This window comes from Equus asinus, chromosome 1 (assembly GCF_041296235.1).
Source record: "Equus asinus isolate D_3611 breed Donkey chromosome 1, EquAss-T2T_v2, whole genome shotgun sequence".
In the NCBI taxonomy this organism is placed as follows: domain Eukaryota; kingdom Metazoa; phylum Chordata; class Mammalia; order Perissodactyla; family Equidae; genus Equus; species Equus asinus.
The window spans coordinates 58,643,172-58,786,802 of NC_091790.1; positions in this window are offsets into that span (position 1 = coordinate 58,643,172).

The following is a 143,631-nucleotide window of genomic DNA, read 5'->3' on the forward strand; positions in this document are numbered from 1 at the left end:
CTACAAGAGCCTGTGAAACGAAGTGTCTTTGCAGGCCTGACCTGGCAGAAGTAGAACATCTGCTCTGGGTGTGCTACATTGCCCTAGAGCTGCAAGGCACAAAGTGCTGCCTTCTTTCCTTAAGGTCAGATGGCCCCTAAAGCATCTTGCTTCCAGCTCGTTGGGAAGCTAAGAAACAACTCGCTGTGCACAGTGCTCTAACAGCCTACCAGGAACATCTCTTACAAAGGCCTGTGAAACGCAGTTTCTTTGCAGGTCTGATCTAGCTGAAGTAGAACTTCTGCTGTGGGTGTGCTACATTGCCCTAGAGCTGCAAGGCACAAAGTGCTGCCTTCTTTCCTTAAGGGCAGATGGCCCCCAAAGCATCTTGCTTCCAGGTCTTTGGGAAGCTAAGAAAGAACTCGCTCTGCACAGTGCTCTAACAGCCTACAGGGAACATCTCTTACACTGGCCTGTGAAACGCAGTTTCTTTGCAGGCCTGACCTGGCAGAAGTAGAACATCTGCTGTGGGTGTGCTACATTGCCCTAGAGCTGCAAGGCAGAAAGTGCTGTGTTCTTTCCATAGGGGCAGATGGGCCCCAAAGCATCTTTTTTTGTTGTTGTTGTTTGTTTGTTTATTAATCTTATGACGGATTACAAGCTTGTGAAATTTCAGTTGTACATTTTTGTTAGTCATGTTCTGGGAACACCACTTCCCCCTCCGTGCCCTCCCCCCACCCCCCCTTTTCCCTGGTAACCACCGATCAGATCTCCTTCTCAATATACTAATTTCCACGTATGAGTGGAGTCATATAGAGTTCGTCTTTCTCTGACTGACTTATTTCGCTTAACATAATGCCCTCGAGGTCCATCCACATTGTTGTGAATGGGCCAATGTCGTCTTTTTTATGGCTGAGTAGTATTCCATTGTGTATATATACCACATCTTCTTTATCCAATCATCAGTTTCTGGGCATGTAGGCTGGTTCCACGTCTTGGCTATTGTAAATAATGCTGCGATGAACATAGGGGTGCAACGGACTCTTGAGATATCTGATATCAGGTTCTTAGGATAGATACCCAGTAATGGGATGGCTGGGTCATAGGGTATTTCTATTTTTAACTTTTTGAGAAATCTCCATACTGTTTTCCATAGTGGCTGTACCAGTTTGCATTCCCACCAACAGTGTATGAGGGTTCCTCTTTGTCCACAACCTCTGCAACATTTGTCGTTCTTGGTTTTGGATGTTTTTGCCAATCTAACGGGGGTAAGGTGATATCTTAGTGTAGTTTTGATTTGCATTTCCCTGATGATTAGCGATGATGAACATCTTTTCATGTGTCTATTGGCCATGTTCATATCTTCTTTGGAGAAATGTCTGTTCATGTCCTCTGCCCATTTTTTGATCGGGTTGTTTGTTTTTTTGTTGTTAAGCAGTGTGAGTTCTTTGTACCTATTCTGCTCAAACTGTTCCAGAAAATTGAGAAAGATGGAGAACTCCCTAACACATTCTATGAAGCCAACATCACTCTGATCCCCAAACCTGACAAGGACAACACAAAGAAGGAGAACTACAGGCCGATATCACTGATGAACATAGATGCAAAAATCCTCAACCAAATTTTGGCAAACCGATTACAGCAATACATCAAAAAGATTATACACCATGATCAAGTGGGATTTCTACCAGGGACACAGGGATGGTTCAACACCCGCAAGTCAATCAACGTGATACACTACATCAACAAAATGAAAAACAAAAACCACATGATCATCTCAATAGACGCAGAGAAAGCATTCGACAAGATCCAACACCCATTTATGATAAAAACCCTCAGTAAAACGGGTATAGAAGGAAAGTACCTCAACATAATAAAGGCCATATATGATAGACCCACAGCCAACATCATACTCAATGGACAAAAGCTGAAAGCCATCCCTCTGAGGACAGGAACAAGACAAGGGTGCCCACTTTCACCACTCCTATTCAACATAGTACTGGAGGTGCTGGCCAGAGCAATTCGGCAGGAAAAAAAAATGAAAGGAATCCAAATCGGTAACGAAGAAGTAAAACTCGCGTTGTTTGCAGACGACATGATCTTATACATAGAAAACCCCAAAGAATCCACAGAAAAACTATTAGAAATAATCAACAACTACAGCAAAGTAGCAGGGTATAAAATTAACGGGCCCCAAAACATCTTGCTTCCAGCTCTCTGGGAAGCTAAGAAACAACTCGCTCTGCACAGTGCTCTAACAGCCTACCGGGAACATCTCTTACAAAGGCCTGTGAAACGCAGTTTATTTGCGGGCCTGATCTGGCTGAAGTAGAACTTCTGCTCGGGGTGTGCTGCATTGCCCTAGAGCTGCAAGGCACAAAGTGCTGCGTTCTTTCCATAGGGGCAGATGGGCCCCAAAGCATCTTGCTTCCAGCTCTCTGGGAAGCTAAGAAACTAGTCGCTCTGCACAGTGCTCTTACAGCCTACCGGGAACATCTCCTACAAGAGCCTGTGAAACGAAGTGTCTTTGCAGGCCTGACCTGGCAGAAGTAGAACATCTGCTCTGGGTGTGCTACATTGCCCTAGAGCTGCAAGGCACAAAGTGCTGCCTTCTTTCCTTAAGGTCAGATGGCCCCTAAAGCATCTTGCTTCCAGCTCGTTGGGAAGCTAAGAAACAACTCGCTGTGCACAGTGCTCTAACAGCCTACCAGGAACATCTCTTACAAAGGCCTGTGAAACGCAGTTTCTTTGCAGGTCTGATCTAGCTGAAGTAGAACTTCTGCTGTGGGTGTGCTACATTGCCCTAGAGCTGCAAGGCACAAAGTGCTGCCTTCTTTCCTTAAGGGCAGATGGCCCCCAAAGCATCTTGCTTCCAGGTCTTTGGGAAGCTAAGAAAGAACTCGCTCTGCACAGTGCTCTAACAGCCTACAGGGAACATCTCTTACAAAGGCCTGTGAAACGCAGTTTCTATTCAGGCCTGACCTGGGAGAAGTAGAACATCTGCTCTGGGTGTGCTACATTGCCCTAGACCTGCAAGACACAAAGTGTTGCCTTCTTTCCAAAGGGGCAGATGAGTCGCAAAGCATTTTGCTTCCAGCTCTTTGGGAAGCTAAGAAACAAGTCCCTCTGCACAGTGCTCTTACAGCCTACCGGGAACATCTCTTACAGAGGCCTGTGAAACGCAGTTTCTTTGCAGGCCTGATACGGCTGAAGTAGAACATCTGCTCTGGGTGTGCTACATTGCCCTAGAGATGCAAGGCACAAAGTGCTGCCTTCTTTCCTTAAGGGCAGATGGCCCCTAAAGCATCTGGCTTCCAGCTCTTTGGGAAGCTAAGAAACAACTCGCTCTGCACAGTGCTCTAACAGCCTACAGGGAACATCTCTTACAAAGGCCTGTGAAACGCAGTTTCTTTTCAGGCCTGACCTGGGAGAAGTAGAACATCTGCTCTGGGTGTGCTACATTGCCCTAGAGCTGCAAGGCACAAAGTGCTGCCTTCTTTCCTTAAGGGCAGATGGCCCGTAAAGCATCTTGCTTCCAGCTCTTTGGGAAGCTAAGAAACAACTCGCTCTGCACAGTGCTCTAACAGCCTACCGGGAACATCTCTTACAAAGGCCTGTGAAACGCAGTTTCTTTGCGGGCCTGATCTGGCTGAAGTAGAACTTCTGCTCGGGGTGTGCTGCATTGCCCTAGAGCTGCAAGGCACAAAGTGCTGCGTTCTTTCCATAGGGGCAGATGGGCCCCAAAGCATCTTGCTTCCAGCTCTCTGGGAAGCTAAGAAACTAGTCGCTCTGCACAGTGCTCTTACAGCCTACCGGGATCATCTCCTACAAGGGCCTGTGAAACGAAGTGTCTTTGCAGGCCTGACCTGGCAGAAGTAGAACATCTGCTCTGGGTGTGCTACATTGCCCTAGAGCTGCAAGGCACAAAGTGCTGCCTTCTTTCCTTAAGGGCAGATGGCCCCTAAAGCATCTTGCTTTCAGCTATTTGGGAAGCTAAGAAACAACTCGCTCTCCACAGTGCTCTAACAGCCTACCGGGAACATCTCTTACAAAGGCCTGTGAAACGCAGTTTCTTTGCAGGTCTGATCTAGCTGAAGTAGAACTTCTGCTGTGGGTGTGCTACATTGCCCTAGAGCTGCAAGGCACAAAGTGCTGCCTTCTTTGCAAAGGGTGACAAGGGCCCCAAAGCATCTTGCTTCCAGCTCTGTGGGAAGCTAAGAAACAAGTCGCTCTGCACAGTGCTCTTAGAGCCTACCGGGAACATCTCTTACAAAGGCCTGTGAAACGAAGTTTCTTTGCAGGCCTGACCTGGCAGAAGTAGAACATCTGCTCTGGGTGTGCTACATTGCCCTAGAGCTGCAAGGCACAAAGTGCTGCCTTCTTTCCTTAAGGGCAGATGGCCCCTAAAGCATCTTGCTTCCAGCTCTTTGGGAATCTAAGAAACAACTCGCTCTGCACAGTGCTCTAACAGCCTACCGGGAACATCTCTTACAAAGGCCTGTGAAACGCAGTTTCTTTGCGGGCATGATCTGGCTGAAGTAGAACTTCTGCTCTGGGTGTGCTACATTGCCATAGAGCTGCAAGGCACAAAGTGCTGCCTTCTTTCCAAAGGGTGAGAAGGGCCCCAAAGCATCTTGCTTCCGGCTGTGTGGGAAGCTGAGAAACAACTCGCTCTGCACAGTGCTCTAACAGCCTACCGGGAACATCTCTTACAAAGGCCTGTGAAACGCAGTTTCTTTGCGGGCCTGATCTGGCTGAAGTAGAACTTCTGCTGTGGGTGTGCTACATTGCCCTAGAGCTGCAAGGCACAATGTGCTGCCTTCTTTCCAAAGGGTGAGAAGGGCCCAAAAGCATCTTGCTTTCGGCTGTTTGGGAAGCTGAGAAACAACTCGCTCTGCACAGTGCTCTAACAGCCTACTGGGAACATCTCTTACAAAGGACTGTGAAACGAAGTTTCTTTGCAGGACTGACCTTGAAGAAGTAGAACATCTGCTCTGGGTGTGCTACATTGCCCTAGACCTGCAAGACACAAAGTGTTGCCTTCTTTCGAAAGGGGCAGATGAGTCGCAAAGCATTTTGCTTCCAGCTCTTTGGGAAGCTAAGAAACAAGTCCCTCTGCACAGTGCTCTTACAGCCTACCGGGAACATCTCTTACAGAGGCCTGTGAAACGCAGTTTCTTTGCAGGCCTGACCTGGCAGAAGTAGAACATCTGCTCTGGGTGTGCTACATTGCCCTAGAGCTGCAAGGCACAAAGTGCTGCCTTCTTTCCTTAAGGGCAGATGGCCCCTAAAGCATCTTGCTTCCAGCTCTTTGGGAAGCTAAGAAACAACTCGCTCTGCACAGTGCTCTAAAAGCCTACAGGGAACATCTCTTACAAAGGCCTGTGAAACGCAGTTTCTTTTCAGGCCTGACCTGGGAGAAGTAGAACATCTGCTCTGGGTGTGCTACATTGCCCTAGAGCTGCAAGGCACAAAGTGCTGCCTTCTTTCCTTAAGGGCAGATGGCCCGTAAAGCATCTTGCTTCCAGCTCTTTGGGAAGCTAAGAAACAACTCGCTCTGCACAGTGCTCTAACAGCCTACCGGGAACATCTCTTACAAAGGCCTGTGAAACGCAGTTTCTTTGCGGGCCTGATCTGGCTGAAGTAGAACTTCTGCTCGGGGTGTGCTGCATTGCCCTAGAGCTGCAAGGCACAAAGTGCTGCGTTCTTTCCATAGGGGCAGATGGGCCCCAAAGCATCTTGCTTCCAGCTCTCTGGGAAGCTAAGAAACTAGTCGCTCTGCACAGTGCTCTTACAGCCTACCGGGAACATCTCCTACAAGAGCCTGTGAAACGAAGTGTCTTTGCAGACCTGACCTGGCAGAAGTAGAACATCTGCTCTGGGTGTGCTACATTGCCCTAGAGCTGCAAGGCACAAAGTGCTGCCTTCTTTCCTTAAGGTCAGATGGCCCCTAAAGCATCTTGCTTCCAGCTCGTTGGGAAGCTAAGAAACAACTCGCTGTGCACAGTGCTCTAACAGCCTACCAGGAACATCTCTTACAAAGGCCTGTGAAACGCAGTTTCTTTGCAGGTCTGATCTAGCTGAAGTAGAACTTCTGCTGTGGGTGTGCTACATTGCCCTAGAGCTGCAAGGCACAAAGTGCTGCCTTCTTTCCTTAAGGGCAGATGGCCCCCAAAGCATCTTGCTTCCAGGTCTTTGGGAAGCTAAGAAAGAACTCGCTCTGCACAGTGCTCTAACAGCCTACAGGGAACATCTCTTACACTGGCCTGTGAAACGCAGTTTCTTTGCAGGCCTGACCTGGCAGAAGTAGAACATCTGCTGTGGGTGTGCTACATTGCCCTAGAGCTGCAAGGCAGAAAGTGCTGCGTTCTTTCCATAGGGGCAGATGGGCCCCAAAGCATCTTTTTTTGTTGTTGTTGTTTGTTTGTTTATTAATCTTATGACGGATTACAAGCTTGTGAAATTTCAGTTGTACATTTTTGTTAGTCATGTTCTGGGAACACCACTTCCCCCTCCGTGCCCTCCCCCCACCCCCCCTTTTCCCTGGTAACCACCGATCAGATCTCCTTCTCAATATACTAATTTCCACGTATGAGTGGAGTCATATAGAGTTCGTCTTTCTCTGACTGACTTATTTCGCTTAACATAATGCCCTCGAGGTCCATCCACATTGTTGTGAATGGGCCAATGTCGTCTTTTTTATGGCTGAGTAGTATTCCATTGTGTATATATACCACATCTTCTTTATCCAATCATCAGTTTCTGGGCATGTAGGCTGGTTCCACGTCTTGGCTATTGTAAATAATGCTGCGATGAACATAGGGGTGCAACGGACTCTTGAGATATCTGATATCAGGTTCTTAGGATAGATACCCAGTAATGGGATGGCTGGGTCATAGGGTATTTCTATTTTTAACTTTTTGAGAAATCTCCATACTGTTTTCCATAGTGGCTGTACCAGTTTGCATTCCCACCAACAGTGTATGAGGGTTCCTCTTTGTCCACAACCTCTGCAACATTTGTCGTTCTTGGTTTTGGATGTTTTTGCCAATCTAACGGGGGTAAGGTGATATCTTAGTGTAGTTTTGATTTGCATTTCCCTGATGATTAGCGATGATGAACATCTTTTCATGTGTCTATTGGCCATGTTCATATCTTCTTTGGAGAAATGTCTGTTCATGTCCTCTGCCCATTTTTTGATCGGGTTGTTTGTTTTTTTGTTGTTAAGCAGTGTGAGTTCTTTGTACCTATTCTGCTCAAACTGTTCCAGAAAATTGAGAAAGATGGAGAACTCCCTAACACATTCTATGAAGCCAACATCACTCTGATCCCCAAACCTGACAAGGACAACACAAAGAAGGAGAACTACAGGCCGATATCACTGATGAACATAGATGCAAAAATCCTCAACCAAATTTTGGCAAACCGATTACAGCAATACATCAAAAAGATTATACACCATGATCAAGTGGGATTTCTACCAGGGACACAGGGATGGTTCAACACCCGCAAGTCAATCAACGTGATACACTACATCAACAAAATGAAAAACAAAAACCACATGATCATCTCAATAGACGCAGAGAAAGCATTCGACAAGATCCAACACCCATTTATGATAAAAACCCTCAGTAAAACGGGTATAGAAGGAAAGTACCTCAACATAATAAAGGCCATATATGATAGACCCACAGCCAACATCATACTCAATGGACAAAAGCTGAAAGCCATCCCTCTGAGGACAGGAACAAGACAAGGGTGCCCACTTTCACCACTCCTATTCAACATAGTACTGGAGGTGCTGGCCAGAGCAATTCGGCAGGAAAAAAAAATGAAAGGAATCCAAATCGGTAACGAAGAAGTAAAACTCGCGTTGTTTGCAGACGACATGATCTTATACATAGAAAACCCCAAAGAATCCACAGAAAAACTATTAGAAATAATCAACAACTACAGCAAAGTAGCAGGGTATAAAATTAACGGGCCCCAAAACATCTTGCTTCCAGCTCTCTGGGAAGCTAAGAAACAACTCGCTCTGCACAGTGCTCTAACAGCCTACCGGGAACATCTCTTACAAAGGCCTGTGAAACGCAGTTTCTTTGCGGGCCTGATCTGGCTGAAGTAGAACTTCTGCTCGGGGTGTGCTGCATTGCCCTAGAGCTGCAAGGCACAAAGTGCTGCGTTCTTTCCATAGGGGCAGATGGGCCCCAAAGCATCTTGCTTCCAGCTCTCTGGGAAGCTAAGAAACTAGTCGCTCTGCACAGTGCTCTTACAGCCTACCGGGAACATCTCCTACAAGAGCCTGTGAAACGAAGTGTCTTTGCAGGCCTGACCTGGCAGAAGTAGAACATCTGCTCTGGGTGTGCTACATTGCCCTAGAGCTGCAAGGCACAAAGTGCTGCCTTCTTTCCTTAAGGTCAGATGGCCCCTAAAGCATCTTGCTTCCAGCTCGTTGGGAAGCTAAGAAACAACTCGCTGTGCACAGTGCTCTAACAGCCTACCAGGAACATCTCTTACAAAGGCCTGTGAAACGCAGTTTCTTTGCAGGTCTGATCTAGCTGAAGTAGAACTTCTGCTGTGGGTGTGCTACATTGCCCTAGAGCTGCAAGGCACAAAGTGCTGCCTTCTTTCCTTAAGGGCAGATGGCCCCCAAAGCATCTTGCTTCCAGGTCTTTGGGAAGCTAAGAAAGAACTCGCTCTGCACAGTGCTCTAACAGCCTACAGGGAACATCTCTTACAAAGGCCTGTGAAACGCAGTTTCTATTCAGGCCTGACCTGGGAGAAGTAGAACATCTGCTCTGGGTGTGCTACATTGCCCTAGACCTGCAAGACACAAAGTGTTGCCTTCTTTCCAAAGGGGCAGATGAGTCGCAAAGCATTTTGCTTCCAGCTCTTTGGGAAGCTAAGAAACAAGTCCCTCTGCACAGTGCTCTTACAGCCTACCGGGAACATCTCTTACAGAGGCCTGTGAAACGCAGTTTCTTTGCAGGCCTGATACGGCTGAAGTAGAACATCTGCTCTGGGTGTGCTACATTGCCCTAGAGATGCAAGGCACAAAGTGCTGCCTTCTTTCCTTAAGGGCAGATGGCCCCTAAAGCATCTGGCTTCCAGCTCTTTGGGAAGCTAAGAAACAACTCGCTCTGCACAGTGCTCTAACAGCCTACAGGGAACATCTCTTACAAAGGCCTGTGAAACGCAGTTTCTTTTCAGGCCTGACCTGGGAGAAGTAGAACATCTGCTCTGGGTGTGCTACATTGCCCTAGAGCTGCAAGGCACAAAGTGCTGCCTTCTTTCCTTAAGGGCAGATGGCCCGTAAAGCATCTTGCTTCCAGCTCTTTGGGAAGCTAAGAAACAACTCGCTCTGCACAGTGCTCTAACAGCCTACCGGGAACATCTCTTACAAAGGCCTGTGAAACGCAGTTTCTTTGCGGGCCTGATCTGGCTGAAGTAGAACTTCTGCTCGGGGTGTGCTGCATTGCCCTAGAGCTGCAAGGCACAAAGTGCTGCGTTCTTTCCATAGGGGCAGATGGGCCCCAAAGCATCTTGCTTCCAGCTCTCTGGGAAGCTAAGAAACTAGTCGCTCTGCACAGTGCTCTTACAGCCTACCGGGATCATCTCCTACAAGGGCCTGTGAAACGAAGTGTCTTTGCAGGCCTGACCTGGCAGAAGTAGAACATCTGCTCTGGGTGTGCTACATTGCCCTAGAGCTGCAAGGCACAAAGTGCTGCCTTCTTTCCTTAAGGGCAGATGGCCCCTAAAGCATCTTGCTTTCAGCTATTTGGGAAGCTAAGAAACAACTCGCTCTCCACAGTGCTCTAACAGCCTACCGGGAACATCTCTTACAAAGGCCTGTGAAACGCAGTTTCTTTGCAGGTCTGATCTAGCTGAAGTAGAACTTCTGCTGTGGGTGTGCTACATTGCCCTAGAGCTGCAAGGCACAAAGTGCTGCCTTCTTTGCAAAGGGTGACAAGGGCCCCAAAGCATCTTGCTTCCAGCTCTGTGGGAAGCTAAGAAACAAGTCGCTCTGCACAGTGCTCTTAGAGCCTACCGGGAACATCTCTTACAAAGGCCTGTGAAACGAAGTTTCTTTGCAGGCCTGACCTGGCAGAAGTAGAACATCTGCTCTGGGTGTGCTACATTGCCCTAGAGCTGCAAGGCACAAAGTGCTGCCTTCTTTCCTTAAGGGCAGATGGCCCCTAAAGCATCTTGCTTCCAGCTCTTTGGGAATCTAAGAAACAACTCGCTCTGCACAGTGCTCTAACAGCCTACCGGGAACATCTCTTACAAAGGCCTGTGAAACGCAGTTTCTTTGCGGGCATGATCTGGCTGAAGTAGAACTTCTGCTCTGGGTGTGCTACATTGCCATAGAGCTGCAAGGCACAAAGTGCTGCCTTCTTTCCAAAGGGTGAGAAGGGCTCCAAAGCATCTTGCTTCCGGCTGTGTGGGAAGCTGAGAAACAACTCGCTCTGCACAGTGCTCTAACAGCCTACCGGGAACATCTCTTACAAAGGCCTGTGAAACGCAGTTTCTTTGCAGGCCAGATCTGGCTGAAGTAGAACTTCTGCTCGGGGTGTGCTACCTTGCCCTAGAGCTGCAAGGCACAAAGTGCTGCCTTCTTTCCTTAAGGGCAGATGGCCCCTAAAGTATCTTGCTTCCACCTCTTTGGGAAGCTAAGAAACAACTCGCTCTGCACAGTGCTCTAACAGCCTACCGGGAACATCTCTTACAAAGGCCTGTGAAACGCAGTTTCTTTGCGGGCCTGATCTGGCTGAAGTAGAACTTCTGCTGTGGGTGTGCTACATTGCCCTAGAGCTGCAAGGCACAAAGTGCTGCCTTCTTTCCAAAGGGTGAGAAGGGCCCAAATGCATCTTGCTTCCGGCTGTTTGGGAAGCTGAGAAACAACTCGCTCTGCACAGTGCTCTAACAGCCTACTGGGAACATCTCTTACAAAGGACTGTGAAACGAAGTTTCTTTGCAGGACTGACCTTGAAGAAGTAGAACATCTGCTCTGGGTGTGCTACATTGCCCTAGACCTGCAAGACACAAAGTGTTGCCTTCTTTCGAAAGGGGCAGATGAGTCCCAAAGCATTTTGCTTCCAGCTCTTTGGGAAGCTAAGAAACAAGTCCCTCTGCACAGTGCTCTTACAGCCTACCGGGAACATCTCTTACAGAGGCCTGTGAAACGCAGTTTCTTTGCAGGCCTGATACGGCTGAAGTAGAACATCTGCTCTGGGTGTGCTACATTGCCCTAGAGATGCAAGGCACAAAGTGCTGCCTTCTTTCCTTAAGGGCAGATGGCCCCTAAAGCATCTGGCTTCCAGCTCTTTGGGAAGCTAAGAAACAACTCGCTCTGCACAGTGCTCTAACAGCCTACAGGGAACATCTCTTACAAAGGCCTGTGAAACGCAGTTTCTTTTCAGGCCTGACCTGGGAGAAGTAGAACATCTGCTCTGGGTGTGCTACATTGCCCTAGAGCTGCAAGGCACAAAGTGCTGCCTTCTTTCCTTAAGGGCAGATGGCCCGTAAAGCATCTTGCTTCCAGCTCTTTGGGAAGCTAAGAAACAACTCGCTCTGCACAGTGCTCTAACAGCCTACCGGGAACATCTCTTACAAAGGCCTGTGAAACGCAGTTTCTTTGCGGGCCTGATCTGGCTGAAGTAGAACTTCTGCTCGGGGTGTGCTGCATTGCCCTAGAGCTGCAAGGCACAAAGTGCTGCGTTCTTTCCATAGGGGCAGATGGGCCCCAAAGCATCTTGCTTCCAGCTCTCTGGGAAGCTAAGAAACTAGTCGCTCTGCACAGTGCTCTTACAGCCTACCGGGATCATCTCCTACAAGGGCCTGTGAAACGAAGTGTCTTTGCAGGCCTGACCTGGCAGAAGTAGAACATCTGCTCTGGGTGTGCTACATTGCCCTAGAGCTGCAAGGCACAAAGTGCTGCCTTCTTTCCTTAAGGGCAGAGGGCCCCTAAAGCATCTTGCTTTCAGCTATTTGGGAAGCTAAGAAACAACTCGCTCTCCACAGTGCTCTAACAGCCTACCGGGAACATCTCTTACAAAGGCCTGTGAAACGCAGTTTCTTTGCAGGTCTGATCTAGCTGAAGTAGAACTTCTGCTCGGGGTGTGCTACATTGCCATAGAGCTGCAAGGCACAAAGTGCTGCCTTCTTTCCAAAGGGTGAGAAGGGCCCCAAAGCATCTTGCTTCCGGCTGTGTGGGAAGCTGAGAAACAACTCGCTCTGCACAGTGCTCTAACAGCCTACCGGGAACATCTCTTACAAAGGCCTGTGAAACGCAGTTTCTTTGCAGGCCAGATCTGGCTGAAGTAGAACTTCTGCTCGGGGTGTGCTACCTTGCCCTAGAGCTGCAAGGCACAAAGTGCTGCCTTCTTTCCTTAAGGGCAGATGGCCCCTAAAGTATCTTGCTTCCACCTCTTTGGGAAGCTAAGAAACAACTCGCTCTGCACAGTGCTCTAACAGCCTACCGGGAACATCTCTTACAAAGGCCTGTGAAACGCAGTTTCTTTGCGGGCCTGATCTGGCTGAAGTAGAACTTCTGCTGTGGGTGTGCTACATTGCCCTAGAGCTGCAAGGCACAAAGTGCTGCCTTCTTTCCAAAGGGTGAGAAGGGCCCAAATGCATCTTGCTTACGGCTGTTTGGGAAGCTGAGAAACAACTCGCTCTGCACAGTGCTCTAACAGCCTACTGGGAACATCTCTTACAAAGGACTGTGAAACGAAGTTTCTTTGCAGGACTGACCTTGAAGAAGTAGAACATCTGCTCTGGGTGTGCTACATTGCCCTAGACCTGCAAGACACAAAGTGTTGCCTTCTTTCGAAAGGGGCAGATGAGTCGCAAAGCATTTTGCTTCCAGCTCTTTGGGAAGCTAAGAAACAAGTCCCTCTGCACAGTGCTCTTACAGCCTACCGGGAACATCTCTTACAGAGGCCTGTGAAACGCAGTTTCTTTGCAGGCCTGACCTGGCAGAAGTAGAACATCTGCTCTGGGTGTGCTACATTGCCCTAGAGCTGCAAGGCACAAAGTGCTGCCTTCTTTCCTTAAGGGCAGATGGCCCCTAAAGCATCTTGCTTCCAGCTCTTTGGGAAGCTAAGAAACAACTCGCTCTGCACAGTGCTCTAAAAGCCTACAGGGAACATCTCTTACAAAGGCCTGTGAAACGCAGTTTCTTTTCAGGCCTGACCTGGGAGAAGTAGAACATCTGCTCTGGGTGTGCTACATTGCCCTAGAGCTGCAAGGCACAAAGTGCTGCCTTCTTTCCTTAAGGGCAGATGGCCCGTAAAGCATCTTGCTTCCAGCTCTTTGGGAAGCTAAGAAACAACTCGCTCTGCACAGTGCTCTAACAGCCTACCGGGAACATCTCTTACAAAGGCCTGTGAAACGCAGTTTCTTTGCGGGCCTGATCTGGCTGAAGTAGAACTTCTGCTCGGGGTGTGCTGCATTGCCCTAGAGCTGCAAGGCACAAAGTGCTGCGTTCTTTCCATAGGGGCAGATGGGCCCCAAAGCATCTTGCTTCCAGCTCTCTGGGAAGCTAAGAAACTAGTCGCTCTGCACAGTGCTCTTACAGCCTACCGGGAACATCTCCTACAAGAGCCTGTGAAACGAAGTGTCTTTGCAGGCCTGACCTGGCAGAAGTAGAACATCTGCTCTGGGTGTGCTACATTGCCCTAGAGCTGCAAGGCACAAAGTGCTGCCTTCTTTCCTTAAGGTCAGATGGCCCCTAAAGCATCTTGCTTCCAGCTCGTTGGGAAGCTAAGAAACAACTCGCTGTGCACAGTGCTCTAACAGCCTACCAGGAACATCTCTTACAAAGGCCTGTGAAACGCAGTTTCTTTGCAGGTCTGATCTAGCTGAAGTAGAACTTCTGCTGTGGGTGTGCTACATTGCCCTAGAGCTGCAAGGCACAAAGTGCTGCCTTCTTTCCTTAAGGGCAGATGGCCCCCAAAGCATCTTGCTTCCAGGTCTTTGGGAAGCTAAGAAAGAACTCGCTCTGCACAGTGCTCTAACAGCCTACAGGGAACATCTCTTACACTGGCCTGTGAAACGCAGTTTCTTTGCAGGCCTGACCTGGCAGAAGTAGAACATCTGCTGTGGGTGTGCTACATTGCCCTAGAGCTGCAAGGCAGAAAGTGCTGTGTTCTTTCCATAGGGGCAGATGGGCCCCAAAGCATCTTTTTTTGTTGTTGTTGTTTGTTTGTTTATTAATCTTATGACGGATTACAAGCTTGTGAAATTTCAGTTGTACATTTTTGTTAGTCATGTTCTGGGAACACCACTTCCCCCTCCGTGCCCTCCCCCCACCCCCCCTTTTCCCTGGTAACCACCGATCAGATCTCCTTCTCAATATACTAATTTCCACGTATGAGTGGAGTCATATAGAGTTCGTCTTTCTCTGACTGACTTATTTCGCTTAACATAATGCCCTCGAGGTCCATCCACATTGTTGTGAATGGGCCAATGTCGTCTTTTTTATGGCTGAGTAGTATTCCATTGTGTATATATACCACATCTTCTTTATCCAATCATCAGTTTCTGGGCATGTAGGCTGGTTCCACGTCTTGGCTATTGTAAATAATGCTGCGATGAACATAGGGGTGCAACGGACTCTTGAGATATCTGATATCAGGTTCTTAGGATAGATACCCAGTAATGGCATGGCTGGGTCATAGGGTATTTCTATTTTTAACTTTTTGAGAAATCTCCATACTGTTTTCCATAGTGGCTGTACCAGTTTGCATTCCCACCAACAGTGTATGAGGGTTCCTCTTTGTCCACAACCTCTGCAACATTTGTCGTTCTTGGTTTTGGATGTTTTTGCCAATCTAACGGGGGTAAGGTGATATCTTAGTGTAGTTTTGATTTGCATTTCCCTGATGATTAGCGATGATGAACATCTTTTCATGTGTCTATTGGCCATGTTCATATCTTCTTTGGAGAAATGTCTGTTCATGTCCTCTGCCCATTTTTTGATCGGGTTGTTTGTTTTTTTGTTGTTAAGCAGTGTGAGTTCTTTGTACCTATTCTGCTCAAACTGTTCCAGAAAATTGAGAAAGATGGAGAACTCCCTAACACATTCTATGAAGCCAACATCACTCTGATCCCCAAACCTGACAAGGACAACACAAAGAAGGAGAACTACAGGCCGATATCACTGATGAACATAGATGCAAAAATCCTCAACCAAATTTTGGCAAACCGATTACAGCAATACATCAAAAAGATTATACACCATGATCAAGTGGGATTTCTACCAGGGACACAGGGATGGTTCAACACCCGCAAGTCAATCAACGTGATACACTACATCAACAAAATGAAAAACAAAAACCACATGATCATCTCAATAGACGCAGAGAAAGCATTCGACAAGATCCAACACCCATTTATGATAAAAACCCTCAGTAAAACGGGTATAGAAGGAAAGTACCTCAACATAATAAAGGCCATATATGATAGACCCACAGCCAACATCATACTCAATGGACAAAAGCTGAAAGCCATCCCTCTGAGGACAGGAACAAGACAAGGGTGCCCACTTTCACCACTCCTATTCAACATAGTACTGGAGGTGCTGGCCAGAGCAATTCGGCAGGAAAAAAAAATGAAAGGAATCCAAATCGGTAACGAAGAAGTAAAACTCGCGTTGTTTGCAGACGACATGATCTTATACATAGAAAACCCCAAAGAATCCACAGAAAAACTATTAGAAATAATCAACAACTACAGCAAAGTAGCAGGGTATAAAATTAACGGGCCCCAAAGCATCTTGCTTCCAGCTCTCTGGGAAGCTAAGAAACAACTCGCTCTGCACAGTGCTCTAACAGCCTACCGGGAACATCTCTTACAAAGGCCTGTGAAACGCAGTTTCTTTGCGGGCCTGATCTGGCTGAAGTAGAACTTCTGCTCGGGGTGTGCTGCATTGCCCTAGAGCTGCAAGGCACAAAGTGCTGCGTTCTTTCCATAGGGGCAGATGGGCCCCAAAGCATCTTGCTTCCAGCTCTCTGGGAAGCTAAGAAACTAGTCGCTCTGCACAGTGCTCTTACAGCCTACCGGGAACATCTCCTACAAGAGCCTGTGAAACGAAGTGTCTTTGCAGGCCTGACCTGGCAGAAGTAGAACATCTGCTCTGGGTGTGCTACATTGCCCTAGAGCTGCAAGGCACAAAGTGCTGCCTTCTTTCCTTAAGGTCAGATGGCCCCTAAAGCATCTTGCTTCCAGCTCGTTGGGAAGCTAAGAAACAACTCGCTGTGCACAGTGCTCTAACAGCCTACCAGGAACATCTCTTACAAAGGCCTGTGAAACGCAGTTTCTTTGCAGGTCTGATCTAGCTGAAGTAGAACTTCTGCTGTGGGTGTGCTACATTGCCCTAGAGCTGCAAGGCACAAAGTGCTGCCTTCTTTCCTTAAGGGCAGATGGCCCCCAAAGCATCTTGCTTCCAGGTCTTTGGGAAGCTAAGAAAGAACTCGCTCTGCACAGTGCTCTAACAGCCTACAGGGAACATCTCTTACACTGGCCTGTGAAACGCAGTTTCTTTGCAGGCCTGACCTGGCAGAAGTAGAACATCTGCTGTGGGTGTGCTACATTGCCCTAGAGCTGCAAGGCAGAAAGTGCTGTGTTCTTTCCATAGGGGCAGATGGGCCCCAAAGCATCTTTTTTTGTTGTTGTTGTTTGTTTGTTTATTAATCTTATGACGGATTACAAGCTTGTGAAATTTCAGTTGTACATTTTTGTTAGTCATGTTCTGGGAACACCACTTCCCCCTCCGTGCCCTCCCCCCACCCCCCCTTTTCCCTGGTAACCACCGATCAGATCTCCTTCTCAATATACTAATTTCCACGTATGAGTGGAGTCATATAGAGTTCGTCTTTCTCTGACTGACTTATTTCGCTTAACATAATGCCCTCGAGGTCCATCCACATTGTTGTGAATGGGCCAATGTCGTCTTTTTTATGGCTGAGTAGTATTCCATTGTGTATATATACCACATCTTCTTTATCCAATCATCAGTTTCTGGGCATGTAGGCTGGTTCCACGTCTTGGCTATTGTAAATAATGCTGCGATGAACATAGGGGTGCAACGGACTCTTGAGATATCTGATATCAGGTTCTTAGGATAGATACCCAGTAATGGGATGGCTGGGTCATAGGGTATTTCTATTTTTAACTTTTTGAGAAATCTCCATACTGTTTTCCATAGTGGCTGTACCAGTTTGCATTCCCACCAACAGTGTATGAGGGTTCCTCTTTGTCCACAACCTCTGCAACATTTGTCGTTCTTGGTTTTGGATGTTTTTGCCAATCTAACGGGGGTAAGGTGATATCTTAGTGTAGTTTTGATTTGCATTTCCCTGATGATTAGCGATGATGAACATCTTTTCATGTGTCTATTGGCCATGTTCATATCTTCTTTGGAGAAATGTCTGTTCATGTCCTCTGCCCATTTTTTGATCGGGTTGTTTGTTTTTTTGTTGTTAAGCAGTGTGAGTTCTTTGTACCTATTCTCCTCAAACTGTTCCAGAAAATTGAGAAAGATGGAGAACTCCCTAACACATTCTATGAAGCCAACATCACTCTGATCCCCAAACCTGACAAGGACAACACAAAGAAGGAGAACTACAGGCCGATATCACTGATGAACATAGATGCAAAAATCCTCAACCAAATTTTGGCAAACCGATTACAGCAATACATCAAAAAGATTATACACCATGATCAAGTGGGATTTCTACCAGGGACACAGGGATGGTTCAACACCCGCAAGTCAATCAACGTGATACACTACATCAACAAAATGAAAAACAAAAACCACATGATCATCTCAATAGACGCAGAGAAAGCATTCGACAAGATCCAACACCCATTTATGATAAAAACCCTCAGTAAAACGGGTATAGAAGGAAAGTACCTCAACATAATAAAGGCCATATATGATAGACCCACAGCCAACATCATACTCAATGGACAAAAGCTGAAAGCCATCCCTCTGAGGACAGGAACAAGACAAGGGTGCCCACTTTCACCACTCCTATTCAACATAGTACTGGAGGTGCTGGCCAGAGCAATTCGGCAGGAAAAAAAAATGAAAGGAATCCAAATCGGTAACGAAGAAGTAAAACTCGCGTTGTTTGCAGACGACATGATCTTATACATAGAAAACCCCAAAGAATCCACAGAAAAACTATTAGAAATAATCAACAACTACAGCAAAGTAGCAGGGTATAAAATTAACGGGCCCCAAAGCATCTTGCTTCCAGCTCTCTGGGAAGCTAAGAAACAACTCGCTCTGCACAGTGCTCTAACAGCCTACCGGGAACATCTCTTACAAAGGCCTGTGAAACGCAGTTTCTTTGCGGGCCTGATCTGGCTGAAGTAGAACTTCTGCTCTGGGTGTGCTACATTGCCCTAGAGCTGCAAGGCAGAAAGTGCTGCGTTCTTTCCATAGGGGCAGATGGGCCCCAAAGCATCTTTTTTTGTTTGTTTGTTTGTTTGTTTATTAATCTTATGACGGATTACAAGCTTGTGAAATTTCAGTTGTACATTTTTGTTAGTCATGTTGTGGGAACACCACTTCCCCCTCCGTGCCCTCCCCCCACCCCCCCTTTTCCCTGGTAACCACCGATCAGATCTCCTTCTCAATATACTAATTTCCACCTATGAGTGGAGTCATATAGAGTTCGTCTTTCTCTGACTGACTTATTTCGCTTAACATAATGCCCTCGAGGTCCATCCACATTGTTGTGAATGGGCCACTTTCGTCTTTTTTTATGGCTGAGTAGTATTCCATTGTGTATATATACCACATCTTCTTTATCCAATCATCAGTTTCTGGGCATGTAGGCTGGTTCCACGTCTTGGCTATTGTAAATAATGCTGCGATGAACATAGGGGTGCAACGGACTCTTGAGATATCTGATATCAGGTTCTTAGGATAGATACCCAGTAATGGGATGGCTGGGTCATAGGGTATTTCTATTTTTAACTTTTTGAGAAATCTCCATACTGTTTTCCATAGTGGCTGTACCAGTTTGCATTCCCACCAACAGTGTATGAGGGTTCCTCTTTCTCCACAACCTCTGCAACATTTGTCGTTCTTGGTTTTGGATGTTTTTGCCAATCTAACGGGGGTAAGGTGATATCTTAGTGTAGTTTTGATTTGCATTTCCCTGATGATTAGCGATGATGAACATCTTTTCATGTGTCTATTGGCCATGTTCATATCTTCTTTGGAGAAATGTCTGTTCATGTCCTCTGCCCATTTTTTGATCGGGTTGTTTGTTTTTTTGTTGTTAAGCAGTGTGAGTTCTTTGTACCTATTCTCCTCAAACTGTTCCAGAAAATTGAGAAAGATGGAGAACTCCCTAACACATTCTATGAAGCCAACATCACTCTGATCCCCAAACCTGACAAGGACAACACAAAGAAGGAGAACTACAGGCCGATATCACTGATGAACATAGATGCAAAAATCCTCAACCAAATTTTGGCAAACCGATGACAGCAATACATCAAAAAGATTATACACCATGATCAAGTGGGATTTCTACCAGGGACACAGGGATGGTTCAACACCCGCAAGTCAATCAACGTGATACACTACATCAACAAAATGAAAAACAAAAACCACATGATCATCTCAATAGACGCAGAGAAAGCATTCGACAAGATCCAACACCCATTTATGATAAAAACCCTCAGTAAAACGGGTATAGAAGGAAAGTACCTCAACATAATAAAGGCCATATATGATAGACCCACAGCCAACATCATACTCAATGGACAAAAGCTGAAAGCCATCCCTCTGAGGACAGGAACAAGACAAGGGTGCCCACTTTCACCACTCCTATTCAACATAGTACTGGAGGTGCTGGCCAGAGCAATTCGGCAGGAAAAAAAAATGAAAGGAATCCAAATCGGTAACGAAGAAGTAAAACTCGCGTTGTTTGCAGACGACATGATCTTATACATAGAAAACCCCAAAGAATCCACAGAAAAACTATTAGAAATAATCAACAACTACAGCAAAGTAGCAGGGTATAAAATTAACGGGCCCCAAAGCATCTTGCTTCCAGCTCTCTGGGAAGCTAAGAAACAACTCGCTCTGCACAGTGCTCTAACAGCCTACCGGGAACATCTCTTACAAAGGCCTGTGAAACGCAGTTTCTTTGCGGGCCTGATCTGGCTGAAGTAGAACTTCTGCTCTGGGTGTGCTACATTGCCCTAGAGCTGCAAGGCAGAAAGTGCTGCGTTCTTTCCATAGGGGCAGATGGGCCCCAAAGCATCTTTTTTTGTTTGTTTGTTTGTTTGTTTATTAATCTTATGACGGATTACAAGCTTGTGAAATTTCAGTTGTACATTTTTGTTAGTCATGTTGTGGGAACACCACTTCCCCCTCCGTGCCCTCCCCCCACCCCCCCTTTTCCCTGGTAACCACCGATCAGATCTCCTTCTCAATATACTAATTTCCACCTATGAGTGGAGTCATATAGAGTTCGTCTTTCTCTGACTGACTTATTTCGCTTAACATAATGCCCTCGAGGTCCATCCACATTGTTGTGAATGGGCCACTTTCGTCTTTTTTTATGGCTGAGTAGTATTCCATTGTGTATATATACCACATCTTCTTTATCCAATCATCAGTTTCTGGGCATGTAGGCTGGTTCCACGTCTTGGCTATTGTAAATAATGCTGCGATGAACATAGGGGTGCAACGGACTCTTGAGATATCTGATATCAGGTTCTTAGGATAGATACCCAGTAATGGGATGGCTGGGTCATAGGGTATTTCTATTTTTAACTTTTTGAGAAATCTCCATACTGTTTTCCATAGTGGCTGTACCAGTTTGCATTCCCACCAACAGTGTATGAGGGTTCCTCTTTGTCCACAACCTCTGCAACATTTGTCGTTCTTGGTTTTGGATGTTTTTGCCAATCTAACGGGGGTAAGGTGATATCTTAGTGTAGTTTTGATTTGCATTTCCCTGATGATTAGCGATGATGAACATCTTTTCATGTGTCTATTGGCCATGTTCATATCTTCTTTGGAGAAATGTCTGTTCATGTCCTCTGCCCATTTTTTGATCGGGTTGTTTGTTTTTTTGTTGTTAAGCAGTGTGAGTTCTTTGTACCTATTCTCCTCAAACTGTTCCAGAAAATTGAGAAAGATGGAGAACTCCCTAACACATTCTATGAAGCCAACATCACTCTGATCCCCAAACCTGACAAGGACAACACAAAGAAGGAGAACTACAGGCCGACATCACTGATGAACATAGATGCAAAAATCCTCAACCAAATTTTGGCAAACCGATTACAGCAATACATCAAAAAGATTATACACCATGATCAAGTGGGATTTATACCAGGGACACAGGGATGGTTCAACACCCGCAAGTCAATCAACGTGATACACTACATCAACAAAATGAAAAACAAAAACCACATGATCATCTCAATAGACGCAGAGAAAGCATTCGACAAGATCCAACACCCATTTATGATAAAAACCCTCAGTAAAACGGGTATAGAAGGAAAGTACCTCAACATAATAAAGGCCATATATGATAGACCCACAGCCAACATCATACTCAATGGACAAAAGCTGAAAGCCATCCCTCTGAGGACAGGAACAAGACAAGGGTGCCCACTTTCACCACTCCTATTCAACATAGTACTGGAGGTGCTGGCCAGAGCAATTCGGCAGGAAAAAAAAATGAAAGGAATCCAAATCGGTAACGAAGAAGTAAAACTCGCGTTGTTTGCAGACGACATGATCTTATACATAGAAAACCCCAAAGAATCCACAGAAAAACTATTAGAAAGAATCAACAACTACAGCAAAGTAGCAGGGTATAAAATTAACGGGCCCCAAAGCATCTTGCTTCCAGCTCTCTGGGAAGCTAAGAAACAACTCGCTCTGCACAGTGCTCTAACAGCCTACCGGGAACATCTCTTACAAAGGCCTGTGAAACGCAGTTTCTTTGCGGGCCTGATCTGGCTGAAGTAGAACTTCTGCTCTGGGTGTGCTACATTGCCCTAGAGCTGCAAGGCAGAAAGTGCTGCGTTCTTTCCATAGGGGCAGATGGGCCCCAAAGCATCTTTTTTTGTTTGTTTGTTTGTTTGTTTATTAATCTTATGACGGATTACAAGCTTGTGAAATTTCAGTTGTACATTTTTGTTAGTCATGTTGTGGGAACACCACTTCCCCCTCCGTGCCCTCCCCCCACCCCCCCTTTTCCCTGGTAACCACCGATCAGATCTCCTTCTCAATATACTAATTTCCACCTATGAGTGGAGTCATATAGAGTTCGTCTTTCTCTGACTGACTTATTTCGCTTAACATAATGCCCTCGAGGTCCATCCACATTGTTGTGAATGGGCCACTTTCGTCTTTTTTTATGGCTGAGTAGTATTCCATTGTGTATATATACCACATCTTCTTTATCCAATCATCAGTTTCTGGGCATGTAGGCTGGTTCCACGTCTTGGCTATTGTAAATAATGCTGCGATGAACATAGGGGTGCAACGGACTCTTGAGATATCTGATATCAGGTTCTTAGGATAGATACCCAGTAATGGGATGGCTGGGTCATAGGGTATTTCTATTTTTAACTTTTTGAGAAATCTCCATACTGTTTTCCATAGTGGCTGTACCAGTTTGCATTCCCACCAACAGTGTATGAGGGTTCCTCTTTGTCCACAACCTCTGCAACATTTGTCGTTCTTGGTTTTGGATGTTTTTGCCAATCTAACGGGGGTAAGGTGATATCTTAGTGTAGTTTTGATTTGCATTTCCCTGATGATTAGCGATGATGAACATCTTTTCATGTGTCTATTGGCCATGTTCATATCTTCTTTGGAGAAATGTCTGTTCATGTCCTCTGCCCATTTTTTGATCGGGTTGTTTGTTTTTTTGTTGTTAAGCAGTGTGAGTTCTTTGTACCTATTCTCCTCAAACTGTTCCAGAAAATTGAGAAAGATGGAGAACTCCCTAACACATTCTATGAAGCCAACATCACTCTGATCCCCAAACCTGACAAGGACAACACAAAGAAGGAGAACTACAGGCCGATATCACTGATGAACATAGATGCAAAAATCCTCAACCAAATTTTGGCAAACCGATTACAGCAATACATCAAAAAGATTATACACCATGATCAAGTGGGATTTATACCAGGGACACAGGGATGGTTCAACACCCGCAAGTCAATCAACGTGATACACTACATCAACAAAATGAAAAACAAAAACCACATGATCATCTCAATAGACGCAGAGAAAGCATTCGACAAGATCCAACACCCATTTATGATAAAAACCCTCAGTAAAACGGGTATAGAAGGAAAGTACCTCAACATAATAAAGGCCATATATGATAGACCCACAGCCAACATCATACTCAATGGACAAAAGCTGAAAGCCATCCCTCTGAGGACAGGAACAAGACAAGGGTGCCCACTTTCACCACTCCTATTCAACATAGTACTGGAGGTGCTGGCCAGAGCAATTCGGCAGGAAAAAAAAATGAAAGGAATCCAAATCGGTAACGAAGAAGTAAAACTCGCGTTGTTTGCAGACGACATGATCTTATACATAGAAAACCCCAAAGAATCCACAGAAAAACTATTAGAAATAATCAACAACTACAGCAAAGTAGCAGGGTATAAAATTAACGGGCCCCAAAGCATCTTGCTTCCAGCTCTCTGGGAAGCTAAGAAACAACTCGCTCTGCACAGTGCTCTAACAGCCTACCGGGAACATCTCTTACAAAGGCCTGTGAAACGCAGTTTCTTTGCGGGCCTGATCTGGCTGAAGTAGAACTTCTGCTGTGGGTGTGCTACATTGCCCTAGAGCTGCAAGGCACAAAGTGCTGCCTTCTTTCCAAAGGGTGAGAAGGGCCCCAAAGCATCTTGCTTCCAGCTCTTTGGGAAGCTAAGAAACAACTCGCTCTGCACAGTGCTCTAACAGCCTACCGGGAACATCTCTTACAAAGGCCTGTGAAACGCAGTTTCTTTGCGGGCCTGATCTGGCTGAAGTAGAACTTCTGCTCTGGGTGTGCTACATTGCCCTAGAGCTGCAAGGCAGAAAGTGCTGCGTTCTTTCCATAGGGGCAGATGGGCCCCAAAGCATCTTTTTTTGTTTGTTTGTTTGTTTGTTTATTAATCTTATGACGGATTACAAGCTTGTGAAATTTCAGTTGTACATTTTTGTTAGTCATGTTGTGGGAACACCACTTCCCCCTCCGTGCCCTCCCCCCACCCCCCCTTTTCCCTGGTAACCACCGATCAGATCTCCTTCTCAATATACTAATTTCCACCTATGAGTGGAGTCATATAGAGTTCGTCTTTCTCTGACTGACTTATTTCGCTTAACATAATGCCCTCGAGGTCCATCCACATTGTTGTGAATGGGCCACTTTCGTCTTTTTTTATGGCTGAGTAGTATTCCATTGTGTATATATACCACATCTTCTTTATCCAATCATCAGTTTCTGGGCATGTAGGCTGGTTCCACGTCTTGGCTATTGTAAATAATGCTGCGATGAACATAGGGGTGCAACGGACTCTTGAGATATCTGATATCAGGTTCTTAGGATAGATACCCAGTAATGGGATGGCTGGGTCATAGGGTATTTCTATTTTTAACTTTTTGAGAAATCTCCATACTGTTTTCCATAGTGGCTGTACCAGTTTGCATTCCCACCAACAGTGTATGAGGGTTCCTCTTTGTCCACAACCTCTGCAACATTTGTCGTTCTTGGTTTTGGATGTTTTTGCCAATCTAACGGGGGTAAGGTGATATCTTAGTGTAGTTTTGATTTGCATTTCCCTGATGATTAGCGATGATGAACATCTTTTCATGTGTCTATTGGCCATGTTCATATCTTCTTTGGAGAAATGTCTGTTCATGTCCTCTGCCCATTTTTTGATCGGGTTGTTTGTTTTTTTGTTGTTAAGCAGTGTGAGTTCTTTGTACCTATTCTGCTCAAACTGTTCCAGAAAATTGAGAAAGATGGAGAACTCCCTAACACATTCTATGAAGCCAACATCACTCTGATCCCCAAACCTGACAAGGACAACACAAAGAAGGAGAACTACAGGCCGATATCACTGATGAACATAGATGCAAAAATCCTCAACCAAATTTTGGCAAACCGATTACAGCAATACATCAAAAAGATTATACACCATGATCAAGTGGGATTTCTACCAGGGACACAGGGATGGTTCAACACCCGCAAGTCAATCAACGTGATACACTACATCAACAAAATGAAAAACAAAAACCACATGATCATCTCAATAGACGCAGAGAAAGCATTCGACAAGATCCAACACCCATTTATGATAAAAACCCTCAGTAAAACGGGTATAGAAGGAAAGAACCTCAACATAATAAAGGCCATATATGATAGACCCACAGCCAACATCATACTCAATGGACAAAAGCTGAAAGCCATCCCTCTGAGTACAGGAACAAGACAAGGGTGCCCACTTTCACCACTCCTATTCAACATAGTACTGGAGGTGCTGGCCAGAGCAATTCGGCAGGAAAAAAAAATGAAAGGAATCCAAATCGGTAACGAAGAAGTAAAACTCGCGTTGTTTGCAGACGACATGATCTTATACATAGAAAACCCCAAAGAATCCACAGAAAAACTATTAGAAATAATCAACAACTACAGCAAAGTAGCAGGGTATAAAATTAACGGGCCCCAAAGTATCTTGCTTCCAGCTCTCTGGGAAGCTAAGAAACAACTCGCTCTGCACAGTGCTCTAACAGCCTACTGGGAACATCTCTTACAAAGGCCTGTGAAACGCAGTTTCTTTGCGGGCCTGATCTGGCTGAAGTAGAACTTCTGCTCTGGGTGTGCTACATTGCCCTAGAGCTGCAAGGCAGAAAGTGCTGCGTTCTTTCCATAGGGGCAGATGGGCCCCAAAGCATCTTTTTTTGTTTGTTTGTTTGTTTGTTTATTAATCTTATGACGGATTACAAGCTTGTGAAATTTCAGTTGTACATTTTTGTTAGTCATGTTGTGGGAACACCACTTCCCCCTCCGTGCCCTCCCCCCACCCCCCCTTTTCCCTGGTAACCACCGATCAGATCTCCTTCTCAATATACTAATTTCCACCTATGAGTGGAGTCATATAGAGTTCGTCTTTCTCTGACTGACTTATTTCGCTTAACATAATGCCCTCGAGGTCCATCCACATTTTTGTGAATGGGCCACTTTCGTCTTTTTTTATGGCTGAGTAGTATTCCATTGTGTATATATACCACATCTTCTTTATCCAATCATCAGTTTCTGGGCATGTAGGCTGGTTCCACGTCTTGGCTATTGTAAATAATGCTGCGATGAACATAGGGGTGCAACGGACTCTTGAGATATCTGATATCAGGTTCTTAGGATAGATACCCAGTAATGGCATGGCTGGGTCATAGGGTATTTCTATTTTTAACTTTTTGAGAAATCTCCATACTGTTTTCCATAGTGGCTGTACCAGTTTGCATTCCCACCAACAGTGTATGAGGGTTCCTCTTTGTCCACAACCTCTGCAACATTTGTCGTTCTTGGTTTTGGATGTTTTTGCCAATCTAACGGGGGTAAGGTGATATCTTAGTGTAGTTTTGATTTGCATTTCCCTGATGATTAGCGATGATGAACATCTTTTCATGTGTCTATTGGCCATATTCATATCTTCTTTGGAGAAATGTCTGTTCATGTCCTCTGCCCATTTTTTGATCGGGTTGTTTGTTTTTTTGTTGTTAAGCAGTGTGAGTTCTTTGTACCTATTCTCCTCAAACTGTTCCAGAAAATTGAGAAAGATGGAGAACTCCCTAACACATTCTATGAAGCCAACATCACTCTGATCCCCAAACCTGACAAGGACAACACAAAGAAGGAGAACTACAGGCCGATATCACTGATGAACATAGATGCAAAAATCCTCAACCAAATTTTGGCAAACCGATTACAGCAATACATCAAAAAGATTATACACCATGATCAAGTGGGATTTATACCAGGGACACAGGGATGGTTCAACACCCGCAAGTCAATCAACGTGATACACTACATCAACAAAATGAAAAACAAAAACCACATGATCATCTCAATAGACGCAGAGAAAGCATTCGACAAGATCCAACACCCATTTATGATAAAAACCCTCAGTAAAACGGGTATAGAAGGAAAGTACCTCAACATAATAAAGGCCATATATGATAGACCCACAGCCAACATCATACTCAATGGACAAAAGCTGAAAGCCATCCCTCTGAGGACAGGAACAAGACAAGGGTGCCCACTTTCACCACTCCTATTCAACATAGTACTGGAGGTGCTGGCCAGAGCAATTCGGCAGGAAAAAAAAATGAAAGGAATCCAAATCGGTAACGAAGAAGTAAAACTCGCGTTGTTTGCAGACGACATGATCTTATACATAGAAAACCCCAAAGAATCCACAGAAAAACTATTAGAAATAATCAACAACTACAGCAAAGTAGCAGGGTATAAAATTAACGGGCCCCAAAGCATCTTGCTTCCAGCTCTCTGGGAAGCTAAGAAACAACTCGCTCTGCACAGTGCTCTAACAGCCTACCGGGAACATCTCTTACAAAGGCCTGTGAAACGCAGTTTCTTTGCGGGCCTGATCTGGCTGAAGTAGAACTTCTGCTGTGGGTGTGCTACATTGCCCTAGAGCTGCAAGGCACAAAGTGCTGCCTTCTTTCCAAAGGGTGAGAAGGGCCCCAAAGCATCTTGCTTCCAGCTCTTTGGGAAGCTAAGAAACAACTCGCTCTGCACAGTGCTCTAACAGCCTACCGGGAACATCTCTTACAAAGGCCTGTGAAACGCAGTTTCTTTGCGGGCCTGATCTGGCTGAAGTAGAACTTCTGCTCTGGGTGTGCTACATTGCCCTAGAGCTGCAAGGCAGAAAGTGCTGCGTTCTTTCCATAGGGGCAGATGGGCCCCAAAGCATCTTTTTTTGTTTGTTTGTTTGTTTGTTTATTAATCTTATGACGGATTACAAGCTTGTGAAATTTCAGTTGTACATTTTTGTTAGTCATGTTGTGGGAACACCACTTCCCCCTCCGTGCCCTCCCCCCACCCCCCCTTTTCCCTGGTAACCACCGATCAGATCTCCTTCTCAATATACTAATTTCCACGTATGAGTGGAGTCATATAGAGTTCGTCTTTCTCTGACTGACTTATTTCGCTTAACATAATGCCCTCGAGGTCCATCCACATTGTTGTGAATGGGCCAATGTCGTCTTTTTTATGGCTGAGTAGTATTCCATTGTGTATATATACCACATCTTCTTTATCCAATCATCAGTTTCTGGGCATGTAGGCTGGTTCCACGTCTTGGCTATTGTAAATAATGCTGCGATGAACATAGGGGTGCAACGGACTCTTGAGATATCTGATATCAGGTTCTTAGGATAGATACCCAGTAATGGGATGGCTGGGTCATAGGGTATTTCTATTTTTAACTTTTTGAGAAATCTCCATACTGTTTTCCATAGTGGCTGTACCAGTTTGCATTCCCACCAACAGTGTATGAGGGTTCCTCTTTGTCCACAACCTCTGCAACATTTGTCGTTCTTGGTTTTGGATGTTTTTGCCAATCTAACGGGGGTAAGGTGATATCTTAGTGTAGTTTTGATTTGCATTTCCCTGATGATTAGCGATGATGAACATCTTTTCATGTGTCTATTGGCCATGTTCATATCTTCTTTGGAGAAATGTCTGTTCATGTCCTCTGCCCATTTTTTGATCGGGTTGTTTGTTTTTTTGTTGTTAAGCAGTGTGAGTTCTTTGTACCTATTCTCCTCAAACTGTTCCAGAAAATTGAGAAAGATGGAGAACTCCCTAACACATTCTATGAAGCCAACATCACTCTGATCCCCAAACCTGACAAGGACAACACAAAGAAGGAGAACTACAGGCCGATATCACTGATGAACATAGATGCAAAAATCCTCAACCAAATTTTGGCAAACCGATTACAGCAATACATCAAAAAGATTATACACCATGATCAAGTGGGATTTCTACCAGGGACACAGGGATGGTTCAACACCCGCAAGTCAATCAACGTGATACACTACATCAACAAAATGAAAAACAAAAACCACATGATCATCTCAATAGACGCAGAGAAAGCATTCGACAAGATCCAACACCCATTTATGATAAAAACCCTCAGTAAAACGGGTATAGAAGGAAAGTTCCTCAACATAATAAAGGCCATATATGATAGACCCACAGCCAACATCATACTCAATGGACAAAAGCTGAAAGCCATCCCTCTGAGGACAGGAACAAGACAAGGGTGCCCACTTTCACCACTCCTATTCAACATAGTACTGGAGGTGCTGGCCAGAGCAATTCGGCAGGAAAAAAAAATGAAAGGAATCCAAATCGGTAACGAAGAAGTAAAACTCGCGTTGTTTGCAGACGACATGATCTTATACATAGAAAACCCCAAAGAATCCACAGAAAAACTATTAGAAATAATCAACAACTACAGCAAAGTAGCAGGGTATAAAATTAACGGGCCCCAAAGCATCTTGCTTCCAGCTCGTTGGGAATCTAAGAAACAACTCGCTCTGCACAGTGCTCTAACAGCCTACCGGGAACATCACTTACAAAGGCCTGTGAAACGCAGTTTCTTTGCAGGTCTGATCTAGCTGAAGTAGAACTTCTGCTCTGGGTGTGCTACATTGCCCTAGAGCTGCAAGGCACAAAGTGCTGCCTTCTTTCCAAAGGGTGAGAAGGGCCCCAAAGCATCTTGCTTCCAGCTCTCTGGGAAGCTAAGAAATAAGTCGCTCTGCACAGTGCTCTTACAGCCTACCGGCAACATCTCTTACAAAGGCCTGTGAAACGAAGTTTCTTTGCAGGCCTGACCTGGCAGAAGTAGAACATCTGCTCTGGGTGTGCTACATTGCCCTAGAGCTGCAAGGCACAAAGTGCTGCCTTCTTTCCTTAAGGGCAGATGGCCCCCAAAGCATCTTGCTTCCAGCTCTTTGGGAAGCTAAGAAACAACTCGCTCTGCACAGTGCTCTAACAGCCTACCGGGAACATCTCTTACAAAGGACTGTGAAACGCAGTTTCTTTGCAGGACTGACCTGGAAGAAGTAGAACATCTGCTCTGGGTGTGCTACATTGCCCTAGACCTGCAAGGCACAAAGTGCTGCCTTCTTTCCAAAGGGGCAGATGAGTCTCAAAGCATTTTGCTTCCAGCTCTTTGGGAAGCTAAGAAACAACTCGCTCTGCACAGTGCTCTAACAGCCTACCGGGAACATCTCTTACAAAGGCCTGTGAAACGCAGTTTCTTTGCGGGCCTGATCTGGCTGAAGTAGAACTTCTGCTCTGGGTGTGCTACATTGCCCTAGAGCTGCAAGGCAGAAAGTGCTGCGTTCTTTCCGTAGGGGCAGATGGGCCCCAAAGCATCTTTTTTTGTTTGTTTGTTTGTTTGTTTATTAATCTTATGACGGATTACAAGCTTGTGAAATTTCAGTTGTACATTTTTGTTAGTCATGTTGTGGGAACACCACTTTCCCCTCCGTGCCCTCCCCCCACCCCCCCTTTTCCCTGGTAACCACCGATCAGATCTCCTTCTCAATATACTAATTTCCACGTATGAGTGGAGTCATATAGAGTTCGTCTTTCTCTGACTGACTTATTTCGCTTAACATAATGCCCTCGAGGTCCATCCACATTGTTGTGAATGGGCCACTTTCGTCTTTTTTTATGGCTGAGTAGTATTCCATTGTGTATATATACCACATCTTCTTTATCCAATCATCAGTTTCTGGGCATGTAGGCTGGTTCCACGTCTTGGCTATTGTAAATAATGCTGCGATGAACATAGGGATGCAACGGACTCTTGAGATATCTGATATCAGGTTCTTAGGATAGATACCCAGTAATGGGATGGCTGGGTCATAGGGTATTTCTATTTTTAACTTTTTGAGAAATCTCCATACTGTTTTCCATAGTGGCTGTACCAGTTTGCATTCCCACCAACAGTGTATGAGGGTTCCTCTTTGTCCACAACCTCTGCAACATTTGTCGTTCTTGGTTTTGGATGTTTTTGCCAATCTAACGGGGGTAAGGTGATATCTTAGTGTAGTTTTGATTTGCATTTCCCTGATGATTAGCGATGATGAACATCTTTTCATGTGTCTATTGGCCATGTTCATATCTTCTTTGGAGAAATGTCTGTTCATGTCCTCTGCCCATTTTTTGATCGGGTTGTTTGTTTTTTTGTTGTTAAGCAGTGTGAGTTCTTTGTACCTATTCTCCTCAAACTGTTCCAGAAAATTGAGAAAGATGGAGAACTCCCTAACACATTCTATGAAGCCAACATCACTCTGATCCCCAAACCTGACAAGGACAACACAAAGAAGGAGAACTACAGGCCGATATCACTGATGAACATAGATGCAAAAATCCTCAACCAAATTTTGGCAAACCGATTACAGCAATACATCAAAAAGATTATACACCATGATCAAGTGGGATTTATACCAGGGACACAGGGATGGTTCAACACCCGCAAGTCAATCAACGTGATACACTACATCAACAAAATGAAAAACAAAAACCACATGATCATCTCAATAGACGCAGAGAAAGCATTCGACAAGATCCAACACCCATTTATGATAAAAACCCTCAGTAAAACGGGTATAGAAGGAAAGTACCTCAACATAATAAAGGCCATATATGATAGACCCACAGCCAACATCATACTCAATGGACAAAAGCTGAAAGCCATCCCTCTGAGGACAGGAACAAGACAAGGGTGCCCACTTTCACCACTCCTATTCAACATAGTACTGGAGGTGCTGGCCAGAGCAATTCGGCAGGAAAATAAAATGAAAGGAATCCAAATCGGTAACGAAGAAGTAAAACTCGCGTTGTTTGCAGACGACATGATCTTATACATAGAAAACCCCAAAGAATCCACAGAAAAACTATTAGAAATAATCAACAACTACAGCAAAGTAGCAGGGTATAAAATTAACGGGCCCCAAAGCATCTTGCTTCCAGCTCTCTGGGAAGCTAAGAAACAACTCGCTCTGCACAGTGCTCTAACAGCCTACCGGGAACATCTCTTACAAAGGCCTGTGAAACGCAGTTTCTTTGCAGGTCTGATCTAGCTGAAGTAGAACTTCTGCTCTGGGTGTGCTACATTGCCCTAGAGCTGCAAGGCACAAAGTGCTGCCTTCTTTCCAAAGGGTGAGAAGGGCCCCAAAGCATCTTGCTTCCAGCTCTCTGGGAAGCTAAGAAATAAGTCGCTCTGCACAGTGCTCTTACAGCCTACCGGCAACATCTCTTACAAAGGCCTGTGAAACGAAGTTTCTTTGCAGGCCTGACCTGGCAGAAGTAGAACATCTGCTCTGGGTGTGCTACATTGCCCTAGAGCTGCAAGGCACAAAGTGCTGCCTTCTTTCCTTAAGGGCAGATGGCCCCTAAAGCATCTTGCTTCCAGCTCGTTGGGAATCTAAGAAACAACTCGCTCTGCACAGTGCTCTAACAGCCTACCGGGAACATCTCTTACAAAGGCCTGTGAAACGCAGTTTCTTTGCGGGCCTGATCTGGCTGAAGTAGAACTTCTGCTCTGGGTGTGCTACATTGCCCTAGAGCTGCAAGGCACAAAGTGCTGCCTTCTTTCCAAAGGGTGAGAAGGGCCCCAAAGCATCTTGCTTCCAGCTCTTTGGGAAGCTAAGAAACAACTCGCTCTGCACAGTGCTCTAACAGCCTACCGGGAACATCTCTTACAAAGGACTGTGAAACGCAGTTTCTTTGCAGGACTGACCTGGAAGAAGTAGAACATCTGCTCTGGGTGTGCTACATTGCCCTAGACCTGCAAGGCACAAAGTGCTGCCTTCTTTCCAAAGGGGCAGATGAGTCTCAAAGCATTTTGCTTCCAGCTCTTTGGGAAGCTAAGAAACAACTCGCTCTGCACAGTGCTCTAACAGCCTACCGGGAACATCTCTTACAAAGGCCTGTGAAACGCAGTTTCTTTGCGGGCCTGATCTGGCTGAAGTAGAACTTCTGCTCTGGGTGTGCTACATTGCCCTAGAGCTGCAAGGCAGAAAGTGCTGCGTTCTTTCCATAGGGGCAGATGGGCCCCAAAGCATCTTTTTTTGTTTGTTTGTTTATTAATCTTATGACGGATTACAAGCTTGTGAAATTTCAGTTGTACATTTTTGTTAGTCATGTTGTGGGAACACCACTTCCCCCTCCGTGCCCTCCCCCCACCCCCCCTTTTCCCTGGTAACCACCGATCAGATCTCCTTCTCAATATACTAATTTCCACCTATGAGTGGAGTCATATAGAGTTCGTCTTTCTCTGACTGACTTATTTCGCTTAACATAATGCCCTCGAGGTCCATCCACATTGTTGTGAATGGGCCACTTTCGTCTTTTTTTATGGCTGAGTAGTATTCCATTGTGTATATATACCACATCTTCTTTATCCAATCATCAGTTTCTGGGCATGTAGGCTGGTTCCACGTCTTGGCTATTGTAAATAATGCTGCGATGAACATAGGGGTGCAACGGACTCTTGAGATATCTGATATCAGGTTCTTAGGATAGATACCCAGTAATGGGATGGCTGGGTCATAGGGTATTTCTATTTTTAACTTTTTGAGAAATCTCCATACTGTTTTCCATAGTGGCTGTACCAGTTTGCATTCCCACCAACAGTGTATGAGGGTTCCTCTTTGTCCACAACCTCTGCAACATTTGTCGTTCTTGGTTTTGGATGTTTTTGCCAATCTAACGGGGGTAAGGTGATATCTTAGTGTAGTTTTGATTTGCATTTCCCTGATGATTAGCGATGATGAACATCTTTTCATGTGTCTATTGGCCATGTTCATATCTTCTTTGGAGAAATGTCTGTTCATGTCCTCTGCCCATTTTTTGATCGGGTTGTTTGTTTTTTTGTTGTTAAGCAGTGTGAGTTCTTTGTACCTATTCTCCTCAAACTGTTCCAGAAAATTGAGAAAGATGGAGAACTCCCTAACACATTCTATGAAGCCAACATCACTCTGATCCCCAAACCTGACAAGGACAACACAAAGAAGGAGAACTACAGGCCGACATCACTGATGAACATAGATGCAAAAATCCTCAACCAAATTTTGGCAAACCGATTACAGCAATACATCAAAAAGATTATACACCATGATCAAGTGGGATTTATACCAGGGACACAGGGATGGTTCAACACCCGCAAGTCAATCAACGTGATACACTACATCAACAAAATGAAAAACAAAAACCACATGATCATCTCAATAGACGCAGAGAAAGCATTCGACAAGATCCAACACCCATTTATGATAAAAACCCTCAGTAAAACGGGTATAGAAGGAAAGTACCTCAACATAATAAAGGCCATATATGATAGACCCACAGCCAACATCATACTCAATGGACAAAAGCTGAAAGCCATCCCTCTGAGGACAGGAACAAGACAAGGGTGCCCACTTTCACCATTCCTATTCAACATAGTACTGGAGGTGCTGGCCAGAGCAATTCGGCAGGAAAAAAAAATGAAAGGAATCCAAATCGGTAACGAAGAAGTAAAACTCGTGTTGTTTGCAGACGACATGATCTTATACATAGAAAACCCCAAAGAATCCACAGAAAAACTATTAGAAATAATCAACAACTACAGCAAAGTAGCAGGGTATAAAATTAACGGGCCCCAAAGCATCTTGCTTCCAGCTCTCTGGGAAGCTAAGAAACAACTCGCTCTGCACAGTGCTCTAACAGCGTACCGGGAACATCTCTTACAAAGGCCTGTGAAACGCAGTTTCTTTGCGGGCCAGATCTGGCTTAAGTAGAACTTCTGCTGTGGGTGTGCTACATTGCCCTAGAGCTGCAAGGCACAAAGTGCTGCCTTCTTTCCAAAGGGTGAGAAGGGCCCCAAAGCATCTTGCTTCCAGCTCTTTGGGAAGCTAAGAAACAAGTCGCTCTGCACAGTGCTCTAACAGCCTACCGGGAACATCTCTTACAAGGGCCTGTGAAACGAAGTTTCTTTGCAGGCCTGACCTGGCAGAAGTAGAACATCTGCTCTGGGTGTGCTACATTGCCCTAGAGCTGCAAGGCACAAAGTGCTGCCTTCTTTCCTTAAGGGCAGATGGCCCCTAAAGCATCTTGCTTCCAGCTCGTTGGGAATCTAAGAAACAACTCGCTCTGCACAGTGCTCTAACAGCCTACCGGGAACATCTCTTACAAAGGCCTGTGAAACGCAGTTTCTTTGCGGGCCTGATCTGGCTGAAGTAGAACTTCTGCTCTGGGTGTGCTACATTGCCCTAGAGCTGCAAGGCACAAAGTGCTGCCTTCTTTCCAAAGGGTGAGAAGGGCCCCAAAGCATCTTGCTTCCAGCTCTTTGGGAAGCTAAGAAACAACTCGCTCTGCACAGTGCTCTAACAGCCTACCGGGAACATCTCTTACAAAGGCCTGTGAAACGCAGTTTCTTTGCGGGCCTGATCTGGCTGAAGTAGAACTTCTGCTCTGGGTGTGCTACATTGCCCTAGAGCTGCAAGGCAGAAAGTGCTGCGTTCTTTCCATAGGGGCAGATGGGCCCCAAAGCATCTTTTTTTGTTTGTTTGTTTGTTTGTTTATTAATCTTATGACGGATTACAAGCTTGTGAAATTTCAGTTGTACATTTTTGTTAGTCATGTTGTGGGAACACCACTTCCCCCTCCGTGCCCTCCCCCCACCCCCCCTTTTCCCTGGTAACCACCGATCAGATCTCCTTCTCAATATACTAATTTCCACCTATGAGTGGAGTCATATAGAGTTCGTCTTTCTCTGACTGACTTATTTCGCTTAACATAATGCCCTCGAGGTCCATCCACATTGTTGTGAATGGGCCACTTTCGTCTTTTTTTATGGCTGAGTAGTATTCCATTGTGTATATATACCACATCTTCTTTATCCAATCATCAGTTTCTGGGCATGTAGGCTGGTTCCATGTCTTGGCTATTGTAAATAATGCTGCGATGAACATAGGGGTGCAACGGACTCTTGAGATATCTGATATCAGGTTCTTAGGATAGATACCCAGTAATGGGATGGCTGGGTCATAGGGTATTTCTATTTTTAACTTTTTGAGAAATCTCCATACTGTTTTCCATAGTGGCTGTACCAGTTTGCATTCCCACCAACAGTGTATGAGGGTTCCTCTTTGTCCACAACCTCTGCAACATTTGTCGTTCTTGGTTTTGGATGTTTTTGCCAATCTAACGGGGGTAAGGTGATATCTTAGTGTAGTTTTGATTTGCATTTCCCTGATGATTAGCGATGATGAACATCTTTTCATGTGTCTATTGGCCATGTTCATATCTTCTTTGGAGAAATGTCTGTTCATGTCCTCTGCCCATTTTTTGATCGGGTTGTTTGTTTTTTTGTTGTTAAGCAGTGTGAGTTCTTTGTACCTATTCTCCTCAAACTGTTCCAGAAAATTGAGAAAGATGGAGAACTCCCTAACACATTCTATGAAGCCAACATCACTCTGATCCCCAAACCTGACAAGGACAACACAAAGAAGGAGAACTACAGGCCGATATCACTGATGAACATAGATGCAAAAATCCTCAACCAAATTTTGGCAAACCGATGACAGCAATACATCAAAAAGATTATACACCATGATCAAGTGGGATTTCTACCAGGGACACAGGGATGGTTCAACACCCGCAAGTCAATCAACGTGATACACTACATCAACAAAATGAAAAACAAAAACCACATGATCATCTCAATAGACGCAGAGAAAGCATTCGACAAGATCCAACACCCATTTATGATAAAAACCCTCAGTAAAACGGGTATAGAAGGAAAGTACCTCAACATAATAAAGGCCATATATGATAGACCCACAGCCAACATCATACTCAATGGACAAAAGCTGAAAGCCATCCCTCTGAGGACAGGAACAAGACAAGGGTGCCCACTTTCACCACTCCTATTCAACATAGTACTGGAGGTGCTGGCCAGAGCAATTCGGCAGGAAAAAAAAATGAAAGGAATCCAAATCGGTAACGAAGAAGTAAAACTCGCGTTGTTTGCAGACGACATGATCTTATACATAGAAAACCCCAAAGAATCCACAGAAAAACTATTAGAAATAATCAACAACTACAGCAAAGTAGCAGGGTATAAAATTAACGGGCCCCAAAGCATCTTGCTTCCAGCTCGTTGGGAATCTAAGAAAGAACTCGCTCTGCACAGTGCTCTAACAGCCTACCGGGAACATCACTTACAAAGGCCTGTGAAACGCAGTTTCTTTGCAGGTCTGATCTAGCTGAAGTAGAACTTCTGCTCTGGGTGTGCTACATTGCCCTAGAGCTGCAAGGCACAAAGTGCTGCCTTCTTTCCAAAGGGTGAGAAGGGCCCCAAAGCATCTTGCTTCCAGCTCTCTGGGAAGCTAAGAAATAAGTCGCTCTGCACAGTGCTCTTACAGCCTACCGGCAACATCTCTTACAAAGGCCTGTGAAACGAAGTTTCTTTGCAGGCCTGACCTGGCAGAAGTAGAACATCTGCTCTGGGTGTGCTACATTGCCCTAGAGCTGCAAGGCACAAAGTGCTGCCTTCTTTCCTTAAGGGCAGATGGCCCCTAAAGCATCTTGCTTCCAGCTCGTTGGGAATCTAAGAAACAACTCGCTCTGCACAGTGCTCTAACAGCCTACCGGGAACATCTCTTACAAAGGCCTGTGAAACGCAGTTTCTTTGCGGGCCTGATCTGGCTGAAGTAGAACTTCTGCTCTGGGTGTGCTACATTGCCCTAGAGCTGCAAGGCACAAAGTGCTGCCTTCTTTCCAAAGGGTGAGAAGGGCCCCAAAGCATCTTGCTTCCAGCTCTTTGGGAAGCTAAGAAACAACTCGCTCTGCACAGTGCTCTAACAGCCTACCGGGAACATCTCTTACAAAGGACTGTGAAACGCAGTTTCTTTGCAGGACTGACCTGGAAGAAGTAGAACATCTGCTCTGGGTGTGCTACATTGCCCTAGACCTGCAAGGCACAAAGTGCTGCCTTCTTTCCAAAGGGGCAGATGAGTCTCAAAGCATTTTGCTTCCAGCTCTTTGGGAAGCTAAGAAACAACTCGCTCTGCACAGTGCTCTAACAGCCTACCGGGAACATCTCTTACAAAGGCCTGTGAAACGCAGTTTCTTTGCGGGCCTGATCTGGCTGAAGTAGAACTTCTGCTCTGGGTGTGCTACATTGCCCTAGAGCTGCAAGGCAGAAAGTGCTGCGTTCTTTCCATAGGGGCAGATGGGCCCCAAAGCATCTTTTTTTGTTTGTTTGTTTATTAATCTTATGACGGATTACAAGCTTGTGAAATTTCAGTTGTACATTTTTGTTAGTCATGTTGTGGGAACACCACTTCCCCCTCCGTGCCCTCCCCCCACCCCCCCTTTTCCCTGGTAACCACCGATCAGATCTCCTTCTCAATATACTAATTTCCACCTATGAGTGGAGTCATATAGAGTTCGTCTTTCTCTGACTGACTTATTTCGCTTAACATAATGCCCTCGAGGTCCATCCACATTGTTGTGAATGGGCCACTTTCGTCTTTTTTTATGGCTGAGTAGTATTCCATTGTGTATATATACCACATCTTCTTTATCCAATCATCAGTTTCTGGGCATGTAGGCTGGTTCCACGTCTTGGCTATTGTAAATAATGCTGCGATGAACATAGGGGTGCAACGGACTCTTGAGATATCTGATATCAGGTTCTTAGGATAGATACCCAGTAATGGGATGGCTGGGTCATAGGGTATTTCTATTTTTAACTTTTTGAGAAATCTCCATACTGTTTTCCATAGTGGCTGTACCAGTTTGCATTCCCACCAACAGTGTATGAGGGTTCCTCTTTGTCCACAACCTCTGCAACATTTGTCGTTCTTGGTTTTGGATGTTTTTGCCAATCTAACGGGGGTAAGGTGATATCTTAGTGTAGTTTTGATTTGCATTTCCCTGATGATTAGCGATGATGAACATCTTTTCATGTGTCTATTGGCCATGTTCATATCTTCTTTGGAGAAATGTCTGTTCATGTCCTCTGCCCATTTTTTGATCGGGTTGTTTGTTTTTTTGTTGTTAAGCAGTGTGAGTTCTTTGTACCTATTCTCCTCAAACTGTTCCAGAAAATTGAGAAAGATGGAGAACTCCCTAACACATTCTATGAAGCCAACATCACTCTGATCCCCAAACCTGACAAGGACAACACAAAGAAGGAGAACTACAGGCCGATATCACTGATGAACATAGATGCGAAAATCCTCAACCAAATTTTGGCAAACCGATTACAGCAATACATCAAAAAGATTATACACCATGATCAAGTGGGATTTCTACCAGGGACACAGGGATGGTTCAACACCCGCAAGTCAATCAACGTGATACACTACATCAACAAAATGAAAAACAAAAACCACATGATCATCTCAATAGACGCAGAGAAAGCATTCGACAAGATCCAACACCCATTTATGATAAAAACCCTCAGTAAAACGGGTATAGAAGGAAAGTACCTCAACATAATAAAGGCCATATATGATAGACCCACAGCCAACATCATACTCAATGGACAAAAGCTGAAAGCCATCCCTCTGAGGACAGGAACAAGACAAGGGTGCCCACTTTCACCACTCCTATTCAACATAGTACTGGAGGTGCTGGCCAGAGCAATTCGGCAGGAAAAAAAAATGAAAGGAATCCAAATCGGTAACGAAGAAGTAAAACTCGCGTTGTTTGCAGACGACATGATCTTATACATAGAAAACCCCAAAGAATCCACAGAAAAACTATTAGAAATAATCAACAACTACAGCAAAGTAGCAGGGTATAAAATTAACGGGCCCCAAAGCATCTTGCTTCCAGCTCTCTGGGAAGCTAAGAAACAACTCGCTCTGCACAGTGCTCTAACAGCCTACCGGGAACATCTCTTACAAAGGCCTGTGAAACGCAGTTTCTTTGCGGGCCAGATCTGGCTTAAGTAGAACTTCTGCTGTGGGTGTGCTACATTGCCCTAGAGCTGCAAGGCACAAAGTGCTGCCTTCTTTCCAAAGGGTGAGAAGGGCCCCAAAGCATCTTGCTTCCAGCTCTTTGGGAAGCTAAGAAACAAGTCGCTCTGCACAGTGCTCTAACAGCCTACCGGGAACATCTCTTACAAGGGCCTGTGAAACGAAGTTTCTTTGCAGGCCTGACCTGGCAGAAGTAGAACATCTGCTCTGGGTGTGCTACATTGCCCTAGAGCTGCAAGGCACAAAGTGCTGCCTTCTTTCCTTAAGGGCAGATGGCCCCTAAAGCATCTTGCTTCCAGCTCTTTGGGAAGCTAAGAAACAACTCGCTCTGCACAGTGCTCTAACAGCCTACAGGGAACATCTCTTACAAAGGCCTGTGAAACGCAGTTTCTTTGCAGGTCTGATCTAGCTGAAGTAGAACTTCTGCTCTGGGTGTGCTACATTGCCCTAGAGCTGCAAGGCACAAAGTGCTGCCTTCTTTCCAAAGGGTGAGAAGGGCCCCAAAGCATCTTGCTTCCAGCTCTCTGGGAAGCTAAGAAATAAGTCGCTCTGCACAATGCTCTTACAGCCTACCGGCAACATCTCTTACAAAGGCCTGTGAAACGAAGTTTCTTTGCAGGCCTGACCTGGCAGAAGTAGAACATCTGCTCTGGGTGTGCTACATTGCCCTAGAGCTGCAAGGCACAAAGTGCTGCCTTCTTTCCTTAAGGGCAGATGGCCCCTAAAGCATCTTGCTTCCAGCTCGTTGGGAATCTAAGAAACAACTCGCTCTGCACAGTGCTCTAACAGCCTACCGGGAACATCTCTTACAAAGGCCTGTGAAACGCAGTTTCTTTGCGGGCCTGATCTGGCTGAAGTAGAACTTCTGCTCTGGGTGTGCTACATTGCCCTAGAGCTGCAAGGCACAAAGTGCTGCCTTCTTTCCAAAGGGTGAGAAGGGCCCCAAAGCATCTTGCTTCCAGCTCTTTGGGAAGCTAAGAAACAACTCGCTCTGCACAGTGCTCTAACAGCCTACCGGGAACATCTCTTACAAAGGCCTGTGAAACGCAGTTTCTTTGCGGGCCTGATCTGGCTGAAGTAGAACTTCTGCTCTGGGTGTGCTACATTGCCCTAGAGCTGCAAGGCACAAAGTGCTGCCTTCTTTCCAAAGGGGCAGATGAGTCTCAAAGCATTTTGCTTCCAGCTCTTTGGGAAGCTAAGAAACAACTCGCTCTGCACAGTGCTCTAACAGCCTACCGGGAACATCTCTTACAAAGGCCTGTGAAACGCAGTTTCTTTGCGGGCCTGATCTGGCTGAAGTAGAACTTCTGCTCTGGGTGTGCTACATTGCCCTAGAGCTGCAAGGCAGAAAGTGCTGCGTTCTTTCCATAGGGGCAGATGGGCCCCAAAGCATCTTTTTTTGTTTGTTTGTTTGTTTGTTTATTAATCTTATGACGGATTACAAGCTTGTGAAATTTCAGTTGTACATTTTTGTTAGTCATGTTGTGGGAACACCACTTCCCCCTCCGTGCCCTCCCCCCACCCCCCCTTTTCCCTGGTAACCACCGATCAGATCTCCTTCTCAATATACTAATTTCCACCTATGAGTGGAGTCATATAGAGTTCGTCTTTCTCTGACTGACTTATTTCGCTTAACATAATGCCCTCGAGGTCCATCCACATTGTTGTGAATGGGCCACTTTCGTCTTTTTTTATGGCTGAGTAGTATTCCATTGTGTATATATACCACATCTTCTTTATCCAATCATCAGTTTCTGGGCATGTAGGCTGGTTCCACGTCTTGGCTATTGTAAATAATGCTGCGATGAACATAGGGGTGCAACGGACTCTTGAGATATCTGATATCAGGTTCTTAGGATAGATACCCAGTAATGGGATGGCTGGGTCATAGGGTATTTCTATTTTTAACTTTTTGAGAAATCTCCATACTGTTTTCCATAGTGGCTGTACCAGTTTGCATTCCCACCAACAGTGTATGAGGGTTCCTCTTTGTCCACAACCTCTGCAACATTTGTCGTTCTTGGTTTTGGATGTTTTTGCCAATCTAACGGGGGTAAGGTGATATCTTAGTGTAGTTTTGATTTGCATTTCCCTGATGATTAGCGATGATGAACATCTTTTCATGTGTCTATTGGCCATGTTCATATCTTCTTTGGAGAAATGTCTGTTCATGTCCTCTGCCCATTTTTTGATCGGGTTGTTTGTTTTTTTGTTGTTAAGCAGTGTGAGTTCTTTGTACCTATTCTCCTCAAACTGTTCCAGAAAATTGAGAAAGATGGAGAACTCCCTAAGACATTCTATGAAGCCAACATCACTCTGATCCCCAAACCTGACAAGGACAACACAAAGAAGGAGAACTACAGGCCGATATCACTGATGAACATAGATGCAAAAATCCTCAACCAAATTTTGGCAAACCGATTACAGCAATACATCAAAAAGATTATACACCATGATCAAGTGGGATTTCTACCAGGGACACAGGGATGGTTCAACACCCGCAAGTCAATCAACGTGATACACTACATCAACAAAATGAAAAACAAAAACCACATGATCATCTCAATAGACGCAGAGAAAGCATTCGACAAGATCCAACACCCATTTATGATAAAAACCCTCAGTAAAACGGGTATAGAAGGAAAGTACCTCAACATAATAAAGGCCATATATGATAGACCCACAGCCAACATCATACTCAATGGACAAAAGCTGAAAGCCATCCCTCTGAGGACAGGAACAAGACAAGGGTGCCCACTTTCACCACTCCTATTCAACATAGTACTGGAGGTGCTGGCCAGAGCAATTCGGCAGGAAAAAAAAATGAAAGGAATCCAAATCGGTAACGAAGAAGTAAAACTCGCGTTGTTTGCAGACGACATGATCTTATACATAGAAAACCCCAAAGAATCCACAGAAAAACTATTAGAAATAATCAACAACTACAGCAAAGTAGCAGGGTATAAAATTAACGGGCCCCAAAGCATCTTGCTTCCAGCTCTCTGGGAAGCTAAGAAACAACTCGCTCTGCACAGTGCTCTAACAGCCTACCGGGAACATCTCTTACAAAGGCCTGTGAAACGCAGTTTCTTTGCGGGCCAGATCTGGCTTAAGTAGAACTTCTGCTGTGGGTGTGCTACATTGCCCTAGAGCTGCAAGGCACAAAGTGCTGCCTTCTTTCCAAAGGGTGAGAAGGGCCCCAAAGCATCTTGCTTCCAGCTCTTTGGGAAGCTAAGAAACAAGTCGCTCTGCACAGTGCTCTAACAGCCTACCGGGAACATCTCTTACAAGGGCCTGTGAAACGAAGTTTCTTTGCAGGCCTGACCTGGCAGAAGTAGAACATCTGCTCTGGGTGTGCTACATTGCCCTAGAGCTGCAAGGCACAAAGTGCTGCCTTCTTTCCTTAAGGGCAGATGGCCCCTAAAGCATCTTGCTTCCAGCTCTTTGGGAAGCTAAGAAACAACTCGCTCTGCACAGTGCTCTAACAGCCTACAGGGAACATCTCTTACAAAGGCCTGTGAAACGCAGTTTCTTTGCAGGTCTGATCTAGCTGAAGTAGAACTTCTGCTCTGGGTGTGCTACATTGCCCTAGAGCTGCAAGGCACAAAGTGCTGCCTTCTTTCCAAAGGGTGAGAAGGGCCCCAAAGCATCTTGCTTCCAGCTCTCTGGGAAGCTAAGAAATAAGTCGCTCTGCACAATGCTCTTACAGCCTACCGGCAACATCTCTTACAAAGGCCTGTGAAACGAAGTTTCTTTGCAGGCCTGACCTGGCAGAAGTAGAACATCTGCTCTGGGTGTGCTACATTGCCCTAGAGCTGCAAGGCACAAAGTGCTGCCTTCTTTCCTTAAGGGCAGATGGCCCCTAAAGCATCTTGCTTCCAGCTCGTTGGGAATCTAAGAAACAACTCGCTCTGCACAGTGCTCTAACAGCCTACCGGGAACATCTCTTACAAAGGCCTGTGAAACGCAGTTTCTTTGCGGGCCTGATCTGGCTGAAGTAGAACTTCTGCTCTGGGTGTGCTACATTGCCCTAGAGCTGCAAGGCACAAAGTGCTGCCTTCTTTCCAAAGGGTGAGAAGGGCCCCAAAGCATCTTGCTTCCAGCTCTTTGGGAAGCTAAGAAACAACTCGCTCTGCACAGTGCTCTAACAGCCTACCGGGAACATCTCTTACAAAGGCCTGTGAAACGCAGTTTCTTTGCGGGCCTGATCTGGCTGAAGTAGAACTTCTGCTCTGGGTGTGCTACATTGCCCTAGAGCTGCAAGGCAGAAAGTGCTGCGTTCTTTCCATAGGGGCAGATGGGCCCCAAAGCATCTTTTTTTGTTTGTTTGTTTGTTTGTTTATTAATCTTATGACGGATTACAAGCTTGTGAAATTTCAGTTGTACATTTTTGTTAGTCATGTTGTGGGAACACCACTTCCCCCTCCGTGCCCTCCCCCCACCCCCCCTTTTCCCTGGTAACCACCGATCAGATCTCCTTCTCAATATACTAATTTCCACCTATGAGTGGAGTCATATAGAGTTCGTCTTTCTCTGACTGACTTATTTCGCTTAACATAATGCCCTCGAGGTCCATCCACATTGTTGTGAATGGGCCACTTTCGTCTTTTTTTATGGCTGAGTAGTATTCCATTGTGTATATATACCACATCTTCTTTATCCAATCATCAGTTTCTGGGCATGTAGGCTGGTTCCACGTCTTGGCTATTGTAAATAATGCTGCGATGAACATAGGGGTGCAACGGACTCTTGAGATATCTGATATCAGGTTCTTAGGATAGATACCCAGTAATGGGATGGCTGGGTCATAGGGTATTTCTATTTTTAACTTTTTGAGAAATCTCCATACTGTTTTCCATAGTGGCTGTACCAGTTTGCATTCCCACCAACAGTGTATGAGGGTTCCTCTTTGTCCACAACCTCTGCAACATTTGTCGTTCTTGGTTTTGGATGTTTTTGCCAATCTAACGGGGGTAAGGTGATATCTTAGTGTAGTTTTGATTTGCATTTCCCTGATGATTAGCGATGATGAACATCTTTTCATGTGTCTATTGGCCATGTTCATATCTTCTTTGGAGAAATGTCTGTTCATGTCCTCTGCCCATTTTTTGATCGGGTTGTTTGTTTTTTTGTTGTTAAGCAGTGTGAGTTCTTTGTACCTATTCTCCTCAAACTGTTCCAGAAAATTGAGAAAGATGGAGAACTCCCTAACACATTCTATGAAGCCAACATCACTCTGATCCCCAAACCTGACAAGGACAACACAAAGAAGGAGAACTACAGGCCGATATCACTGATGAACATAGATGCAAAAATCCTCAACCAAATTTTGGCAAACCGATTACAGCAATACATCAAAAAGATTATACACCATGATCAAGTGGGATTTATACCAGGGACACAGGGATGGTTCAACACCCGCAAGTCAATCAACGTGATACACTACATCAACAAAATGAAAAACAAAAACCACATGATCATCTCAATAGACGCAGAGAAAGCATTCGACAAGATCCAACACCCATTTATGATAAAAACCCTCAGTAAAACGGGTATAGAAGGAAAGTACCTCAACATAATAAAGGCCATATATGATAGACCCACAGCCAACATCATACTCAATGGACAAAAGCTGAAAGCCATCCCTCTGAGGACAGGAACAAGACAAGGGTGCCCACTTTCACCACTCCTATTCAACATAGTACTGGAGGTGCTGGCCAGAGCAATTCGGCAGGAAAAAAAAATGAAAGGAATCCAAATCGGTAACGAAGAAGTAAAACTCGCGTTGTTTGCAGACGACATGATCTTATACATAGAAAACCCCAAAGAATCCACAGAAAAACTATTAGAAATAATCAACAACTACAGCAAAGTAGCAGGGTATAAAATTAACGGGCCCCAAAGCATCTTGCTTCCAGCTCTCTGGGAAGCTAAGAAACAACTCGCTCTGCACAGTGCTCTAACAGCCTACCGGGAACATCTCTTACAAAGGCCTGTGAAACGCAGTTTCTTTGCGGGCCAGATCTGGCTTAAGTAGAACTTCTGCTGTGGGTGTGCTACATTGCCCTAGAGCTGCAAGGCACAAAGTGCTGCCTTCTTTCCAAAGGGTGAGAAGGGCCCCAAAGCATCTTGCTTCCAGCTCTTTGGGAAGCTAAGAAACAAGTCGCTCTGCACAGTGCTCTAACAGCCTACCGGGAACATCTCTTACAAGGGCCTGTGAAACGAAGTTTCTTTGCAGGCCTGACCTGGCAGAAGTAGAACATCTGCTCTGGGTGTGCTACATTGCCCTAGAGCTGCAAGGCACAAAGTGCTGCCTTCTTTCCTTAAGGGCAGATGGCCCCTAAAGCATCTTGCTTCCAGCTCTTTGGGAAGCTAAGAAACAACTCGCTCTGCACAGTGCTCTAACAGCCTACCGGGAACATCTCTTACAAAGGCCTGTGAAACGCAGTTGCTTTGCAGGCCAGATCTCCCTGAAGTAGAACTTCTGCTCTGGGTGTGCTACATTGCCCTAGAGCTGCAAGGCACAAAGTGCTGCCTTCTTTCCAAAGGGTGAGAAGGGCCCCAAAGCATCTTGCTTCCAGCTCTTTGGGAAGCTAAGAAACAACTCGCGCTGCACAGTGCTCTAACAGCCTACCGGGAACATCTCTTACAAAGGCCTGTGAAACGCAGTTTCTTTGCGGGCCTGATCTGGCTGAAGTAGAACTTCTGCTCTGGGTGTGCTACATTGCCCTAGAGGTGCAAGGCAGAAAGTGCTGCGTTCTTTCCATAGGGGCAGATGGGCCCCAAAGCATCTTTTTTTTTTGTTTTTGTTTATTAATGTTATGATGGATTACAAGCTTGTGAAATTTCAGTTGTACATTTTTGTTAGTCATGTTGTGGGAATACCACTTCCCCCTCCGTGCCCTCACCCCACCCCCCCTTTTCCTTGGTAACCACCGATCAGATCTCCTTCTCAATATACTAATTTCCACCTATGAGTGGAGTCATATAGAGTTCGTCTTTCTCTGACTGACTTATTTCGCTTAACATAATGCCCTCGAGGTCCATCCACATTGTTGTGAAGGGGCCAATGTCATCTTTTTTTATGGCTGAGTAGTATTCCATTGTGTATATATACCACATCTTCTTTATCCAATCATCAGTTTCTGGGCATGTAGGCTGGTTCCACGTCTTGGCTATTGTAAATAATGCTGCGATGAACATAGGGGTGCAACGGACTCTTGAGATATCTGATATCAGGTTCTTAGGATAGATACCCAGTAATGGGATGGCTGGGTCATAGGGTATTTCTATTTTTAACTTTTTGAGAAATCTCCATACTGTTTTCCATAGTGGCTGTACCAGTTTGCATTCCCACCAACAGTGTATGCGGGTTCCTCTTTGTCCACAACCTCTGCAACATTTGTCGTTCTTGGTTTTGGATGTTTTTGCCAATCTAACGGGGGTAAGGTGATATCTTAGTGTAGTTTTGATTTGCATTTCCCTGATGATTAGCGATGATGAACATCTTTTCATGTGTCTATTGGCCATGTTCATATCTTCTTTGGAGAAATGTCTGTTCATGTCCTCTGCCCATTTTTTGATCGGGTTGTTTGTTTTTTTGTTGTTAAGCAGTGTGAGTTCTTTGTACCTATTCTCCTCAAACTGTTCCAGAAAATTGAGAAAGATGGAGAACTCCCTAACACATTCTATGAAGCCAACATCACTCTGATCCCCCAACCTGACAAGGACAACACAAGGATGGAGAACTACAGGCCGATATCACTGATGAACATAGATGCAAAAATCCTCAACGAAATTTTGGCAAACCGATTACAGCAATACATCAAAAAGATTATACACCATGATCAAGTGGGATTTATACCAGGGACACAGGGATGGTTCAACACCCGCAAGTCAATCAACGTGATACACTACATCAACAAAATGAAAAACAAAAACCACATGATCATCTCAATAGACGCAGAGAAAGCATTCGACAAGATTCAACACCCATTTATGATAAAAACCCTCAGTAAAATGGGTATAGAAGGAAAGTACCTCAACATAATAAAGGCCATATATGATAGACCCACAGCCAACAGCATACTCAATGGACAAAAGCTGAAAGCCATCCCTCTGAGGACAGGAAGAAGACAAGGGTGCCCACTTTCACCACTCCTATTCAACATAGTACTGGAGGTGCTGGCCAGAGCAATTCGGCAGGAAAAAAAAATGAAAGGAATCCAAATAGGTAACGAAGAAGTAAAACTCGCGTTGTTTGCAGACGACATGATCTTATACATAGAAAACCCCAAAGAATCCACAGAAAAACTATTAGAAATAATCAACAACTACAGCAAAGTAGCAGGGTATAAAATTAACGGGCCCCAAAGCATCTTGCTTCCAGCTCTCTGGGAAGCTAAGAAACAACTCGCTCTGCACAGTGCTCTAACAGCATACCGGGAACATCTCTTACAAATGCCTGTGAAACGCAGTTTCTTTGCGGGCCAGATCTGGCTTAAGTAGAACTTCTGCTGTGGGTGTGCTACATTGCCCTAGAGCTGCAAGGCACAAAGTGCTGCCTTCTTTCCAAAGGGTGAGAAGGGCCCCAAAGCATCTTGCTTCCAGCTCTTTGGGAAGCTAAGAAACAAGTCGCTCTGCACAGTGCTCTAACAGCCTACCGGGAACATCTCTTACAAGGGCCTGTGAAACGAAGTTTCTTTGCAGGCCTGACCTGGCAGAAGTAGAACATCTGCTCTGGGTGTGCTACATTGCCCTAGAGCTGCAAGGCACAAAGTGCTGCCTTCTTTCCTTAAGGGCAGATGGCCCCTAAAGCATCTTGCTTCCAGCTCGTTGGGAATCTAAGAAACAACTCGCTCTGCACAGTGCTCTAACAGCCTACCGGGAACATCTCTTACAAAGGCCTGTGAAACGCAGTTTCTTTGCGGGCCTGATCTGGCTGAAGTAGAACTTCTGCTCTGGGTGTGCTACATTGCCCTAGAGCTGCAAGGCACAAAGTGCTGCCTTCTTTCCAAAGGGTGAGAAGGGCCCCAAAGCATCTTGCTTCCAGCTCTTTGGGAAGCTAAGAAACAACTCGCTCTGCACAGTGCTCTAACAGCCTACCGGGAACATCTCTTACAAAGGCCTGTGAAACGCAGTTTCTTTGCGGGCCTGATCTGGCTGAAGTAGAACTTCTGCTCTGGGTGTGCTACATTGCCCTAGAGCTGCAAGGCAGAAAGTGCTGCGTTCTTTCCATAGGGGCAGATGGGCCCCAAAGCATCTTTTTTTGTTTGTTTGTTTGTTTGTTTATTAATCTTATGACGGATTACAAGCTTGTGAAATTTCAGTTGTACATTTTTGTTAGTCATGTTGTGGGAACACCACTTCCCCCTCCGTGCCCTCCCCCCACCGCCCCTTTTCCCTGGTAACCACCGATCAGATCTCCTTCTCAATATACTAATTTCCACCTATGAGTGGAGTCATATAGAGTTCGTCTTTCTCTGACTGACTTATTTCGCTTAACATAATGCCCTCGAGGTCCATCCACATTGTTGTGAATGGGCCACTTTCGTCTTTTTTTATGGCTGAGTAGTATTCCATTGTGTATATATACCACATCTTCTTTATCCAATCATCAGTTTCTGGGCATGTAGGCTGGTTCCACGTCTTGGCTATTGTAAATAATGCTGCGATGAACATAGGGGTGCAACGGACTCTTGAGATATCTGATATCAGGTTCTTAGGATAGATACCCAGTAATGGGATGGCTGGGTCATAGGGTATTTCTATTTTTAACTTTTTGAGAAATCTCCATACTGTTTTCCATAGTGGCTGTACCAGTTTGCATTCCCACCAACAGTGTATGAGGGTTCCTCTTTGTCCACAACCTCTGCAACATTTGTCGTTCTTGGTTTTGGATGTTTTTGCCAATCTAACGGGGGTAAGGTGATATCTTAGTGTAGTTTTGATTTGCATTTCCCTGATGATTAGCGATGATGAACATCTTTTCATGTGTCTATTGGCCATGTTCATATCTTCTTTGGAGAAATGTCTGTTCATGTCCTCTGCCCATTTTTTGATCGGGTTGTTTGTTTTTTTGTTGTTAAGCAGTGTGAGTTCTTTGTACCTATTCTCCTCAAACTGTTCCAGAAAATTGAGAAAGATGGAGAACTCCCTAACACATTCTATGAAGCCAACATCACTCTGATCCCCAAACCTGACAAGGACAACACAAAGAAGGAGAACTACAGGCCGATATCACTGATGAACATAGATGCAAAAATCCTCAACCAAATTTTGGCAAACCGATTACAGCAATACATCAAAAAGATTATACACCATGATCAAGTGGGATTTATACCAGGGACACAGGGATGGTTCAACACCCGCAAGTCAATCAACGTGATACACTACATCAACAAAATGAAAAACAAAAACCACATGATCATCTCAATAGACGCAGAGAAAGCATTCGACAAGATCCAACACCCATTTATGATAAAAACCCTCAGTAAAACGGGTATAGAAGGAAAGTACCTCAACATAATAAAGGCCATATATGATAGACCCACAGCCAACATCATACTCAATGGACAAAAGCTGAAAGCCATCCCTCTGAGGACAGGAACAAGACAAGGGTGCCCACTTTCACCACTCCTATTCAACATAGTACTGGAGGTGCTGGCCAGAGCAATTCGGCAGGAAAAAAAAATGAAAGGAATCCAAATCGGTAACGAAGAAGTAAAACTCGCGTTGTTTGCAGACGACATGATCTTATACATAGAAAACCCCAAAGAATCCACAGAAAAACTATTAGAAATAATCAACAACTACAGCAAAGTAGCAGGGTATAAAATTAACGGGCCCCAAAGCATCTTGCTTCCAGCTCTCTGGGAAGCTAAGAAACAACTCGCTCTGCACAGTGCTCTAACAGCCTACCGGGAACATCTCTTACAAAGGCCTGTGAAACGCAGTTTCTTTGCGGGCCAGATCTGGCTTAAGTAGAACTTCTGCTGTGGGTGTGCTACATTGCCCTAGAGCTGCAAGGCACAAAGTGCTGCCTTCTTTCCAAAGGGTGAGAAGGGCCCCAAAGCATCTTGCTTCCAGCTCTTTGGGAAGCTAAGAAACAAGTCGCTCTGCACAGTGCTCTAACAGCCTACCGGGAACATCTCTTACAAGGGCCTGTGAAACGAAGTTTCTTTGCAGGCCTGACCTGGCAGAAGTAGAACATCTGCTCTGGGTGTGCTACATTGCCCTAGAGCTGCAAGGCACAAAGTGCTGCCTTCTTTCCTTAAGGGCAGATGGCCCCTAAAGCATCTTGCTTCCAGCTCTTTGGGAAGCTAAGAAACAACTCGCTCTGCACAGTGCTCTAACAGCCTACAGGGAACATCTCTTACAAAGGCCTGTGAAACGCAGTTTCTTTGCAGGTCTGATCTAGCTGAAGTAGAACTTCTGCTCTGGGTGTGCTACATTGCCCTAGAGCTGCAAGGCACAAAGTGCTGCCTTCTTTCCAAAGGGTGAGAAGGGCCCCAAAGCATCTTGCTTCCAGCTCTCTGGGAAGCTAAGAAATAAGTCGCTCTGCACAATGCTCTTACAGCCTACCGGCAACATCTCTTACAAAGGCCTGTGAAACGAAGTTTCTTTGCAGGCCTGACCTGGCAGAAGTAGAACATCTGCTCTGGGTGTGCTACATTGCCCTAGAGCTGCAAGGCACAAAGTGCTGCCTTCTTTCCTTAAGGGCAGATGGCCCCTAAAGCATCTTGCTTCCAGCTCGTTGGGAATCTAAGAAACAACTCGCTCTGCACAGTGCTCTAACAGCCTACCGGGAACATCTCTTACAAAGGCCTGTGAAACGCAGTTTCTTTGCGGGCCTGATCTGGCTGAAGTAGAACTTCTGCTCTGGGTGTGCTACATTGCCCTAGAGCTGCAAGGCACAAAGTGCTGCCTTCTTTCCAAAGGGTGAGAAGGGCCCCAAAGCATCTTGCTTCCAGCTCTTTGGGAAGCTAAGAAACAACTCGCTCTGCACAGTGCTCTAACAGCCTACCGGGAACATCTCTTACAAAGGCCTGTGAAACGCAGTTTCTTTGCGGGCCTGATCTGGCTGAAGTAGAACTTCTGCTCTGGGTGTGCTACATTGCCCTAGAGCTGCAAGGCACAAAGTGCTGCCTTCTTTCCAAAGGGGCAGATGAGTCTCAAAGCATTTTGCTTCCAGCTCTTTGGGAAGCTAAGAAACAACTCGCTCTGCACAGTGCTCTAACAGCCTACCGGGAACATCTCTTACAAAGGCCTGTGAAACGCAGTTTCTTTGCGGGCCTGATCTGGCTGAAGTAGAACTTCTGCTCTGGGTGTGCTACATTGCCCTAGAGCTGCAAGGCAGAAAGTGCTGCGTTCTTTCCATAGGGGCAGATGGGCCCCAAAGCATCTTTTTTTGTTTGTTTGTTTGTTTGTTTATTAATCTTATGACGGATTACAAGCTTGTGAAATTTCAGTTGTACATTTTTGTTAGTCATGTTGTGGGAACACCACTTCCCCCTCCGTGCCCTCCCCCCACCCCCCCTTTTCCCTGGTAACCACCGATCAGATCTCCTTCTCAATATACTAATTTCCACCTATGAGTGGAGTCATATAGAGTTCGTCTTTCTCTGACTGACTTATTTCGCTTAACATAATGCCCTCGAGGTCCATCCACATTGTTGTGAATGGGCCACTTTCGTCTTTTTTTATGGCTGAGTAGTATTCCATTGTGTATATATACCACATCTTCTTTATCCAATCATCAGTTTCTGGGCATGTAGGCTGGTTCCACGTCTTGGCTATTGTAAATAATGCTGCGATGAACATAGGGGTGCAACGGACTCTTGAGATATCTGATATCAGGTTCTTAGGATAGATACCCAGTAATGGGATGGCTGGGTCATAGGGTATTTCTATTTTTAACTTTTTGAGAAATCTCCATACTGTTTTCCATAGTGGCTGTACCAGTTTGCATTCCCACCAACAGTGTATGAGGGTTCCTCTTTGTCCACAACCTCTGCAACATTTGTCGTTCTTGGTTTTGGATGTTTTTGCCAATCTAACGGGGGTAAGGTGATATCTTAGTGTAGTTTTGATTTGCATTTCCCTGATGATTAGCGATGATGAACATCTTTTCATGTGTCTATTGGCCATGTTCATATCTTCTTTGGAGAAATGTCTGTTCATGTCCTCTGCCCATTTTTTGATCGGGTTGTTTGTTTTTTTGTTGTTAAGCAGTGTGAGTTCTTTGTACCTATTCTCCTCAAACTGTTCCAGAAAATTGAGAAAGATGGAGAACTCCCTAACACATTCTATGAAGCCAACATCACTCTGATCCCCAAACCTGACAAGGACAACACAAAGAAGGAGAACTACAGGCCGATATCACTGATGAACATAGATGCAAAAATCCTCAACCAAATTTTGGCAAACCGATTACAGCAATACATCAAAAAGATTATACACCATGATCAAGTGGGATTTCTACCAGGGACACAGGGATGGTTCAACACCCGCAAGTCAATCAACGTGATACACTACATCAACAAAATGAAAAACAAAAACCACATGATCATCTCAATAGACGCAGAGAAAGCATTCGACAAGATCCAACACCCATTTATGATAAAAACCCTCAGTAAAACGGGTATAGAAGGAAAGTACCTCAACATAATAAAGGCCATATATGATAGACCCACAGCCAACATCATACTCAATGGACAAAAGCTGAAAGCCATCCCTCTGAGGACAGGAACAAGACAAGGGTGCCCACTTTCACCACTCCTATTCAACATAGTACTGGAGGTGCTGGCCAGAGCAATTCGGCAGGAAAAAAAAATGAAAGGAATCCAAATCGGTAACGAAGAAGTAAAACTCGCGTTGTTTGCAGACGACATGATCTTATACATAGAAAACCCCAAAGAATCCACAGAAAAACTATTAGAAATAATCAACAACTACAGCAAAGTAGCAGGGTATAAAATTAACGGGCCCCAAAGCATCTTGCTTCCAGCTCTCTGGGAAGCTAAGAAACAACTCGCTCTGCACAGTGCTCTAACAGCCTACCGGGAACATCTCTTACAAAGGCCTGTGAAACGCAGTTTCTTTGCGGGCCAGATCTGGCTTAAGTAGAACTTCTGCTGTGGGTGTGCTACATTGCCCTAGAGCTGCAAGGCACAAAGTGCTGCCTTCTTTCCAAAGGGTGAGAAGGGCCCCAAAGCATCTTGCTTCCAGCTCTTTGGGAAGCTAAGAAACAAGTCGCTCTGCACAGTGCTCTAACAGCCTACCGGGAACATCTCTTACAAGGGCCTGTGAAACGAAGTTTCTTTGCAGGCCTGACCTGGCAGAAGTAGAACATCTGCTCTGGGTGTGCTACATTGCCCTAGAGCTGCAAGGCACAAAGTGCTGCCTTCTTTCCTTAAGGGCAGATGGCCCCTAAAGCATCTTGCTTCCAGCTCTTTGGGAAGCTAAGAAACAACTCGCTCTGCACAGTGCTCTAACAGCCTACAGGGAACATCTCTTACAAAGGCCTGTGAAACGCAGTTTCTTTGCAGGTCTGATCTAGCTGAAGTAGAACTTCTGCTCTGGGTGTGCTACATTGCCCTAGAGCTGCAAGGCACAAAGTGCTGCCTTCTTTCCAAAGGGTGAGAAGGGCCCCAAAGCATCTTGCTTCCAGCTCTCTGGGAAGCTAAGAAATAAGTCGCTCTGCACAATGCTCTTACAGCCTACCGGCAACATCTCTTACAAAGGCCTGTGAAACGAAGTTTCTTTGCAGGCCTGACCTGGCAGAAGTAGAACATCTGCTCTGGGTGTGCTACATTGCCCTAGAGCTGCAAGGCACAAAGTGCTGCCTTCTTTCCTTAAGGGCAGATGGCCCCTAAAGCATCTTGCTTCCAGCTCGTTGGGAATCTAAGAAACAACTCGCTCTGCACAGTGCTCTAACAGCCTACCGGGAACATCTCTTACAAAGGCCTGTGAAACGCAGTTTCTTTGCGGGCCTGATCTGGCTGAAGTAGAACTTCTGCTCTGGGTGTGCTACATTGCCCTAGAGCTGCAAGGCACAAAGTGCTGCCTTCTTTCCAAAGGGTGAGAAGGGCCCCAAAGCATCTTGCTTCCAGCTCTTTGGGAAGCTAAGAAACAACTCGCTCTGCACAGTGCTCTAACAGCCTACCGGGAACATCTCTTACAAAGGCCTGTGAAACGCAGTTTCTTTGCGGGCCTGATCTGGCTGAAGTAGAACTTCTGCTCTGGGTGTGCTACATTGCCCTAGAGCTGCAAGGCAGAAAGTGCTGCGTTCTTTCCATAGGGGCAGATGGGCCCCAAAGCATCTTTTTTTGTTTGTTTGTTTGTTTGTTTATTAATCTTATGACGGATTACAAGCTTGTGAAATTTCAGTTGTACATTTTTGTTAGTCATGTTGTGGGAACACCACTTCCCCCTCCGTGCCCTCCCCCCACCCCCCCTTTTCCCTGGTAACCACCGATCAGATCTCCTTCTCAATATACTAATTTCCACCTATGAGTGGAGTCATATAGAGTTCGTCTTTCTCTGACTGACTTATTTCGCTTAACATAATGCCCTCGAGGTCCATCCACATTGTTGTGAATGGGCCACTTTCGTCTTTTTTTATGGCTGAGTAGTATTCCATTGTGTATATATACCACATCTTCTTTATCCAATCATCAGTTTCTGGGCATGTAGGCTGGTTCCACGTCTTGGCTATTGTAAATAATGCTGCGATGAACATAGGGGTGCAACGGACTCTTGAGATATCTGATATCAGGTTCTTAGGATAGATACCCAGTAATGGGATGGCTGGGTCATAGGGTATTTCTATTTTTAACTTTTTGAGAAATCTCCATACTGTTTTCCATAGTGGCTGTACCAGTTTGCATTCCCACCAACAGTGTATGAGGGTTCCTCTTTGTCCACAACCTCTGCAACATTTGTCGTTCTTGGTTTTGGATGTTTTTGCCAATCTAACGGGGGTAAGGTGATATCTTAGTGTAGTTTTGATTTGCATTTCCCTGATGATTAGCGATGATGAACATCTTTTCATGTGTCTATTGGCCATGTTCATATCTTCTTTGGAGAAATGTCTGTTCATGTCCTCTGCCCATTTTTTGATCGGGTTGTTTGTTTTTTTGTTGTTAAGCAGTGTGAGTTCTTTGTACCTATTCTCCTCAAACTGTTCCAGAAAATTGAGAAAGATGGAGAACTCCCTAACACATTCTATGAAGCCAACATCACTCTGATCCCCAAACCAGACAAGGACAACACAAAGAAGGAGAACTACAGGCCGATATCACTGATGAACATAGATGCAAAAATCCTCAACCAAATTTTGGCAAACCGATTACAGCAATACATCAAAAAGATTATACACCATGATCAAGTGGGATTTATACCAGGGACACAGGGATGGTTCAACACCCGCAAGTCAATCAACGTGATACACTACATCAACAAAATGAAAAACAAAAACCACATGATCATCTCAATAGACGCAGAGAAAGCATTCGACAAGATCCAACACCCATTTATGATAAAAACCCTCAGTAAAACGGGTATAGAAGGAAAGTACCTCAACATAATAAAGGCCATATATGATAGACCCACAGCCAACATCATACTCAATGGACAAAAGCTGAAAGCCATCCCTCTGAGGACAGGAACAAGACAAGGGTGCCCACTTTCACCACTCCTATTCAACATAGTACTGGAGGTGCTGGCCAGAGCAATTCGGCAGGAAAAAAAAATGAAAGGAATCCAAATCGGTAACGAAGAAGTAAAACTCGCGTTGTTTGCAGACGACATGATCTTATACATAGAAAACCCCAAAGAATCCACAGAAAAACTATTAGAAATAATCAACAACTACAGCAAAGTAGCAGGGTATAAAATTAACGGGCCCCAAAGCATCTTGCTTCCAGCTCTCTGGGAAGCTAAGAAACAACTCGCTCTGCACAGTGCTCTAACAGCCTACCGGGAACATCTCTTACAAAGGCCTGTGAAACGCAGTTTCTTTGCGGGCCAGATCTGGCTTAAGTAGAACTTCTGCTGTGGGTGTGCTACATTGCCCTAGAGCTGCAAGGCACAAAGTGCTGCCTTATTTCCAAAGGGTGAGAAGGGCCCCAAAGCATCTTGCTTCCAGCTCTTTGGGAAGCTAAGAAACAAGTCGCTCTGCACAGTGCTCTAACAGCCTACCGGGAACATCTCTTACAAGGGCCTGTGAAACGAAGTTTCTTTGCAGGCCTGACCTGGCAGAAGTAGAACATCTGCTCTGGGTGTGCTACATTGCCCTAGAGCTGCAAGGCACAAAGTGCTGCCTTCTTTCCTTAAGGGCAGATGGCCCCTAAAGCATCTTGCTTCCAGCTCTTTGGGAAGCTAAGAAACAACTCGCTCTGCACAGTGCTCTAACAGCCTACCGGGAACATCTCTTACAAAGGCCTGTGAAACGCAGTTGCTTTGCAGGCCAGATCTCCCTGAAGTAGAACTTCTGCTCTGGGTGTGCTACATTGCCCTAGAGCTGCAAGGCACAAAGTGCTGCCTTCTTTCCAAAGGGTGAGAAGGGCCCCAAAGCATCTTGCTTCCAGCTCTTTGGGAAGCTAAGAAACAACTCGCGCTGCACAGTGCTCTAACAGCCTACCGGGAACATCTCTTACAAAGGCCTGTGAAACGCAGTTTCTTTGCGGGCCTGATCTGGCTGAAGTAGAACTTCTGCTCTGGGTGTGCTACATTGCCCTAGAGGTGCAAGGCAGAAAGTGCTGCGTTCTTTCCATAGGGGCAGATGGGCCCCAAAGCATCTTTTTTTTTGTTTTTGTTTATTAATGTTATGATGGATTACAAGCTTGTGAAATTTCAGTTGTACATTTTTGTTAGTCATGTTGTGGGAATACCACTTCCCCCTCCGTGCCCTCACCCCACCCCCCCTTTTCCTTGGTAACCACCGATCAGATCTCCTTCTCAATATACTAATTTCCACCTATGAGTGGAGTCATATAGAGTTCGTCTTTCTCTGACTGACTTATTTCGCTTAACATAATGCCCTCGAGGTCCATCCACATTGTTGTGAATGGGCCAATTTCGTCTTTTTTTATGGCTGAGTAGTATTCCATTGTGTATATATACCACATCTTCTTTATCCAATCATCAGTTTCTGGGCATGTAGGCTGGTTCCACGTCTTGGCTATTGTAAATAATGCTGCGATGAACATAGGGGTGCAACGGACTCTTGAGATATCTGATATCAGGTTCTTAGGATAGATACCCAGTAATGGGATGGCTGGGTCATAGGGTATTTCTATTTTTAACTTTTTGAGAAATCTCCATACTGTTTTCCATAGTGGCTGTACCAGTTTGCATTCCCACCAACAGTGTATGCGGGTTCCTCTTTGTCCACAACCTCTGCAACATTTGTCGTTCTTGGTTTTGGATGTTTTTGCCAATCTAACGGGGGTAAGGTGATATCTTAGTGTAGTTTTGATTTGCATTTCCCTGATGATTAGCGATGATGAACATCTTTTCATGTGTCTATTGGCCATGTTCATATCTTCTTTGGAGAAATGTCTGTTCATGTCCTCTGCCCATTTTTTGATCGGGTTGTTTGTTTTTTTGTTGTTAAGCAGTGTGAGTTCTTTGTACCTATTCTCCTCAAACTGTTCCAGAAAATTGAGAAAGATGGAGAACTCCCTAACACATTCTATGAAGCCAACATCACTCTGATCCCCCAACCTGACAAGGACAACACAAGGATGGAGAACTACAGGCCGATATCACTGATGAACATAGATGCAAAAATCCTCAACGAAATTTTGGCAAACCGATTACAGCAATACATCAAAAAGATTATACACCATGATCAAGTGGGATTTATACCAGGGACACAGGGATGGTTCAACACCCGCAAGTCAATCAACGTGATACACTACATCAACAAAATGAAAAACAAAAACCACATGATCATCTCAATAGACGCAGAGAAAGCATTCGACAAGATTCAACACCCATTTATGATAAAAACCCTCAGTAAAATGGGTATAGAAGGAAAGTACCTCAACATAATAAAGGCCATATATGATAGACCCACAGCCAACAGCATACTCAATGGACAAAAGCTGAAAGCCATCCCTCTGAGGACAGGAAGAAGACAAGGGTGCCCACTTTCACCACTCCTATTCAACATAGTACTGGAGGTGCTGGCCAGAGCAATTCGGCAGGAAAAAAAAATGAAAGGAATCCAAATAGGTAACGAAGAAGTAAAACTCGCGTTGTTTGCAGACGACATGATCTTATACATAGAAAACCCCAAAGAATCCACAGAAAAACTATTAGAAATAATCAACAACTACAGCAAAGTAGCAGGGTATAAAATTAACGGGCCCCAAAGCATCTTGCTTCCAGCTCTCTGGGAAGCTAAGAAACAACTCGCTCTGCACAGTGCTCTAACAGCCTACCGGGAACATCTCTTACAAATGCCTGTGAAACGCAGTTTCTTTGCGGGCCAGATCTGGCTTAAGTAGAACTTCTGCTGTGGGTGTGCTACATTGCCCTAGAGCTGCAAGGCACAAAGTGCTGCCTTCTTTCCAAAGGGTGAGAAGGGCCCCAAAGCATCTTGCTTCCAGCTCTTTGGGAAGCTAAGAAACAAGTCGCTCTGCACAGTGCTCTAACAGCCTACCGGGAACATCTCTTACAAGGGCCTGTGAAACGAAGTTTCTTTGCAGGCCTGACCTGGCAGAAGTAGAACATCTGCTCTGGGTGTGCTACATTGCCCTAGAGCTGCAAGGCACAAAGTGCTGCCTTCTTTCCTTAAGGGCAGATGGCCCCTAAAGCATCTTGCTTCCAGCTCTTTGGGAAGCTAAGAAACAACTCGCTCTGCACAGTGCTCTAACAGCCTACAGGGAACATCTCTTACAAAGGCCTGTGAAACGCAGTTTCTTTGCAGGTCTGATCTAGCTGAAGTAGAACTTCTGCTCTGGGTGTGCTACATTGCCCTAGAGCTGCAAGGCACAAAGTGCTGCCTTCTTTCCAAAGGGTGAGAAGGGCCCCAAAGCATCTTGCTTCCAGCTCTCTGGGAAGCTGAGAAATAACTCGCTCTGCACAGTGCTCTTACAGCCTACCGGCAACATCTCTTACAAAGGCCTGTGAAACGAAGTTTCTTTGCAGGCCTGACCTGGCAGAAGTAGAACATCTGCTCTGGGTGTGCTACATTGCCCTAGAGCTGCAAGGCACAAAGTGCTGCCTTCTTTCCTTAAGGGCAGATGGCCCCTAAAGCATCTTGCTTCCAGCTCGTTGGGAATCTAAGAAACAAATCGCTCTGCACAGTGCTCTAACAGCCTACCGGGAACATCTCTTACAAAGGCCTGTGAAACGCAGTTTCTTTGCGGGCCTGATCTGGCTGAAGTAGAACTTCTGCTCTGGGTGTGCTACATTGCCCTAGAGCTGCAAGGCAGAAAGTGCTGCGTTCTTTCCATAGGGGCAGATGGGCCCCAAAGCATCTTTTTTTGTTTGTTTGTTTGTTTGTTTATTAATCTTATGACGGATTACAAGCTTGTGAAATTTCAGTTGTACATTTTTGTTAGTCATGTTGTGGGAACACCACTTTCCCCTCCGTGCCCTCCCCCCACCCCCCCTTTTCCCTGGTAACCACCGATCAGATCTCCTTCTCAATATACTAATTTCCACCTATGAGTGGAGTCATATAGAGTTCGTCTTTCTCTGACTGACTTATTTCGCTTAACATAATGCCCTCGAGGTCCATCCACATTGTTGTGAATGGGCCACTTTCGTCTTTTTTTATGGCTGAGTAGTATTCCATTGTGTATATATACCACATCTTCTTTATCCAATCATCAGTTTCTGGGCATGTAGGCTGGTTCCACGTCTTGGCTATTGTAAATAATGATGCGATGAACATAGGGGTGCAACGGACTCTTGAGATATCTGATATCAGGTTCTTAGGATAGATACCCAGTAATGGGATGGCTGGGTCATAGGGTATTTCTATTTTTAACTTTTTGAGAAATCTCCATACTGTTTTCCATAGTGGCTGTACCAGTTTGCATTCCCACCAACAGTTTATGAGGGTTCCTCTTTGTCCACAACCTCTGCAACATTTGTCGTTCTTGGTTTTGGATGTTTTTGCCAATCTAACGGGGGTAAGGTGATATCTTAGTGTAGTTTTGATTTGCATTTCCCTGATGATTAGCGATGATGAACATCTTTTCATGTGTCTATTGGCCATGTTCATATCTTCTTTGGAGAAATGTCTGTTCATGTCCTCTGCCCATTTTTTGATCGGGTTGTTTGTTTTTTTGTTGTTAAGCAGTGTGAGTTCTTTGTACCTATTCTCCTCAAACTGTTCCAGAAAATTGAGAAAGATGGAGAACTCCCTAAGACATTCTATGAAGCCAACATCACTCTGATCCCCAAACCTGACAAGGACAACACAAAGAAGGAGAACTACAGGCCGATATCACTGATGAACATAGATGCAAAAATCCTCAACCAAATTTTGGCAAACCGATTACAGCAATACATCAAAAAGATTATACACCATGATCAAGTGGGATTTCTACCAGGGACACAGGGATGGTTCAACACCCGCAAGTCAATCAACGTGATACACTACATCAACAAAATGAAAAACAAAAACCACATGATCATCTCAATAGACGCAGAGAAAGCATTCGACAAGATCCAACACCCATTTATGATAAAAACCCTCAGTAAAACGGGTATAGAAGGAAAGTACCTCAACATAATAAAGGCCATATATGATAGACCCACAGCCAACATCATACTCAATGGACAAAAGCTGAAAGCCATCCCTCTGAGGACAGGAACAAGACAAGGGTGCCCACTTTCACCACTCCTATTCAACATAGTACTGGAGGTGCTGGCCAGAGCAATTCGGCAGGAAAAAAAAATGAAAGGAATCCAAATCGGTAACGAAGAAGTAAAACTCGCGTTGTTTGCAGACGACATGATCTTATACATAGAAAACCCCAAAGAATCCACAGAAAAACTATTAGAAATAATCAACAACTACAGCAAAGTAGCAGGGTATAAAATTAACGGGCCCCAAAGCATCTTGCTTCCAGCTCTCTGGGAAGCTAAGAAACAACTCGCTCTGCACAGTGCTCTAACAGCCTACCGGGAACATCTCTTACAAAGGCCTGTGAAACGCAGTTTCTTTGCGGGCCTGATCTGGCTGAAGTAGAACTTCTGCTGTGGGTGTGCTACATTGCCCTAGAGCTGCAAGGCACAAAGTGCTGCCTTCTTTCCAAAGGGTGAGAAGGGCCCCAAAGCATCTTGCTTCCAGCTCTTTGGGAAGCTAAGAAACAAGTCGCTCTGCACAGTGCTCTAACAGCCTACCGGGAACATCTCTTACAAGGGCCTGTGAAACGAAGTTTCTTTGCAGGCCTGACCTGGCAGAAGTAGAACATCTGCTCTGGGTGTGCTACATTGCCCTAGAGCTGCAAGGCACAAAGTGCTGCCTTCTTTCCTTAAGGGCAGATGGCCCCTAAAGCATCTTGCTTCCAGCTCTTTGGGAAGCTAAGAAACAACTCGCTCTGCACAGTGCTCTAACAGCCTACAGGGAACATCTCTTACAAAGGCCTGTGAAACGCAGTTTCTTTGCAGGTCTGATCTAGCTGAAGTAGAACTTCTGCTCTGGGTGTGCTACATTGCCCTAGAGCTGCAAGGCACAAAGTGCTGCCTTCTTTCCAAAGGGTGAGAAGGGCCCCAAAGCATCTTGCTTCCAGCTCTCTGGGAAGCTAAGAAATAACTCGCTCTGCACAGTGCTCTTACAGCCTACCGGCAACATCTCTTACAAAGGCCTGTGAAACGAAGTTTCTTTGCAGGCCTGACCTGGCAGAAGTAGAACATCTGCTCTGGGTGTGCTACATTGCCCTAGAGCTGCAAGGCACAAAGTGCTGCCTTCTTTCCTTAAGGGCAGATGGCCCCTAAAGCATCTTGCTTCCAGCTCGTTGGGAATCTAAGAAACAAATCGCTCTGCACAGTGCTCTAACAGCCTACCGGGAACATCTCTTACAAAGGCCTGTGAAACGCAGTTTCTTTGCGGGCCTGATCTGGCTGAAGTAGAACTTCTGCTCTGGGTGTGCTACATTGCCCTAGAGCTGCAAGGCAGAAAGTGCTGCGTTCTTTCCATAGGGGCAGATGGGCCCCAAAGCATCTTTTTTTGTTTGTTTGTTTGTTTGTTTATTAATCTTATGACGGATTACAAGCTTGTGAAATTTCAGTTGTACATTTTTGTTAGTCATGTTGTGGGAACACCACTTTCCCCTCCGTGCCCTCCCCCCACCCCCCCTTTTCCCTGGTAACCACCGATCAGATCTCCTTCTCAATATACTAATTTCCACCTATGAGTGGAGTCATATAGAGTTCGTCTTTCTCTGACTGACTTATTTCGCTTAACATAATGCCCTCGAGGTCCATCCACATTGTTGTGAATGGGCCACTTTCGTCTTTTTTTATGGCTGAGTAGTATTCCATTGTGTATATATACCACATCTTCTTTATCCAATCATCAGTTTCTGGGCATGTAGGCTGGTTCCACGTCTTGGCTATTGTAAATAATGATGCGATGAACATAGGGGTGCAACGGACTCTTGAGATATCTGATATCAGGTTCTTAGGATAGATACCCAGTAATGGGATGGCTGGGTCATAGGGTATTTCTATTTTTAACTTTTTGAGAAATCTCCATACTGTTTTCCATAGTGGCTGTACCAGTTTGCATTCCCACCAACAGTGTATGAGGGTTCCTCTTTGTCCACAACCTCTGCAACATTTGTCGTTCTTGGTTTTGGATGTTTTTGCCAATCTAACGGGGGTAAGGTGATATCTTAGTGTAGTTTTGATTTGCATTTCCCTGATGATTAGCGATGATGAACATCTTTTCATGTGTCTATTGGCCATGTTCATATCTTCTTTGGAGAAATGTCTGTTCATGTCCTCTGCCCATTTTTTGATCGGGTTGTTTGTTTTTTTGTTGTTAAGCAGTGTGAGTTCTTTGTACCTATTCTCCTCAAACTGTTCCAGAAAATTGAGAAAGATGGAGAACTCCCTAACACATTCTATGAAGCCAACATCACTCTGATCCCCAAACCTGACAAGGACAACACAAAGAAGGAGAACTACAGGCCGATATCACTGATGAACATAGATGCAAAAATCCTCAACCAAATTTTGGCAAACCGATTACAGCAATACATCAAAAAGATTATACACCATGATCAAGTGGGATTTCTACCAGGGACACAGGGATGGTTCAACACCCGCAAGTCAATCAACGTGATACACTACATCAACAAAATGAAAAACAAAAACCACATGATCATCTCAATAGACGCAGAGAAAGCATTCGACAAGATCCAACACCCATTTATGATAAAAACCCTCAGTAAAACGGGTATAGAAGGAAAGTACCTCAACATAATAAAGGCCATATATGATAGACCCACAGCCAACATCATACTCAATGGACAAAAGCTGAAAGCCATCCCTCTGAGGACAGGAACAAGACAAGGGTGCCCACTTTCACCACTCCTATTCAACATAGTACTGGAGGTGCTGGCCAGAGCAATTCGGCAGGAAAAAAAAATGAAAGGAATCCAAATCGGTAACGAAGAAGTAAAACTCGCGTTGTTTGCAGACGACATGATCTTATACATAGAAAACCCCAAAGAATCCACAGAAAAACTATTAGAAATAATCAACAACTACAGCAAAGTAGCAGGGTATAAAATTAACGGGCCCCAAAGCATCTTGCTTCCAGCTCTCTGGGAAGCTAAGAAACAACTCGCTCTGCACAGTGCTCTAACAGCCTACCGGGAACATCTCTTACAAAGGCCTGTGAAACGCAGTTTCTTTGCGGGCCTGATCTGGCTGAAGTAGAACTTCTGCTGTGGGTGTGCTACATTGCCCTAGAGCTGCAAGGCACAAAGTGCTGCCTTCTTTCCAAAGGGTGAGAAGGGCCCCAAAGCATCTTGCTTCCAGCTCTTTGGGAAGCTAAGAAACAAGTCGCTCTGCACAGTGCTCTAACAGCCTACCGGGAACATCTCTTACAAGGGCCTGTGAAACGAAGTTTCTTTGCAGGCCTGACCTGGCAGAAGTAGAACATATGCTCTGGGTGTGCTACATTGCCCTAGAGCTGCAAGGCACAAAGTGCTGCCTTCTTTCCTTAAGGGCAGATGGCCCCTAAAGCATCTTGCTTCCAGCTCTTTGGGAAGCTAAGAAACAACTCGCTCTGCACAGTGCTCTAACAGCCTACCGGGAACATCTCTTACAAAGGCCTGTGAAACGCAGTTGCTTTGCAGGCCAGATCTCCCTGAAGTAGAACTTCTGCTCTGGGTGTGCTACATTGCCCTAGAGCTGCAAGGCACAAAGTGCTGCCTTCTTGCCAAAGGGTGAGAAGGGCCCCAAAGCATCTTGCTTCCAGCTCTTTGGGAAGCTAAGAAACAACTCGCGCTGCACAGTGCTCTAACAGCCTACCGGGAACATCTCTTACAAAGGCCTGTGAAACGCAGTTTCTTTGCGGGCCTGATCTGGCTGAAGTAGAACTTCTGCTCTGGGTGTGCTACATTGCCCTAGAGGTGCAAGGCAGAAAGTGCTGCGTTCTTTCCATAGGGGCAGATGGGCCCCAAAGCATCTTTTTTTTTTGTTTTTGTTTATTAATGTTATGATGGATTACAAGCTTGTGAAATTTCAGTTGTACATTTTTGTTAGTCATGTTGTGGGAACACCACTTCCCCCTCCGTGCCCTCCCCCCACCCCCCCTTTTCCTTGGTAACCACCGATCAGATCTCCTTCTCAATATACTAATTTCCACCTATGAGTGGAGTCATATAGAGTTCGTCTTTCTCTGACTGACTTATTTCGCTTAACATAATGCCCTCGAGGTCCATCCACATTGTTGTGAATGGGCCAATTTCGTCTTTTTTTATGGCTGAGTAGTATTCCATTGTGTATATATACCACATCTTCTTTATCCAATCATCAGTTTCTGGGCATGTAGGCTGGTTCCACGTCTTGGCTATTGTAAATAATGCTGCGATGAACATAGGGGTGCAACGGACTCTTGACATATCTGATATCAGGTTCTTAGGATAGATACCCAGTAATGGGATGGCTGGGTCATAGGGTATTTCTATTTTTAACTTTTTGAGAAATCTCCATACTGTTTTCCATAGTGGCTGTACCAGTTTGCATTCCCACCAACAGTGTATGCGGGTTCCTCTTTGTCCACAACCTCTGCAACATTTGTCGTTCTTGGTTTTGGATGTTTTTGCCAATCTAACGGGGGTAAGGTGATATCTTAGTGTAGTTTTGATTTGCATTTCCCTGATGATTAGCGATGATGAACATCTTTTCATGTGTCTATTGGCCATGTTCATATCTTCTTTGGAGAAATGTCTGTTCATGTCCTCTGCCCATTTTTTGATCGGGTTGTTTGTTTTTTTGTTGTTAAGCAGTGTGAGTTCTTTGTACCTATTCTCCTCAAACTGTTCCAGAAAATTGAGAAAGATGGAGAACTCCCTAACACATTCTATGAAGCCAACATCACTCTGATCCCCCAACCTGACAAGGACAACACAAGGAAGGAGAACTACAGGCCGATATCACTGATGAACATAGATGCAAAAATCCACAACGAAATTTTGGCAAACCGATTACAGCAATACATCAAAAAGATTATACACCATGATCAAGTGGGATTTATACCAGGGACACAGGGATGGTTCAACACCCGCAAGTCAATCAACGTGATACACTACATCAACAAAATGAAAAACAAAAACCACATGATCATCTCAATAGACGCAGAGAAAGCATTCGACAAGATTCAACACCCATTTATGATAAAAACCCTCAGTAAAATGGGTATAGAAGGAAAGTACCTCAACATAATAAAGGCCATATATGATAGACCCACAGCCAACAGCATACTCAATGGACAAAAGTTGAAAGCCATCCCTCTGAGGACAGGAAGAAGACAAGGGTGCCCACTTTCACCACTCCTATTCAACATAGTACTGGAGGTGCTGGCCAGAGCAATTCGGCAGGAAAAAAAAATGAAAGGAATCCAAATAGGTAACGAAGAAGTAAAACTCGCGTTGTTTGCAGACGACATGATCTTATACATAGAAAACCCCAAAGAATCCACAGAAAAACTATTAGAAATAATCAACAACTACAGCAAAGTAGCAGGGTATAAAATTAACGGGCCCCAAAGCATCTTGCTTCCAGCTCTCTGGGAAGCTAAGAAACAACTCGCTCTGCACAGTGCTCTAACAGCCTACCGGGAACATCTCTTACAAATGCCTGTGAAACGCAGTTTCTTTGCGGGCCAGATCTGGCTTAAGTAGAACTTCTGCTGTGGGTGTGCTACATTGCCCTAGAGCTGCAAGGCACAAAGTGCTGCCTTCTTTCCAAAGGGTGAGAAGGGCCCCAAAGCATCTTGCTTCCAGCTCTTTGGGAAGCTAAGAAACAAGTCGCTCTGCACAGTGCTCTAACAGCCTACCGGGAACATCTCTTACAAGGGCCTGTGAAACGAAGTTTCTTTGCAGGCCTGACCTGGCAGAAGTAGAACATCTGCTCTGGGTGTGCTACATTGCCCTAGAGCTGCAAGGCACAAAGTGCTGCCTTCTTTCCTTAAGGGCAGATGGCCCCTAAAGCATCTTGCTTCCAGCTCTTTGGGAAGCTAAGAAACAACTCGCTCTGCACAGTGCTCTAACAGCCTACAGGGAACATCTCTTACAAAGGCCTGTGAAACGCAGTTTCTTTGCAGGTCTGATCTAGCTGAAGTAGAACTTCTGCTCTGGGTGTGCTACATTGCCCTAGAGCTGCAAGGCACAAAGTGCTGCCTTCTTTCCAAAGGGTGAGAAGGGCCCCAAAGCATCTTGCTTCCAGCTCTCTGGGAAGCTAAGAAATAACTCGCTCTGCACAGTGCTCTTACAGCCTACCGGCAACATCTCTTACAAAGGCCTGTGAAACGAAGTTTCTTTGCAGGCCTGACCTGGCAGAAGTAGAACATCTGCTCTGGGTGTGCTACATTGCCCTAGAGCTGCAAGGCAGAAAGTGCTGCGTTCTTTCCATAGGGGCAGATGGGCCCCAAAGCATCTTTTTTTGTTTGTTTGTTTGTTTGTTTATTAATCTTATGACGGATTACAAGCTTGTGAAATTTCAGTTGTACATTTTTGTTAGTCATGTTGTGGGAACACCACTTTCCCCTCCGTGCCCTCCCCCCACCCCCCCTTTTCCCTGGTAACCACCGATCAGATCTCCTTCTCAATATACTAATTTCCACCTATGAGTGGAGTCATATAGAGTTCGTCTTTCTCTGACTGACTTATTTCGCTTAACATAATGCCCTCGAGGTCCATCCACATTGTTGTGAATGGGCCACTTTCGTCTTTTTTTATGGCTGAGTAGTATTCCATTGTGTATATATACCACATCTTCTTTATCCAATCATCAGTTTCTGGGCATGTAGGCTGGTTCCACGTCTTGGCTATTGTAAATAATGCTGCGATGAACATAGGGGTGCAACGGACTCTTGAGATATCTGATATCAGGTTCTTAGGATAGATACCCAGTAATGGGATGGCTGGGTCATAGGGTATTTCTATTTTTAACTTTTTGAGAAATCTCCATACTGTTTTCCATAGTGGCTGTACCAGTTTGCATTCCCACCAACAGTGTATGAGGGTTCCTCTTTGTCCACAACCTCTGCAACATTTGTCGTTCTTGGTTTTGGATGTTTTTGCCAATCTAACGGGGGTAAGGTGATATCTTAGTGTAGTTTTGATTTGCATTTCCCTGATGATTAGCGATGATGAACATCTTTTCATGTGTCTATTGGCCATGTTCATATCTTCTTTGGAGAAATGTCTGTTCATGTCCTCTGCCCATTTTTTGATCGGGTTGTTTGTTTTTTTGTTGTTAAGCAGTGTGAGTTCTTTGTACCTATTCTCCTCAAACTGTTCCAGAAAATTGAGAAAGATGGAGAACTCCCTAACACATTCTATGAAGCCAACATCACTCTGATCCCCAAACCTGACAAGGACAACACAAAGAAGAACTACAGGCCGATATCACTGATGAACATAGATGCAAAAATCCTCAACCAAATTTTGGCAAACCGATTACAGCAATACATCAAAAAGATTATACACCATGATCAAGTGGGATTTATACCAGGGACACAGGGATGGTCCAACACCCGCAAGTCAATCAACGTGATACACTACATCAACAAAATGAAAAACAAAAACCACATGATCATCTCAATAGACGCAGAGAAAGCATTCGACAAGATCCAACACCCATTTATGATAAAAACCCTCAGTAAAACGGGTATAGAAGGAAAGTACCTCAACATAATAAAGGCCATATATGATAGACCCACAGCCAACAGCATACTCAATGGACAAAAGCTGAAAGCCATCCCTCTGAGGACAGGAACAAGACAAGGGTGCCCACTTTCACCACTCCTATTCAACATAGTACTGGAGGTGCTGGCCAGAGCAATTCGGCAGGAAAAAAAAATGAAAGGAATCCAAATCGGTAACGAAGAAGTAAAACTCGCGTTGTTTGCAGACGACATGATCTTATACATAGAAAACCCCAAAGAATCCACAGAAAAACTATTAGAAATAATCAACAACTACAGCAAAGTAGCAGGGTATAAAATTAACGGGCCCCAAAGCATCTTGCTTCCAGCTCGTTGGGAATCTAAGAAACAACTCGTTCTGCACAGTGCTCTAACAGCCTACCGGGAACATCACTTACAAAGGCCTGTGAAACGCAGTTTCTTTGCAGGTCTGATCTAGCTGAAGTAGAACTTCTGCTCTGGGTGTGCTACATTGCCCTAGAGCTGCAAGGCACAAAGTGCTGCCTTCTTTCCAAAGGGTGAGAAGGGCCCCAAAGCATCTTGCTTCCAGCTCTCTGGGAAGCTAAGAAATAAGTCGCTCTGCACAGTGCTCTTAACGCCTACCGGCAACATCTCTTACAAAGGCCTGTGAAACGAAGTTTCTTTGCAGGCCTGACCTGGCAGAAGTAGAACATCTGCTCTGGGTGTGCTACATTGCCCTAGAGCTGCAAGGCACAAAGTGCTGCCTTCTTTCCTTAAGGGCAGATGGCCCCTAAAGCATCTTGCTTCCAGCTCGTTGGGAATCTAAGAAACAACTCGCTCTGCACAGTGCTCTAACAGCCTACCGGGAACATCTCTTACAAAGGCCTGTGAAACGCCGTTTCTTTGCGGGCCTGATCTGGCTGAAGTAGAACTTCTGCTCTGGGTGTGCTACATTGCCCTAGAGCTGCAAGGCACAAAGTGCTGCCTTCTTTCCAAAGGGTGAGAAGGGCCCCAAAGCATCTTGCTTCCAGCTCTTTGGGAAGCTAAGAAACAACTCGCTCTGCACAGTGCTCTAACAGCCTACCGGGAACATCTCTTACAAAGGACTGTGAAACGCAGTTTCTTTGCAGGACTGACCTGGAAGAAGTAGAACATCTGCTCTGGGTGTGCTACATTGCCCTAGACCTGCAAGGCACAAAGTGCTGCCTTCTTTCCAAAGGGGCAGATGAGTCTCAAAGCATTTTGCTTCCAGCTCTTTGGGAAGCTAAGAAACAACTCGCTCTGCACAGTGCTCTAACAGCCTACCGGGAACATCTCTTACAAAGGCCTGTGAAACGCAGTTTCTTTGCGGGCCTGATCTGGCTGAAGTAGAACTTCTGCTCTGGGTGTGCTACATTGCCCTAGAGCTGCAAGGCAGAAAGTGCTGCGTTCTTTCCATAGGGGCAGATGGGCCCCAAAGCATCTTTTTTTGTTTGTTTGTTTATTAATCTTATGACGGATTACAAGCTTGTGAAATTTCAGTTGTACATTTTTGTTAGTCATGTTGTGGGAACACCACTTCCCCCTCCGTGCCCTCCCCCCACCCCCCCTTTTCCCTGGTAACCACCGATCAGATCTCCTTCTCAATATACTAATTTCCACCTATGAGTGGAGTCATATAGAGTTCGTCTTTCTCTGACTGACTTATTTCGCTTAACATAATGCCCTCGAGGTCCATCCACATTGTTGTGAATGGGCCACTTTCGTCTTTTTTTATGGCTGAGTAGTATTCCATTGTGTATATATACCACATCTTCTTTATCCAATCATCAGTTTCTGGGCATGTAGGCTGGTTCCACGTCTTGGCTATTGTAAATAATGCTGCGATGAACATAGGGGTGCAACGGACTCTTGAGATATCTGATATCAGGTTCTTAGGATAGATACCCAGTAATGGGATGGCTGGGTCATAGGGTATTTCTATTTTTAACTTTTTGAGAAATCTCCATACTGTTTTCCATAGTGGCTGTACCAGTTTGCATTCCCACCAACAGTGTATGAGGGTTCCTCTTTGTCCACAACCTCTGCAACATTTGTCGTTCTTGGTTTTGGATGTTTTTGCCAATCTAACGGGGGTAAGGTGATATCTTAGTGTAGTTTTGATTTGCATTTCCCTGATGATTAGCGATGATGAACATCTTTTCATGTGTCTATTGGCCATGTTCATATCTTCTTTGGAGAAATGTCTGTTCATGTCCTCTGCCCATTTTTTGATCGGGTTGTTTGTTTTTTTGTTGTTAAGCAGTGTGAGTTCTTTGTACCTATTCTCCTCAAACTGTTCCAGAAAATTGAGAAAGATGGAGAACTCCCTAACACATTCTATGAAGCCAACATCACTCTGATCCCCAAACCTGACAAGGACAACACAAAGAAGGAGAACTACAGGCCGACATCACTGATGAACATAGATGCAAAAATCCTCAACCAAATTTTGGCAAACCGATTACAGCAATACATCAAAAAGATTATACACCATGATCAAGTGGGATTTATACCAGGGACACAGGGATGGTCCAACACCCGCAAGTCAATCAACGTGATACACTACATCAACAAAATGAAAAACAAAAACCACATGATCATCTCAATAGACGCAGAGAAAGCATTCGACAAGATCCAACACCCATTTATGATAAAAACCCTCAGTAAAACGGGTATAGAAGGAAAGTACCTCAACATAATAAAGGCCATATATGATAGACCCACAGCCAACAGCATACTCAATGGACAAAAGCTGAAAGCCATCCCTCTGAGGACAGGAACAAGACAAGGGTGCCCACTTTCACCACTCCTATTCAACATAGTACTGGAGGTGCTGGCCAGAGCAATTCGGCAGGAAAAAAAAATGAAAGGAATCCAAATCGGTAACGAAGAAGTAAAACTCGCGTTGTTTGCAGACGACATGATCTTATACATAGAAAACCCCAAAGAATCCACAGAAAAACTATTAGAAATAATCAACAACTACAGCAAAGTAGCAGGGTATAAAATTAACGGGCCCCAAAGCATCTTGCTTCCAGCTCGTTGGGAATCTAAGAAACAACTCGTTCTGCACAGTGCTCTAACAGCCTACCGGGAACATCACTTACAAAGGCCTGTGAAACGCAGTTTCTTTGCAGGTCTGATCTAGCTGAAGTAGAACTTCTGCTCTGGGTGTGCTACATTGCCCTAGAGCTGCAAGGCACAAAGTGCTGCCTTCTTTCCAAAGGGTGAGAAGGGCCCCAAAGCATCTTGCTTCCAGCTCTCTGGGAAGCTAAGAAATAAGTCGCTCTGCACAGTGCTCTTAACGCCTACCGGCAACATCTCTTACAAAGGCCTGTGAAACGAAGTTTCTTTGCAGGCCTGACCTGGCAGAAGTAGAACATCTGCTCTGGGTGTGCTACATTGCCCTAGAGCTGCAAGGCACAAAGTGCTGCCTTCTTTCCTTAAGGGCAGATGGCCCCTAAAGCATCTTGCTTCCAGCTCGTTGGGAATCTAAGAAACAACTCGCTCTGCACAGTGCTCTAACAGCCTACCGGGAACATCTCTTACAAAGGCCTGTGAAACGCCGTTTCTTTGCGGGCCTGATCTGGCTGAAGTAGAACTTCTGCTCTGGGTGTGCTACATTGCCCTAGAGCTGCAAGGCACAAAGTGCTGCCTTCTTTCCAAAGGGTGAGAAGGGCCCCAAAGCATCTTGCTTCCAGCTCTTTGGGAAGCTAAGAAACAACTCGCTCTGCACAGTGCTCTAACAGCCTACCGGGAACATCTCTTACAAAGGACTGTGAAACGCAGTTTCTTTGCAGGACTGACCTGGAAGAAGTAGAACATCTGCTCTGGGTGTGCTACATTGCCCTAGACCTGCAAGGCACAAAGTGCTGCCTTCTTTCCAAAGGGGCAGATGAGTCTCAAAGCATTTTGCTTCCAGCTCTTTGGGAAGCTAAGAAACAACTCGCTCTGCACAGTGCTCTAACAGCCTACCGGGAACATCTCTTACAAAGGCCTGTGAAACGCAGTTTCTTTGCGGGCCTGATCTGGCTGAAGTAGAACTTCTGCTCTGGGTGTGCTACATTGCCCTAGAGCTGCAAGGCAGAAAGTGCTGCGTTCTTTCCATAGGGGCAGATGGGCCCCAAAGCATCTTTTTTTGTTTGTTTGTTTATTAATCTTATGACGGATTACAAGCTTGTGAAATTTCAGTTGTACATTTTTGTTAGTCATGTTGTGGGAACACCACTTCCCCCTCCGTGCCCTCCCCCCACCCCCCCTTTTCCCTGGTAACCACCGATCAGATCTCCTTCTCAATATACTAATTTCCACCTATGAGTGGAGTCATATAGAGTTCGTCTTTCTCTGACTGACTTATTTCGCTTAACATAATGCCCTCGAGGTCCATCCACATTGTTGTGAATGGGCCACTTTCGTCTTTTTTTATGGCTGAGTAGTATTCCATTGTGTATATATACCACATCTTCTTTATCCAATCATCAGTTTCTGGGCATGTAGGCTGGTTCCACGTCTTGGCTATTGTAAATAATGCTGCGATGAACATAGGGGTGCAACGGACTCTTGAGATATCTGATATCAGGTTCTTAGGATAGATACCCAGTAATGGGATGGCTGGGTCATAGGGTATTTCTATTTTTAACTTTTTGAGAAATCTCCATACTGTTTTCCATAGTGGCTGTACCAGTTTGCATTCCCACCAACAGTGTATGAGGGTTCCTCTTTGTCCACAACCTCTGCAACATTTGTCGTTCTTGGTTTTGGATGTTTTTGCCAATCTAACGGGGGTAAGGTGATATCTTAGTGTAGTTTTGATTTGCATTTCCCTGATGATTAGCGATGATGAACATCTTTTCATGTGTCTATTGGCCATGTTCATATCTTCTTTGGAGAAATGTCTGTTCATGTCCTCTGCCCATTTTTTGATCGGGTTGTTTGTTTTTTTGTTGTTAAGCAGTGTGAGTTCTTTGTACCTATTCTCCTCAAACTGTTCCAGAAAATTGAGAAAGATGGAGAACTCCCTAACACATTCTATGAAGCCAACATCACTCTGATCCCCAAACCTGACAAGGACAACACAAAGAAGGAGAACTACAGGCCGATATCACTGATGAACATAGATGCAAAAATCCTCAACCAAATTTTGGCAAACCGATTACAGCAATACATCAAAAAGATTATACACCATGATCAAGTGGGATTTATACCAGGGACACAGGGATGGTTCAACACCCGCAAGTCAATCAACGTGATACACTACATCAACAAAATGAAAAACAAAAACCACATGATCATCTCAATAGACGCAGAGAAAGCATTCGACAAGATCCAACACCCATTTATGATAAAAACCCTCAGTAAAACGGGTATAGAAGGAAAGTACCTCAACATAATAAAGGCCATATATGATAGACCCACAGCCAACATCATACTCAATGGACAAAAGCTGAAAGCCATCCCTCTGAGGACAGGAACAAGACAAGGGTGCCCACTTTCACCACTCCTATTCAACATAGTACTGGAGGTGCTGGCCAGAGCAATTCGGCAGGAAAAAAAAATGAAAGGAATCCAAATCGGTAACGAAGAAGTAAAACTCGCGTTGTTTGCAGACGACATGATCTTATACATAGAAAACCCCAAAGAATCCACAGAAAAACTATTAGAAATAATCAACAACTACAGCAAAGTAGCAGGGTATAAAATTAACGGGCCCCAAAGCATCTTGCTTCCAGCTCTCTGGGAAGCTAAGAAACAACTCGCTCTGCACAGTGCTCTAACAGCCTACCGGGAACATCTCTTACAAAGGCCTGTGAAACGCAGTTTCTTTGCGGGCCAGATCTGGCTTAAGTAGAACTTCTGCTGTGGGTGTGCTACATTGCCCTAGAGCTGCAAGGCACAAAGTGCTGCCTTCTTTCCAAAGGGTGAGAAGGGCCCCAAAGCATCTTGCTTCCAGCTCTTTGGGAAGCTAAGAAACAAGTCGCTCTGCACAGTGCTCTAACAGCCTACCGGGAACATCTCTTACAAGGGCCTGTGAAACGAAGTTTCTTTGCAGGCCTGACCTGGCAGAAGTAGAACATCTGCTCTGGGTGTGCTACATTGCCCTAGAGCTGCAAGGCACAAAGTGCTGCCTTCTTTCCTTAAGGGCAGATGGCCCCTAAAGCATCTTGCTTCCAGCTCTTTGGGAAGCTAAGAAACAACTCGCTCTGCACAGTGCTCTAACAGCCTACAGGGAACATCTCTTACAAAGGCCTGTGAAACGCAGTTTCTTTGCAGGTCTGATCTAGCTGAAGTAGAACTTCTGCTCTGGGTGTGCTACATTGCCCTAGAGCTGCAAGGCACAAAGTGCTGCCTTCTTTCCAAAGGGTGAGAAGGGCCCCAAAGCATCTTGCTTCCAGCTCTCTGGGAAGCTAAGAAATAACTCGCTCTGCACAGTGCTCTTACAGCCTACCGGCAACATCTCTTACAAAGGCCTGTGAAACGAAGTTTCTTTGCAGGCCTGACCTGGCAGAAGTAGAACATCTGCTCTGGGTGTGCTACATTGCCCTAGAGCTGCAAGGCACAAAGTGCTGCCTTCTTTCCTTAAGGGCAGATGGCCCCTAAAGCATCTTGCTTCCAGCTCGTTGGGAATCTAAGAAACAAATCGCTCTGCACAGTGCTCTAACAGCCTACCGGGAACATCTCTTACAAAGGCCTGTGAAACGCAGTTTCTTTGCGGGCCTGATCTGGCTGAAGTAGAACTTCTGCTCTGGGTGTGCTACATTGCCCTAGAGCTGCAAGGCAGAAAGTGCTGCGTTCTTTCCATAGGGGCAGATGGGCCCCAAAGCATCTTTTTTTGTTTGTTTGTTTGTTTGTTTATTAATCTTATGACGGATTACAAGCTTGTGAAATTTCAGTTGTACATTTTTGTTAGTCATGTTGTGGGAACACCACTTTCCCCTCCGTGCCCTCCCCCCACCCCCCCTTTTCCCTGGTAACCACCGATCAGATCTCCTTCTCAATATACTAATTTCCACCTATGAGTGGAGTCATATAGAGTTCGTCTTTCTCTGACTGACTTATTTCGCTTAACATAATGCCCTCGAGGTCCATCCACATTGTTGTGAATGGGCCACTTTCGTCTTTTTTTATGGCTGAGTAGTATTCCATTGTGTATATATACCACATCTTCTTTATCCAATCATCAGTTTCTGGGCATGTAGGCTGGTTCCACGTCTTGGCTATTGTAAATAATGATGCGATGAACATAGGGGTGCAACGGACTCTTGAGATATCTGATATCAGGTTCTTAGGATAGATACCCAGTAATGGGATGGCTGGGTCATAGGGTATTTCTATTTTTAACTTTTTGAGAAATCTCCATACTGTTTTCCATAGTGGCTGTACCAGTTTGCATTCCCACCAACAGTTTATGAGGGTTCCTCTTTGTCCACAACCTCTGCAACATTTGTCGTTCTTGGTTTTGGATGTTTTTGCCAATCTAACGGGGGTAAGGTGATATCTTAGTGTAGTTTTGATTTGCATTTCCCTGATGATTAGCGATGATGAACATCTTTTCATGTGTCTATTGGCCATGTTCATATCTTCTTTGGAGAAATGTCTGTTCATGTCCTCTGCCCATTTTTTGATCGGGTTGTTTGTTTTTTTGTTGTTAAGCAGTGTGAGTTCTTTGTACCTATTCTCCTCAAACTGTTCCAGAAAATTGAGAAAGATGGAGAACTCCCTAACACATTCTATGAAGCCAACATCACTCTGATCCCCAAACCTGACAAGGACAACACAAAGAAGGAGAACTACAGGCCGATATCACTGATGAACATAGATGCAAAAATCCTCAACCAAATTTTGGCAAACCGATTACAGCAATACATCAAAAAGATTATACACCATGATCAAGTGGGATTTCTACCAGGGACACAGGGATGGTTCAACACCCGCAAGTCAATCAACGTGATACACTACATCAACAAAATGAAAAACAAAAACCACATGATCATCTCAATAGACGCAGAGAAAGCATTCGACAAGATCCAACACCCATTTATGATAAAAACCCTCAGTAAAACGGGTATAGAAGGAAAGTACCTCAACATAATAAAGGCCATATATGATAGACCCACAGCCAACATCATACTCAATGGACAAAAGCTGAAAGCCATCCCTCTGAGGACAGGAACAAGACAAGGGTGCCCACTTTCACCACTCCTATTCAACATAGTACTGGAGGTGCTGGCCAGAGCAATTCGGCAGGAAAAAAAAATGAAAGGAATCCAAATCGGTAACGAAGAAGTAAAACTCGCGTTGTTTGCAGACGACATGATCTTATACATAGAAAACCCCAAAGAATCCACAGAAAAACTATTAGAAATAATCAACAACTACAGCAAAGTAGCAGGGTATAAAATTAACGGGCCCCAAAGCATCTTGCTTCCAGCTCTCTGGGAAGCTAAGAAACAACTCGCTCTGCACAGTGCTCTAACAGCCTACCGGGAACATCTCTTACAAAGGCCTGTGAAACGCAGTTTCTTTGCGGGCCTGATCTGGCTGAAGTAGAACTTCTGCTGTGGGTGTGCTACATTGCCCTAGAGCTGCAAGGCACAAAGTGCTGCCTTCTTTCCAAAGGGTGAGAAGGGCCCCAAAGCATCTTGCTTCCAGCTCTTTGGGAAGCTAAGAAACAAGTCGCTCTGCACAGTGCTCTAACAGCCTACCGGGAACATCTCTTACAAGGGCCTGTGAAACGAAGTTTCTTTGCAGGCCTGACCTGGCAGAAGTAGAACATATGCTCTGGGTGTGCTACATTGCCCTAGAGCTGCAAGGCACAAAGTGCTGCCTTCTTTCCTTAAGGGCAGATGGCCCCTAAAGCATCTTGCTTCCAGCTCTTTGGGAAGCTAAGAAACAACTCGCTCTGCACAGTGCTCTAACAGCCTACCGGGAACATCTCTTACAAAGGCCTGTGAAACGCAGTTGCTTTGCAGGCCAGATCTCCCTGAAGTAGAACTTCTGCTCTGGGTGTGCTACATTGCCCTAGAGCTGCAAGGCACAAAGTGCTGCCTTCTTGCCAAAGGGTGAGAAGGGCCCCAAAGCATCTTGCTTCCAGCTCTTTGGGAAGCTAAGAAACAACTCGCGCTGCACAGTGCTCTAACAGCCTACCGGGAACATCTCTTACAAAGGCCTGTGAAACGCAGTTTCTTTGCGGGCCTGATCTGGCTGAAGTAGAACTTCTGCTCTGGGTGTGCTACATTGCCCTAGAGGTGCAAGGCAGAAAGTGCTGCGTTCTTTCCATAGGGGCAGATGGGCCCCAAAGCATCTTTTTTTTTTGTTTTTGTTTATTAATGTTATGATGGATTACAAGCTTGTGAAATTTCAGTTGTACATTTTTGTTAGTCATGTTGTGGGAACACCACTTCCCCCTCCGTGCCCTCCCCCCACCCCCCCTTTTCCTTGGTAACCACCGATCAGATCTCCTTCTCAATATACTAATTTCCACCTATGAGTGGAGTCATATAGAGTTCGTCTTTCTCTGACTGACTTATTTCGCTTAACATAATGCCCTCGAGGTCCATCCACATTGTTGTGAATGGGCCAATTTCGTCTTTTTTTATGGCTGAGTAGTATTCCATTGTGTATATATACCACATCTTCTTTATCCAATCATCAGTTTCTGGGCATGTAGGCTGGTTCCACGTCTTGGCTATTGTAAATAATGCTGCGATGAACATAGGGGTGCAACGGACTCTTGACATATCTGATATCAGGTTCTTAGGATAGATACCCAGTAATGGGATGGCTGGGTCATAGGGTATTTCTATTTTTAACTTTTTGAGAAATCTCCATACTGTTTTCCATAGTGGCTGTACCAGTTTGCATTCCCACCAACAGTGTATGCGGGTTCCTCTTTGTCCACAACCTCTGCAACATTTGTCGTTCTTGGTTTTGGATGTTTTTGCCAATCTAACGGGGGTAAGGTGATATCTTAGTGTAGTTTTGATTTGCATTTCCCTGATGATTAGCGATGATGAACATCTTTTCATGTGTCTATTGGCCATGTTCATATCTTCTTTGGAGAAATGTCTGTTCATGTCCTCTGCCCATTTTTTGATCGGGTTGTTTGTTTTTTTGTTGTTAAGCAGTGTGAGTTCTTTGTACCTATTCTCCTCAAACTGTTCCAGAAAATTGAGAAAGATGGAGAACTCCCTAACACATTCTATGAAGCCAACATCACTCTGATCCCCCAACCTGACAAGGACAACACAAGGAAGGAGAACTACAGGCCGATATCACTGATGAACATAGATGCAAAAATCCACAACGAAATTTTGGCAAACCGATTACAGCAATACATCAAAAAGATTATACACCATGATCAAGTGGGATTTATACCAGGGACACAGGGATGGTTCAACACCCGCAAGTCAATCAACGTGATACACTACATCAACAAAATGAAAAACAAAAACCACATGATCATCTCAATAGACGCAGAGAAAGCATTCGACAAGATTCAACACCCATTTATGATAAAAACCCTCAGTAAAATGGGTATAGAAGGAAAGTACCTCAACATAATAAAGGCCATATATGATAGACCCACAGCCAACAGCATACTCAATGGACAAAAGTTGAAAGCCATCCCTCTGAGGACAGGAAGAAGACAAGGGTGCCCACTTTCACCACTCCTATTCAACATAGTACTGGAGGTGCTGGCCAGAGCAATTCGGCAGGAAAAAAAAATGAAAGGAATCCAAATAGGTAACGAAGAAGTAAAACTCGCGTTGTTTGCAGACGACATGATCTTATACATAGAAAACCCCAAAGAATCCACAGAAAAACTATTAGAAATAATCAACAACTACAGCAAAGTAGCAGGGTATAAAATTAACGGGCCCCAAAGCATCTTGCTTCCAGCTCTCTGGGAAGCTAAGAAACAACTCGCTCTGCACAGTGCTCTAACAGCCTACCGGGAACATCTCTTACAAATGCCTGTGAAACGCAGTTTCTTTGCGGGCCAGATCTGGCTTAAGTAGAACTTCTGCTGTGGGTGTGCTACATTGCCCTAGAGCTGCAAGGCACAAAGTGCTGCCTTCTTTCCAAAGGGTGAGAAGGGCCCCAAAGCATCTTGCTTCCAGCTCTTTGGGAAGCTAAGAAACAAGTCGCTCTGCACAGTGCTCTAACAGCCTACCGGGAACATCTCTTACAAGGGCCTGTGAAACGAAGTTTCTTTGCAGGCCTGACCTGGCAGAAGTAGAACATCTGCTCTGGGTGTGCTACATTGCCCTAGAGCTGCAAGGCACAAAGTGCTGCCTTCTTTCCTTAAGGGCAGATGGCCCCTAAAGCATCTTGCTTCCAGCTCTTTGGGAAGCTAAGAAACAACTCGCTCTGCACAGTGCTCTAACAGCCTACAGGGAACATCTCTTACAAAGGCCTGTGAAACGCAGTTTCTTTGCAGGTCTGATCTAGCTGAAGTAGAACTTCTGCTCTGGGTGTGCTACATTGCCCTAGAGCTGCAAGGCACAAAGTGCTGCCTTCTTTCCAAAGGGTGAGAAGGGCCCCAAAGCATCTTGCTTCCAGCTCTCTGGGAAGCTAAGAAATAACTCGCTCTGCACAGTGCTCTTAGAGCCTACCGGCAACATCTCTTACAAAGGCCTGTGAAACGAAGTTTCTTTGCAGGCCTGACCTGGCAGAAGTAGAACATCTGCTCTGGGTGTGCTACATTGCCCTAGAGCTGCAAGGCAGAAAGTGCTGCGTTCTTTCCATAGGGGCAGATGGGCCCCAAAGCATCTTTTTTTGTTTGTTTGTTTGTTTGTTTATTAATCTTATGACGGATTACAAGCTTGTGAAATTTCAGTTGTACATTTTTGTTAGTCATGTTGTGGGAACACCACTTTCCCCTCCGTGCCCTCCCCCCACCCCCCCTTTTCCCTGGTAACCACCGATCAGATCTCCTTCTCAATATACTAATTTCCACCTATGAGTGGAGTCATATAGAGTTCGTCTTTCTCTGACTGACTTATTTCGCTTAACATAATGCCCTCGAGGTCCATCCACATTGTTGTGAATGGGCCACTTTCGTCTTTTTTTATGGCTGAGTAGTATTCCATTGTGTATATATACCACATCTTCTTTATCCAATCATCAGTTTCTGGGCATGTAGGCTGGTTCCACGTCTTGGCTATTGTAAATAATGCTGCGATGAACATAGGGGTGCAACGGACTCTTGAGATATCTGATATCAGGTTCTTAGGATAGATACCCAGTAATGGGATGGCTGGGTCATAGGGTATTTCTATTTTTAACTTTTTGAGAAATCTCCATACTGTTTTCCATAGTGGCTGTACCAGTTTGCATTCCCACCAACAGTGTATGAGGGTTCCTCTTTGTCCACAACCTCTGCAACATTTGTCGTTCTTGGTTTTGGATGTTTTTGCCAATCTAACGGGGGTAAGGTGATATCTTAGTGTAGTTTTGATTTGCATTTCCCTGATGATTAGCGATGATGAACATCTTTTCATGTGTCTATTGGCCATGTTCATATCTTCTTTGGAGAAATGTCTGTTCATGTCCTCTGCCCATTTTTTGATCGGGTTGTTTGTTTTTTTGTTGTTAAGCAGTGTGAGTTCTTTGTACCTATTCTCCTCAAACTGTTCCAGAAAATTGAGAAAGATGGAGAACTCCCTAACACATTCTATGAAGCCAACATCACTCTGATCCCCAAACCTGACAAGGACAACACAAAGAAGAACTACAGGCCGATATCACTGATGAACATAGATGCAAAAATCCTCAACCAAATTTTGGCAAACCGATTACAGCAATACATCAAAAAGATTATACACCATGATCAAGTGGGATTTATACCAGGGACACAGGGATGGTCCAACACCCGCAAGTCAATCAACGTGATACACTACATCAACAAAATGAAAAACAAAAACCACATGATCATCTCAATAGACGCAGAGAAAGCATTCGACAAGATCCAACACCCATTTATGATAAAAACCCTCAGTAAAACGGGTATAGAAGGAAAGTACCTCAACATAATAAAGGCCATATATGATAGACCCACAGCCAACAGCATACTCAATGGACAAAAGCTGAAAGCCATCCCTCTGAGGACAGGAACAAGACAAGGGTGCCCACTTTCACCACTCCTATTCAACATAGTACTGGAGGTGCTGGCCAGAGCAATTCGGCAGGAAAAAAAAATGAAAGGAATCCAAATCGGTAACGAAGAAGTAAAACTCGCGTTGTTTGCAGACGACATGATCTTATACATAGAAAACCCCAAAGAATCCACAGAAAAACTATTAGAAATAATCAACAACTACAGCAAAGTAGCAGGGTATAAAATTAACGGGCCCCAAAGCATCTTGCTTCCAGCTCTCTGGGAAGCTAAGAAACAACTCGCTCTGCACAGTGCTCTAACAGCCTACCGGGAACATCTCTTACAAAGGCCTGTGAAACGCAGTTTCTTTGCGGGCCAGATCTGGCTGAAGTAGAACTTCTGCTCGGGGTGTGCTACATTGCCCTAGAGCTGCAAGGCACAAAGTGCTGCCTTCTTTCCAAAGGGTGAGAAGGGCCCCAAAGCATCTTGCTTCCAGCTCTTTGGGAAGCTAAGAAACAAGTCGCTCTGCACAGTGCTCTAACAGCCTACCGGGAACATCACTTACAAGGGCCTGTGAAACGAAGTTTCTTTGCAGGCCTGACCTGGGAGAAGTAGAACATCTGCTATGGGTGTGCTACATTGCCCTAGAGATGCAAGGCACAAAGTGCTGCCTTCTTTCCTTAAGGGCAGATGGCCCCTAAAGCATCTTGCTTCCAGCTCTTTGGGAAGCTAAGAAACAACTCGCTCTGCACAGTGCTCTAACAGCCTACAGGGAACATCTCTTACAAAGGCCTGTGAAACGCAGTTTCTTTGCAGGTCTGATCTAGCTGAAGTAGAACTTCTGCTCTGGGTGTGCTACATTGCCCTAGAGCTGCAAGGCACAAAGTGCTGCCTTCTTTCCTTAAGGGCAGATGGCCCCTAAAGCATCTTGCTTCCAGCTCGTTGGGAATCTAAGAAACAACTCGCTCTGCACAGTGCTCTAACAGCCTACCGGGAACATCTCTTACAAAGGCCTGTGAAACGCAGTTTCTTTGTGGGCATGATCTGGCTGAAGTAGATCTTCTGCTCTGGGTGTGCTACATTGCCCTAGAGCTGCAAGGAACAAAGTGCTGCCTTCTTTCCAAAGGGTGAGAAGGGCCCCAAAGCATCTTGCTTCCGGCTGTTTGGGAAGCTGAGAAACAACTCGCTCTGCACAGTGCTCTAACAGCCTACCGGGAACATCTCTTACAAAGGCCTGTGAAACGCAGTTTCTTTGCAGGCCAGATCTGGCTGAAGTAGAACTTCTGCTCGGGGTGTGCTACATTGCCCTAGAGCTGCAAGGCACAAAGTGCTGCCTTCTTTCCTTAAGGGCAGATGGCCCCTAAAGTATCTTGCTTCCAGCTCTTTGGGAAGCTAAGAAACAACTCGCTCTGCACAGTGATCTAACAGCCTACCGGGAACATCTCTTACAAAGGCCTCTGAAACGCAGTTTCTTTGCGGGCCTGATCTGGCTGAAGTAGAACTTCTGCTGTGGGTGTGCTACATTGCCCTAGAGCTGCAAGGCACAAAGTGCTGCCTTCTTTCCAAAGGGTGAGAAGGGCCCAAAAGCATCTTGCTTCCGGCTCTTTGGGAAGCTGAGAAACAACTCGCTCTGCACAGTGCTCTAACAGCCTACTGGGAACATCTCTTACAAAGGACTGTGAAACGAAGTTTCTTTGCAGGACTGACCTTGAAGAAGTAGAACATCTGCTCTGGGTGTGCTACATTGCCCTAGACCTGCAAGAGACAAAGTGTTGCCTTCTTTCCAAAGGAGCAGATGAGTCGCAAAGCATTTTGCTTAAAGCTCTTTGGGAGGCTAAGAAACAAGTCCCTCTGCACAGTGCTCTTACAGCCTACCGGGAACATCTCTTACAAAGGCCTGTGAAACGCAGTTTCTTTGCAGGCCTGATACGGCTGAAGTAGAACATCTGCTCTGGGTGTGCTACATTGCCCTAGAGATGCAAGGCACAAAGTGCTGCCTTCTTTCCTTAAGGGCAGATGGCCCCTAAAGCATCTTGCTTCCAGCTCTTTGGGAAGCTAAGAAACAACTCGCTCTGCACAGTGCTCTAACAGCCTACCGGGAACATCTCTTACAAAGGCCTGTGAAACGCAGTTTCTTTGCAGGTCTGATCTAGCTGAAGTAGAACTTCTGCTCTGGGTGTGCTACATTGCCCTAGAGCTGCAAGGCACAAAGTGCTGCCTTCTTTCCAAAGGGTGAGAAGGGCCCCAAAGCATCTTGCTTCCAGCTCTGTGGGAAGCTAAGAAAAAAGTCGCTCTGCACAGTGCTCTTAGAGCCTACCGGCAATATCTCTTACAAAGGCCTGTGAAACGAAGTTTCTTTGCAGGCCTGACCTGGCAGAAGTAGAACATCTGCTCTGGGTGTGCTACATTGCCCTAGAGCTGCAAGGCACAAAGTGCTGCCTTCTTTCCTTAAGGGCAGATGGCCCCTAAAGCATCTTGCTTCCAGCTCGTTGGGAATCTAAGAAACAACTCGCTCTGCACAGTGCTCTAACAGCCTACCGGGAACATCTCTTACAAAGGCCTGTGAAACGCAGTTTCTTTGTGGGCATGATCTGGCTGAAGTACAACTTCTGCTCTGGGTGTGCTACATTGCCCTAGAGCTGCAAGGAACAAAGTGCTGCCTTCTTTCCAAAGGGTGAGAAGGGCCCCAAAGCATCTTGCTTCCGGCTGTTTGGGAAGCTGAGAAACAACTCGCTCTGCACAGTGCTCTAACAGCCTACCGGGAACATCTCTTACAAAGGCCTGTGAAACGCAGTTTCTTTGCAGGCCAGATCTGGCTGAAGTAGAACTTCTGCTCGGGGTGTGCTACATTGCCCTAGAGCTGCAAGGCACAAAGAGCTGCCTTCTTTCCTTAAGGGCAGATGGCCCCTAAAGTATCTTGCTTCCAGCTCTTTGGGAAGCTAAGAAACAACTCGCTCTGCACAGTGATCTAACAGCCTACCGGGAACATCTCTTACAAAGGCCTCTGAAACGCAGTTTCTTTGCGGGCCTGATCTGGCTGAAGTAGAACTTCTGCTCGGGGTGTGCGGCATTGCCCTAGAGCTGCAAGGCACAAAGTGCTGCCTTCTTTCCTTAAGGGCAGATGGCCCCTAAAGTATCTTGCTTCCAGCTCTTTGGGAAGCTAAGAAACAACTCGCTCTGCACACTGCTCTAACAGCCTAACGGGAACATCTCTTACAAAGGCCTCTGAAACGCAGTTTCTTTGCGGGCCTGATCTGGCTGAAGTAGAACTTCTGCTGTGGGTGTGCTACATTGCCCTAGAGCTGCAAGGCACAAAGTGCTGCCTTCTTTCCAAAGGGTGAGAAGGGCCCAAAAGCATCTTGCTTCCGGCTGTTTGGGAAGCTGAGAAACAACTCGCTCTGCACAGAGCTCTAACAGCCTACTGGGAACATCTCTTACAAAGGACTGTGAAACGAAGTTTCTTTGCAGGACTGACCTTGAAGAAGTAGAACATCTGCTCTGGGTGTGCTACATTGCCCTAGACCTGCAAGACACAAAGTGTTGCCTTCTTTCCAAAGGGGCAGATGAGTCGCAAAGCATTTTGCTTCCAGCTCTTTGGGAAGCTAAGAAACAAGTCCCTCTGCACAGTGCTCTTACAGCCTACCGGGAACATCTCTTACAAAGGCCTGTGAAACGCAGTTTCTTTGCAGGCCTGATACGGCTGAAGTAGAACATCTGCTCTGGGTGTGCTACATTGCCCTAGAGATGCAAGGCACAAAGTGCTGCCTTCTTTCCTTAAGGGCAGATGGCCCCTAAAGCATCTTGCTTCCAGCTCTTTGGGAAGCTAAGAAACAACTCGCTCTGCACAGTGCTCTAACAGCCTACAGGGAACATCTCTTACAAAGGCCTGTGAAACGCAGTTTCTTTTCAGGCCTGACCTGGGAGAAGTAGAACATCTGCTCTGGGTGTGCTACATTGCCCTAGAGCTGCAAGGCACAAAGTGCTGCCTTCTTTCCTTAAGGGCAGATGGCCCCTAAAGCATCTTGCTTCCAGCTCTTTGGGAAGCTAAGAAACTAGTCGCTCTGCACAGTGCTCTAACAGCGTACCGGGAACATCTCTTACAAAGGCCTGTGAAACGCAGTTTCTTTGCAGGTCTGATCTAGCTGAAGTAGAACTTCTGCTCTGGGTGTGCTACATTGCCCTAGAGCTGCAAGGCACAAAGTGCTGCCTTCTTTCCAAAGGGTGAGAAGGGCCCCAAAGCATCTTGCTTCCAGCGCCGTGGGAAGCTAAGAAAAAAGTCGCTCTGCACAGTGCTCTTAGAGCCTACCGGCAATATCTCTTACAAAGGCCTGTGAAACGAAGTTTCTTTGCAGGCCTGACCTGGCAGAAGTAGAACATCTGCTCTGGGTGTGCTACATTGCCCTAGAGCTGCAAGGCACAAAGTGCTGCCTTCTTTCCTTAAGGGCAGATGGCCCCTAAAGCATCTTGCTTCCAGCTCGTTGGGAATCTAAGAAACAACTCGCTCTGCACAGTGCTCTAACAGCCTACCGGGAACATCTCTTACAAAGGCCTGTGAAACGCAGTTTCTTTGTGGGCATGATCTGGCTGAAGTAGAACTTCTGCTCTGGGTGTGCTACATTGCCCTAGAGCTGCAAGGAACAAAGTGCTGCCTTCTTTCCAAAGGGTGAGAAGGGCCCCAAAGCATCTTGCTTCCGGCTGTTTGGGAAGCTGAGAAACAACTCGCTCTGCACAGTGCTCTAACAGCCTACCGGGAACATCTCTTACAAAGGCCTGTGAAACGCAGTTTCTTTGCAGGCCAGATCTGGCTGAAGTAGAACTTCTGCTCGGGGTGTGCTACATTGCCCTAGAGCTGCAAGGCACAAAGTGCTGCCTTCTTTCCTTAAGGGCAGATGGCCCCTAAAGTATCTTGCTTCCAGCTCTTTGGGAAGCTAAGAAACAACTCGCTCTGCACAGTGATCTAACAGCCTACCGGGAACATCTCTTACAAAGGCCTCTGAAACGCAGTTTCTTTGCGGGCCTGATCTGGCTGAAGTAGAACTTCTGCTGTGGGTGTGCTACATTGCCCTAGAGCTGCAAGGCACAAAGTGCTGCCTTCTTTCCAAAGGGTGAGAAGGGCCCAAAAGCATCTTGCTTCCGGCTCTTTGGGAAGCTGAGAAACAACTCGCTCTGCACAGTGCTCTAACAGCCTACTGGGAACATCTCTTACAAAGGACTGTGAAACGAAGTTTCTTTGCAGGACTGACCTTGAAGAAGTAGAACATCTGCTCTGGGTGTGCTACATTGCCCTAGACCTGCAAGAGACAAAGTGTTGCCTTCTTTCCAAAGGAGCAGATGAGTCGCAAAGCATTTTGCTTCCAGCTCTTTGGGAGGCTAAGAAACAAGTCCCTCTGCACAGTGCTCTTACAGCCTACCGGGAACATCTCTTACAAAGGCCTGTGAAACGCAGTTTCTTTGCAGGCCTGATACGGCTGAAGTAGAACATCTGCTCTGGGTGTGCTACATTGCCCTAGAGATGCAAGGCACAAAGTGCTGCCTTCTTTCCTTAAGGGCAGATGGCCCCTAAAGCATCTTGCTTCCAGCTCTTTGGGAAGCTAAGAAACAACTCGCTCTGCACAGTGCTCTAACAGCCTACCGGGAACATCTCTTACAAAGGCCTGTGAAACGCAGTTTCTTTGCAGGTCTGATCTAGCTGAAGTAGAACTTCTGCTCTGGGTGTGCTACATTGCCCTAGAGCTGCAAGGCACAAAGTGCTGCCTTCTTTCCAAAGGGTGAGAAGGGCCCCAAAGCATCTTGCTTCCAGCTCTGTGGGAAGCTAAGAAAAAAGTCGCTCTGCACAGTGCTCTTAGAGCCTACCGGCAATATCTCTTACAAAGGCCTGTGAAACGAAGTTTCTTTGCAGGCCTGACCTGGCAGAAGTAGAACATCTGCTCTGGGTGTGCTACATTGCCCTAGAGCTGCAAGGCACAAAGTGCTGCCTTCTTTCCTTAAGGGCAGATGGCCCCTAAAGCATCTTGCTTTCAGCTCGTTGGGAATCTAAGAAACAACTCGCTCTGCACAGTGCTCTAACAGCCTACCGGGAACATCTCTTACAAAGGCCTGTGAAACGCAGTTTCTTTGTGGGCATGATCTGGCTGAAGTACAACTTCTGCTCTGGGTGTGCTACATTGCTCTAGAGCTGCAAGGAACAAAGTGCTGACTTCTTTCCAAAGCGTGAGAAGGGCCCCAAAGCATCTTGCTTCCGGCTGTTTGGGAAGCTGAGAAACAACTCGCTCTGCACAGTGCTCTAACAGCCTACCGGGAACATCTCTTACAAAGGCCTGTGAAACGCAGTTTCTTTGCAGGCCAGATCTGGCTGAAGTAGAACTTCTGCTCGGGGTGTGCTACATTGCCCTAGAGCTGCAAGGCACAAAGTGCTGCCTTCTTTCCTTAAGGGCAGATGGCCCCTAAAGTATCTTGCTTCCAGCTCTTTGGGAAGCTAAGAAACAACTCGCTCTGCACAGTGATCTAACAGCCTACCGGGAACATCTCTTACAAAGGCCTCTGAAACGCAGTTTCTTTGCGGGCCTGATCTGGCTGAAGTAGAACTTCTGCTCGGGGTGTGCGGCATTGCCCTAGAGCTGCAAGGCACAAAGTGCTGCCTTCTTTCCAAAGGGTGAGAAGGGCCCAAAAGCATCTTGCTTCCGGCTCTTTGGGAAGCTGAGAAACAACTCGCTCTGCACAGTGCTGTAACAGCCTACTGGGAACATCTCTTACAAAGGACTGTGAAACGAAGTTTCTTTGCAGGACTGACCTTGAAGAAGTAGAACATCTGCTCTGGGTGTGCTACATTGCCCTAGACCTGCAAGACACAAAGTGTTGCCTTCTTTTCAAAGGAGCAGATGAGTCGCAAAGCATTTTGCTTCCAGCTCTTTGGGAAGCTAAGAAACAAGTCCCTCTGCACAGTGCTCTTACAGCCTACCGGGAACATCTCTTACAAAGGCCTGTGAAACGCAGTTTCTTTGCAGGCCTGATACGGCTGAAGTAGAACATCTGCTCTGGGTGTGCTACATTGCCCTAGAGCTGCAAGGCACAAAGTGCTGCCTTCTTTCCTTAAGGGCAGATGGCCCCTAAAGCATCTTGCTTCCAGCTCTTTGGGAAGCTAAGAAACAACTCGCTCTGCACAGTGCTCTAACAGCCTACAGGGAACATCTCTTACAAAGGCCTGTGAAACGCAGTTTCTTTTCAGGCCTGACCTGGGAGAAGTAGAACTTCTGCTCTGGGTGTGCTACATTGCCCTAGAGCTGCAAGGCACAAAGTGCTGCCTTCTTTCCTTAAGGGCAGATGGCCCGTAAAGCATCTTGCTTCCAGCTCTTTGGGAAGCTAAGAAACAACTCGCTCTGCACAGTGCTCTAACAGCCTACAGGGAACATCTCTTACAAAGGCCTGTGAAACGCAGTTTCTTTGCGGGCCTGATCTGGCTGAAGTAGAACTTCTGCTCGGGGTGTGCGGCATTGCCCTAGAGCTGCAAGGCACAAAGTGCTGGTTCTTTCCATAGGGGCAGATGGGCCCCAAAGCATCTTGCTGCCAGCTCTCTGGGAAGCTAAGAAACTAGTCGCTCTGCACAGTGCTCTTACAGCCTACCGGGAACATCTCCTACAAGGGCCTGTGAAACGAAGTGTCTTTGCAGGCCTGACCTGGCAGAAGTAGAACAACTGCTCTGGGTGTGCTACATTGCCCTAGAGCTGCAAGGCACAAAGTGCTGCCTTCTTTCCTTAAGGGCAGATGGCCCCTAAAGCATCTTGCTTCCAGCTCGTTGGGAATCTAAGAAACAACTCGCTCTGCACAGTGCTCTAACAGCCTACCGGGAACATCTCTTACAAAGGCCTGTGAAACGCAGTTTCTTTGTGGGCATGATCTGGCTGAAGTAGAACTTCTGCTCTGGGTGTGCTACATTGCCCTAGAGCTGCAAGGAACAAAGTGCTGCCTTCTTTCCAAAGGGTGAGAAGGGCCCCAAAGCATCTTGCTTCCGGCTGTTTGGGAAGCTGAGAAACAACTCGCTCTGCACAGTGCTCTAACAGCCTACCGGGAACATCTCTTACAAAGGCCTGTGAAACGCAGTTTCTTTGCAGGCCAGATCTGGCTGAAGTAGAACTTCTGCTCGGGGTGTGCTACATTGCCCTAGAGCTGCAAGGCACAAAGAGCTGCCTTCTTTCCTTAAGGGCAGATGGCCCCTAAAGTATCTTGCTTCCAGCTCTTTGGGAAGCTAAGAAACAACTCGCTCTGCACAGTGATCTAACAGCCTACCGGGAACATCTCTTACAAAGGCCTCTGAAACGCAGTTTCTTTGCGGGCCTGATCTGGCTGAAGTAGAACTTCTGCTGTGGGTGTGCTACATTGCCCTAGAGCTGCAAGGCACAAAGTGCTGCCTTCTTTCCAAAGGGTGAGAAGGGCCCAAAAGCATCTTGCTTCCGGCTCTTTGGGAAGCTGAGAAACAACTCGCTCTGCACAGTGCTCTAACAGCCTACTGGGAACATCTCTTACAAAGGACTGTGAAACGAAGTTTCTTTGCAGGACTGACCTTGAAGAAGTAGAACATCTGCTCTGGGTGTGCTACATTGCCCTAGACCTGCAAGAGACAAAGTGTTGCCTTCTTTCCAAAGGAGCAGATGAGTCGCAAAGCATTTTGCTTCCAGCTCTTTGGGAGGCTAAGAAACAAGTCCCTCTGCACAGTGCTCTTACAGCCTACCGGGAACATCTCTTACAAAGGCCTGTGAAACGCAGTTTCTTTGCAGGCCTGATACGGCTGAAGTAGAACATCTGCTCTGGGTGTGCTACATTGCCCTAGAGATGCAAGGCACAAAGTGCTGCCTTCTTTCCTTAAGGGCAGATGGCCCCTAAAGCATCTTGCTTCCAGCTCTTTGGGAAGCTAAGAAACAACTCGCTCTGCACAGTGCTCTAACAGCCTACCGGGAACATCTCTTACAAAGGCCTGTGAAACGCAGTTTCTTTGCAGGTCTGATCTAGCTGAAGTAGAACTTCTGCTCTGGGTGTGCTACATTGCCCTAGAGCTGCAAGGCACAAAGTGCTGCCTTCTTTCCAAAGGGTGAGAAGGGCCCCAAAGCATCTTGCTTCCAGCTCTGTGGGAAGCTAAGAAAAAAGTCGCTCTGCACAGTGCTCTTAGAGCCTACCGGCAATATCTCTTACAAAGGCCTGTGAAACGAAGTTTCTTTGCAGGCCTGACCTGGCAGAAGTAGAACATCTGCTCTGGGTGTGCTACATTGCCCTAGAGCTGCAAGGCACAAAGTGCTGCCTTCTTTCCTTAAGGGCAGATGGCCCCTAAAGCATCTTGCTTTCAGCTCGTTGGGAATCTAAGAAACAACTCGCTCTGCACAGTGCTCTAACAGCCTACCGGGAACATCTCTTACAAAGGCCTGTGAAACGCAGTTTCTTTGTGGGCATGATCTGGCTGAAGTACAACTTCTGCTCTGGGTGTGCTACATTGCTCTAGAGCTGCAAGGAACAAAGTGCTGACTTCTTTCCAAAGCGTGAGAAGGGCCCCAAAGCATCTTGCTTCCGGCTGTTTGGGAAGCTGAGAAACAACTCGCTCTGCACAGTGCTCTAACAGCCTACCGGGAACATCTCTTACAAAGGCCTGTGAAACGCAGTTTCTTTGCAGGCCAGATCTGGCTGAAGTAGAACTTCTGCTCGGGGTGTGCTACATTGCCCTAGAGCTGCAAGGCACAAAGTGCTGCCTTCTTTCCTTAAGGGCAGATGGCCCCTAAAGTATCTTGCTTCCAGCTCTTTGGGAAGCTAAGAAACAACTCGCTCTGCACAGTGATCTAACAGCCTACCGGGAACATCTCTTACAAAGGCCTCTGAAACGCAGTTTCTTTGTGGGCATGATCTGGCTGAAGTAGAACTTCTGCTCTGGGTGTGCTACATTGCCCTAGAGCTGCAAGGAACAAAGTGCTGCCTTCTTTCCAAAGGGTGAGAAGGGCCCCAAAGCATCTTGCTTCCGGCTGTTTGGGAAGCTGAGAAACAACTCGCTCTGCACAGTGCTCTAACAGCCTACCGGGAACATCTCTTACAAAGGCCTGTGAAACGCAGTTTCTTTGCAGGCCAGATCTGGCTGAAGTAGAACTTCTGCTCGGGGTGTGCTACATTGCCCTAGAGCTGCAAGGCACAAAGTGCTGCCTTCTTTCCTTAAGGGCAGATGGCCCCTAAAGTATCTTGCTTCCAGCTCTTTGGGAAGCTAAGAAACAACTCGCTCTGCACAGTGCTCTAACAGCCTACCGGGAACATCTCTTACAAAGGCCTCTGAAACGCAGTTTCTTTGCGGGCCTGATCTGGCTGAAGTAGAACTTCTGCTCGGGGTGTGCGGCATTGCCCTAGAGCTGCAAGGCACAAAGTGCTGCCTTCTTTCCAAAGGGTGAGAAGGGCCCAAAAGCATCTTGCTTCCGGCTCTTTGGGAAGCTGAGAAACAACTCGCTCTGCACAGTGCTCTAACAGCCTACAGGGAACATCTCTTACAAAGGACTGTGAAACGAAGTTTCTTTGCAGGACTGACCTTGAAGAAGTAGAACATCTGCTCTGGGTGTGCTACATTGCCCTAGACCTGCAAGACACAAAGTGTTGCCTTCTTTTCAAAGGAGCAGATGAGTCGCAAAGCATTTTGCTTCCAGCTCTTTGGGAAGCTAAGAAACAAGTCCCTCTGCACAGTGCTCTTACAGCCTACCGGGAACATCTCTTACAAAGGGCTGTGAAACGCAGTTTCTTTGCAGGCCTGATACGGCTGAAGTAGAACATCTGCTCTGGGTGTGCTACATTGCCCTAGAGCTGCAAGGCACAAAGTGCTGCCTTCTTTCCTTAAGGGCAGATGGCCCCTAAAGCATCTTGCTTCCAGCTCTTTGGGAAGCTAAGAAACAACTCGCTCTGCACAGTGCTCTAACAGCCTACAGGGAACATCTCTTACAAAGGCCTGTGAAACGCAGTTTCTTTTCAGGCCTGACCTGGGAGAAGTAGAACATCTGCTCTGGGTGTGCTACATTGCCCTAGAGCTGCAAGGCACAAAGTGCTGCCTTCTTTCCTTAAGGGCAGATGGCCCGTAAAGCATCTTGCTTCCAGCTCTTTGGGAAGCTAAGAAACAACTCGCTCTGCACAGTGCTCTAACAGCCTACAGGGAACATCTCTTACAAAGGCCTGTGAAACGCAGTTTCTTTGCGGGCCTGATCTGGCTGAAGTAGAACTTCTGCTCGGGGTGTGCGGCATTGCCCTAGAGCTGCAAGGCACAAAGTGCTGGTTCTTTCCATAGGGGCAGATGGGCCCCAAAGCATCTTGCTGCCAGCTCTCTGGGAAGCTAAGAAACTAGTCGCTCTGCACAGTGCTCTTACAGCCTACCGGGAACATCTCCTACAAGGGCCTGTGAAACGAAGTGTCTTTGCAGGCCTGACCTGGCAGAAGTAGAACAACTGCTCTGGGTGTGCTACATTGCCCTAGAGATGCAAGGCACAAAGTGCTGCCTTCTTTCCTTAAGGGCAGATGGCCCCTAAAGCATCTTGCTTCCAGCTCGTTGGGAATCTAAGAAACAACTCGCTCTGCACAGTGCTCTAACAGCCTACCGGGAACATCTCTTACAAAGGCCTGTGAAACGCAGTTTCTTTGTGGGCATGATCTGGCTGAAGTAGAACTTCTGCTCTGGGTGTGCTACATTGCCCTAGAGCTGCAAGGCACAAAGTGCTGCCTTCTTTCCTTAAGGGCAGATGGCCCCTAAAGCATCTTGCTTCCAGCTCTTTGGGAAGCTAAGAAACTAGTCGCTCTGCACAGTGCTCTAACAGCGTACCGGGAACATCTCTTACAAAGGCCTGTGAAACGCAGTTTCTTTGCAGGTCTGATCTAGCTGAAGTAGAACTTCTGCTCTGGGTGTGCTACATTGCCCTAGAGCTGCAAGGCACAAAGTGCTGCCTTCTTTCCAAAGGGTGAGAAGGGCCCCAAAGCATCTTGCTTCCAGCGCCGTGGGAAGCTAAGAAAAAAGTCGCTCTGCACAGTGCTCTTAGAGCCTACCGGCAATATCTCTTACAAAGGCCTGTGAAACGAAGTTTCTTTGCAGGCCTGACCTGGCAGAAGTAGAACATCTGCTCTGGGTGTGCTACATTGCCCTAGAGCTGCAAGGCACAAAGTGCTGCCTTCTTTCCTTAAGGGCAGATGGCCCCTAAAGCATCTTGCTTCCAGCTCGTTGGGAATCTAAGAAACAACTCGCTCTGCACAGTGCTCTAACAGCCTACCGGGAACATCTCTTACAAAGGCCTGTGAAACGCAGTTTCTTTGTGGGCATGATCTGGCTGAAGTAGAACTTCTGCTCTGGGTGTGCTACATTGCCCTAGAGCTGCAAGGAACAAAGTGCTGCCTTCTTTCCAAAGGGTGAGAAGGGCCCCAAAGCATCTTGCTTCCGGCTGTTTGGGAAGCTGAGAAACAACTCGCTCTGCACAGTGCTCTAACAGCCTACCGGGAACATCTCTTACAAAGGCCTGTGAAACGCAGTTTCTTTGCAGGCCAGATCTGGCTGAAGTAGAACTTCTGCTCGGGGTGTGCTACATTGCCCTAGAGCTGCAAGGCACAAAGTGCTGCCTTCTTTCCTTAAGGGCAGATGGCCCCTAAAGTATCTTGCTTCCAGCTCTTTGGGAAGCTAAGAAACAACTCGCTCTGCACAGTGATCTAACAGCCTACCGGGAACATCTCTTACAAAGGCCTCTGAAACGCAGTTTCTTTGCGGGCCTGATCTGGCTGAAGTAGAACTTCTGCTGTGGGTGTGCTACATTGCCCTAGAGCTGCAAGGCACAAAGTGCTGCCTTCTTTCCAAAGGGTGAGAAGGGCCCAAAAGCATCTTGCTTCCGGCTCTTTGGGAAGCTGAGAAACAACTCGCTCTGCACAGTGCTCTAACAGCCTACTGGGAACATCTCTTACAAAGGACTGTGAAACGAAGTTTCTTTGCAGGACTGACCTTGAAGAAGTAGAACATCTGCTCTGGGTGTGCTACATTGCCCTAGACCTGCAAGAGACAAAGTGTTGCCTTCTTTCCAAAGGAGCAGATGAGTCGCAAAGCATTTTGCTTCCAGCTCTTTGGGAGGCTAAGAAACAAGTCCCTCTGCACAGTGCTCTTACAGCCTACCGGGAACATCTCTTACAAAGGCCTGTGAAACGCAGTTTCTTTGCAGGCCTGATACGGCTGAAGTAGAACATCTGCTCTGGGTGTGCTACATTGCCCTAGAGATGCAAGGCACAAAGTGCTGCCTTCTTTCCTTAAGGGCAGATGGCCCCTAAAGCATCTTGCTTCCAGCTCTTTGGGAAGCTAAGAAACAACTCGCTCTGCACAGTGCTCTAACAGCCTACCGGGAACATCTCTTACAAAGGCCTGTGAAACGCAGTTTCTTTGCAGGTCTGATCTAGCTGAAGTAGAACTTCTGCTCTGGGTGTGCTACATTGCCCTAGAGCTGCAAGGCACAAAGTGCTGCCTTCTTTCCAAAGGGTGAGAAGGGCCCCAAAGCATCTTGCTTCCAGCTCTGTGGGAAGCTAAGAAAAAAGTCGCTCTGCACAGTGCTCTTAGAGCCTACCGGCAATATCTCTTACAAAGGCCTGTGAAACGAAGTTTCTTTGCAGGCCTGACCTGGCAGAAGTAGAACATCTGCTCTGGGTGTGCTACATTGCCCTAGAGCTGCAAGGCACAAAGTGCTGCCTTCTTTCCTTAAGGGCAGATGGCCCCTAAAGCATCTTGCTTTCAGCTCGTTGGGAATCTAAGAAACAACTCGCTCTGCACAGTGCTCTAACAGCCTACCGGGAACATCTCTTACAAAGGCCTGTGAAACGCAGTTTCTTTGTGGGCATGATCTGGCTGAAGTACAACTTCTGCTCTGGGTGTGCTACATTGCTCTAGAGCTGCAAGGAACAAAGTGCTGACTTCTTTCCAAAGCGTGAGAAGGGCCCCAAAGCATCTTGCTTCCGGCTGTTTGGGAAGCTGAGAAACAACTCGCTCTGCACAGTGCTCTAACAGCCTACCGGGAACATCTCTTACAAAGGCCTGTGAAACGCAGTTTCTTTGCAGGCCAGATCTGGCTGAAGTAGAACTTCTGCTCGGGGTGTGCTACATTGCCCTAGAGCTGCAAGGCACAAAGTGCTGCCTTCTTTCCTTAAGGGCAGATGGCCCCTAAAGTATCTTGCTTCCAGCTCTTTGGGAAGCTAAGAAACAACTCGCTCTGCACAGTGATCTAACAGCCTACCGGGAACATCTCTTACAAAGGCCTCTGAAACGCAGTTTCTTTGCGGGCCTGATCTGGCTGAAGTAGAACTTCTGCTCGGGGTGTGCGGCATTGCCCTAGAGCTGCAAGGCACAAAGTGCTGCCTTCTTTCCAAAGGGTGAGAAGGGCCCAAAAGCATCTTGCTTCCGGCTCTTTGGGAAGCTGAGAAACAACTCGCTCTGCACAGTGCTGTAACAGCCTACTGGGAACATCTCTTACAAAGGACTGTGAAACGAAGTTTCTTTGCAGGACTGACCTTGAAGAAGTAGAACATCTGCTCTGGGTGTGCTACATTGCCCTAGACCTGCAAGACACAAAGTGTTGCCTTCTTTTCAAAGGAGCAGATGAGTCGCAAAGCATTTTGCTTCCAGCTCTTTGGGAAGCTAAGAAACAAGTCCCTCTGCACAGTGCTCTTACAGCCTACCGGGAACATCTCTTACAAAGGCCTGTGAAACGCAGTTTCTTTGCAGGCCTGATACGGCTGAAGTAGAACATCTGCTCTGGGTGTGCTACATTGCCCTAGAGCTGCAAGGCACAAAGTGCTGCCTTCTTTCCTTAAGGGCAGATGGCCCCTAAAGCATCTTGCTTCCAGCTCTTTGGGAAGCTAAGAAACAACTCGCTCTGCACAGTGCTCTAACAGCCTACAGGGAACATCTCTTACAAAGGCCTGTGAAACGCAGTTTCTTTTCAGGCCTGACCTGGGAGAAGTAGAACTTCTGCTCTGGGTGTGCTACATTGCCCTAGAGCTGCAAGGCACAAAGTGCTGCCTTCTTTCCTTAAGGGCAGATGGCCCGTAAAGCATCTTGCTTCCAGCTCTTTGGGAAGCTAAGAAACAACTCGCTCTGCACAGTGCTCTAACAGCCTACAGGGAACATCTCTTACAAAGGCCTGTGAAACGCAGTTTCTTTGCGGGCCTGATCTGGCTGAAGTAGAACTTCTGCTCGGGGTGTGCGGCATTGCCCTAGAGCTGCAAGGCACAAAGTGCTGGTTCTTTCCATAGGGGCAGATGGGCCCCAAAGCATCTTGCTGCCAGCTCTCTGGATAGCTAAGAAACTAGTCGCTCTGCACAGTGCTCTTACAGCCTACCGGGAACATCTCCTACAAGGGCCTGTGAAACGAAGTGTCTTTGCAGGCCTGACCTGGCAGAAGTAGAACAACTGCTCTGGGTGTGCTACATTGCCCTAGAGCTGCAAGGCACAAAGTGCTGCCTTCTTTCCTTAAGGGCAGATGGCCCCTAAAGCATCTTGCTTCCAGCTCGTTGGGAATCTAAGAAACAACTCGCTCTGCACAGTGCTCTAACAGCCTACCGGGAACATCTCTTACAAAGGCCTGTGAAACGCAGTTTCTTTGTGGGCATGATCTGGCTGAAGTAGAACTTCTGCTCTGGGTGTGCTACATTGCCCTAGAGCTGCAAGGAACAAAGTGCTGCCTTCTTTCCAAAGGGTGAGAAGGGCCCCAAAGCATCTTGCTTCCGGCTGTTTGGGAAGCTGAGAAACAACTCGCTCTGCACAGTGCTCTAACAGCCTACCGGGAACATCTCTTACAAAGGCCTGTGAAACGCAGTTTCTTTGCAGGCCAGATCTGGCTGAAGTAGAACTTCTGCTCGGGGTGTGCTACATTGCCCTAGAGCTGCAAGGCACAAAGAGCTGCCTTCTTTCCTTAAGGGCAGATGGCCCCTAAAGTATCTTGCTTCCAGCTCTTTGGGAAGCTAAGAAACAACTCGCTCTGCACAGTGATCTAACAGCCTACCGGGAACATCTCTTACAAAGGCCTCTGAAACGCAGTTTCTTTGCGGGCCTGATCTGGCTGAAGTAGAACTTCTGCTGTGGGTGTGCTACATTGCCCTAGAGCTGCAAGGCACAAAGTGCTGCCTTCTTTCCAAAGGGTGAGAAGGGCCCAAAAGCATCTTGCTTCCGGCTCTTTGGGAAGCTGAGAAACAACTCGCTCTGCACAGTGCTCTAACAGCCTACTGGGAACATCTCTTACAAAGGACTGTGAAACGAAGTTTCTTTGCAGGACTGACCTTGAAGAAGTAGAACATCTGCTCTGGGTGTGCTACATTGCCCTAGACCTGCAAGAGACAAAGTGTTGCCTTCTTTCCAAAGGAGCAGATGAGTCGCAAAGCATTTTGCTTCCAGCTCTTTGGGAGGCTAAGAAACAAGTCCCTCTGCACAGTGCTCTTACAGCCTACCGGGAACATCTCTTACAAAGGCCTGTGAAACGCAGTTTCTTTGCAGGCCTGATACGGCTGAAGTAGAACATCTGCTCTGGGTGTGCTACATTGCCCTAGAGATGCAAGGCACAAAGTGCTGCCTTCTTTCCTTAAGGGCAGATGGCCCCTAAAGCATCTTGCTTCCAGCTCTTTGGGAAGCTAAGAAACAACTCGCTCTGCACAGTGCTCTAACAGCCTACCGGGAACATCTCTTACAAAGGCCTGTGAAACGCAGTTTCTTTGCAGGTCTGATCTAGCTGAAGTAGAACTTCTGCTCTGGGTGTGCTACATTGCCCTAGAGCTGCAAGGCACAAAGTGCTGCCTTCTTTCCAAAGGGTGAGAAGGGCCCCAAAGCATCTTGCTTCCAGCTCTGTGGGAAGCTAAGAAAAAAGTCGCTCTGCACAGTGCTCTTAGAGCCTACCGGCAATATCTCTTACAAAGGCCTGTGAAACGAAGTTTCTTTGCAGGCCTGACCTGGCAGAAGTAGAACATCTGCTCTGGGTGTGCTACATTGCCCTAGAGCTGCAAGGCACAAAGTGCTGCCTTCTTTCCTTAAGGGCAGATGGCCCCTAAAGCATCTTGCTTTCAGCTCGTTGGGAATCTAAGAAACAACTCGCTCTGCACAGTGCTCTAACAGCCTACCGGGAACATCTCTTACAAAGGCCTGTGAAACGCAGTTTCTTTGTGGGCATGATCTGGCTGAAGTACAACTTCTGCTCTGGGTGTGCTACATTGCTCTAGAGCTGCAAGGAACAAAGTGCTGACTTCTTTCCAAAGCGTGAGAAGGGCCCCAAAGCATCTTGCTTCCGGCTGTTTGGGAAGCTGAGAAACAACTCGCTCTGCACAGTGCTCTAACAGCCTACCGGGAACATCTCTTACAAAGGCCTGTGAAACGCAGTTTCTTTGCAGGCCAGATCTGGCTGAAGTAGAACTTCTGCTCGGGGTGTGCTACATTGCCCTAGAGCTGCAAGGCACAAAGTGCTGCCTTCTTTCCTTAAGGGCAGATGGCCCCTAAAGTATCTTGCTTCCAGCTCTTTGGGAAGCTAAGAAACAACTCGCTCTGCACAGTGATCTAACAGCCTACCGGGAACATCTCTTACAAAGGCCTCTGAAACGCAGTTTCTTTGTGGGCATGATCTGGCTGAAGTAGAACTTCTGCTCTGGGTGTGCTACATTGCCCTAGAGCTGCAAGGAACAAAGTGCTGCCTTCTTTCCAAAGGGTGAGAAGGGCCCCAAAGCATCTTGCTTCCGGCTGTTTGGGAAGCTGAGAAACAACTCGCTCTGCACAGTGCTCTAACAGCCTACTGGGAACATCTCTTACAAAGGACTGTGAAACGAAGTTTCTTTGCAGGACTGACCTTGAAGAAGTAGAACATCTGCTCTGGGTGTGCTACATTGCCCTAGACCTGCAAGAGACAAAGTGTTGCCTTCTTTCCAAAGGAGCAGATGAGTCGCAAAGCATTTTGCTTCCAGCTCTTTGGGAGGCTAAGAAACAAGTCCCTCTGCACAGTGCTCTTACAGCCTACCGGGAACATCTCTTACAAAGGCCTGTGAAACGCAGTTTCTTTGCAGGCCTGATACGGCTGAAGTAGAACATCTGCTCTGGGTGTGCTACATTGCCCTAGAGATGCAAGGCACAAAGTGCTGCCTTCTTTCCTTAAGGGCAGATGGCCCCTAAAGCATCTTGCTTCCAGCTCTTTGGGAAGCTAAGAAACAACTCGCTCTGCACAGTGCTCTAACAGCCTACCGGGAACATCTCTTACAAAGGCCTGTGAAACGCAGTTTCTTTGCAGGTCTGATCTAGCTGAAGTAGAACTTCTGCTCTGGGTGTGCTACATTGCCCTAGAGCTGCAAGGCACAAAGTGCTGCCTTCTTTCCAAAGGGTGAGAAGGGCCCCAAAGCATCTTGCTTCCAGCTCTGTGGGAAGCTAAGAAAAAAGTCGCTCTGCACAGTGCTCTTAGAGCCTACCGGCAATATCTCTTACAAAGGCCTGTGAAACGAAGTTTCTTTGCAGGCCTGACCTGGCAGAAGTAGAACATCTGCTCTGGGTGTGCTACATTGCCCTAGAGCTGCAAGGCACAAAGTGCTGCCTTCTTTCCTTAAGGGCAGATGGCCCCTAAAGCATCTTGCTTTCAGCTCGTTGGGAATCTAAGAAACAACTCGCTCTGCACAGTGCTCTAACAGCCTACCGGGAACATCTCTTACAAAGGCCTGTGAAACGCAGTTTCTTTGTGGGCATGATCTGGCTGAAGTACAACTTCTGCTCTGGGTGTGCTACATTGCTCTAGAGCTGCAAGGAACAAAGTGCTGACTTCTTTCCAAAGCGTGAGAAGGGCCCCAAAGCATCTTGCTTCCGGCTGTTTGGGAAGCTGAGAAACAACTCGCTCTGCACAGTGCTCTAACAGCCTACCGGGAACATCTCTTACAAAGGCCTGTGAAACGCAGTTTCTTTGCAGGCCAGATCTGGCTGAAGTAGAACTTCTGCTCGGGGTGTGCTACATTGCCCTAGAGCTGCAAGGCACAAAGTGCTGCCTTCTTTCCTTAAGGGCAGATGGCCCCTAAAGTATCTTGCTTCCAGCTCTTTGGGAAGCTAAGAAACAACTCGCTCTGCACAGTGATCTAACAGCCTACCGGGAACATCTCTTACAAAGGCCTCTGAAACGCAGTTTCTTTGTGGGCATGATCTGGCTGAAGTAGAACTTCTGCTCTGGGTGTGCTACATTGCCCTAGAGCTGCAAGGAACAAAGTGCTGCCTTCTTTCCAAAGGGTGAGAAGGGCCCCAAAGCATCTTGCTTCCGGCTGTTTGGGAAGCTGAGAAACAACTCGCTCTGCACAGTGCTCTAACAGCCTACCGGGAACATCTCTTACAAAGGCCTGTGAAACGCAGTTTCTTTGCAGGCCAGATCTGGCTGAAGTAGAACTTCTGCTCGGGGTGTGCTACATTGCCCTAGAGCTGCAAGGCACAAAGTGCTGCCTTCTTTCCTTAAGGGCAGATGGCCCCTAAAGTATCTTGCTTCCAGCTCTTTGGGAAGCTAAGAAACAACTCGCTCTGCACAGTGCTCTAACAGCCTACCGGGAACATCTCTTACAAAGGCCTCTGAAACGCAGTTTCTTTGCGGGCCTGATCTGGCTGAAGTAGAACTTCTGCTCGGGGTGTGCGGCATTGCCCTAGAGCTGCAAGGCACAAAGTGCTGCCTTCTTTCCAAAGGGTGAGAAGGGCCCAAAAGCATCTTGCTTCCGGCTCTTTGGGAAGCTGAGAAACAACTCGCTCTGCACAGTGCTCTAACAGCCTACTGGGAACATCTCTTACAAAGGACTGTGAAACGAAGTTTCTTTGCAGGACTGACCTTGAAGAAGTAGAACATCTGCTCTGGGTGTGCTACATTGCCCTAGACCTGCAAGACACAAAGTGTTGCCTTCTTTTCAAAGGAGCAGATGAGTCGCAAAGCATTTTGCTTCCAGCTCTTTGGGAAGCTAAGAAACAAGTCCCTCTGCACAGTGCTCTTACAGCCTACCGGGAACATCTCTTACAAAGGGCTGTGAAACGCAGTTTCTTTGCAGGCCTGATACGGCTGAAGTAGAACATCTGCTCTGGGTGTGCTACATTGCCCTAGAGCTGCAAGGCACAAAGTGCTGCCTTCTTTCCTTAAGGGCAGATGGCCCCTAAAGCATCTTGCTTCCAGCTCTTTGGGAAGCTAAGAAACAACTCGCTCTGCACAGTGCTCTAACAGCCTACAGGGAACATCTCTTACAAAGGCCTGTGAAACGCAGTTTCTTTTCAGGCCTGACCTGGGAGAAGTAGAACATCTGCTCTGGGTGTGCTACATTGCCCTAGAGCTGCAAGGCACAAAGTGCTGCCTTCTTTCCTTAAGGGCAGATGGCCCGTAAAGCATCTTGCTTCCAGCTCTTTGGGAAGCTAAGAAACAACTCGCTCTGCACAGTGCTCTAACAGCCTACAGGGAACATCTCTTACAAAGGCCTGTGAAACGCAGTTTCTTTGCGGGCCTGATCTGGCTGAAGTAGAACTTCTGCTCGGGGTGTGCTACATTGCCCTAGAGCTGCAAGGCACAAAGTGCTGCCTTCTTTCCTTAAGGGCAGATGGCCCCTAAAGTATCTTGCTTCCAGCTCTTTGGGAAGCTAAGAAACAACTCGCTCTGCACAGTGATCTAACAGCCTACCGGGAACATCTCTTACAAAGGCCTCTGAAACGCAGTTTCTTTGTGGGCATGATCTGGCTGAAGTAGAACTTCTGCTCTGGGTGTGCTACATTGCCCTAGAGCTGCAAGGAACAAAGTGCTGCCTTCTTTCCAAAGGGTGAGAAGGGCCCCAAAGCATCTTGCTTCCGGCTGTTTGGGAAGCTGAGAAACAACTCGCTCTGCACAGTGCTCTAACAGCCTACCGGGAACATCTCTTACAAAGGCCTGTGAAACGCAGTTTCTTTGCAGGCCAGATCTGGCTGAAGTAGAACTTCTGCTCGGGGTGTGCTACATTGCCCTAGAGCTGCAAGGCACAAAGTGCTGCCTTCTTTCCTTAAGGGCAGATGGCCCCTAAAGTATCTTGCTTCCAGCTCTTTGGGAAGCTAAGAAACAACTCGCTCTGCACAGTGCTCTAACAGCCTACCGGGAACATCTCTTACAAAGGCCTCTGAAACGCAGTTTCTTTGCGGGCCTGATCTGGCTGAAGTAGAACTTCTGCTCGGGGTGTGCGGCATTGCCCTAGAGCTGCAAGGCACAAAGTGCTGCCTTCTTTCCAAAGGGTGAGAAGGGCCCAAAAGCATCTTGCTTCCGGCTCTTTGGGAAGCTGAGAAACAACTCGCTCTGCACCCTGCTGTAACAGCCTACTGGGAACATCTCTTACAAAGGACTGTGAAACGAAGTTTCTTTGCAGGACTGACCTTGAAGAAGTAGAACATCTGCTCTGGGTGTGCTACATTGCCCTAGACCTGCAAGACACAAAGTGTTGCCTTCTTTTCAAAGGAGCAGATGAGTCGCAAAGCATTTTGCTTCCAGCTCTTTGGGAAGCTAAGAAACAAGTCCCTCTGCACAGTGCTCTTACAGCCTACCGGGAACATCTCTTACAAAGGGCTGTGAAACGCAGTTTCTTTGCAGGCCTGATACGGCTGAAGTAGAACATCTGCTCTGGGTGTGCTACATTGCCCTAGAGCTGCAAGGCACAAAGTGCTGCCTTCTTTCCTTAAGGGCAGATGGCCCCTAAAGCATCTTGCTTCCAGCTCTTTGGGAAGCTAAGAAACAACTCGCTCTGCACAGTGCTCTAACAGCCTACAGGGAACATCTCTTACAAAGGCCTGTGAAACGCAGTTTCTTTTCAGGCCTGACCTGGGAGAAGTAGAACATCTGCTCTGGGTGTGCTACATTGCCCTAGAGCTGCAAGGCACAAAGTGCTGCCTTCTTTCCTTAAGGGCAGATGGCCCGTAAAGCATCTTGCTTCCAGCTCTTTGGGAAGCTAAGAAACAACTCGCTCTGCACAGTGCTCTAACAGCCTACAGGGAACATCTCTTACAAAGGCCTGTGAAACGCAGTTTCTTTGCGGGCCTGATCTGGCTGAAGTAGAACTTCTGCTCGGGGTGTGCGGCATTGCCCTAGAGCTGCAAGGCACAAAGTGCTGGTTATTTCCATAGGGGCAGATGGGCCCCAAAGCATCTTGCTGCCAGCTCTCTGGGAAGCTAAGAAACTAGTCGCTCTGCACAGTGCTCTTACAGCCTACCGGGAACATCTCCTACAAGGGCCTGTGAAACGAAGTGTCTTTGCAGGCCTGACCTGGCAGAAGTAGAACAACTGCTCTGGGTGTGCTACATTGCCCTAGAGATGCAAGGCACAAAGTGCTGCCTTCTTTCCTTAAGGGCAGATGGCCCCTAAAGCATCTTGCTTCCAGCTCGTTGGGAATCTAAGAAACAACTCGCTCTGCACAGTGCTCTAACAGCCTACCGGGAACATCTCTTACAAAGGCCTGTGAAACGCAGTTTCTTTGTGGGCATGATCTGGCTGAAGTAGAACTTCTGCTCTGGGTGTGCTACATTGCCCTAGAGCTGCAAGGAACAAAGTGCTGCCTTCTTTCCAAAGGGTGAGAAGGGCCCCAAAGCATCTTGCTTCCGGCTGTTTGGGAAGCTGAGAAACAACTCGCTCTGCACAGTGCTCTAACAGCCTACCGGGAACATCTCTTACAAAGGCCTGTGAAACGCAGTTTCTTTGCAGGCCAGATCTGGCTGAAGTAGAACTTCCGCTCGGGGTGTGCTACATTGCCCTAGAGCTGCAAGGCACAAAGTGCTGCCTTCTTTCCTTAAGGGCAGATGGCCCCTAAAGTATCTTGCTTCCAGCTCTTTGGGAAGCTAAGAAACAACTCGCTCTGCACAGTGATCTAACAGCCTACCAGGAACATCTCTTACAAAGGCCTCTGAAACGCAGTTTCTTTGCGGGCCTGATCTGGCTGAAGTAGAACTTCTGCTGTGGGTGTGCTACATTGCCCTAGAGCTGCAAGCCACAAAGTGCTGCCTTCTTTCCAAAGGGTGAGAAGGGCCCAAAAGCATCTTGCTTCCGGCTCTTTGGGAAGCTGAGAAACAACTCGCTCTGCACAGTGCTCTAACAGCCTACTGGGAACATCTCTTACAAAGGACTGTGAAACGAAGTTTCTTTGCAGGACTGACCTTGAAGAAGTAGAACATCTGCTCTGGGTGTGCTACATTGCCCTAGACCTGCAAGAGACAAAGTGTTGCCTTCTTTCCAAAGGAGCAGATGAGTCGCAAAGCATTTTGCTTCCAGCTCTTTGGGAAGCTAAGAAACAAGTCCCTCTGCACAGTGCTCTTACAGCCTACCGGGAACATCTCTTACAAAGGCCTGTGAAACGCAGTTTCTTTGCAGGCCTGATACGGCTGAAGTAGAACATCTGCTCTGGGTGTGCTACATTGCCCTACAGATGCAAGGCACAAAGTGCTGCCTTCTTTCCTTAAGGGCAGATGGCCCCTAAAGCATCTTGCTTCCAGCTCTTTGGGAAGCTAAGAAACAACTCGCTCTGCACAGTGCTCTAACAGCCTACCGGGAACATCTCTTACAAAGGCCTGTGAAACGCAGTTTCTTTGCAGGTCTGATCTAGCTGAAGTAGAACTTCTGCTCTGGGTGTGCTACATTGCCCTAGAGCTGCAAGGCACAAAGTGCTGCCTTCTTTCCAAAGGGTGAGAAGGGCCCCAAAGCATCTTGCTTCCAGCTCTGTGGGAAGCTAAGAAAAAAGTCGCTCTGCACAGTGCTCTTAGAGCCTACCGGCAATATCTCTTACAAAGGCCTGTGAAACGAAGTTTCTTTGCAGGCCTGACCTGGTAGAAGTAGAACATCTGCTCTGGGTGTGCTACATTGCCCTAGAGCTGCAAGGCACAAAGTGCTGCCTTCTTTCCTTAAGGGCAGATGGCCCCTAAAGCATCTTGCTTTCAGCTCGTTGGGAATCTAAGAAACAACTCGCTCTGCACAGTGCTCTAACAGCCTACCGGGAACATCTCTTACAAAGGCCTGTGAAACGCAGTTTCTTTGTGGGCATGATCTGGCTGAAGTAGAACTTCTGCTCTGGGTGTGCTACATTGCCCTAGAGCTGCAAGGAACAAAGTGCTGCCTTCTTTCCAAAGGGTGAGAAGGGCCCCAAAGCATCTTGCTTCCGGCTGTTTGGGAAGCTGAGAAACAACTCGCTCTGCACAGTGCTCTAACAGCCTACAGGGAACATCTCTTACAAAGGCCTGTGAAACGCAGTTTCTTTGCAGGCCAGATCTGGCTGAAGTAGAACTTCTGCTCGGGGTGTGCTACATTGCCCTAGAGCTGCAAGGCACAAAGTGCTGCCTTCTTTCCTTAAGGGCAGATGGCCCCTAAAGTATCTTGCTTCCAGCTCTTTGGGAAGCTAAGAAACAACTCGCTCTGCACAGTGATCTAACAGCCTACCGGGAACATCTCTTACAAAGGCCTCTGAAACGCAGTTTCTTTGCGGGCCTGATCTGGCTGAAGTAGAACTTCTGCTCGGGGTGTGCGGCATTGCCCTAGAGCTGCAAGGCACAAAGTGCTGCCTTCTTTCCAAAGGGTGAGAAGGGCCCAAAAGCATCTTGCTTCCAGCTCTTTGGGAAGCTGAGAAACAACTCGCTCTGCACAGTGCTGTAACAGCCTACTGGGAACATCTCTTACAAAGGACTGTGAAACGAAGTTTCTTTGCAGGACTGACCTTGAAGAAGTAGAACATCTGCTCTGGGTGTGCTACATTGCCCTAGACCTGCAAGACACAAAGTGTTGCCTTCTTTTCAAAGGAGCAGATGAGTCGCAAAGCATTTTGCTTCCAGCTCTTTGGGAAGCTAAGAAACAAGTCCCTCTGCACAGTGCTCTTACAGCCTACCGGGAACATCTCTTACAAAGGCCTGTGAAACGCAGTTTCTTTTCAGGCCTGACCTGGGAGAAGTAGAACATCTGCTCTGGGTGTGCTACATTGCCCTAGAGCTGCAAGGCACAAAGTGCTGCCTTCTTTCCTTAAGGGCAGATGGCCCGTAAAGCATCTTGCTTCCAGCTCTTTGGGAAGCTAAGAAACAACTCGCTCTGCACAGTGCTCTAACAGCCTACAGGGAACATCTCTTACAAAGGCCTGTGAAACGCAGTTTCTTTGCGGGCCTGATCTGGCTGAAGTAGAACTTCTGCTCGGGGTGTGCGGCATTGCCCTAGAGCTGCAAGGCACAAAGTGCTGGTTCTTTCCATAGGGGCAGATGGGCCCCAAAGCATCTTGCTGCCAGCTCTCTGGGAAGCTAAGAAACTAGTCGCTCTGCACAGTGCTCTTACAGCCTACCGGGAACATCTCCTACAAGGGCCTGTGAAACGAAGTGTCTTTGCAGGCCTGACCTGGCAGAAGTAGAACAACTGCTCTGGGTGTGCTACATTGCCCTAGAGATGCAAGGCACAAAGTGCTGCCTTCTTTCCTTAAGGGCAGATGGCCCCTAAAGCATCTTGCTTCCAGCTCTTTGGGAAGCTAAGAAACAACTCGCTCTGCACAGTGCTCTAACAGCCTACCGGGAACATCTCTTACAAAGGCCTGTGAAACGCAGTTTCTTTGCAGGTCTGATCTAGCTGAAGTAGAAATTCTGCCCTGGGTGTGCTACATTGCCCTAGAGCTGCAAGGCACAAAGTGCTGCCTTCTTTCCAAAGGGTGAGAAGGGCCCCAAAGCATCTTGCTTCCGGCTGTTTGGGAAGCTGAGAAACAACTCGCTCTGCACAATGCTCTAACAGCCTACCGGGAACATCTCTTACAAAGGCCTGTGAAACGCAGTTTCTTTGCGGGCCTGATCTGGCTGAAGTAGAACTTCTGCTCTGGGTGTGCTACATTGCCCTTGAGCTGCAAGTCACAAAGTGCTGCCTTCTTTCCTTAAGGGCAGATGGCCCCTAAAGTATCTTGCTTCCAGCTCTTTGGGAAGCTAAGAAACAACTCGCTCTGCACAGTGCTCTAACAGCCTACCGGGAACATCTCTTACAAAGGCCTCTGAAACGCAGTTTCTTTGCGGGCCTGATCTGGCTGAAGTAGAACTTCTGCTGTGGGTGTGCTACATTGCCCTAGAGCTGCAAGGCACAAAGTGCTGCCTTCTTTCCAAAGGGTGAGAAGGGCCCAAAAGCATCTTGCTTCCGGCTCTTTGGGAAGCTGAGAAACAACTCGCTCTGCACAGTGCTCTAACAGCCTACTGGGAACATCTCTTACAAAGGCCTGTGAAACGCAGTTTCTTTGCGGGCCTGATCTGGCTGAAGTAGAACTTCTGCTCGGGGTGTGCGGCATTGCCCTAGAGCTGCAAGGCACAAAGTGCTGCGTTCTTTCCATAGGGCCAGATGGGCCCCAAAGCATCTTGCTTCCAGCTCTCTGGGAAGCTAAGAAACTAGTCGCTCTGCACAGTGCTCTAACAGCCTACCGGGAACATCTCTTACAAAGGCCTCTGAAACGCAGTTTCTTTGCGGGCCTGATCTGGCTGAAGTAGAACTTCTGCTGTGGGTGTGCTACATTGCCCTAGAGCTGCAAGCCACAAAGTGCTGCCTTCTTTCCAAAGGGTGAGAAGGGCCCAAAAGCATCTTGCTTCCGGCTCTTTGGGAAGCTGAGAAACAACTCGCTCTGCACAGTGCTCTAACAGCCTACTGGGAACATCTCTTACAAAGGACTGTGAAACGAAGTTTCTTTGCAGGACTGACCTTGAAGAAGTAGAACATCTGCTCTGGGTGTGCTACATTGCCCTAGACCTGCAAGAGACAAAGTGTTGCCTTCTTTCCAAAGGAGCAGATGAGTCGCAAAGCATTTTGCTTCCAGCTCTTTGGGAAGCTAAGAAACAAGTCCCTCTGCACAGTGCTCTTACAGCCTACCGGGAACATCTCTTACAAAGGCCTGTGAAACGCAGTTTCTTTGCAGGCCTGATACGGCTGAAGTAGAACATCTGCTCTGGGTGTGCTACATTGCCCTAGAGATGCAAGGCACAAAGTGCTGCCTTCTTTCCTTAAGGGCAGATGGCCCCTAAAGCATCTTGCTTCCAGCTCTTTGGGAAGCTAAGAAACAACTCGCTCTGCACAGTGCTCTAACAGCCTACCGGGAACATCTCTTACAAAGGCCTGTGAAACGCAGTTTCTTTGCAGGTCTGATCTAGCTGAAGTAGAACTTCTGCTCTGGGTGTGCTACATTGCCCTAGAGCTGCAAGGCACAAAGTGCTGCCTTCTTTCCAAAGGGTGAGAAGGGCCCCAAAGCATCTTGCTTCCAGCTCTGTGGGAAGCTAAGAAAAAAGTCGCTCTGCACAGTGCTCTTAGAGCCTACCGGCAATATCTCTTACAAAGGCCTGTGAAACGAAGTTTCTTTGCAGGCCTGACCTGGTAGAAGTAGAACATCTGCTCTGGGTGTGCTACATTGCCCTAGAGCTGCAAGGCACAAAGTGCTGCCTTCTTTCCTTAAGGGCAGATGGCCCCTAAAGCATCTTGCTTTCAGCTCGTTGGGAATCTAAGAAACAACTCGCTCTGCACAGTGCTCTAACAGCCTACCGGGAACATCTCTTACAAAGGCCTGTGAAACGCAGTTTCTTTGTGGGCATGATCTGGCTGAAGTAGAACTTCTGCTCTGGGTGTGCTACATTGCCCTAGAGCTGCAAGGAACAAAGTGCTGCCTTCTTTCCAAAGGGTGAGAAGGGCCCCAAAGCATCTTGCTTCCGGCTGTTTGAGAAGCTGAGAAACAACTCGCTCTGCACAGTGCTCTAACAGCCTACGGGGAACATCTCTTACAAAGGCCTGTGAAACGCAGTTTCTTTGCAGGCCAGATCTGGCTGAAGTAGAACTTCTGCTCGGGGTGTGCTACATTGCCCTAGAGCTGCAAGGCACAAAGTGCTGCCTTCTTTCCTTAAGGGCAGATGGCCCCTAAAGTATCTTGCTTCCAGCTCTTTGGGAAGCTAAGAAACAACTCGCTCTGCACAGTGATCTAACAGCCTACCGGGAACATCTCTTACAAAGGCCTCTGAAACGCAGTTTCTTTGCGGGCCTGATCTGGCTGAAGTAGAACTTCTGCTCGGGGTGTGCGGCATTGCCCTAGAGCTGCAAGGCACAAAGTGCTGCCTTCTTTCCAAAGGGTGAGAAGGGCCCAAAAGCATCTTGCTTCCAGCTCTTTGGGAAGCTGAGAAACAACTCGCTCTGCACAGTGCTGTAACAGCCTACTGGGAACATCTCTTACAAAGGACTGTGAAACGAAGTTTCTTTGCAGGACTGACCTTGAAGAAGTAGAACATCTGCTCTGGGTGTGCTACATTGCCCTAGACCTGCAAGACACAAAGTGTTGCCTTCTTTTCAAAGGAGCAGATGAGTCGCAAAGCATTTTGCTTCCAGCTCTTTGGGAAGCTAAGAAACAAGTCCCTCTGCACAGTGCTCTTACAGCCTACCGGGAACATCTCTTACAAAGGCCTGTGAAACGCAGTTTCTTTGCAGGCCTGATACGGCTGAAGTAGAACATCTGCTCTGGGTGTGCTACATTGCCCTAGAGCTGCAAGGCACAAAGTGCTGCCTTCTTTCCTTAAGGGCAGATGGCCCCTAAAGCATCTTGCTTCCAGCTCTTTGGGAAGCTAAGAAACAACTCGCTCTGCACAGTGCTCTAACAGCCTACAGGGAACATCTCTTACAAAGGCCTGTGAAACGCAGTTTCTTTTCAGGCCTGACCTGGGAGAAGTAGAACATCTGCTCTGGGTGTGCTACATTGCCCTAGAGCTGCAAGGCACAAAGTGCTGCCTTCTTTCCTTAAGGGCAGATGGCCCGTAAAGCATCTTGCTTCCAGCTCTTTGGGAAGCTAAGAAACAACTCGCTCTGCACAGTGCTCTAACAGCCTACAGGGAACATCTCTTACAAAGGCCTGTGAAACGCAGTTTCTTTGCGGGCCTGATCTGGCTGAAGTAGAACTTCTGCTCGGGGTGTGCGGCATTGCCCTAGAGCTGCAAGGCACAAAGTGCTGGTTCTTTCCATAGGGGCAGATGGGCCCCAAAGCATCTTGCTGCCAGCTCTCTGGGAAGCTAAGAAACTAGTCGCTCTGCACAGTGCTCTTACAGCCTACCGGGAACATCTCCTACAAGGGCCTGTGAAACGAAGTGTCTTTGCAGGCCTGACCTGGCAGAAGTAGAACAACTGCTCTGGGTGTGCTACATTGCCCTAGAGATGCAAGGCACAAAGTGCTGCCTTCTTTCCTTAAGGGCAGATGGCCCCTAAAGCATCTTGCTTCCAGCTCTTTGGGAAGCTAAGAAACAACTCGCTCTGCACAGTGCTCTAACAGCCTACCGGGAACATCTCTTACAAAGGCCTGTGAAACGCAGTTTCTTTGCAGGTCTGATCTAGCTGAAGTAGAAATTCTGCCCTGGGTGTGCTACATTGCCCTAGAGCTGCAAGGCACAAAGTGCTGCCTTCTTTCCAAAGGGTGAGAAGGGCCCCAAAGCATCTTGCTTCCGGCTGTTTGGGAAGCTGAGAAACAACTCGCTCTGCACAATGCTCTAACAGCCTACCGGGAACATCTCTTACAAAGGCCTGTGAAACGCAGTTTCTTTGCGGGCCTGATCTGGCTGAAGTAGAACTTCTGCTCTGGGTGTGCTACATTGCCCTTGAGCTGCAAGTCACAAAGTGCTGCCTTCTTTCCTTAAGGGCAGATGGCCCCTAAAGTATCTTGCTTCCAGCTCTTTGGGAAGCTAAGAAACAACTCGCTCTGCACAGTGCTCTAACAGCCTACCGGGAACATCTCTTACAAAGGCCTCTGAAACGCAGTTTCTTTGCGGGCCTGATCTGGCTGAAGTAGAACTTCTGCTGTGGGTGTGCTACATTGCCCTAGAGCTGCAAGGCACAAAGTGCTGCCTTCTTTCCAAAGGGTGAGAAGGGCCCAAAAGCATCTTGCTTCCGGCTCTTTGGGAAGCTGAGAAACAACTCGCTCTGCACAGTGCTCTAACAGCCTACTGGGAACATCTCTTACAAAGGCCTGTGAAACGCAGTTTCTTTGCGGGCCTGATCTGGCTGAAGTAGAACTTCTGCTCGGGGTGTGCGGCATTGCCCTAGAGCTGCAAGGCACAAAGTGCTGCGTTCTTTCCATAGGGCCAGATGGGCCCCAAAGCATCTTGCTTCCAGCTCTCTGGGAAGCTAAGAAACTAGTCGCTCTGCACAGTGCTCTAACAGCCTACCGGGAACATCTCTTACAAAGGCCTGTGAAACGCAGTTTCTTTGCGGGCCTGATCTGGCTGAAGTAGAACTTCTGCTGTGGGTGTGCTACATTGCCCTAGAGCTGCAAGGCACAAAGTGCTGCCTTCTTTCCAAAGGAAGAGAAGGGCCCAAAAGCATCTTGCTTCCGGCTGTTTGGGAAGCTGAGAAACAACTCGCTCTGCACAGTGCTCTAACAGCCTACTGGGAACATCTCTTACAAAGGACTGTGAAACGAAGTTTCTTTGCAGGACTGACCTTGAAGAAGTAGAACATCTGCTCTGGGTGTGCTACATTGCCCTAGACCTGCAAGACACAAAGTGTTGCCTTCTTTCCAAAGGGGCAGATGAGTCGCAAAGCATTTTGCTTCCAGCTCTTTGGGAAGCTAAGAAACAAGTCCCTCTGCACAGTGCTCTTACAGCCTACCGGGAACATCTCTTACAAAGGCCTGTGAAACGCAGTTTCTTTGCAGGCCTGATACGGCTGAAGTAGAACATCTGCTCTGGGTGTGCTACATTGCCCTAGAGATGCAAGGCACAAAGTGCTGCCTTCTTTCCTTAGGGGCAGATGGCCCCTAAAGCATCTTGCTTCCAGCTCTTTGGGAAGCTAAGAAACAACTCGCTCTGCACAGTGCTCTAACAGCCTACAGGGAACATCTCTTACAAAGGCCTGTGAAACGCAGTTTCTTTGCGGGCCTGATCTGGCTGAAGTAGAACTTCTGCTCGGGGTGTGCGGCATTGCCCTAGAGCTGCAAGGCACAAAGTGCTGCGTTCTTTCCATAGGGCCAGATGGGCCCCAAAGCATCTTGCTTCCAGCTCTCTGGGAAGCTAAGAAACTAGTCGCTCTGCACAGTTCTCTTACAGCCTACCGGGAACATCTCCTACAAGGGCCTGTGAAACGAAGTGTCTTTGCAGGCCTGACCTGGCAGAAGTAGAACATCTGCTCTGGGTGTGCTACATTGCCCTAGAGATGCAAGGCACAAAGTGCTGCCTTCTTTCCTTAAGGGCAGATGGCCCCTAAAGCATCTTGCTTCCAGCTCGTTGGGAATCTAAGAAACAAGTCGCTCTGCACAGTGCTCTAACAGCCTACCGGGAACATCTCTTACAAAGGCCTGTGAAACGCAGTTTCTTTGCGTGCATGATCTGGCTGAAGTAAAACTTCTGCTCTGGGTGTGCTACATTGCCCTAGAGCTGCAAGGCACAAAGTGCTGCCTTCTTTCCAAAGGGTGAGAAGGGCCCCAAAGCATCTTGCTTCCGGCTGTTTGGGAAGCTGAGAAACAACTCGCTCTGCACAGTGCTCTAACAGCCTCCCGGGAACATCTCTTACAAAGGCCTGTGAAACGCAGTTTCTTTGCAGGGCAGACTGGCTGAAGTAGAACTTCTGCTCGGGGTGTGCTAAATTGCCCTAGAGCTGCAAGGCACAAAGTGCTGCCTTCTTTCCTTAAGGGCAGATGGCCCGTAAAGCATCTTGCTTCCAGCTCTTTGGGAAGCAAAGAAACAACTCGCTCTGCACAGTGCTCTAACAGCCTACCGGGAACATCTCTTACAAAGGCCTGTGAAACGCAGTTTCTTTGCGGGCCTGATCTGGCTGAAGTAGAACTTCTGTTCTGGGTGTGCTGCATTGCCCTAGAGCTGCAAGGCACAATGTGCTGCGTTCTTTCCATAGGGGCAGATGGGCCCCAAAGCATCTTGCTTCCAGCTCTCTGGGAAGCTAAGAAACAAGTCCCTCTGCACAGTGCTCTTACAGCCTACCGGGAACATCTCCTACAAGGGCTTGTGAAACGAAGTTTCTTTGCAGGCCTGACCTGGCAGAAGTAGAACATCTGCTCTGGGTGTGCTACATTGCCCTAGACCTGCAAGACACAAAGTGTTGCCTTCTTTCCAAAGGGGCAGATGAGTCGCAAAGCATTTTGCTTCCAGCTCTTTGGGAAGCTAAGAAACAAGTCCCTCTGCACAGTGCTCTTACAGCCTACCGGGAACATCTCTTACAGAGGCCTGTGAAACGCAGTATCTTTGCAGGCCTGATACGGCTGAAGTAGAACATCTGCTCTGGGTGTGCTACATTGCCCTAGAGATGCAAGGCACAAAGTGCTGCCTTCTTTCCTTAAGGGCAGATGGCCCCTAAAGCATCTTGCTTCCAGCTCTTTGGGAAGCTAAGAAACAACTCGCTCTGCACAGTGCTCTAACAGCCTACAGGGAACATCTCTTACAAAGGCCTGTGAAACGCAGTTTCTTTTCAGGCCTGACCTGGGAGAAGTAGAACATCTGCTCTGGGTGTGCTACATTGCCCTAGAGCTGCAAGGCACAAAGTGCTGCCTTCTTTCCAAAGGGTGAGAAGGGCCCCAAAGCATCTTGCTTCCAGCTCTGTGGGAAGCTAAGAAACAAGTCGCTCTGCACAGTGCTCTTAGAGCCTACCGGCAACATCTCTTACAAAGGCCTGTGAAACGATGTTTCTTTGCAGGCCTGACCTGGCAGAAGTAGAACATCTGCTCTGGGTGTGCTACATTGCCCTAGAGATGCAAGGCACAAAGTGCTGCCTTCTTTCCTTAAGGGCAGATGGCCCCTAAAGCATCTTGCTTCCAGCTCGTTGGGAAGCTAAGAAACAACTCGCTCTGCACAGTGCTCTAACAGCCTACCGGGAACATCTCTTACAAAGGCCTGTGAAACGCAGTTTCTTTGCAGGCCTGATACGGCTGAAGCAGAACATCTGCTCTGGGTGTGCTACATTGCCCTAGAGATGCAAGGCACAAAGTGCTGCCTTCTTTCCTTAAGGGCAGATGGCCCCTAAAGCATCTTGCTTCCAGCTCTTTGGGAAGCTAAGAAACAACTCGCTCTGCACAGTGCTCTAACAGCCTACCGGGAACATCTCTTACAAAGGCCTGTGAAACGCAGTTTCTTTGCGGGCCTGATCTGGCTGAAGTAGAACTTCTGCTCGGGGTGTGCGGCATTGCCCTAGAGCTGCAAGGCACAAAGTGCTGCGTTCTTTCCATAGGGCCAGATGGGCCCCAAAGCATCTTGCTCCCAGCTCTCTGGGAAGCTAAGAAACTAGTCGCTCTGCACAGTGCTCTTAGAGCCTACCGGCAACATCTCTTACAAAGGCCTGTGAAACGAAGTTTCTTTGCAGGCCTGACCTGGCAGAAGTAGAACATCTGCTCTGGGTGTGCTACATTGCCCTACAGCTGCAAGGCACAAAGTGCTGCCTTCTTTCCTTAAGGGCAGATGGCCCCTAAAGCATCTTGCTTCCAGCTCTCTGGGAAGCTAAGAAACAAGTCGCTCTGCACAGTGCTCTAACAGCCTACCGGGAACATCTCTTACAAAGGCCTGTGAAACGCAGTTTCTTTGCGGGCATGATCTGGCTGAAGTAAAACTTCTGCTGTGGGTGTGCTACATTGCCCTAGAGCTGCAAGGCACAAAGTGCTGCCTTCTTTCCAAAGGGTGAGAAGGGCCCCAAAGCATCTTGCTTCCGGCTGTTTGGGAAGCTGAGAAACAACTCGCTCTGCACACTGCTCTAACAGCCTACCGGGAACATCTCTTACAAAGGCCTGTGAAACGCAGTTTCTTTGCAGGGCAGATCTGGCTGAAGTAGAACTTCTGCTCGGGGTGTGCTACATTGCCGTAGAGCTGCAAGGCACAAAGTGCTGCCTTCTTTCCTTAAGGGCAGATGGCCCGTAAAGCATCTTGCTTCCAGCTCTTTGGGAAGCTAAGAAACAACTCGCTCTGCACAGTGCTCTAACAGCCTACAGGGAACATCTCTTACAAACGCCTGTGACACGCAGTTTCTTTGCGGGCCTGATCTGGCTGAAGTAGAACTTCTGTTCTGTGTGTGCTGCATTGCCCTAGAGCTGCAAGGCACAAAGTGCTGCGTTCTTTCCATAGGGGCAGATGGGCCCCAAAGCATCTTGCTTCCAGCTCTCTGGGAAGCTAAGAAACAAGTCCCTCTGCACAGTGCTCTTACAGCCTACCGGGAACATCTCCTACAAGGGCTTGTGAAACGAAGTTTCTTTGCAGGCCTGACCTGGCAGAAGTAGAACATCTGCTCTGGGTGTGCTACATTGCCCTAGAGCTGCAAGGCACAAAGTGCTGCCTTCTTTCCTTAAGGGCAGATGGCCCCTAAAGCATCTTGCTTCCAGCTCGTTGGGAATCTAAGAAAAAACTCGCTCTGCACAGTGCTCTAACAGCCTACCGGGAACATCTCTTACAAAGGCCTGTGAAACTCAGTTTCTTTGCGGGCCTGATCTGTCTGAAGTAGAACTTCTGCTCTGGGTGTGCTACATTGCCCTAGAGCTGCAAGGCACAAAGTGCTGCCTTCTTTCCAAAGGGTGAGAAGGGCCCCAAAGCATCTTGCTTCCGGCTGTTTGGGAAGCTGAGAAACAACTCGCTCTGCACAGTGCTCTAACAGCCTACCGGGAACATCTCTTACAAAGGCCTGTGAAACGCAGTTTCTTTGCAGGCCAGGTCTGGCTGAAGTAGAACTTCTGCTCGGGGTGTGCTACATTGCCCTAGAGCTGCAAGGCACAAAGTGCTGCCTTCTTTCCAAAGGGTGAGAAGGGCCCCAAAGCATCTTGCTTCCAGCTCTTTGGGAAGCTAAGAAACAAGTCCCTCTGCACAGTGCTCTTACAGCCTACCGGGAACATCTCCTACAAGGGCTTGTGAAACGAAGTTTCTTTGCAGGCCTGACCTGGCAGAAGTAGAACATCTGCTCTGGGTGTGCTACATTGCCCTAGACCTGCAAGACACAAAGTGTTGCCTTCTTTCCAAAGGGGCAGATGAGTCGCAAAGCATTTTGCTTCCAGCTCTTTGGGAAGCTAAGAAACAAGTCCCTCTGCACAGTGCTCTTACAGCCTACCGGGAACATCTCTTACAGAGGCCTGTGAAACGCAGTATCTTTGCAGGCCTGATACGGCTGAAGTAGAACATCTGCTCTGGGTGTGCTACATTGCCCTAGAGATGCAAGGCACAAAGTGCTGCCTTCTTTCCTTAAGGGCAGATGGCCCCTAAAGCATCTTGCTTCCAGCTCTTTGGGAAGCTAAGAAACAACTCGCTCTGCACAGTGCTCTAACAGCCTACAGGGAACATCTCTTACAAAGGCCTGTGAAACGCAGTTTCTCTGCAGGCCTGACCTGGGAGAAGTAGAACATCTGCTCTGGGTGTGCTACATTGCCCTAGAGCTGCAAGGCACAAAGTGCTGCCTTCTTTCCAAAGGGTGAGAAGGGCCCCAAAGCATCTTGCTTCCAGCTCTGTGGGAAGCTAAGAAACAAGTCGCTCTGCACAGTGCTCTTAGAGCCTACCGGCAACATCTCTTACAAAGGCCTGTGAAACGAAGTTTCTTTGCAGGCCTGACCTGGCAGAAGTAGAACATCTGCTCTGGGTGTGCTACATTGCCCTAGAGCTGCAAGGCACAAAGTGCTGCCTTCTTTCCTTAAGGGCAGATGGCCCCTAAAGCATCTTGCTTCCAGCTCGTTGGGAATCTAAGAAAAAACTCGCTCTGCACAGTGCTCTAACAGCCTACCGGGAACATCTCTTACAAAGGCCTGTGAAACGCAGTTTCTTTGCGGGCCTGATCTGGCTGAAGTAGAACTTCTGCTCTGGGTGTGCTACATTGCCCTAGAGCTGCAAGGCACAAAGTGCTGCCTTCTTTCCAAAGGGTGAGAAGGGCCCCAAAGCATCTTGCTTCCGGCTGTTTGGGAAGCTGAGAAACAACTCGCTCTGCACAGTGCTCTAACAGCCTACTGGGAACATCTCTTACAAAGGACTGTGAAACGAAATTTCTTTGCAGGACTGACCTTGAAGAAGTAGAACATCTGCTCTGGGTGTGCTACATTGCCCTAGAGCTGCAAGGCACAAAGTGCTGCGTTCTTTCCATAGGGCCAGATGGGCCCCAAAGCATCTTGCTTCCACCTCTCTGGGAAGCTAAGAAACTAGTCGCTCTGCACAGTGCTCTAACAGCCTACCGGGAACATCTCTTACAAAGGCCTGTGAAACGCAGTTTCTTTGCGGGCCTGATCTGGCTGAAGTAGAACTTCTGCTGTGGGTGTGCTACATTGCCCTAGAGCTGCAAGGCACAAAGTGCTGCCTTCTTTCCAAAGGGTGAGAAGGGCCCAAAAGCATCTTGCTTCCGGCTGTTTGGGAAGCTGAGAAACAACTCGCTCTGCACAGTGCTCTAACAGCTTACAGGGAACATCTCTTACAAATGACTGTGAAACGAAGTTTCTTTGCAGGAATGACCTTGAAGAAGTAGAACATCTGCTCTGGGTGTGCTACATTGCCCTAGACCTGCAAGACACAAAGTGTTGCCTTCTTTCCAAAGGGGCAGATGAGTCGCAAAGCATTTTGCTTCCAGCTCTTTGGGAAGCTAAGAAACAAGTCCCTCTGCACAGTGCTCTTACAGCCTACCGGGAACATCTCTTACAAGGGCCTGTGAAACGCAGTTTCTTTGCAGACCTGATACGGCTGAAGTAGAACATCTGCTCTGGGTGTGCTACATTGCCCTAGAGATGCAAGGCACAAAGTGCTGCCTTCTTTCCTTAAGGGCAGATGGCCCCTAAAGCATCTTGCTTCCAGCTCTTTGGGAAGCTAAGAAACAACTCGCTCTGCACAGTGCTCTAACAGCCTACAGGGAACATCTCTTACAAAGGCCTGTGAAACGCAGTTTCTTTTCAGGCCTGACCTGGGAGAAGTAGAACATCTGCTCTGGGTGTGCTACATTGCCCTAGAGCTGCAAGGCACAAAGTGCTGCCTTCTTTCCTTAAGGGCAGATGGCCCGTAAACCATCTTGCTTCCAGCTCTTTGGGAAGCTAAGAAACAACTCGCTCTGCACAGTGCTCTAACAGCCTACCGGGAACATCTCTTACAAAGGCCTGTGAAACGCAGTTTCTTTGCAGGTCTGATCTAGCTGAAGTAGAACTTCTGCTCTGGGTGTGCTACATTGCCCTAGAGCTGCAAGGCACAAAGTGCTGCCTTCTTTCCAAAGGGTGAGAAGGGCCCCAAAGCATCTTGCTTCCAGCTCTGTGCTAAGCTAAGAAACAAGTCGCTCTGCACAGTGCTCTTAGAGCCTACCGGCAACATCTCTTACAAAGGCCTGTGAAACGCAGTTTCTTTGCGGGCCTGATCTGGCTAAAGTAGAACTTCTGCTGTGGGTGTGCTACATTGCCCTAGAGCTGCAAGGCACAAAGTGCTGCCTTCTTTCCAAAGGGTGAGAAGGGCCCAAAAGCATCTTGCTTCCGGCTGTTTGGGAAGCTGAGAAACAACTCGCTCTGCACAGTGCTCTAACAGCCTACTGGGATCATCTCTTACAAAGGACTGTGAAACGAAGTTTCTTTGCAGTACTGACCTTGAAGAAGTAGAACATCTGTTGTGGGTGTGCTACATTGCCCTAGACCTGCAAGACACAAAGTGTTGCCTTCTTTCCAAAGGGGCAGATGAGTCGCAAAGCATTTTGCTTCCAGCTCTTTGGGAAGCTAAGAAACAAGTCCCTCTGCACAGTGCTCTTACAGCCTACCAGGAACATCTCTTACAGAGGCCTGTGAAACGCAGTTTCTTTGCAGGCCTGACCTGGGAGAAGTAGAACATCTGCTCTGGGTGTGCTACATTGCCCGAGAGCTGCAAGGCACAAAGTGCTGCCTTCTTTCCTTAAGGGCAGATGGCCCGTAAAGCATCTTGCTTCCAGCTCTTTGGGAAGCTAAGAAACAACTCGCTCTGCACAGTGCTCTAACAGCCTACCGGGAACATCTCTTACAAAGGCCTGTGAAACGCAGTTTCTTTGCGGGCCTGATCTGGCTGAAGTAGAACTTCTGCTCGGGGTGTGCTGCATTGCCCTAGAGCTGCAAGGCACAAAGTGCTGCGTTCTTTCCATAGGGCCAGATGGGCCCCAAAGCATCTTGCTTCCAGCTCTCTGGGAAGCTAAGAAACTAGTCGCTCTGCACAGTGCTCTTACAGCCTACCGGGAACATCTCCTACAAGGGCCTGTGAAACGAAGTGTCTTTGCAGGCCTGACCTGGCAGAAGCAGAACATCTGCTCTGGGTGTGCTACATTGCCCTAGAGATGCAAGGCACAAAGTGCTGCCTTCTTTCCTTAAGGGCAGATGGCCCCTAAAGCATCTTGCTTCCAGCTCGTTGGGAATCTAAGAAACAACTCGCTCTGCACAGTGCTCTAACAGCCTACCGGGAACATCTCTTACAAAGGCCTGTGAAACGCAGTTTCTTTGCGGGCATGATCTGGCTGAAGTAAAACTTCTGCTCTGGGTGTGCTACATTGCCCTAGAGCTGCAAGGCACAAAGTGCTGCCTTCTTTCCAAAGGGTGAGAAGGGCCCCAAAGCATCTTGCTTCCGGCTGTTTGGGAAGCTGAGAAACAACTCGCTCTGCACACTGCTCTAACAGCCTACCGGGAACATCTCTTACAAAGGCCTGTGAAACGCAGTTTCTTTGCAGGGCAGATCTGGCTGAAGTAGAACTTCTGCTCGGGGTGTGCTACATTGCCCTAGAGATGCAAGGCACAAAGTGCTGCCTTCTTTCCTTAAGGGCAGATGGCCCGTAAAGCATCTTGCTTCCAGCTCTTTGGGAAGCTAAGAAACAACTCGCTCTGCACAGTGCTCTAACAGCCTACCGGGAACATCTCTTACAAAGGCCTGTGAAACGCAGTTTCTTTGCGGGCCTGATCTGGCTGAAGTAGAACTTCTGTTCTGGGTGTGCTGCATTGCCCTAGAGCTGCAAGGCACAATGTGCTGCGTTCTTTCCATAGGGGCAGATGGGCCCCAAAGCATCTTGCTTCCAGCTCTCTGGGAAGCTAAGAAACAAGTCCCTCTGCACAGTGCTCTTACAGCCTACCGGGAACATCTCCTACAAGGGCTTGTGAAACGAAGTTTCTTTGCAGGCCTGACCTGGCAGAAGTAGAACATCTGCTCTGGGTGTGCTACATTGCCCTAGAGCTGCAAGGCACAAAGTGCTGCCTTCTTTCCTTAAGGGCAGATGGCCCCTAAAGCATCTTGCTTCCAGCTCGTTGGGAATCTAAGAAACAACTCGCTCTGCACAGTGCTCTAACAGCCTACCGGGAACATCACTTCCAAAGGCCTGTGAAACGCAGCTTCTTTGCAGGCCAGATCTGGCTGAAGTAGAACTTCTGCTCGGGGTGTGCTAGATTGCCCTAGAGCTGCAAGGCACAAAGTGCTGCCTTCTTTCCAAAGGGTGAGAAGGGCCCCAATGCATCTTGCTTCCAGCTCTGTGGGAAGCTAAGAAACAAGTCGCTCTGCACAGTGCTCTTACAGCCTACCGGCAAAATCTCTTACAAGGGCCTGTGAAACGTAGTTTCTTTGCAGGCCTGACCTGGCTTAAGTAGAACTTCTGCTCTGGGTGTGCTACATTGCCCTAGAGCTGCAAGGCACAAAGTGCTGCCTTCTTTCCAAAGGGTGAGAAGGGCCCAAAAGCATCTTGCTTCCGGCTGTTTGGGAAGCTGAGAAACAACTCGCTCTGCACAGTGCTCTAACAGCCTACTGGGAACATCTCTTACAAAGGACTGTGAAACGAAGTTTCTTTGCAGGACTGACCTTGAAGAAGTAGAACATCTGTTCTGGGTGTGCTACATTGCCCTAGACCTGCAAGACACAAAGTGTTGCCTTCTTTCCAAAGGGGCAGATGAGTCGCAAAGCATTTTGCTTCCAGCTCTTTGGGAAGCTAAGAAACAACTCGCTCTGCACAGTGCTCTTACAGCCTACCGGGAACATCTGTTACAGAGGCCTGTGAAACGCAGTTTCTTTGCAGGCCTGATACGGCTGAAGTAGAACATCTGCTCTGGGTGTGCTACATTGACCTGGAGATGCAAGGCACAAAGTGCTGCCTTCTTTCCTTAAGGGCAGATGGCCCCTAAAGCATCTTGCTTCCAGCTCTTTGGGAAGCTAAGAAACATCTCGCTCTGCACAGTGCTCTAACAGCCTACAGGGAACATCTCTTACAAAGGCCTGTGAAACGCAGTTTCTTTTCAGGCCTGACCTGGGAGAAGTAGAACATCTGCTCTGGGTGTGCTACATTGCCCTAGAGCTGCAAGGCACAAAGTGCTGCCTTCTTTCCTTAAGGGCAGATGGCCCGTAAAGCATCTTGCTTCCAGCTCTTTGGGAAGCTAAGAAACAACTCGCTCTGCACAGTGCTCTAACAGCCTACCGGGAACATCTCTTACAATGGCCTGTGAAACGCAGTTTCTTTGCGGGCCTGATCTGGCTGAAGTAGAACTTCTGCTCGGGGTGTGCTGCATTGCCCTAGAGCTGCAAGGCACAAAGTGCTGCGTTCTTTCCATAGGGGCAGATGGGCCCCAAAGCATCTTGCTTCCAGCTCTCTGGGAAGGTAAGAAACTAGTCGCTCTGCACAGTGCTCTTACAGCCTACCGGGAACATCTCCTACAAGGGACTGTGAAACGAAGTGTCTTTGCAGGCCTGACCTGGCAGAAGTAGAACATCTGCTCTGGGTGTGCTACATTGCCCTAGAGATGCAAGGCACAAAGTGCTGCCTTCTTTCCTTAAGGGCAGATGGCCCCTAAAGCATCTTGCTTCCAGCTCTTTGGGAAGCTAAGAAACAACTCGCTCTGCACAGTGCTCTAACAGCCTACCGGGAACATCTCTTACAAAGGCCTGTGAAACGCAGTTTCTTTGCAGGTCTGATCTAGCTGAAGTAGAACTTCTGCTCTGGGTGTGCTACATTGCCCTAGAGCTGCAAGGCACAAAGTGCTGCCTTCTTTCCAAAGGGTGAGAAGGGCCCCAAAGCATCTTGCTTCCAGCTCTCTGGGAAGCTAAGAAACAAGTCGCTCTGCACAGTGCTCTTAGAGCCTACCGGCAACATCTCCTACAAAGGCCTGTGAAACGCAGTTTCTTTGCGGGCATGATCTGGCTGAAGTAGAACTTCTGCTCTGGGTGTGCTACATTGCTCTAGAGCTGCAAGGTACAAAGTGCTGCCTTCTTTCCAAAGGGTGAGAAGGGCCCCAAGGCATCTTGCTTCCGGCTGTTTGGGAAGCTGAGAAACAACTCGCTCTGCACAGTGCTCTAACAGCCTACCGGGAACATCTCTTACAAAGGCCTGTGAAACGCAGTTTCTTTGCAGGCCAGATCAGGCTGAAGTAGAACTTCTGCTCGGGGTGTGCTACATTGCCCTAGAGCTGCAAGGCACAAAGTGCTGCCTTCTTTCCTTAAGGGCAGATGGCCCCTAAAGTATCTTGCTTGCAGCTCTTTGGGAAGCTAAGAAACAACTCGCTCTGCACAGTGCTCTAACAGCCTACCGGGAACATCTCTTACAAAGGCCTGTGAAACGCAGTTTCTTTGCGGGCCTGATCTGGCTGAAGTAGAACTTCTGCTCGGGGTGTGCTGCATTGCCCTAGAGCTGCAAGGCACAAAGTGCTGCGTTCTTTCCATAGGGGCAGATGGGCCCCAAAGCATCTTGTTGCCAGGTCTCTGGGAAGCTAAGAAACTAGTCGCTCTGCACAGTGCTCTTACAGCCTGCCGGGAACATCTCCTACAAGTGCCTGTGAAACGAAGTGTCTTTGCAGGCCTGACCTGGCAGAAGTAGAACATCTGCTCTTGGTGTGCTACATTGCCCTATCGATGCAAGGCACAAAGTGCTGCCTTCTTTCCTTAAGGGCAGATGGCCCCTAAAGCATCTTGCTTCCAGCTCTTTGGGAAGCTAAGAAACAACTCGCTCTGCACAGTGCTCTAACAGCCTACAGGGAACATCTCTTACAAAGGCCTGTGAAACGCAGTTTCTTTTCAGGCCTGACCTGGGAGAAGCAGAACATCTGCTCTGGGTGTGCTACATTGCCCTAGAGCTGCAAGGCACAAAGTGCTGCCTTCTTTCCTTAAGGGCAGATGGCCCGTAAAGCATCTTGCTTCCAGCTCTTTGGGAAGCTAAGAAACAACTCGCTCTGCACAGTGCTCTAACAGCCTACCGGGAACATCTCTTACAAAGGCCTGTGAAACGCAGTTTCTTTGCGGGCCTGATCTGGCTGAAGTAGAACTTCTGCTCGGGGTGTGCTGCATTGCCCTAGAGCTGCAAGGCACAAAGTGCTGCGTTCTTTCCATAGGGGCAGATGGGCCCCAAAGCATCTTGCTTCCAGCTCTCTGGGAAGCTAAGAAACTAGTCGCTCTGCACAGTGCTCTTACAGCCTACCGGGAACATCTCCTACAAGGGCCTGTGAAACGAAGTGTCTTTGCAGGCCTGACCTGGCAGAAGTGGAACATCTCCTCTGGGTGTGCTACATTGCCCTAGAGATGCAAGGCACAAAGTGCTGCCTTCTTTCCTTAAGGGCAGATGGCCCCTAAAGCATCTTGCTTCCAGCTCTTTGGGAAGCTAAGAAACAACTCGCTCTGCACAGTGCTCTAACAGCCTACAGGGAACATCTCTTACAAAGGCCTGTGAAACGCAGTTTCTTTTCAGGCCTGACCTGGGAGAAGTAGAACATCTGCTCTGGGTGTGCTACATTGCCCTAGAGCTGCAAGGCACAAAGTGCTGCCTTCTTTCCTTAAGGGCAGATGGCCCGTAAACCATCTTGCTTCCAGCTCTTTGGGAAGCTAAGAAACAACTCGCTCTGCACAGTGCTCTAACAGCCTACCGGGAACATCTCTTACAAAGGCCTGTGAAACGCAGTTTCTTTGCAGGTCTGATCTAGCTGAAGTAGAACTTCTGCTCTGGGTGTGCTACATTGCCCTAGAGCTGCAAGGCACAAAGTGCTGCCTTCTTTCCAAAGGGTGAGAAGGGCCCCAAAGCATCTTGCTTCCAGCTCTGTGCTAAGCTAAGAAACAAGTCGCTCTGCACAGTGCTCTTAGAGCCTACCGGCAACATCTCTTACAAAGGCCTGTGAAACGCAGTTTCTTTGCGGGCCTGATCTGGCTGAAGTAGAACTTCTGCTGTGGGTGTGCTACATTGCCCTAGAGCTGCAAGGCACAAAGTGCTGCCTTCTTTCCAAAGGGTGAGAAGGGCCCAAAAGCATCTTGCTTCCGGCTGTTTGGGAAGCTGAGAAACAACTCGCTCTGCACAGTGCTCTAACAGCCTACTGGGATCATCTCTTACAAAGGACTGTGAAACGAAGTTTCTTTGCAGGACTGACCTTGAAGAAGTAGAACATCTGTTGTGGGTGTGCTACATTGCCCTAGACCTGCAAGACACAAAGTGTTGCCTTCTTTCCAAAGGGGCAGATGAGTCGCAAAGCATTTTGCTTCCAGCTCTTTGGGAAGCTAAGAAACAAGTCCCTCTGCACAGTGCTCTTACAGCCTACCAGGAACATCTCTTACAGAGGCCTGTGAAACGCAGTTTCTTTGCAGGCCTGACCTGGGAGAAGTAGAACATCTGCTCTGGGTGTGCTACATTGCCCTAGAGCTGCAAGGCACAAAGTGCTGCCTTCTTTCCTTAAGGGCAGATGGCCCGTAAAGCATCTTGCTTCCAGCTCTTTGGGAAGCTAAGAAACAACTCGCTCTGCACAGTGCTCTAACAGCCTACCGGGAACATCTCTTACAAAGGCCTGTGAAACGCAGTTTCTTTGCGGGCCTGATCTGGCTGAAGTAGAACTTCTGCTCGGGGTGTGCTGCATTGCCCTAGAGCTGCAAGGCACAAAGTGCTGCGTTCTTTCCATAGGGGCAGATGGGCCACAAGCATCTTGCTTCCAGCTCTCTGGGAAGCTAAGAAACTAGTCGCTCTGCACAGTGCTCTTACAGCCTACCGGGAACATCTCCTACAAGGGCCTGTGAAACGAAGTGTCTTTGCAGGCCTGACCTGGCAGAAGTAGAACATCTGCTCTGGGTGTGCTACATTGCCCTAGAGATGCAAGGCACAAAGTGCTGCCTTCTTTCCTTAAGGGCAGATGGCCCCTAAAGCATCTTGCTTCCAGCTCGTTGGGAAGCTAAGAAACAACTCGCTCTGCACAGTGCTCTAACAGCCTACCGGGAACATCTCTTACAAAGGCCTGTGAAACGCAGTTTCTTTGCAGGTCTGATCTAGCTGAAGTAGAACTTCTGCTGTGGGTGTGCTACATTGCCCTAGAGCTGCAAGGCACAAAGTGCTGCCTTCTTTCCAAAGGGTGAGAAGGGCCCCAAAGCATCTTGCTTCCAGCTCTGTGGGAAGCTAAGAAACAAGTCGCTCTGCACAGTGCTCTTAGAGCCTACCGGCAACATCTCCTACAAAGGCCTGTGAAACGCAGTTTCTTTGCGGGCATGATCTGGCTGAAGTAGAACTTCTGCTCTGGGTGTGCTACATTGCTCTAGAGCTGCAAGGTACAAAGTGCTGCCTTCTTTCCAAAGGGTGAGAAGGGCCCCAAGGCATCTTGCTTCCGGCTGTTTGGGAAGCTGAGAAACAACTCGCTCTGCACAGTGCTCTAAAAGCCTACCGGGAACATCTCTTACAAAGGCCTGTGAAACGCAGTTTCTTTGCAGGCCAGATCAGGCTGAAGTAGAACTTCTGCTCGGGGTGTGCTACATTGCCCTAGAGCTGCAAGGCACAAAGTGCTGCGTTCTTTCCATAGGGGCAGATGTGCCCCAAAGCATCTTGCTTCCAGCTCTCTGGGAAGCTAAGAAACTAGTCGCTCTGCACAGTGCTCTTACAGCCTGCCGGGAACATCGCCTACAAGGGCCTGTGAAACGAAGTATCTTTGCAGGCCTGACCTGGCAGAAGTGGAACATCTCCTCTGGGTGTGCTACATTGCCCTAGAGATGCAAGGCACAAAGTGCTGCCTTCTTTCCAAAGGGTGAGAAGGGCCCCAAAGCATCTTGCTTCCGGCTGTTTGGGAAGCTGAGAAACAACTCGCTCTGCACAGTGCTCTAACAGCCTACTGGGAACATCTCTTACAAAGGACTGTGAAACGAAATTTCTTTGCAGGACTGACCTTGAAGAAGTAGAACATCTGCTCTGGGTGTGCTACATTGCCCTAGAGCTGCAAGGCACAAAGTGCTGCGTTCTTTCCATAGGGCCAGATGGGCCCCAAAGCATCTTGCTTCCACCTCTCTGGGAAGCTAAGAAACTAGTCGCTCTGCACAGTGCTCTAACAGCCTACCGGGAACATCTCTTACAAAGGCCTGTGAAACGCAGTTTCTTTGCGGGCCTGATCTGGCTGAAGTAGAATTTCTGCTCGGGGTGTGCTGCATTGCCCTAGAGCTGCAAGGCACAAAGTGCTGCGTTCTTTCCATAGGGGCAGATGGGCCCCAAAGCATCTTGTTGCCAGGTCTCTGGGAAGCTAAGAAACTAGTCGCTCTGCACAGTGCTCTTACAGCCTGCCGGGAACATCTCCTACAAGTGCCTGTGAAACGAAGTGTCTTTGCAGGCCTGACCTGGCAGAAGTAGAACATCTGCTCTTGGTGTGCTACATTGCCCTATCGATGCAAGGCACAAAGTGCTGCCTTCTTTCCTTAAGGGCAGATGGCCCCTAAAGCATCTTGCTTCCAGCTCTTTGGGAAGCTAAGAAACAACTCGCTCTGCACAGTGCTCTAACAGCCTACAGGGAACATCTCTTACAAAGGCCTGTGAAACGCAGTTTCTTTTCAGGCCTGACCTGGGAGAAGCAGAACATCTGCTCTGGGTGTGCTACATTGCCCTAGAGCTGCAAGGCACAAAGTGCTGCCTTCTTTCCTTAAGGGCAGATGGCCCGTAAAGCATCTTGCTTCCAGCTCTTTGGGAAGCTAAGAAACAACTCGCTCTGCACAGTGCTCTAACAGCCTACCGGGAACATCTCTTACAAAGGCCTGTGAAACGCAGTTTCTTTGCGGGCCTGATCTGGCTGAAGTAGAACTTCTGCTCGGGGTGTGCTGCATTGCCCTAGAGCTGCAAGGCACAAAGTGCTGCGTTCTTTCCATAGGGGCAGATGGGCCCCAAAGCATCTTGCTTCCAGCTCTCTGGGAAGCTAAGAAACTAGTCGCTCTGCACAGTGCTCTTACAGCCTACCGGGAACATCTCCTACAAGGGCCTGTGAAACGAAGTGTCTTTGCAGGCCTGACCTGGCAGAAGTGGAACATCTCCTCTGGGTGTGCTACATTGCCCTAGAGATGCAAGGCACAAAGTGCTGCCTTCTTTCCTTAAGGGCAGATGGCCCCTAAAGCATCTTGCTTCCAGCTCTTTGGGAAGCTAAGAAACAACTCGCTCTGCACAGTGCTCTAACAGCCTACAGGGAACATCTCTTACAAAGGCCTGTGAAACGCAGTTTCTTTTCAGGCCTGACCTGGGAGAAGTAGAACATCTGCTCTGGGTGTGCTACATTGCCCTAGAGCTGCAAGGCACAAAGTGCTGCCTTCTTTCCTTAAGGGCAGATGGCCCGTAAACCATCTTGCTTCCAGCTCTTTGGGAAGCTAAGAAACAACTCGCTCTGCACAGTGCTCTAACAGCCTACCGGGAACATCTCTTACAAAGGCCTGTGAAACGCAGTTTCTTTGCAGGTCTGATCTAGCTGAAGTAGAACTTCTGCTCTGGGTGTGCTACATTGCCCTAGAGCTGCAAGGCACAAAGTGCTGCCTTCTTTCCAAAGGGTGAGAAGGGCCCCAAAGCATCTTGCTTCCAGCTCTGTGCTAAGCTAAGAAACAAGTCGCTCTGCACAGTGCTCTTAGAGCCTACCGGCAACATCTCTTACAAAGGCCTGTGAAACGCAGTTTCTTTGCGGGCCTGATCTGGCTGAAGTAGAACTTCTGCTGTGGGTGTGCTACATTGCCCTAGAGCTGCAAGGCACAAAGTGCTGCCTTCTTTCCAAAGGGTGAGAAGGGCCCAAAAGCATCTTGCTTCCGGCTGTTTGGGAAGCTGAGAAACAACTCGCTCTGCACAGTGCTCTAACAGCCTACTGGGATCATCTCTTACAAAGGACTGTGAAACGAAGTTTCTTTGCAGGACTGACCTTGAAGAAGTAGAACATCTGTTGTGGGTGTGCTACATTGCCCTAGACCTGCAAGACACAAAGTGTTGCCTTCTTTCCAAAGGGGCAGATGAGTCGCAAAGCATTTTGCTTCCAGCTCTTTGGGAAGCTAAGAAACAAGTCCCTCTGCACAGTGCTCTTACAGCCTACCAGGAACATCTCTTACAGAGGCCTGTGAAACGCAGTTTCTTTGCAGGCCTGACCTGGGAGAAGTAGAACATCTGCTCTGGGTGTGCTACATTGCCCTAGAGCTGCAAGGCACAAAGTGCTGCCTTCTTTCCTTAAGGGCAGATGGCCCGTAAAGCATCTTGCTTCCAGCTCTTTGGGAAGCTAAGAAACAACTCGCTCTGCACAGTGCTCTAACAGCCTACCGGGAACATCTCTTACAAAGGCCTGTGAAACGCAGTTTCTTTGCGGGCCTGATCTGGCTGAAGTAGAACTTCTGCTCGGGGTGTGCTGCATTGCCCTAGAGCTGCAAGGCACAAAGTGCTGCGTTCTTTCCATAGGGGCAGATGGGCCCCAAAGCATCTTGCTTCCAGCTCTCTGGGAAGCTAAGAAACTAGTCGCTCTGCACAGTGCTCTTACAGCCTACCGGGAACATCTCCTACAAGGGCCTGTGAAACGAAGTGTCTTTGCAGGCCTGACCTGGCAGAAGTAGAACATCTGCTCTGGGTGTGCTACATTGCCCTAGAGATGCAAGGCACAAAGTGCTGCCTTCTTTCCTTAAGGGCAGATGGCCCCTAAAGCATCTTGCTTCCAGCTCGTTGGGAAGCTAAGAAACAACTCGCTCTGCACAGTGCTCTAACAGCCTACCGGGAACATCTCTTACAAAGGCCTGTGAAACGCAGTTTCTTTGCAGGTCTGATCTAGCTGACGTAGAACTTCTGCTCTGGGTGTGCTACATTGCCCTAGAGCTGCAAGGCACAAAGTGCTGCCTTCTTTCCAAAGGGTGAGAAGGGCCCCAAAGCATCTTGCTTCCAGCTCTGTGGGAAGCTAAGAAACAAGTCGCTCTGCACAGTGCTCTTAGAGCCTACCGGCAACATCTCCTACAAAGGCCTGTGAAACGCAGTTTCTTTGCGGGCATGATCTGGCTGAAGTAGAACTTCTGCTCTGGGTGTGCTACATTGCTCTAGAGCTGCAAGGTACAAAGTGCTGCCTTCTTTCCAAAGGGTGAGAAGGGCCCCAAGGCATCTTGCTTCCGGCTGTTTGGGAAGCTGAGAAACAACTCGCTCTGCACAGTGCTCTAAAAGCCTACCGGGAACATCTCTTACAAAGGCCTGTGAAACGCAGTTTCTTTGCAGGCCAGATCAGGCTGAAGTAGAACTTCTGCTCGGGGTGTGCTACATTGCCCTAGAGCTGCAAGGCACAAAGTGCTGCCTTCTTTCCATAGGGGCAGATGGGCCCCAAAGCATCTTGCTTCCAGCTCTCTGGGAAGCTAAGAAACTAGTCGCTCTGCACAGTGCTCTTACAGCCTGCCGGGAACATCGCCTACAAGGGCCTGTGAAACGAAGTGTCTTTGCAGGCCTGACCTGGCAGAAGTGGAACATCTCCTCTGGGTGTGCTACATTGCCCTAGAGATGCAAGGCACAAAGTGCTGCCTTCTTTCCAAAGGGTGAGAAGGGCCCCAAAGCATCTTGCTTCCGGCTGTTTGGGAAGCTGAGAAACAACTCGCTCTGCACAGTGCTCTAACAGCCTACTGGGAACATCTCTTACAAAGGACTGTGAAACGAAATTTCTTTGCAGGACTGACCTTGAAGAAGTAGAACATCTGCTCTGGGTGTGCTACATTGCCCTAGAGCTGCAAGGCACAAAGTGCTGCGTTCTTTCCATAGGGCCAGATGGGCCCCAAAGCATCTTGCTTCCACCTCTCTGGGAAGCTAAGAAACTAGTCGCTCTGCACAGTGCTCTAACAGCCTACCGGGAACATCTCTTACAAAGGCCTGTGAAACGCAGTTTCTTTGCGGGCCTGATCTGGCTGAAGTAGAACTTCTGCTCGGGGTGTGCTGCATTGCCCTAGAGCTGCAAGGCACAAAGTGCTGCGTTCTTTCCATAGGGGCAGATGGGCCCCAAAGCATCTTGTTGCCAGGTCTCTGGGAAGCTAAGAAACTAGTCGCTCTGCACAGTGCTCTTACAGCCTGCCGGGAACATCTCCTACAAGTGCCTGTGAAACGAAGTGTCTTTGCAGGCCTGACCTGGCAGAAGTAGAACATCTGCTCTTGGTGTGCTACATTGCCCTATCGATGCAAGGCACAAAGTGCTGCCTTCTTTCCTTAAGGGCAGATGGCCCCTAAAGCATCTTGCTTCCAGCTCTTTGGGAAGCTAAGAAACAACTCGCTCTGCACAGTGCTCTAACAGCCTACAGGGAACATCTCTTACAAAGGCCTGTGAAACGCAGTTTCTTTTCAGGCCTGACCTGGGAGAAGCAGAACATCTGCTCTGGGTGTGCTACATTGCCCTAGAGCTGCAAGGCACAAAGTGCTGCCTTCTTTCCTTAAGGGCAGATGGCCCGTAAAGCATCTTGCTTCCAGCTCTTTGGGAAGCTAAGAAACAACTCGCTCTGCACAGTGCTCTAACAGCCTACCGGGAACATCTCTTACAAAGGCCTGTGAAACGCAGTTTCTTTGCGGGCCTGGTCTGGCTGAAGTAGAACTTCTGCTCGGGGTGTGCTGCATTGCCCTAGAGCTGCAAGGCACAAAGTGCTGCGTTCTTTCCATAGGGGCAGATGGGCCCCAAAGCATCTTGCTTCCAGCTCTCTGGGAAGCTAAGAAACTAGTCGCTCTGCACAGTGCTCTTACAGCCTACCGGGAACATCTCCTACAAGGGCCTGTGAAACGAAGTGTCTTTGCAGGCCTGACCTGGCAGAAGTGGAACATCTCCTCTGGGTGTGCTACATTGCCCTAGAGATGCAAGGCACAAAGTGCTGCCTTCTTTCCTTAAGGGCAGATGGCCCCTAAAGCATCTTGCTTCCAGCTCTTTGGGAAGCTAAGAAACAACTCGCTCTGCACAGTGCTCTAACAGCCTACAGGGAACATCTCTTACAAAGGCCTGTGAAACGCAGTTTCTTTTCAGGCCTGACCTGGGAGAAGTAGAACATCTGCTCTGGGTGTGCTACATTGCCCTAGAGCTGCAAGGCACAAAGTGCTGCCTTCTTTCCTTAAGGGCAGATGGCCCGTAAACCATCTTGCTTCCAGCTCTTTGGGAAGCTAAGAAACAACTCGCTCTGCACAGTGCTCTAACAGCCTACCGGGAACATCTCTTACAAAGGCCTGTGAAACGCAGTTTCTTTGCAGGTCTGATCTAGCTGAAGTAGAACTTCTGCTCGGGGTGTGCTACATTGCCCTAGAGCTGCAAGGCACAAAGTGCTGCGTTCTTTCCATAGGGGCAGATGGGCCCCAAAGCATCTTGCTTCCAGCTCTCTGGGAAGCTAAGAAACTAGTCGCTCTGCACAGTGCTCTTACAGCCTGCCGGGAACATCGCCTACAAGGGCCTGTGAAACGAAGTGTCTTTGCAGGCCTGACCTGGCAGAAGTGGAACATCTCCTCTGGGTGTGCTACATTGCCCTAGAGATGCAAGGCACAAAGTGCTGCCTTCTTTCCAAAGGGTGAGAAGGGCCCCAAAGCATCTTGCTTCCGGCTGTTTGGGAAGCTGAGAAACAACTCGCTCTGCACAGTGCTCTAACAGCCTACTGGGAACATCTCTTACAAAGGACTGTGAAACGAAATTTCTTTGCAGGACTGACCTTGAAGAAGTAGAACATCTGCTCTGGGTGTGCTACATTGCCCTAGAGCTGCAAGGCACAAAGTGCTGCGTTCTTTCCATAGGGCCAGATGGGCCCCAAAGCATCTTGCTTCCACCTCTCTGGGAAGCTAAGAAACTAGTCGCTCTGCACAGTGCTCTAACAGCCTACCGGGAACATCTCTTACAAAGGCCTGTGAAACGCAGTTTCTTTGCGGGCCTGATCTGGCTGAAGTAGAACTTCTGCTGTGGGTGTGCTACATTGCCCTAGAGCTGCAAGGCACAAAGTGCTGCCTTCTTTCCAAAGGGTGAGAAGGGCCCAAAAGCATCTTGCTTCCGGCTGTTTGGGAAGCTGAGAAACAACTCGCTCTGCACAGTGCTCTAACAGCCTACAGGGAACATCTCTTACAAATGACTGTGAAACGAAGTTTCTTTGCAGGAATGACCTTGAAGAAGTAGAACATCTGCTCTGGGTGTGCTACATTGCCCTAGACCTGCAAGACACAAAGTGTTGCCTTCTTTCCAAAGGGGCAGATGAGTCGCAAAGCATTTTGCTTCCAGCTCTTTGGGAAGCTAAGAAACAAGTCCCTCTGCACAGTGCTCTTACAGCCTACCGGGAACATCTCTTACAAGGGCCTGTGAAACGCAGTTTCTTTGCAGGCCTGATACGGCTGAAGTAGAACATCTGCTCTGGGTGTGCTACATTGCCCTAGAGATGCAAGGCACAAAGTGCTGCCTTCTTTCCTTAAGGGCAGATGGCCCCTAAAGCATCTTGCTTCCAGCTCTTTGGGAAGCTAAGAAACAACTCGCTCTGCACAGTGCTCTAACAGCCTACAGGGAACATCTCTTACAAAGGCCTGTGAAACGCAGTTTCTTTTCAGGCCTGACCTGGGAGAAGTAGAACATCTGCTCTGGGTGTGCTACATTGCCCTAGAGCTGCAAGGCACAAAGTGCTGCCTTGTTTCCTTAAGGGCAGATGGCCCGTAAAGCATCTTGCTTCCAGCTCTTTGGGAAGCTAAGAAACAACTCGCTCTGCACAGTGCTCTAACAGCCTACAGGGAACATCTCTTACAAAGGCCTGTGAAACGCAGTTTCTTTGCGGGCCTGATCTGGCTGAAGTAGAACTTCTGCTCGGGGTGTGCGGCATTGCCCTAGAGCTGCAAGGCACAAAGTGCTGCGTTCTTTCCATAGGGCCAGATGGGCCCCAAAGCATCTTGCTTCCAGCTCTCTGGGAAGCTAAGAAACTAGTCGCTCTGCACAGTGCTCTTACAGCCTACCGGGAACATCTCCTACAAGGGCCTGTGAAACGAAGTGTCTTTGCAGGCCTGACCTGGCAGAAGTAGAACATCTGCTCTGGGTGTGCTACATTGCCCTAGAGATGCAAGGCACAAAGTGCTGCCTTCTTTCCTTAAGGGCAGATGGCCCCTAAAGCATCTTGCTTCCAGCTCGTTGGGAATCTAAGAAACAACTCGCTCTGCACAGTGCTCTAACAGCCTACCGGGAACATCTCTTACAAAGGCCTGTGAAACGCAGTTTCTTTGCGGGCATGATCTGGCTGAAGTAAAACTTCTGCTCTGGGTGTGCTACATTGCCCTAGAGCTGCAAGGCACAAAGTGCTGCCTTCTTTCCAAAGGGTGAGAAGGGCCCCAAAGCATCTTGCTTCCGGCTGTTTGGGAAGCTGAGAAACAACTCGCTCTGCACACTGCTCTAACAGCCTACCGGGAACATCTCTTACAAAGGCCTGTGAAACGCAGTTTCTTTGCAGGGCAGATCTGGCTGAAGTAGAACTTCTGCTCGGGGTGTGCTACATTGCCCTAGAGATGCAAGGCACAAAGTGCTGCCTTCTTTCCTTAAGGGCAGATGGCCCGTAAAGCATCTTGCTTCCAGCTCTTTGGGAAGCTAAGAAACAACTCGCTCTGCACAGTGCTCTAACAGCCTACCGGGAACATCTCTTACAAAGGCCTGTGAAATGCAGTTTCTTTGCGGGCCTGATCTGGCTGAAGTAGAACTTCTGTTCTGGGTGTGCTGCATTGCCCTAGAGCTGCAAGGCACAATGTGCTGCGTTCTTTCCATAGGGGCAGATGGGCCCCAAAGCATCTTGCTTCCAGCTCTCTGGGAAGCTAAGAAACAAGTCCCTCTGCACAGTGCTCTTACAGCCTACCGGGAACATCTCCTACAAGGGCTTGTGAAACGAAGTTTCTTTGCAGGCCTGACCTGGCAGAAGTAGAACATCTGCTCTGGGTGTGCTACATTGCCCTAGAGCTGCAAGGCACAAAGTGCTGCCTTCTTTCCTTAAGGGCAGATGGCCCCTAAAGCATCTTGCTTCCAGCTCGTTGGGAATCTAAGAAACAACTCGCTCTGCACAGTGCTCTAACAGCCTACCGGGAACATCACTTCCAAAGGCCTGTGAAACGCAGATTCTTTGCAGGCCAGATCTGGCTGAAGTAGAACTTCTGCTCGGGGTGTGCTACATTGCCCTAGAGCTGCAAGGCACAAAGTGCTGCCTTCTTTCCAAAGGGTGAGAAGGGCCCCAATGCATCTTGCTTCCAGCTCTGTGGGAAGCTAAGAAACAAGTCGCTCTGCACAGTGCTCTTACAGCCTACCGGCAAAATCTCTTACAAGGGCCTGTGAAACGTAGTTTCTTTGCAGGCCTGACCTGGCTTAAGTAGAACTTCTGCTCTGGGTGTGCTACATTGCCCTAGAGCTGCAAGGCACAAAGTGCTGCCTTCTTTCCAAAGGGTGAGAAGGGCCCAAAAGCATCTTGCTTCCGGCTGTTTGGGAAGCTGAGAAACAACTCGCTCTGCACAGTGCTCTAACAGCCTACTGGGAACATCTCTTACAAAGGACTGTGAAACGAAGTTTCTTTGCAGGACTGACCTTGAAGAAGTAGAACATCTGTTCTGGGTGTGCTACATTGCCCTAGACCTGCAAGACACAAAGTGTTGCCTTCTTTCCAAAGGGGCAGATGAGTCGCAAAGCATTTTGCTTCCAGCTCTTTGGGAAGCTAAGAAACAACTCGCTCTGCACAGTGCTCTTACAGCCTACCGGGAACATCTGTTACAGAGGCCTGTGAAACGCAGTTTCTTTGCAGGCCTGATACGGCTGAAGTAGAACATCTGCTCTGGGTGTGCTACATTGCCCTAGAGATGCAAGGCACAAAGTGCTGCCTTCTTTCCTTAAGGGCAGATGGCCCCTAAAGCATCTTGCTTCCAGCTCTTTGGGAAGCTAAGAAACATCTCGCTCTGCACAGTGCTCTAACAGCCTACAGGGAACATCTCTTACAAAGGCCTGTGAAACGCAGTTTCTTTTCAGGCCTGACCTGGGAGAAGTAGAACATCTGCTCTGGGTGTGCTACATTGCCCTAGAGCTGCAAGGCACAAAGTGCTGCCTTCTTTCCTTAAGGGCAGATGGCCCGTAAAGCATCTTGCTTCCAGCTCTTTGGGAAGCTAAGAAACAACTCGCTCTGCACAGTGCTCTAACAGCCTACCGGGAACATCTCTTACAATGGCCTGTGAAACGCAGTTTCTTTGCGGGCCTGATCTGGCTGAAGTAGAACTTCTGCTCGGGGTGTGCTGCATTGCCCTAGAGCTGCAAGGCACAAAGTGCTGCGTTCTTTCCATAGGGGCAGATGGGCCCCAAAGCATCTTGCTTCCAGCTCTCTGGGAAGGTAAGAAACTAGTCGCTCTGCACAGTGCTCTTACAGCCTACCGGGAACATCTCCTACAAGGGACTGTGAAACGAAGTGTCTTTGCAGGCCTGACCTGGCAGAAGTAGAACATCTGCTCTGGGTGTGCTACATTGCCCTAGAGATGCAAGGCACAAAGTGCTGCCTTCTTTCCTTAAGGGCAGATGGCCCCTAAAGCATCTTGCTTCCAGCTCTTTGGGAAGCTAAGAAACAACTCGCTCTGCACAGTGCTCTAACAGCCTACCGGGAACATCTCTTACAAAGGCCTGTGAAACGCAGTTTCTTTGCAGGTCTGATCTAGCTGAAGTAGAACTTCTGCTCTGGGTGTGCTACATTGCCCTAGAGCTGCAAGGCACAAAGTGCTGCCTTCTTTCCAAAGGGTGAGAAGGGCCCCAAAGCATCTTGCTTCCAGCTCTCTGGGAAGCTAAGAAACAAGTCGCTCTGCACAGTGCTCTTAGAGCCTACCGGCAACATCTCCTACAAAGGCCTGTGAAACGCAGTTTCTTTGCGGGCATGATCTGGCTGAAGTAGAACTTCTGCTCTGGGTGTGCTACATTGCTCTAGAGCTGCAAGGTACAAAGTGCTGCCTTCTTTCCAAAGGGTGAGAAGGGCCCCAAGGCATCTTGCTTCCGGCTGTTTGGGAAGCTGAGAAACAACTCGCTCTGCACAGTGCTCTAACAGCCTACCGGGAACATCTCTTACAAAGGCCTGTGAAACGCAGTTTCTTTGCAGGCCAGATCAGGCTGAAGTAGAACTTCTGCTCGGGGTGTGCTACATTGCCCTAGAGCTGCAAGGCACAAAGTGCTGCCTTCTTTCCTTAAGGGCAGATGGCCCCTAAAGTATCTTGCTTGCAGCTCTTTGGGAAGCTAAGAAACAACTCGCTCTGCACAGTGCTCTAACAGCCTACCGGGAACATCTCTTACAAAGGCCTGTGAAACGCAGTTTCATTGCGGGCCTGATCTGGCTGAAGTAGAACTTCTGCTCGGGGTGTGCTGCATTGCCCTAGAGCTGCAAGGCACAAAGTGCTGCGTTCTTTCCATAGGGCCAGATGGGCCCCAAAGCATCTTGCTTCCAGCTCTCTGGGAAGCTAAGAAACTAGTCGCTCTGCACAGTGCTCTTACAGCCTACCGGGAACATCTCCTACAAGGGCCTGTGAAACGAAGTGTCTTTGCAGGCCTGACCTGGCAGAAGTGGAACATCTCCTCTGGGTGTGCTACATTGCCCTAGAGATGCAAGGCACAAAGTGCTGCCTTCTTTCCTTAAGGGCAGATGGCCCCTAAAGCATCTTGCTTCCAGCTCTTTGGGAAGCTAAGAAACAACTCGCTCTGCACAGTGCTCTAACAGCCTACCGGGAACATCTCTTACAAAGGCCTGTGAAACGCAGTTTCTTTTCAGGCCTGACCTGGGAGAAGTAGAACATCTGCTCTGGGTGTGCTACATTGCCCTAGAGCTGCAAGGCACAAAGTGCTGCCTTCTTTCCTTAAGGGCAGATGGCCCGTAAACCATCTTGCTTCCAGCTCTTTGGGAAGCTAAGAAACAACTCGCTCTGCACAGTGCTCTAACAGCCTACCGGGAACATCTCTTACAAAGGCCTGTGAAACGCAGTTTCTTTGCAGGTCTGATCTAGCTGAAGTAGAACTTCTGCTCTGGGTGTGCTACATTGCCCTAGAGCTGCAAGGCACAAAGTGCTGCCTTCTTTCCAAAGGGTGAGAAGGGCCCCAAAGCATCTTGCTTCCAGCTCTGTGCTAAGCTAAGAAACAAGTCGCTCTGCACAGTGCTCTTAGAGCCTACCGGCAACATCTCTTACAAAGGCCTGTGAAACGCAGTTTCTTTGCGGGCCTGATCTGGCTGAAGTAGAACTTCTGCTGTGGGTGTGCTACATTGCCCTAGAGCTGCAAGGCACAAAGTGCTGCCTTCTTTCCAAAGGGTGAGAAGGGCCCAAAAGCATCTTGCTTCCGGCTGTTTGGGAAGCTGAGAAACAACTCGCTCTGCACAGTGCTCTAACAGCCTACTGGGATCATCTCTTACAAAGGACTGTGAAACGAAGTTTCTTTGCAGGACTGACCTTGAAGAAGTAGAACATCTGTTGTGGGTGTGCTACATTGCCCTAGACCTGCAAGACACAAAGTGTTGCCTTCTTTCCAAAGGGGCAGATGAGTCGCAAAGCATTTTGCTTCCAGCTCTTTGGGAAGCTAAGAAACAAGTCCCTCTGCACAGTGCTCTTACAGCCTACCAGGAACATCTCTTACAGAGGCCTGTGAAACGCAGTTTCTTTGCAGGCCTGACCTGGGAGAAGTAGAACATCTGCTCTGGGTGTGCTACATTGCCCTAGAGCTGCAAGGCACAAAGTGCTGCCTTCTTTCCTTAAGGGCAGATGGCCCGTAAAGCATCTTGCTTCCAGCTCTTTGGGAAGCTAAGAAACAACTCGCTCTGCACAGTGCTCTAACAGCCTACCGGGAACATCTCTTACAAAGGCCTGTGAAACGCAGTTTCTTTGCGGGCCTGATCTGGCTGAAGTAGAACTTCTGCTCGGGGTGTGCTGCATTGCCCTAGAGCTGCAAGGCACAAAGTGCTGCGTTCTTTCCATAGGGGCAGATGGGCCCCAAAGCATCTTGCTTCCAGCTCTCTGGGAAGCTAAGAAACTAGTCGCTCTGCACAGTGCTCTTACAGCCTACCGGGAACATCTCCTACAAGGGCCTGTGAAACGAAGTGTCTTTGCAGGCCTGACCTGGCAGAAGTAGAACATCTGCTCTGGGTGTGCTACATTGCCCTAGAGATGCAAGGCACAAAGTGCTGCCTTCTTTCCTTAAGGGCAGATGGCCCCTAAAGCATCTTGCTTCCAGCTCGTTGGGAAGCTAAGAAACAACTCGCTCTGCACAGTGCTCTAACAGCCTACCGGGAACATCTCTTACAAAGGCCTGTGAAACGCAGTTTCTTTGCAGGTCTGATCTAGCTGAAGTAGAACTTCTGCTCTGGGTGTGCTACATTGCCCTAGAGCTGCAAGGCACAAAGTGCTGCCTTCTTTCCAAAGGGTGAGAAGGGCCCCAAAGCATCTTGCTTCCAGCTCTGTGGGAAGCTAAGAAACAAGTCGCTCTGCACAGTGCTCTTAGAGCCTACCGGCAACATCTCCTACAAAGGCCTGTGAAACGCAGTTTCTTTGCGGGCATGATCTGGCTGAAGTAGAACTTCTGCTCTGGGTGTGCTACATTGCTCTAGAGCTGCAAGGTACAAAGTGCTGCCTTCTTTCCAAAGGGTGAGAAGGGCCCCAAGGCATCTTGCTTCCGGCTGTTTGGGAAGCTGAGAAACAACTCGCTCTGCACAGTGCTCTAAAAGCCTACCGGGAACATCTCTTACAAAGGCCTGTGAAACGCAGTTTCTTTGCAGGCCAGATCAGGCTGAAGTAGAACTTCTGCTCGGGGTGTGCTACATTGCCCTAGAGCTGCAAGGCACAAAGTGCTGCGTTCTTTCCATAGGGGCAGATGGGCCCCAAAGCATCTTGCTTCCAGCTCTCTGGGAAGCTAAGAAACTAGTCGCTCTGCACAGTGCTCTTACAGCCTGCCGGGAACATCGCCTACAAGGGCCTGTGAAACGAAGTGTCTTTGGAGGCCTGACCTGGCAGAAGTGGAACATCTCCTCTGGGTGTGCTACATTGCCCTAGAGATGCAAGGCACAAAGTGCTGCCTTCTTTCCTTAAGGGCAGATGGCCCCTAAAGCATCTTGCTTCCAGCTCTTTGGGAAGCTAAGAAACAACTCGCTCTGCACAGTGCTCTAACAGCCTACAGGGAACATCTCTTACAAAGGCCTGTGAAACGCAGTTTCTTTTCAGGCCTGACCTGGGAGAAGTAGAACATCTGCTCTGGGTGTGCTACATTGCCCTAGAGCTGCAAGGCACAAAGTGCTGCCTTCTTTCCTTAAGGGCAGATGGCCCGTAAAGCATCTTGCTTCCAGCTCTTTGGGAAGCTAAGAAACAACTCGCTCTGCACAGTGCTCTAACAGCCTACCGGGAACATCTCTTACAAAGGCCTGTGAAACGCAGTTTCTTTGCAGGTCTGATCTAGCTGAAGTAGAACTTCTGCTCTGGGTGTGCTACATTGCCCTAGAGCTGCAAGGCACAAAGTGCTGCCTTCTTTCCAAAGGGTGAGAAGGGCCCCAAAGCATCTTGCTTCCAGCTCTGTGGGAAGCTAAGAAACAAGTCGCTCTGCACAGTGCTCTTAGAGCCTACCGGCAACATCTCCTACAAAGGCCTGTGAAACGCAGTTTCTTTGCGGGCATGATCTGGCTGAAGTAGAACTTCTGCTCTGGGTGTGCTACATTGCTCTAGAGCTGCAAGGTACAAAGTGCTGCCTTCTTTCCAAAGGGTGAGAAGGGCCCCAAGGCATCTTGCTTCCGGCTGTTTGGGAAGCTGAGAAACAACTCGCTCTGCACAGTGCTCTAACAGCCTACCGGGAACATCTCTTACAAAGGCCTGTGAAACGCAGTTTCTTTGCAGGCCAGACAGGCTGAAGTAGAACTTCTGCTCGGGGTGTGCTACATTGCCCTAGAGCTGCAAGGCACAAAGTGCTGCCTTCTTTCCAAAGGGTGAGAAGGGCCCAAAAGCATCTTGCTTCCGGCTGTTTGGGAAGCTGAGAAACAACTCGCTCTGCACAGTGCTCTAACAGCCTACTGGGAACATCTCTTACAAAGGACTGTGAAACGAAGTTTCTTTGCAGGACTGACCTTGAAGAAGTAGAACATCTGTTCTGGTTGTGCTACATTGCCCTAGACCTGCAAGACACAAAGTGTTGCCTTCATTCCAAAGGGGCAGATGACTCGCAAAGCATTTTGCTTCCAGCTCTTTGGGAAGCTAAGAAACAAGTCCCTCTGCACAGTGCTCTTACAGCCTACCGGGAACATCTCTTACAGAGGCCTGTGAAACGCAGTTTCTTTGCAGGCCTGATACGGCTGAAGTAGAACATCTGCTCTGGGTGTGCTACATTGCCCTAGAGATGCAAGGCACAAAGTGCTGCCTTCTTTCCTTAAGGGAAGATGGCCCCTAAAGCATCTTGCTTCCAGCTCTTTGGGAAGCTAAGAAACAACTCGCTCTGCACAGTGCTCTAACAGCCTACAGGGAACATCTCTTACAAAGGCCTGTGAAACGCAGTTTCTTTTCAGGCCTGACCTGGGAGAAGTAGAACATCTGCTCTGGGTGTGCTACATTGCCCTAGAGCTGCAAGGCACAAAGTGCTGCCTTCTTTCCTTAAGGGCAGATGGCCCGTAAATCATCTTGCTTCCAGCTCTTTGGGAAGCTAAGAAACAACTCGCTCTGCACAGTGCTCTAACAGCCTACCGGGAACATCTCTTACAAAGGCCTGTGAAACGCAGTTTCTTTGCGGGCCTGATCTGGCTGAAGTAGAACTTCTGCTCGGGGTGTGCTGCATTGCCCTAGAGCTGCAAGGCACAAAGTGCTGCGTTCTTTCCATAGGGGCAGATGGGCCCCAAAGCATCTTGCTTCCAGCTCTCTGGGAAGCTAAGAAACTAGTCGCTCTGCACAGTGCTCTTACAGCCTACCGGGAACAACTCCTACAAGGGCCTGTGAAACGAAGTGTCTTTGCAGGCCTGACCTGGCAGAAGTAGAACATCTGCTCTGGGTGTGCTACATTGCCCTAGAGATGCAAGGCACAAAGTGCTGCCTTCTTTCCTTAAGGGCAGATGGCCCCTAAAGCATCTTGCTTCCAGCTCGTTGGGAAGCTAAGAAACAACTCGCTCTGCACAGTGCTCTAACAGCCTACCGGGAACATCTCTTACAAAGGCCTGTGAAACGCAGTTTCTTTGCAGGTCTGATCTAGCTGAAGTAGAACTTCTGCTCTGCGTGTGCTACATTGCCCTAGAGCTGCAAGGCACAAAGTGCTGCCTTCTTTCCAAAGGGTGAGAAGGGCCCCAAAGCATCTTGCTTCCAGCTCTGTGGGAAGCTAAGAAACAAGTCGCTCTGCACAGTGCTCTTAGAGCCTACCGGCAACATCTCTTACAAAGGCCTGTGAAACGAAGTTTCTTTGCAGGCCTGACCTGGCAGAAGTAGAACATCTGCTCTGGGTGTGCTAGATTGCCCTAGAGCTGCAAGGCACAAAGTGCTGCCTTCTTTCCTTAAGGGCAGATGGCCCCTAAAGTATCTTGCTTCCAGCTCTTTGGGAAGCTAAGAAACAAGTCGCTCTGCACAGTGCTCTTACAGCCTACCGGGAACATCTCTTACAAAGGCCTGTGAAACGCAGTTTCTTTGCGGGCCTGATCTGGCTGAAGTAGAACTTCTGCTCGGGGTGTGCTGCATTGCCCTAGAGCTGCAAGGCACAAAGTGCTGCGTTCTTTCCATAGGGGCAGATGGGCCCCAAAGCATCTTGCTGCCAGGTCTCTGGGAAGCTAAGAAACTAGTCGCTCTGCACAGTGCTCTTACAGCCTACCGGGAACATCTCCTACAAGGGCCTGTGAAACGAAGTGTCTTTGCAGGCCTGACCTGGCAGAAGTAGAACATCTGCTCTGGGTGTGCTACATTGCCCTAGAGATGCAAGGCACAAAGTGCTGCCTTCTTTCCTTAAGGGTACATGGCCCCTAAAGCATCTTGCTTCCAGCTCTTTGGGAAGCTAAGAAACAACTCGCTCTGCACAGTG